Source organism: Hypanus sabinus, chromosome 31 (assembly GCF_030144855.1).
Source record: "Hypanus sabinus isolate sHypSab1 chromosome 31, sHypSab1.hap1, whole genome shotgun sequence".
Lineage (NCBI taxonomy): Eukaryota > Metazoa > Chordata > Chondrichthyes > Myliobatiformes > Dasyatidae > Hypanus > Hypanus sabinus.
In genome coordinates, this window is record NC_082736.1 from 32,552,225 (window position 1) to 32,673,848 (window position 121,624).

At 51.5% G+C, this 121,624-nt stretch overlaps 3 protein-coding genes and 1 long non-coding RNA gene across 13 annotated transcripts; 2 read left to right on the forward strand and 2 right to left on the reverse strand.

Annotated features, from left to right (window-relative positions):
* Positions 1–12,062: 12,062 nt before the first annotated feature.
* Positions 12,063–56,581, forward strand: LOC132384053 (histone acetyltransferase KAT5). 5 transcript variants are annotated; one of them, XM_059955348.1, is made up of 13 exons: positions 12,063–12,299; positions 16,362–16,430; positions 19,030–19,166; positions 19,767–19,829; positions 32,498–32,593; positions 41,242–41,319; positions 42,261–42,509; positions 48,104–48,193; positions 49,622–49,762; positions 51,967–52,060; positions 52,856–53,015; positions 54,443–54,524; positions 54,801–56,581. In XM_059955348.1, exons 1-13 carry the CDS (start codon positions 12,230–12,232, stop codon positions 54,933–54,935), a joined length of 1,464 nt encoding a protein of 487 aa, XP_059811331.1. In that variant the 5' UTR covers positions 12,063–12,229; the 3' UTR covers positions 54,936–56,581. The 5 variants fall into 5 exon arrangements, with proteins under 5 accessions (XP_059811331.1, XP_059811332.1, XP_059811333.1 ...); XM_059955345.1 differs by having other exon boundaries at positions 12,064–12,299; positions 19,764–19,829; XM_059955346.1 differs by having other exon boundaries at positions 12,064–12,299; positions 19,764–19,829; positions 41,245–41,319.
* LOC132384055 (uncharacterized) lies at positions 33,118–48,092 on the reverse strand. Its single transcript, XR_009508836.1, has 3 exons — positions 43,556–48,092; positions 38,661–38,818; positions 33,118–33,491 (listed from the first exon to the last, which is right to left on the reverse strand). It is a non-coding gene; the product is annotated as an uncharacterized LOC132384055 (long non-coding RNA).
* Positions 56,582–57,847: 1,266 nt separating the features above from the next.
* Positions 57,848–67,380, reverse strand: rnaseh2c (ribonuclease H2, subunit C). Of its 2 annotated transcripts, none has more exons than XM_059955358.1 (5): positions 67,334–67,380; positions 62,293–62,456; positions 61,297–61,409; positions 60,005–60,124; positions 57,848–57,975 (listed from the first exon to the last, which is right to left on the reverse strand). In XM_059955358.1, the coding sequence occupies exons 2-5, from the start codon at positions 62,447–62,449 to the stop codon at positions 57,949–57,951; spliced, it is 417 nt and encodes a 138-aa protein (XP_059811341.1). In that variant the 5' UTR covers positions 62,450–62,456; positions 67,334–67,380; the 3' UTR covers positions 57,848–57,948. The 2 variants fall into 2 exon arrangements, with proteins under 2 accessions (XP_059811341.1, XP_059811342.1); XM_059955359.1 differs by having other exon boundaries at positions 67,282–67,350.
* A 1,567-nt stretch (positions 67,381–68,947) lies between these two features.
* LOC132384056 (kinesin light chain 2-like) lies at positions 68,948–110,926 on the forward strand. 5 transcript variants are annotated; one of them, XM_059955354.1, is made up of 17 exons: positions 68,965–69,267; positions 69,761–69,892; positions 75,907–76,166; positions 79,296–79,526; positions 85,175–85,247; positions 85,698–85,920; positions 88,670–88,757; positions 90,713–90,814; positions 93,462–93,635; positions 95,600–95,699; positions 96,334–96,386; positions 96,920–96,987; positions 99,685–99,793; positions 100,667–100,828; positions 106,156–106,280; positions 106,380–106,437; positions 109,330–110,926. In XM_059955354.1, the coding sequence occupies exons 3-17, from the start codon at positions 75,915–75,917 to the stop codon at positions 109,417–109,419; spliced, it is 1,908 nt and encodes a 635-aa protein (XP_059811337.1). In that variant the 5' UTR covers positions 68,965–69,267; positions 69,761–69,892; positions 75,907–75,914; the 3' UTR covers positions 109,420–110,926. The 5 variants fall into 5 exon arrangements, with proteins under 5 accessions (XP_059811335.1, XP_059811337.1, XP_059811340.1 ...); XM_059955357.1 differs by lacking the exon at positions 69,761–69,892 and adding an exon at positions 74,704–74,839; XM_059955352.1 differs by lacking the exon at positions 69,761–69,892 and having other exon boundaries at positions 68,948–69,102.
* Positions 110,927–121,624: the final 10,698 nt, after the last annotated feature.

The following is a 121,624-nucleotide window of genomic DNA, read 5'->3' on the forward strand; positions in this document are numbered from 1 at the left end:
GCCTCAATGGCTATCGTCCAGTGGCGTTTACATCCACAGTGATGAGGTGTTTTGAGAGGTTGGCGTTGAAACGTATCAACTCCTGCCTGAGAAGTGACTTGGATGTGCTCCAATTTGCCTGCTGGCAAAATGGATGTCATTTCTTTGGCTCTTCACTCAACCCTGCGACATCTGGACAGTGAAGATCGCAAACAATCTGGACGCTCTTTCAATGCTACCATCCCCTATCAAGACCTCGGGCTCAATACCACCTTGTGTAATTGGAGGTCTGGGGTCCTCCCTTAGCACAGGAGCACCACAAGGCTGTGTGCTTAGCCCTCCGCTCCACTCCCTTTACACTTCTGAGCACAGCTCCAAATCCACGTTCAAGTTTGCTGACGACACTACTGTCCTAGGCTGAATCGAAGGTGGTGATGTATCAGCATGCAGGAGGGAGACTGAAAATCTGTCCGAGTGGCGCCACAACAGCAATCCCTCACTCAGTGTCAGCAAGACCAAGGAGCTGATTATTGGCTTCAGGAGGAGGAAACTAGAGGCCCACGAGCCAGTCCTCATCAGAGGGGCTTTAAATTACTGGGTGTTATCATTTCAGCGGACCCAGCAAGTAAGTGATATTACAGAGAAAGCTCGGCAGCGCCTCGACTTCCTTAGAAGTTTACGGACGTTCAGCACGGCATCTGAGACTTCGACAAACTTCTGTAGGTGCGCGGTGGACTGTTCACTAACTTGGTTGCTTGGCAGCCTGGTATAGAAACACCAATGCCCTTGAACAGAAAATCTTGCAAAAGACGGGGGATAGGGCCCGGTCCATCATGGATAAAGCCCTCCCCACCCGTTGAGCGCATCTGCATGGAGCACTGTCATAGGAAAGCAGCGTCCACCATCAGGGACCCCCACCGCCGCCCAGGCCGTGCTCTCTTCTCGCTGCTGCCATCACATAGAAGGTACAAGAGCCCCAGGACTCGCACTACCCCTCAGCCATCAGGCTCTTGAACCAAAGTTCAACGTAAATGTATTTATCAAAGTTCACACATGTCACCACATACAACCCTGAGATTCATTTTCTTGTGGGCGTCCTCAATGAGTCCCTAATAGAATAATAACAATCACAGAATCAGAGAAAGGTCACCCGACAAGGTGCAGAAGACAACAAACTGTGCAAATACAAAAAAAAAAGAATAAATAGTAATAATAAATATTATTTGGGGATAACTTCACTTGCCCCATCACTGAACTATTCTCACAACCTCTGGACTCACTTTCAAGGACTCTTCATCTCATGTTCTTGATATTTATTGCTTATTTATTTTTAACAGATTTATGATTTTGTACTCCTCAATCCTCTCCTCATTCTCCCTGCACTCCAGGGAACAAGGTTCCCTGTACTTTTCCCTGTACCTCAGGTCCTCGAGTCCTGGCAACATCCTTGTAAATTTCCCCTCAATTTTCTTTCAACCTCATCGTGTTTATTGCACGGTCATCATACTGAGGAAGCTCTACCAGGAAAAATTGCAGAGTTAAATTCCATTATATATCTGGGGTGCTTTTGCACAGTACTGTAGTCATTTTATGTATCGCACTGTACTGCTGCCACAAAAAAAATAATTTCGTGACATGTGTGAGTGATGATAAACCTGATTCTGATCTGGGTCTCTGTTGTGGGCCGAGAGTGGGAAGGGGGCAGGGAGAGGGGAATCATGGTCGGGGAGGGGGGAATCACTAGAGCAGCATTCTGTAATGGTCGATAAACCGATTGCTTGGAATCAAATGACCTTGTCTGGTGTCTCAGGGCTGGGTGTGTCTGTACCCACTCCCCCAGCACTCATTCTCTGCCACCTGTCCCACGCCCCCTCCCGCGGGTACTCCACCCTCGCCATTCCCAACATCCTTTGTTCCAGCCAGATTTACAACCTCTCTCTCCGCTCCACGTTGACAAATACAGTCCCGTTCAAAAGTCTTAGGCACCCTGGATATATGTATGTGCCTAAGACTTTGGCACAGAACTGTATATGTAAAATGTAAGGAGTTTTATTTTGTCCTTCATTTGGCGATTTTCAGTCATTTTCTACCTTTTCTCTGTTCTGCTGCCACAAAGCAACAAATTTCATGTCATGCGAGTCAGTGATAACACACCTGACATTCTGAAATAAGATTTTTAATATTCCTTTCTGGCTGCAAGCCCTTGTTTTGCTTGCTCTGTGCTGCCACCCACTGGCGGGGAGTACATTACGCGGCTGAGCTCAATGGATGGACCACAAGGCTCCAGAGTTGACACAGCGGGTTGAGCGGGTTTCTGCAGCGTAGAACTCAGAGAAGGCCGCTCTGCCCTTGCGCTTCTGACAAAAAAACATCAACGCCCCCACGCAAAAGAAAACAAATCGCGCAAACGGCAACGGAAAAGAGGAGACAAATATAAAACACAAAATCGAAAGAGTCCAGTTTGGCTCAGTGTTCGTCATCTGTTGGCCGTCCCGGTTCAAAACCACTGGGTTTACGGCGGTAGAAGTCCGTCAGTATCCTGGGAGAGAGGTGAGCTTTCCTGATGCTCCGCGGGAAATAAAGGCGCAGGATGATCAGGACCGGGTGAGATCCTCGGAAATGTGGATAGCAAGGAATTCGAAGCTTGATACGCGCTCCACTACAGGTCCGCTGACGTAGATGGGGACGTGAATGTGGCTCCTAGCAGGCCTGAAGTCCACGATGATCAAATATCAAATAACTAAAATAAATAAACAGTGGGAACATGAGATGAAGAGTCCTTGAAAGTGATTCCATAGGTTGTGGAAATAGTTCAGTATTGGGGCAAGTGAAGTAAGGTTACCCCCTTTGGTTGAACAGCCTGATGGTTGAGGGGTGATAACTGTTCCTGAACCTGGTGGTGTGAGTCCTGAGGCTCCTGTACCTTCTACCTGATGTTTGAGGGGTAGTAACTGTTCTTTAACCTGGTGGTGTGAGTCCTGAGGCTCCTGTACCTCCTTCCTGATGGTTGAGGGGTGATAACTGTTCCTGAACCTGGTGGTGTGGGACCTGAGGCTCCTGTACCTCCTGCCTGATGGTTGATGGGTGATAACTGTTCCTGAACCTGGCGGTGTGAGTCCTGAGGCTCCTGTACCACCTGCCTGATGGCAGCAGTGGGAGAGAAAATGGCCCGGATGGTGGGGGCCTTGAAGATAGATGCTTCTTTCCTGCTTTTCCTGTGATAGATGTCACTGGAATTGGTTTATTATTGTCAGATGTACTGAGGTACAGTGAAAAGCTTGTCTTGCACACGGTTCATACAGATCAGGTCATTTCACAGTGCATTGAGGTCGAACAAGGTAAAAGAATAACAGAGTGCAGAATGAAGTGTAACAGTTACGGGGAAGGTGCAGTGCAGGGAAACAATAAAAAGCAAGATCAGAACGAGGTAGGTCGTGATGCCAAGAGTCCACGTTGTCGCACAAAAGGCCCATCCTGGAGTCTGTAAACGGTGTCCTGGTGGGATGTGCTTACAGGCTTCTGTATCTTTGGCCTGATGGGAGTTGGTCATCAGCATGAGGGTAACGTCGGGTGCAACTTTGCCCCCTTTCTCGGGGCACTTGTGCATCCGACTCGCTCCGTCTTGGACCTCCAGGCGGGGCAGGTTATCGCTAAGGCAGGGGGGAGGGGGATCAGGCCGCAGCTGCGTCAGGTGGAGCAGCCCTGAGAGCACGTCGCCCACGGTGACCAAGTCCAACCCCGGTCAGGTTCAAGTTGAACACAAAACCACAGAACCAACAGTCACGCACAGCGCACACATTTCTGAGGTGCGCCGTCGGTCGGGTCGACCATGGCTGCGGTGTGCTGGCTGTCTACGTGACCTACGATGTGGAGAGCGAGCGGTTCCCCATGCAGCGGGCTCTCCCTCTCCACGCGGCTGATGAACCTAAAGGAGCGGCAGAGACCGATAAGAGTTTGGCGTCACAGGAGCCGCCAGTCAGAGTTGAACTCAACGTAGGACTGCCTTGGGGACACCGGCTCCAGATTTTTCCCTCAGGGTTCACTCCGGAAGCCTCCCCCGCGAGTGGGTACAGCCCCAAGGCAGCAGAGGTTTGAGATCAGAGTTTTCCTTCTCCTGGATGAGCTGCCAACCACGGTTCACAAGCCCCTTCTGCCTGAAGTGGCCGGTTTAAGCTGTTTATAACCTACCTTTGCCCCTTCTCCTGTCAGTAGAAACGGCCCCGCTGGGCATAGTAGCTAAGCCACTTGTGAAGGCCAGGAGCTGGACTTGGTTGTCAGAGGCTGTTTGAGATGAACACCCTTGGGAGCATTTAATAGGTAGTGGGAACTTATCCCCCCACTCCAACTATAACAACCTTAAGGAACATTGCAGTATGTTTATGATAACAGGAAAACAGTTACAAAAAATAATTAAAAGCTATTAATACAGCCCAAATCCCTGAGTGTCATGGACTGTAGATTGATGGTGCATGGGATGTTGTCCTGGAGCCGTGTTTCTGCAAGAACAAGCTGCAGCAGTTCCTCATATCACACGGTGCTGCCTCAGACAAATGCAATCCAGCTTGTCTTCCCGGGAGCAAACACTGGAGGGCAGCATGGATGGGAGGGCCAGCCCTCAACCCGGCACAGAACCCAGCGTGACACAGCCAGCTCTGGCGTCTCTTTCCTTGGCGGCAGGAGGGCCCGGTCCGCGACACAACGGATCAGTGAATCAGATTTGCAATGTTACTGCCAGAGACGGACACCTCCACAGATCCAATTTCTGTTTCGCTTTCACCATCCACTCCAACCAGTTCCTCTCACACGCCTGGGCCCCTCTGAGCCACTGCGGACCTGACGGTGAGGGGGTTGCCGGTTCGGTCGGACCAGCTACCACACAGCATGGCCTGCGGTCAACTCTGGCCTCCAGTGCCAACTCGGATTGGTCACAGATGCTGATCAAGATTTGAGATTGCTTCATGTCATTTTCAGTGCACGAGTCAAGACAAGTCAAGTCACTTTTATTGTCATTTCGACCATAACTGCTAGTACAGTACATAGTAAAAACGAGACAATGTTTTTCAGGACCATGGTGCTACATGAAACAGTACAAAAACTACACTGAACTATGTAAAAACAACACTAGACTACAGACCTACCCAAGACTGCATAAAGTGCACAAAACAGTGCAGGCATTACAATAAATAATAAACAGGACAATAGGGCAGTAAGGTGTCAGTCCAGGCTCTGGGTATTGAGGAGTCTGATGGCTTGGGGGAAAAAACCATTACGTAGTCTGGTTGTGAGAGCCCAAATGCTTCAGAGCCTTTTCCCAGATGGCAGGAGGGAGAAGAGTTTGTATGAGGAGTGCGTGGGGTCCTTCATAATGCTGTTTGCTTTGTGGATGCAGCGTGTGGTGTAAATGTCCGTGATGGCGGGAAGAGAGACCCCGATGATCTCAGCTGACCTCACTATCCGCTGCAGGGTCTTGCGATCCAAGACGGTGCAATTTCCGAACCAGGCAGCGATGCAGCTGCTCGGGATGCTCTCAATACAACCCCTGTAGAATGTGATGAGAGTGGGGGGTACAGGAGGACAAAACAATTGTTACTCTGCATCTGATGAAGCACAAAAAACCCCCCAATAAGATAAAGAACAACAATAAAAAACACAATAAATATAAAATACATAAGATAGCTTATACACAGAGCTTGATTGTACGTCCATAAAGTGACGCTGGGCACAGGAGTGTCTGTCCATAAGGTGATTCCGACAGGAAACGATAAAGTAGTGGCGGTGGGGGGTGTGGAGGGGTGGCTTAGGGGGTGGAGGGGTTGTTCAGCCTCACTGCTTTTCGAGTCTAGTGGTCCTGGCATGGATGCTACGTAACCTCCTCCCCGATGGGAGTGGGACCAGAGTCCGTGAGCAGGGTGGGTGGGATCCTTCACGATGTTCAAAGATACATTTATTCTCAAAGCATGGAGGCAGTATGCAACCCTGAGATTAGTTTTCCCTGCTGACAGGCACGCCGTGGAACCCGCTCGAAGAAGGCGTCAAACACCCGACACACAAAAAAGAGGATCAAATCACGCAAATGGCATAAAAACAAGTAAATAACGAGGAGAATATTAAATATCAAACTGCAGGGTCCCTGAAACAGACTAGGGATGCCCATTTCAGTTCAACTTAGCGCTGTGTTGTTCGTTGACTGCAGGTCGCAGAGCCAGGTCAAAAATCACACAAAAATCACATGGTGGAAACAAATGTGTTGTTCGTGTCAGCGACCAGCACAATCCGAGGACATGCTGGGGGCAGCCCACAAGTGTCTGCCTCCGGCGCCAGTGTAACACGCCCACAATTTACCAATCCTGACCCGTACGTCTTTGGACTGTGGGAGGAATCCGCAGCGCCCGGAGGAATCTCACACAGTCACGGGGAGAACGTGTAAACCCCTTACAGACAGTGGCGGGAATTGAACCCGTCGCTGGCGCTGTGAAGCGTTATACTAACGGCTACTCTACCCGATGGATTTGGAATGTTTCTCTGGTACAGAGTGGATGTGGAGAGGATGTTTCCTATAGTGGGGGAGTCTAGGACCAGAGGATACAGATAGAGTGGATGTGGAGAGGATGTTTCCTATACTGGGGGAGTCTAGGACCAGAGGACACAGATAGAGTGGATGTGGAGAGGATGTTTCCTATAGTGGGGGAGTCTAGGACCAGAGGACACAGATAGAGTGGATGTGGAGAGGATGTTTCCTATAGTGGGGGAGTCTAGGACCAGAGGACACAGATAGAGTGGATGTGGAGAGGATGCTTCCTATAGAGGGGGAGTCTAGGACCAGAGGACACAGATAGAGTGGATGTGGAGAGGATGTTTCCTATAGTGGGGGAGTCTAGGACCAGAGGACACAGATAGAGTGGATGTGGAGAGGATGTTTCCTGTAGTGGGGGAGTCTAGGACCAGAGGACACAGATAGTGTGGATGTGGAGAGGATGCTTCCTATAGTGGGGGAGTCTAGGACCAGAGGACACAGATAGAGTGGATGTGGAGAGGATGTTTCCTATACTGGGGGAGTCTAGGACCAGAGGATACAGATAGAGTGGATGTGGAGAGGATGTTTCCTATAGTGGGGGAGTCTAGGACCAGAGGACACAGATAGAGTGGATGTGGAGAGGATGTTTCCTGTAGTGGGGGAGTCTAGGACCAGAGGACACAGATAGTGTGGATGTGGAGAGGATGTTTCCTATAGTGGGAGGAGTCTAGGACCAGAGGACACAGCCTCAGCGTAGAGGGGTGTCCTTTTAGAACGGAGAAGAAGAGGAATTTCTTTAGCCGGAGAGTGGTGAATCTGTGGAATTCGTTGCCGCGAGCGCCAGTGGAGGCCGAGTCACTGGGCACGATTAAGTCGGAGGTTGATAGGTTCTTGACTGGTTGGGACTTGAAGGAATATGGGGAGAAGGCAGGAGATTGGGGCTGAGAATGGAGACGGATCAGCCATGATGAAATGGCAGAGCAGACTCGATGGGCCTAATTCTGCTCCTGTATTTATGGTCTTAAGGCTAGAGGCAATACTGCCTGACACCAGACTTGACGGGTAAGCTATCTCTCTCCCTCCAGTTGTTTGGGACTGCATTATAGATATACGGTGGAGCAACGCACACAAATTGCTGGAGGAACTCAGCCGGTCAGGAGGGAAACAGACAGTCAACATTTCTGGCTGAGCCCCTTCATCGGGCCTGGAAAGGAAGGGGGCAGAAGCCAGAATTGGAAGTTGGAGGAAGGGGAAAAGAGTACAAGTTGGCAGGTGATCCTAACTGCTTGCCCCTTCCTTTTCAGTCCCGAAGGGTCTTGGAAACGTCAACTGTTTATTCTCCTCCGCAGATGCTGCCTGACCCTCTGAGCTCTCCCAGCGCTTGTGTGCGCTGCTCAGGGATTCCAGCGTTCGCGGAGCCTCGTGTGCCTTGGATACCTGCGTAGAGCAGTGGGATCCAATTCCCGATTCCTCCCCCAGAGCCCGTTTTGGAGGGCATGTCCATCAAAGGCTTTTTCCTGGTCTGGGCCTACCAGGCAGGCACCCTCTGCTCTGTCCTACATGTTGGGATTAACGTTCCTGAGCAACACAAAGCTGTTATAGATCTTCCAGCCCGGTACATCGTAGGCTCTGACGCCTTCCTCCTTCATTTCCGGTCCTGAAGAAGGGCCTCGGCCTGAAACTTCGACCGTCTATTCACCTCTGTAGGTGCTGCCTGACCCGCCGAGCTCCCTCAGCGCTTTTGCGTGCATTGCTCTGGGTTTCCGGCATCTGTGTTTACGGCACAAATGCAGATTTATTTATCAAGACTTCCAGCTTGCGCCAACAACCAACACACCCGAGGATGTGCCAGGGGCAGCCCGCAAGCGTCGCCAACCTAGCAATCCCACAATGCTCAGCGGAACAACCCGAGCAACCACGACACTAGCTCCCTTCCCACCGTCCCCGCTGCTCGCTCAAACACCCAGGCAGGCCTCCAACCCGGGGCAAGCCCCAAGGCCTAACAGTTAAATAACACACGCGCTGGAAAATCAGGGTTTAATTCCCGCCGCTGCCCATTAGAGGACCGTACGTCCTCCCCGTGACCGTGTGGGTTTCCCCCAGGTGCTTCAGTTCCCTCCCACACTCCAAAGACGAATGGGTTATGGCTGGGGCGTTGTGGGCCTGCTGTGTCGCCGCCGGAAACGTGGCAATACTTGCCGGGACAACCCTCGGGGGGGGATTGACTTCACGCAAATGACCGTCTCGGATCGCAAGACCCTGCAGCAGATAGTGAGGCCAGCTGAGAAGATCATCGGGGGTCATCACGGACATTTACACCACACGCCGCATCCGCAGAGCAAACAGCATTATGAAGGACCCCACACACCCCTCCTACAAACTCTTCTCCTTCCTGCCATCTGGGAAAAGGCACCAAAGCATTCGGGCTCTCACGACCAGACTATGTAACAGTTTCTTCCCCCAAGCTATCAGACTCCTCAATACCCAGCGCCTGGACTGACACCTTACTGCCCTATTGTCCTGTTTATTAGTTACTGTAATGCCTGCACTGTTTTGTGCACTTTATGCAGTCCTGGGTAGGTCTGTAGTTTAGTGTAGTTTTTTCTGTGTTGTTTTTATGTAGTTCAGTGTAGTTTTTGTACTGTTTCATGTAACACCATGGTCCTGAAAAACGTTGTCTCATTTTTACTGTGTACTGTACCAGCAGTTATGGTCGAAATGACAATAGAAGTGGCTTGACTTGGCAGCATATTTCGAAGTACCCACCAGGAATAAAGCACACGGGAGGATCAGAGTCAGGTATAGTACCACTGGCAAATGCCGTGAAATTTGCTGTTTTCTGGCGGCAGTACGCTGCACTGCATAATAATGAAAACAGGATTCACAATAGATTAAATTAGTGCAAAAAAAGAGAGGAAAAATATTGTGAGATAGTGCCCACTCTGTCCGCCAGAACTAGTGAGATCTCCCAGTGGCCACCCATTTTAATTCCACTTACCGTTCCCATATGTTCTATCCATGGCCTCCTCCACTGTCGTGGTGAGGCCACATTCAGGTTGGAGGAGCAACACGTTGTATTCCGTTTGGGTAGCCTCCAACCTGATGGCATGAACATCGATTTCTCAAACTTCTGGTAATTTCCCCCCCCCCCCCCCCCCCGAAGCCCCCTCTCCTTCACTTTTTCCCTCTCTCACCATGTCCCCTTGCCCGCCCATCGCCTCCCTCTGGTGCTCCTCCCCCCTTTTCTTCTTCCATGGCCTTCTGTCTCTTTCCCCAATCAACTTCCCAGCTCTTCCCTCCCCCTCCAAGTTTCACCTATCACCCTGTGCTTCGCTCTCCGCTCCCCCACCTTTTAAACCTACTCCTCAGCTTTGTTCCTCCAGTCCTGCCGAAAGGTTTTGGCCCAAAACGTCACCTGTACTCTTTTTCGCAGGTGCTGAGTTCCTCCAGCATTTTGTGCGTGTTGCTCGGGTTTCCAGCATCTGCTGATTTTCTGTTGTATGTGAGATAGTGTTCGTGGGTTCACTGTCCATTCAGAAATCGGATGGCAGAGGGGAAGAAGCTGTTCCTGAATCGCTGAGTGTACGTCTTCAGGCTCCTGTACCTCCTCCCTGATGGTAGCAATGAGAAGAGGGCATGTCCTGGACGCAGGGGAGGCTAGTGCCTGTGATGGAGCTGGCTGAGTTTACAGCTTTCTGCAGCCTTTTCCAAACCTCTGCAGTGGGTTCTCCGTACCAGACGGTGATGCAGCCAGTCAGAATGCTAGTCTCTGTCGACCTACCAAATCTCCTCAGATTCCTAATGAAGTATCGCCGCTGTCGTGCCTTCTTTGTAATGGTGGTGATCTGTTAGTCCTAGGGTAGATATTCAGAGAGTTTGACACCCGGGAGCTTGAAGCTGCTCGCTCTTTCCGCTGTTGACCTCTCGAAGAGGACTGGTGTGTGTTCCCTCGACTTCCCCTTCCTGAAATCCAGAATCAATTCATTGTAAGGTTAAGACACCACTCAGCTAGCCAATCTTTAAATCCCTTTGGGCCTCGGCCCCGGACTCTCAGACTTGTAGACTTCAGGCCTCTGACCTCCAGGCTCTGGCCCAGACACCCATGCATTCCCGTCCGTGCGACGGTATTACAGCTCAGGGTGTTGAGAGTTGGGAGTTCAATTCTGACGCCATCTGTAAGTAGTCTGTACATTCCCAAGACGTACGGGCTAGTACTGCCAGAGGGAGGTGTCTGCATGTGATTGTCCTCTCTCCCTCTCCTCCCAAAGGAAGGTTCCTCCATTTCAATGGTCTCTCTCTCCCCCACTCGATGGTACCGCAGTTCTGGGTTGCAGTTTGTGGATTGGACTCTTTTTGATTTTGTGTTTTTATATTCTGCCTTTTTGCGTAGTAGGGGAATTAAGGGTTATGGGCAGAAGGTGGAGATGGGTCCATGGCCAGATTAGCCATGATTTCTTATTGAATGGCGGAGCGGTCTCGATGGGCCAGATGGCTGACTCCTGCTCCTATTTCTTACGTTCTTTCTTGTTGCCATTTCCGCAACTTGCTTTTTGCACTTGAGGGGGTACTGATGTTCTTGTTGCTGTTTGCATGGTTTAGTTTGTTTGTGTGTATATATATGTGTGTGTGTGTGTGTGTGTGTGTATATATATATATATGTGTGTGTGTGGGGGTGATGTTTTTTCTGCTGTTTACATGATTTTTTTTGCCCATGATGTTTTTTGTCTTTGAACGGGCTCTGTGGAGGCAAAATGCTGGAGGAACTCAGCAGGCCAGGCAGCATCCATGGAAAAAAACTACAGTCAATATTTCGGGCCAAGACCCTTCGGCAAGACTTGGGTTTTGCTTGGACCTCCAGTGTCTGCAGCTTTTCTCTTGGTTATATACTGCATACACATTTTGATAATAAATGTACTTTGACCTTTGAACTTAGTAGGTTAATCAGTTGGTGTAAGTTGTCCTGTGATTAGGCTAGGGTTAAATAGATGGGCTGCTGGGCTATATCTCTAAATTAAGAAAAAAATAAATACTAGACCTCTGGCTCTCCCAGGACTCCCCGGTGATGGGACTCTGACCTTCGAGTTCAGTCTGCTGTAGACAATCAAGGTGTGTTGGCTGCAAGAAGTTTCAACGTGAACCCAGCAGGTCAAGGGAGGCAATGCCAATGCCCACATTGCCTCTTCACTTGGCAACTTGTTGAGGGCCAGGAACTTGCCACAGTAGCTTAAAGTTAAGGAGCAAACCACCAGTACAGCTCCAGCAGGCTGCCTTGCCTGAAGAAAACGTGAAGATACTAAATCTGCAACAGCAGTCGTCAAACTGAGGGAAAATTTGTGATTTTTGTTGAGGTAAAAAGAAATATCAGGCAGTGTGCAGGACTACTATATAAGCCACCTCTGTGTTTTCCGCCAGTAAAATTAGATTAAACAAGAAATATTGGCGTTATTGGGTGTAAATGTATTTTGATTGTGTTGTTAGGGTGGGGTGCAGGTAGATTTGTTTAATTTGGGTTTTTTTGCTGTCGTGTGGGGGATCAGGCGGAGTGCCGCCACCTCGCCCGTCCGCCGGGGCCTTGAAGGTGGAAGCAAGATGGCGGAGGCGACGAATCGGTGAAGGAGGAGGCGCCGCCGCCGCCCGCTCCGCGCACGGAGGGAGAAGGAGGGAACGAAGAGGTCGTCGCCTGAAGGTCGCCGCTGCGGCCCGTTTACCCTCCGGCTTGTCTTCTCCACATCTCGGATGATGGAGGTGATCGAGGGCTGCCGGCTGCCCGTCCTCAGGAGGAACCAGGAGAACGAGGACGAGTGGCGTAAGCATCAAACATGGCGGGCGGTGAATGTGTGGGGAGCGGTGAGGTAACGCCCTCCCCGCCGCTAGGGGCGCTGCAGCGCGGGATGAAGTGGCGACCTCCCCGCCGCTGGAGGCGCTGCATACGGAGGTTTCAGGTTGCGACCTCCGCCGCTGGGGGCGCTGCTGCACCGTAGCTGTAGGGATAGGCCATTCGGCCCGTCTGGCCATGGTTTTCATCCTATTCCAGTCCTAATTGCCTACGGTTTGTCCACAATCCTCTGATCCTTTCTTATCCATGTACCTGCCCAAGTACCCTTTAAATGCTGTTAATGTTCCTGCATCAGCCTGCTGGTTTCATATTTGGATAATCTGCTGTGTGAGAAGGTTTCCCTCAGGATCCTGTCTGCACTGTGCTTGATCTTTCATTGCTGTTTCATCGATTTGCTGAGTATGCCCACAGGAAAATGAATTTCGGGCTTGTACATGGTGACAAATATTATTACACAATTTACTTTGAACTTCGAAACCTCACCCTTCTCACCTTAAACCTGTGCCCTCTGGTTCTTGGCTCCCCTACCCTGGGCCCCTCAAGATGTTATGCACCCTTGTGAGGTGGCATCGTCTTCTGGTATGGCGGCTTGAACGCACAGGAACTTAAGAACCTGGTACGTTATGGGCCCATCCCTCTCAAGCATTCCAATTGTACCCTCCTCTGCCACGTCCTCTGGCAGCTCAGTCTGTACGCTCACCACCCTCTCAAAACCTGCCTGTCAGGTTCCTCTTAAATTTTTCCTCTCTTACCTTAAACTTCACTTAAAGCTCATGCTTTTTTTTGTCATCTGACTGTACACGATGTAATGTTGAGGCTTTATAAGGCACCGGTCAGGCCCCACTTGGAGCATTGTGAATGGTTTCGGACCCCTTATTTAAGAAAGGGTGTGCTCACATTGGAGAGGGCTGAGATGAGGTTCTTCAGAACGATTCCAGGATTGAAAGGATTGATGCAGGAAGATTGTTTCCGATGTTGGGGAAGTCCAGAACGAGGGGTCACAGTTTAAGGATAAAGGGGAAGCCTTCTAGGACCGAGATGAGGAAAAACTTCTTCTCACAGAGAGTGGTGAATCTGTGGAATTCTCTGCCACAGGAAACAGTTGAGGCCGGTTCATTGGCTATATTTAAGAGGAAGTTAGATATGGCCCTTGTGGCTAAAGGGATGAGGGGGTATGGAGAGAAAGCAGGTACAGGGTTCTGAGTTGGATGTTCAGCCATGATCATACTGAATGGCGGTGCAGGCGGGCTGAATGACCTACTCCTGCACCTATTTTCTATGTTTCTATGAAAGGAGTATCGTATTTGATAGCTCTGGGCATATACTCGTTGGAATTTAGAAGAATCGGTGGGGGCGGGGGAATCTCATTGAAACCTATCTACTGTTGAAAGGCAGCGAGAGAGTGGATTTGCGGAGAAGATGTTTTCTATAGTGTGGGGAGTCTAGGACCAGAGGGTACTGGCTTAGAATAGAGGAACCTCCATTTAGAATGGATACGAGGAGGAATTTCTTTAGCCAGGGGGTGGTAAATCTGTTGAATTTGCTACCAGAGGCAGCTGTGGTGGGCAAGTCACTGGGTATATTTAAGGTGGTGGTTGATAGGTCCTTGATTAGTCAGGCTGTCAAAGAGTATGGGGAGAAGGCAGGAGAATGGGGTTGAGAGGGATAATAAATCAGCCTGGTTGGAATAGGAGATTCCCCTGGATCATGGTGCACCCGCAAAGCCTATAACACTCGCAGCACATAAAGCAAAATATTTCCATAAGTTAGTGAATAAATATAATTGAAAATGAAAGTAGTGGGCAGTAAACAGCTTGCTGTCCTGGTGACGGGACCTCGGTGGGGGCAGGGTATTCGAAAGTCTCACAGCTTGGGGAGAGAACCTGTTACCCACTCCGAGTCCTGATGCTCCTGTACCTCCTTCCTGACTGTAGTGGGTCAGAGAGATTGTAGGATGGGTGGTAGGGATCTCCAACAACGGTTGAGGTCCTTGATAAGTCGCAAGTAGGGGTGATGGAGACCTCGCTGGTTCTCTCGGCTGTTTTTACTGTCCTCTTGTTTCTACCTTGGGGGAGAAAGACCGCCACCCTCCACCTAATCTAACCCCTCGTAATTTTATAAACCCCTCTGCCCGAGGCAGGGAATTCGCTGAAGTAAAACAGACATACAGTTTGAGCTATGCTACAAGTTGGTTAATCTTGTCGAGCAACTTTTTCTCTACAGAAACCATCTGATGGTTGGCCCTCTCCTTCCCTGCCTCCCCCTGTGCTGTCATTCACACCCCGGCCACTAGGGGTGCTACTGATTTCAGTCACGGCACTTTCGATATTCACCACGAGGGATTCGGCAGATCTGGGAAATCAAGAGCATCTCACACAAAACTGCTCATTACAGGGGCTTGCAGAACTGTCTTCCCTCCTCCTAGGACTTGGTGCTGGATCTCATGTCCCTGTCTTAAGCACCACTCTGTTAGTCGACGTATAAGAGCCTCCCTCCAATCGTCAGGGGGCGTGGCCATGTTGTGAGTGAAGGTGTGGATTCCTCCACCCACAGATTGGATGTATTGCTCTCTCTCTTGTCAGCAAGTGGTTAGTCAGGGTCTTGCGTCCTTCTCCCTGCCAGTAGGGGTGCTGTAGCTGTCTATCAGGGTGCAGTAACCACCTCCCCACCACCAGAGGTGCTGCTTTTGGAGTCCATAAAACAGGAATGGAATTAGACCATCACGGGCGTATGTCGTGAAATTTGTTATTTTTCAGCAGCAGCACAATGCAAGATAGTAAAATAAAAAATGAATTATAACAAGATTGAATTAAATAATCAGTGCAAAGAGAGCCAAAAGTAGTGAGGTAGTGTTGATGGTTTCATTGTCCGTTCGGAGATCTGATGGCCGAGGGGAGGACACTTGCTGAAAATTTGAGTGCGGGTCTTCAGGCTCCTGAACCTCCTGCTTGTTGGAAGTAATGAGGAAAGGGCACACCCTGGATGATGGGGGACCTTAATGAAGGATGCTGCCTTCTTTTGCCTTCACCTTTTGAAGATGTCCTCGATGCTGGGGAGGCTGGTGCAGCTTTTTCCAGTCCCGCGTGGTGGTGGCGTCAGACGGTGAGGCAACCAGCACATCTGTAGAGTTAGTGAAATCTGGCAGTGGCTGGAAGCTGTTCTTACCCCGTAACTTGTTGTCAGGGGCATTTACGTCCATTTGCAGTGTCCGTCTTTGAGGCTGGTGGGGGCTTGGACACCAGTACGGTTTGGCCCAATTAAGCGGTTGTCCCAATTAACCAAAGTTCAATGGAAATAGTTAAAAAGATATAAAAAAATACAATCGAGGTAACAAATTATGTATTTAAAAGAAATACAGACCAAATTAGAACAGTATAAATATTACTACAGTACTATAAAACTGTGTATTGGCTCTAATAGTTATAGATAGAGGAATTTGTCCAGTGTACACTGCTATGTGTTTTTGGTTGACTGTAAATTAACAAAGTCAGTACAGACACCCAGAGCAGATAGTGGACTGCCTTTATACAATGCTTTGAACAATAGAATCCTCCAAATCCTCATTTTCATTGTAGCATTCAAGGTGATTGTCGATAACCTTCAAATTCTTCGTAATTCCCAACTGGTAGAGGTAGTCAAATTGTTTAATTTTCACTCCCAGCCTAAATGCTTGAAACAGCAGTGACCAAAACAGTTCTGAATGGTCTTCCTGCTTATTTCTTGCCAACTAACAGTGACAAACGCAGACACACATACAAGACGCTATTTAAAAACTTCGTTCTAAGCATGACATAGTGTCTAATGGTCGTGCAACAGTACACAACTGACACTAGTTAGAAACTGCTCAGCTCCTGCCTCCTGTCCCAATTAAGCATTTCAGATAAATAAGGGAATCCTCACTATTGTCTAGATTTGTTTTGTTCTGAAGAGTTGTCCCAAAGAAGAGGCTGTCCCGATTAAGTGATGGCCCAATTAACTGGAATCCACTGTATATAAAACAACTGACATGTTATTTGCTCCTTTTCCACTCAGCACTGGCAGAGATCCTCAGTGTGAAGGACATCAATGGGAGGAAGGTGTTCTATGTCCATTACATTGACTGTAAGTACTCCTCCTGGGCTATTTGTTTGGTCTCTCTGCTGTGTTTATTATCTCTGCATGGTATCATAAACAACTGATCACTGTCACTGTTTAATATTGGGGTACAGTGCTGATGGGTTGAAGGGGGGAAATAAATCAGCCATGATGTGGCTTTATGGGCCGGTCTGTCACTGTATAACACCGGGGTTCGGTACCGGTGGGGACAGATCCGTCACTGTGTATCACCGGGGTACAGTACCGGTGGGGACGGGTCCGTCACTGTGTAACGCCGGGGTTCGGTACCGGTGGGGACGGGTCTGTCACTGTGTAACGCCGGGGTACGGTACCGGTGGGACATGTCTGTGACTGTGTAACACCGGGGTACAGTACCGGTGGGGACGGGTCCGTCACTGTGTAACGCCGGGGTTCGGTACCGGTGGGGACGGGTCTGTCACTGTGTAACGCCGGGGTACGGTACCGGTGGGACATGTCTGTGACTGTGTAACGCCGGGGTACAGTACCGGTGGGGACGGGTCCGTCACTGTGTAACGCCGGGGTTCGGTACCGGTGCGGATGGGTCTGTCACTGTGTAACACCGGGGTACGGTACCGGTGGGGACGGGTCTGTCACTGTGTAACACTGGGGTACGGTACCGGTGGGGATGAGTCTCTGGGAAGTATGGATGAAGTCCTTGGAGGGGAGGCTGATGTCTATATCCGAGCAGTGATTCAGTGGTAGGAACTGCTGGAATGGCGAAATTGCCATGCAGAGAGAGATGGAGTTCACAAGCCCTGTACTCAGTAGGATTCATAAGAGTTCTGAATACAGGGAGATTCTTCGCCTGGTTGTGGCGGGGAGGAGTTTATTGAGAAGCAGAGGTCACTCACCTAGGAGCAATAGGAACAGTCATGGAGATTGGGGATATCTATTCAGGCGGTGGAATTCTCTCCACAGTGCGTGAGACAAGCTCTTCCGGCCCTTCGTGCTGCTCTGATTTAATCCTAGCCTGATCACAAGACAACTTACAATGACTAATCAACCTACCACACGGTTACGGGAAGAACGTACAAACTCCGTACAGACCCCGGCGGGAATTGAACCCGCAGTGCTAACCGCTACGCTATCATGCTGCCCCACCGTTCCTTTGAGAAGAAAATGGGTTTGACAAAAGGGATTGAAGGGGTGGAGAGAGAACACAAGTGTGGTATTGACACGCAGAATCGGCCACGATCGGATTGAGAGCCAAAGACGTAGGAGCTGAATTAGGCCACTCAGCCCATTGAGTTCTGCTTGGCCATTCCATCAAGGTTGTGTGTGTTTTTTTAAAACAACATTCTCCTTCTCACCCCTTGGCCCCCTTACCAATCATCAATTGCCTATCTTCCAAGTGCGGGTCAATGGGTCTGCACAAAGTGGATGGGCCGAAGGGTTTATTTCTGTCCTGTGGTACTCCATGATTCTAAATATGCCCAAATGACTTGGCCTCCATCACCCTCTGTGGACATTCCTCTGCATCTCTGATCTAAAGGTCCCTTTTGTTCTCAGGCGGTGGCCTCTGGTCCTAGTATCTCCTGCTCCGTGTCTACTCTGTCCAAGCCTTTCAGGATAAGGTAGGGGTCAATAAGGTTCCCCCATCCTTCTAAACTCCAAGTACAGCCTTCAGAGACCTCAAGAACTCCACGTGCGTCTAGCCACAGCCTGTAAGGAGTTTGTACGCTCTCCCCGTGACCGCCTGGATTTCCTCCAAGTGCTCTGGTTTCCTCCTACCTTCCAAAGATGTATGGGTTAGGGTTAGCAAGTTCGCAGGCGTGCAATTCGGCGCCGGAAACGAGGCAACACTTGCGGGCTGCCCCCAGCACACCAGACTTCGCTGGCCGTTAACGCAAAACAATGTATTTTGCCCCAGGCTGTGGCAAGTAAGGCTAATCTTAAACCTGGGTTGAGTAGCTGGGTGGGTTTGATCAGCTCCCTGCTGGGGTTGGAATCTGTGAGGGTTCGGATCTCAGGTGGAGCACTGGAAGGTGTCGATTCATGGACTACATTTGGGAGAACTGCTTTAATTGCCTTAATCCAAAAGTAATGTCTCAGAAATGCCTTCATGACAAGGATCTGCCCACCTCCTGGTCACTGGACTACCTTGAGGTCACCGACCAGTGCTGGACATTTATGTTAGAACTCAGACTGCTTGTGTGGGTCTCAATTCGGTGGGTGTCCTTAACGAAATGAGCCTGGAGCAAGGGTTGGGGGTTTTCACCCGGAGAGTTGTGGATCTATGGAATGCTTTGCCTCAGAAGGCAGCGGAGGCCAATTCTCTGGATGCTTTCAAGAAAGAGTTAGATAGAGCTCTTAAAGATAGCGGAGTCAAAGGATATGGGGAGAGGGCAGGAACGGAGTACTGATTGTGGATGATCAGCCATGATCACATTGAATGGTGGTGCTGGCTCGAAGGGCCGAATGGCCTACTCCTGCACTTATTAATCAATTGTCTACTGTCAATCTCCGAAACAGGGCTCAGACCAGCCTCCTGTCCTTCGAGGTGTGGGTGGAGGTAGTGAGTGAGTGAGTGGGCATCCTTCGCCTATGCGAATTCTTAGGTCTCATTCCTCTTCCTCTCTTGCAGTCAACAAGCGCCTGGATGAGTGGGTGACCCCCGAACGCTTGGATCTGAAGAAAATCCAGTTCCCGAAGAAGGAAGCCAAGACTCCGACCAAGAATGGGCTCCCGGGTTCCAGACCGAACTCTCCCGAGCGGGAACTGGTAATGGCTCCTTGTTCACTCGCCCCCCTCCCCAACCCCGTGCCCCTCGCCCGCGACCCCTCCCCACTAGCTGGGTAGCAAAGAGGGGAACCTCGTGGAAGGGGGTTGTGGCGAGCGGATGCAGGGAAGGCAGAGAGAGCGAGAAGGGAAGAAGATGAAAGCTCTTGTGTTTAACCAGCGCCTTTTATAACCTCAGGACATCCTAGAGCTCCTAAAACAGCCAATGAAACCTGTTCCAATCCCCTCAAGTACCCCCAATCACAGAGACCAAGAACAGAAAGTCTTAAAGATGGAATTTACCCGACACTTACGTACATAAAGTCCACTTGATGTGACTCTTGCACCATTACATTCCACTCCACCCTCCAGAAAGCCAAAGATAAAAAGCCAAATGCCTGTTAGTCAAAGCAGTTTGATTTTTCCCAGCCTCACTCATGATTTTTTTGTTGCCCTGCGTGAGAGCAAGAGAGCGGGGAAGACAGGGAAGGAAAGTTGCACCTTAAATTCCCCCGGCATCTCTTTAAACCCAATAAGGCAGCCACGCGTGTGTGTTAGTGGGCCGTAAACGCAAGTAATCTGGTCTCTATTCCTCCTCAGAAGAAGACACCCGATCTCTCGTTACACCCTTCGACAGCAGGGATTGGGAAATCCATTCCAACACCGGTACAGCATGTTTCTTCATTAAACGCCCACAAGGCTCTGCGTTTTATTTTGCTGATGTCAATATAATCAATGTGGTCCTCATGGTGGTTTGCCCACGCCCCGACCCCTAGTTGCTAAGGGTGACCTTGAACCATATGGAGAGCCGGGAAACTCGACACCTCCGGCCCTCCTGCCATCCTTTCCCCGGCTCTGACACAGCTGTGTCTGTACCGGCTTAAAAGTACTGCCAGCTATGGAAGGCATGAAGTGGAAAGTGAAACAGTGCATAGGCTCGGCAGGTTAGGCAGCATCCGCGGAGCGAGAGAGAATAAAGACCCAGGTGATGAGGTGGGGTCTCTAAGCTGTAAGGTCATTCTCTCTCTCTGTCTCTGTCTTTCTGTCTGTGTGTATCTCTCTCTCTCTCTCTCCTATCCCTCCTTCCTCTCTCTGTTCACCCGCTTTATCTCTCTTTCTCCAACCCCCTCACCTCTCTGTCTGTCTGTCTCTCTCTCTCTCTCTCTCATATCCCCTCTGCCCATCCTCCCCCCCTTCTGTCTCTGTTCACCCGCTCTCTCTTTCTCCAACCCCCCCCACCTCTCTCTCTGTCTGCCCCCGTCTGTCTGTCTGTGTGTCTCTCTTTCTTTCTGTCTGTCTGTCTGTTCACCCACTCTATCTCTCTCTCTTTCTCCAACCCCCCCCACCTCTCTCTCTCTGCCCCATCTGTCTGTGTGTGTCTCTCTCTCTCTCTCTCATATCCCCTCTGCCCGTCCTCCCCCTCTCTCTCTGTTTGTTCACCTGCTCTATCTCTCTCTTTCTCCACCCCCACCTCTCTCTCTCTGTCCGCCCCATCTGTCTGTCTGTCTCTCCCCCCCCATAGCCCCTCTCTCTCCCTGTCCGTTTCCCTTTGTCCCCCTTTCACTCTCTCATTTCTCCCCCTCCCCTCCCCATCCCCTCTCTTTCCCTCTCTCAACCCCCATTTCTCTTGTCTGTCCCCCCACCTCTCTCTATCTCTGTCTGTCTACCCTCTCTCTCTGTCCCCCCTCCCCTCTCTCCCCCTCTCCTCCCTCTCCCTCTTCCCCCTCCCCTCTCTCTCCCACTTTCCCTCTGTCACTCCCTCTCTCTGTCCCCCCTCTCCCTGTCCCTCTCTATCCCTGTCCCCCTCTCTCAGCCCCCTCTCCGCTGTCATCTCTCTTTCTGTTCCCCGATCTCTCTGTCCCTCTCCCTCTCTAACTTTCTCTGTCCCCCTCTCTCTCTTTCCCCCCCTCTCTGTCCTCTCTTTCTCTCTGTCACTCTGTCCCCCCTCTCTCTGACCCCCTCTCTCTGTTACCCCACTCTCAGTCTCTCTTTTAGCCCCCCCTCTCTCTTAGTCCCTCTCTCTGGCGTTTTCTCTCCCCCTCTCCCTGCCCCCCCTCTCCCCTGTCATCTCTCTCTCTGTTCCCTGATCTCTCTCTCCCTCCCCTCTCTCTGTCTCTGTCCTTCTCTCTCTCACACTCGCTGTCCCCTCTCCCCCCTTTCCCCATCCCTCTGTCTCTCCCTGTCTCTGTCCCCCCTCTCTCTTGTCCCCCTCTCTCCCCCTCCCTGTCCCCCTGTTCCCACTCTTTCACTTTCTCTCTCTATTTCTCTCTGTCTCTCTCCCTTTTCCACAATATTGTGTTTCTCGTTGTTTCATCCGACCTCAAGACTGTTGTTTGGGTTTTCCGTTGTCACCCCTGGAATGAGACCCTTGCTCATGTTGCCGTGGTGGATTGCTAGTTTGCTGGGAGGAATGAACTACACAGATTATGTGTCCCACCAGGTGCCTCCTCCCAAAACAAAGACTGTGTAGTCTGTGGGGAACTGAATTCAGGAGAGTCTGTAGATGCTGAGGCACTCAAAGGAGGTGGGGGAACTCAGTGTGTCAGGCAAAGCATAATAAGACCTTACAAAAAAGGAGCACCTGCTCCACGTTCCACCTCTCCCTCTCAATGCCTTCTCCCTGTAACCTTTGACACCCTTACTCATCAAATGCCTATCAATCTGTGCTTTAAATGCACCTAATAATTCAGCCTCTGCAGCCATCTTTGGCAATGGATTCCTCTGGCTAAGGAAATTCCTTCTCACCTCTGTCCTAAAGGTGTATCCTTGTATTCTGAGGTTGTGTCCTCTGGTCCTGGACTCCCCACTAGAGGTAACATCCTCTCCACATCACTGTGTCTGGGCCTTTCAATATTCAGCAGGTGTCAATGCGATCCACTCCTCTATGGAGGGAAATGGGCAGTTGATGTTTCAGGGTGAGACCCTTCATTAGAACAGGAAAGAAAGAGGGGAGAGAGCTGGTAATATAAAGGGAGGGGGAGCAAGAGCTGGCAAGTAATGAGGGAGGGGGAGAGCAGAAACGATGTTGGGAGATGATGGGTGAATTCCTGTGAGGGAGGGGGAGAGTGGGAATGGTGTAAGTGGTTGGAAAGTGATGAGTGGATCCAGGTGAGGGAGGGGGAGATTGGGAATGGTTTACCGAGTTGGGAGGTGATGGGTGGATCCAGGTGAGGGAGGGGGTAGACTGAGAATGGTGTACTGAGTTGGGAGGTGATGGGCAGATCCAGGTGAGGGAGTGGGTAGACTGAGAATGGTGTACTGAGTTGGAGGTGATGGGTGGATCCAGGTGAGGGGGGGGGGTTAGACTGAGAATGGTGTACTGAGTTGGAGGTTATTGGTGGATCCAGGTGAGGGAGGGGGTAGACTGGGAATGGTGTACGGAGTTGGAGGTGATGGGTGGATCCAGGTGAGGGGGGGGGGAGTGGGAATGGTGTACAGTGGGAGGTGATGGGTGGATCCAGGTGAGGGAGGGGGTAGACTGGGAACGGTGTACGGAGTTGGAGGTTATTGGTGGATCCAGGTGAGGGAGGGGGTAGACTGGGAATGGTGTACGGAGTTGGAGGTTATTGGTGGATCCAGGTGAGGGAGGGGGGAGTGGGAATGGTGTACGGAGTTGGAGGTTATTGGTGGATCCAGGTGAGGGAGGGGGGAGTGGGAATGGTGTACGGAGTTGGAGGTTATTGGTGGATCCAGGTGAGGGAGGGGGTAGACTGGGAATGGGGTACGGAGTTGGAGGTTATTGGTGGATCCAGGTGAGGGAGGGGGGAGTGGGAATGGTGTACAGTGGGAGGTGATGGGTGGATCCAGGTGAGGGAGGGGGTAGACTGGGAACGGTGTACGGAGTTGGAGGTGATGGGTGGATCCAGGTGAGGGAGGGGGGAGTGGGAATGGTGTACAGTGGGAGGTGATGGGTGGATCCAGGTGAGGGAGGGGGGAGTGGGAATGGTGTACAGTGGGAGGTGATGGGTGGATCCAGGTGAGGGAGGGGGTAGACTGGGAATGGTGTACGGAGTTGGAGGTGATGGGTGGATCCAGGTGAGGGGGGGGGAGTGGGAATGGTGTACAGTGGGAGGTGATGGGTGGATCCAGGTGAGGGAGGGGGTAGACTGGGAACGGTGTACGGAGTTGGAGGTGATGGGTGGATCCAGGTGAGGGAGGGGGGAGTGGGAATGGTGTACAGTGGGAGGTGATGGGTGGATCCAGGTGAGGGAGGGGGTAGACTGGGAATGGTGTACGGAGTTGGAGGTGATGGGTGGATCCAGGTGAGGGAGGGGGGAGTGGGAATGGTGTACAGTGGGAGGTGATGGGTGGATCCAGGTGAGGGAGGGGGGAGTGGGAATGGTGTACGGAGTTGGAGGTGATGGGTGGATCCAGGTGAGGGAGGGGGGAGTGGGAATGGTGTACAGAGGGAGGTGATGGGTGGATCCAGGTGAGGGAGGGGGTAGACTGGGAATGGTGTACGGAGTTGGAGGTGATGGGTGGATCCAGGTGAGGGAGGGGGGAGTGGGAATGGTGTACAGTGGGAGGTGATGGGTGGATCCACATGAGGGAAGGGGTAGACTGGGAACGGTGTATGGAGTTAGGAGATGGATGAATTTAGGTGAGGGGGAGAGAGGGAATGGTGTATGGAGTTAGGAGATGGATGAATTTAGGTGAGGGAGGGGGAGAGTGGGAATGGTGAAAGAAGTTGAGAGATGATGGCTGGAAGTGCCAAAGCTCCTTGTAACTCTGCTTTGTCTTCAACCCCACGGCACCAACATCAGTTTTTCAGTGATCAGCTTGAAATGTTGATGATTTATTCCTTGCCCGACCTGCCGTGTTGCTCACATTCCCCCATCCCCTCACCTGGATCCACCCATCACCTGCCAGCTCTGTAAACCACACCCTCTAGTCCCCCATCCCCTCACCTGGATCCACCCATCACCTGCCAGCTCTGTAAACCACACCCTCTAGTCCCCCATCCCCTCACCTGGATCCACCCATCACCTGCCAGCTCTGTAAACCACACCCTCTATTCCCCCATCCCCTCACCTGGATCCACCCATCACCTGCCAGCTCTGTAAACCACACCCTCTATTCCCCCATCCCCTCACCTGGATCCACCCATCACCTGCCAGCTCTGTAAACCACACCCTCTATTCCCCCATCCCCTCACCTGGATCCACCCATCACCTGCCAGCTCTGTAAACCACACCCTCTATTCCCCCATCCCCTCACCTGGATCCACCCATCACCTGCCAGCTCTGTAAACCACACCCTCTATTCCCCCATCCCCTCACCTGGATCCACCCATCACCTGCCAGCTCTGTAAACCACACCCTCTAGTCCCCCATCCCCTCACCTGGATCCACCCATCACCTGCCAGCTCTGTAAACCACACCCTCTAGTCCCCCATCCCCTCACCTGGATCCACCCATCACCTGCCAGCTCTGTAAACCACACCCTCTAGTCCCCCATCCCCTCACCTGGATCCACCCATCACCTGCCAGCTCTGTAAACCACACCCTCTAGTCCCCCATCCCCTCACCTGGATCCACCCATCACCTGCCAGCTCTGTAAACCACACCCTCTAGTCCCCCATCCCCTCACCTGGATCCACCCATCACCTGCCAGCTCTGTAAACCACACCCTCTATTCCCCCATCCCCTCACCTGGATCCACCCATCACCTGCCAGCTCTGTAAACCACACCCTCTATTCCCCCATCCCCTCACCTGGATCCACTCATCACCTGCCAGCTCTGTAAACCACACCCTCTATTCCCCCATCCCCTCACCTGGATCCACCCATCACCTGCCAGCTCTGTAAACCACACCCTCTATTCCCCCATCCCCTCACCTGGATCCACCCATCACCTGCCAGCTCTGTAAACCACACCCTCTATTCCCCCATCCCCTCACCTGGATCCACCCATCACCTGCCAGCTCTGTAAACCACACCCTCTATTCCCCCATCCCCTCACCTGGATCCACCCATCACCTGCCAGCTCTGTAAACCACACCCTCTATTCCCCCATCCCCTCACCTGGATCCACCCATCACCTGCCAGCTCTGTAAACCACACCCTCTATTCCCCCATCCCCTCACCTGGATCCACCCATCACCTGCCAGCTCTGTAAACCACACCCTCTATTCCCCCATCCCCTCACCTGGATCCACCCATCACCTGCCAGCTCTGTAAACCACACCCTCTAGTCCCCCATCCCCTCACCTGGATCCACCCATCACCTGCCAGCTCTGTAAACCACACCCTCTAGTCCCCCATCCCCTCACCTGGATCCACCCATCACCTGCCAGCTCTGTAAACCACACCCTCTAGTCCCCCATCCCCTCACCTGGATCCACCCATCACCTGCCAGCTCTGTAAACCACACCCTCTAGTCCCCCATCCCCTCACCTGGATCCACCCATCACCTGCCAGCTCTGTACATTTTTTTCGCTCTCCTCACCTCCCCTCACCCTTGCACCTGGATCCTCTATTACCTGCTAGTTCTTGCTCTACCTCCTCCCCCACCCCCCACCTTTTTATATTGCGTATCTCCCTGATGAAAGATCTTAACCAGGGCATGTGTCCCTGGCCTGTGCACATTTACGGTCACTGAAGTGCACCCGGGAAGAGTGTGGGGGTGAAGTGAGGTGCAGTGGCCACCCAGCGGGGGGACGGGCTCTCTACCCGTGGCGTCTGCGCCCCCTAATCTTCTGTGCTTTGCTGTCCCCAGGCATCCTGGGCCACAGGAAATACTCCCCTCACACACCCGACTCGGGAAGCCCTGCTCCTGACGCAATGTCCCAGCACCCACATTGGGGGGGGGTGGTGTGTTGTGACGTGCTACACCGCTAACCTTGCTGCTGCTTCTCAGTGCCTCCTCCCCCTCCAGCTGTGCTCGGAACGCTCTATAAAAGAAATACTTGCTGCTCGGGTTTTGTCATGGATTGTGCCCTTGCACAATTGACCATATTTCATTGGCTGTCATACTCTTTGGGATGTCCTGAGTTTTGGAAGAGTGCTACAAAAACGAGAAACGTTTCCTTCGTAGAATCCCCGTGCGGTGACCACCCTGCCTGCTTAGCCATCCGTTGACTTGTCTCTTGATGGAGTGTTTGTTTGGCAGAAAAGAAGTGACCAAACTTTCACACGTATCCCCCGCTTTCTGCAATGTCTTGTCACCAGTCGTATGGAAGTACTTAGCGTTCAGCGGGTTTGCGCCATCTGGTGGCAGGAGGCTAGTGAAGCAGCAAGTGTGGCTTTATGCGGCCGCTGCAATGGGAGGACCAGTCTGCTCATAGACCCCAGTGGGGGGGGGGGGGGGGCGGGGGTGTCTCCTTGGGCAAGTCTGCAGCCGAGAGAGGGGGGTGCACAAACGTAGTCTCGCCTGGGCATCATAGTCTCAGCGGCCAGGACCCAGCAAGTATGGATCAGCGAATTTGCAGATGACACCGAGACTGGGGGCGCAGCAGACTGTGAGGAAGGCTACCAAAACTTTGCAGTGGGATCTGGAGCAGCTGGGGAAGTGGGGCGAAAAATGGCAGGTGGAATTTCATGCAGGAAAGTGTGAGGTGTTGCACTTTGGGAGCACAAACCAGGGCAGGACTTGTGAACTGTAGGGCACTGAGGAGTGTGGTAGAACGGGGAGATCTGGGAGTACAGAACCAGAGTTCCTTGAAAGTGGCATCGCGGGTAGATAAAGCTCTTGGCAGATTTGCCTTCATAAATTGGAGTTGGAATGAGTACGAGAGATGGGATGTTGAAGTTGTATAAGATGTTGGTGAGGCCTGATTTGGAGTATTGTGAACAGTTGTACAGCTAACTACAGGAAAGATGTAAACAAGGTTGAACGAGTACAGAGAAAACTTGGACAGACAGACAGACATACTTTATTGATCCTGAGGGAAATAGGGTTTTGTTACAGTCGCACCAACCTAGAATAGTGTAGAAATGTTGTCTCATTTTTTAACTGCATTGCATTTGTGGTTTCTAAATGACAATAAACTGAATCTGAGTCTGAAATATAGCAATATAAAATCATAAATAATTAAGGAATAATAAGTAAATTATGCCAAGTGGAAGTAAGTCCAGGACCAGCCTATTGGCTCAGTGTGTCTGACACTCCGAGGGAGGAGTTACGTTTGATGGCCACAGGCTGGAATGACTTCCTATGATGCTCAGTGTTGCATCTCAATGGAATGAGTCTCTGGCTGAATGTACTCCTGTGCCTAACCAGTACATTATGGAGAATGTTGCCAGATCTGGAGTTATAAGGAAAGATTAAATAGGTTAGGACTTTATTCCTTGGAATGTAGAAGATTGAGAGGAGATTTAATAGAGGTATACAAAATTATACCAAATTATAGGAATAATTTCCAGTAGAAGTGGTAGAGGCAGGTTCGGTATTGTCAGTTAAAGTAAAATTGGATAGGTATATGGACAGGAAAGGAATGGAGGGTTATGGGCTGAGTGCAGGTTGGTGGGACTAGGTGAGAGTAAGCGTTCGGCACGGACTAGAAGGGCCAAGATGGCCTGTTTCCGTGCTGTAATTGTTATATGGTTAAATACAAGCAGGCCTTTTCCACTGAGGTTGGGTGGGACTGGAGTGAGACGTCAGGTTAAGGGTAAAGATGAAATAGGGGGAACTTCTTCACTCAGAGGGTGGTGAGAGTTTGGAACGAGCTGCCAGCAGAAGTGGTGAATGTGCGTTCGATTTCAAAGTTTAAGAGAAGTTTGGATAGGGACATGGAGGGGGCTGTGGTCCAGCTGTGGATAAGTGGGATGAGGCAGAATAACGGTTTGGCATGGGTTTGATGGGCTGAAGGGTCTGTTCCTCTGCTCCAGTGCTCTAAGACCTTCGCCCCCGAGTACGAGAGCTCTGAGAATTGGAATTGGGCTCCAGGAGGTTAAAGAGAAAGTCACTCCATGTGTTGCTGAGGGGAGGAATGAGGGAGTGACTATCTGTCGAGGGACTGTATAGGGAGGAACGACAGAGGGAGGCATCACTGAGAGAGGGTTGCTCGGGGTAGAAATCCGGCTGAGTCCTGTACTGAAGCAGCTTCTCATAGGTGGGACCTAAAGCCATGGTCTCCTGTCCTGTCCAAGATCCCATAAAGCTGTTGACAAACAGAATGGGAGCTCTCCAGGTGCCCCCAGGCCAATGATGTCACAAAGCAGATCATGCGGTCATTTACTTCTGTTTGCGGGAGCTTGCCGTGATGGTTCTCGCTGGGGCAAAGTTTCCTGGTGTCTCTGGAACGTACAGGCGCTAGTCTGGTTAGGGTGAGACTGTACAGGCACGGCTCTGGATGAAAATCACAGTCACACTGGCAGTGATATCACAGATTCAGAATCAGGTTTATTGTCACTGACGTGTTGTGGAATTTGTTACGCAACAGCAGTACAGTGCAATACAGAAAAACAGGATAAATGTGTAGTGATTAAACAAGTCATGCAAAAGAGAGCAGAAAGTCGTGAGGTAGCGTTCATGGGTTCAAACAGCATAGAACGTTGAAACCTACAGCACATTACAGGCCCTTCGGCCCACAATGTTGTGCCAACCATGTAACCTACTCTGCCCTACCGCATAGTCCTATTTTTCTAAGCTCCGTGTACCTATCTAAGAGTCTCTTAAAGGACCCTATTGTGTCCGACTCCACCACCGTCACTGGCAGTGCATTCCACGGCTCCACCAATCACTGTGAAGAACTTAGCTCTGACATCCCCTTGGTACCTAATTCCAAGCACCTTACAACTATGTCCCCTCGTGTTAGCCATTTCAGCCCTGGGAAAAAGCCTCTGGTCATTATTTCGTTATTCAAACATGCACTGATTAGTTTTTCTCTTTAATCGTCTGCAGAATGATTTAAAACTCAATGCTTTAGGATCTGGTTGTCACTGGCAAAGCCAGCAATTATTAGAACGTAGAACAAGTACAACACAGTGCAGGCTCTTCGCCCACAATGTCATGCTGACCCTTTAACCTGCTCTAAGATCAGTCCTGATGAAGGGTCTCAGCCCGAAACGTAGACTGTTTACTCTTTTTCATAGATGCTGCCTGGCCTGCTGAGGTCCCCCAGTGTTTTGTGTGTGAGATTTGGATTTCCAGTGTCTGCAGGTTTTCTGGTCTTGGGTGGAATCGCAGTTCAGCATGTACTAGATGGGCAGAAGGGCAGTGCTCTCTGACTAGTTCACCTGGCACCCTCTCCGCCATCCGCATCTATCTACAATTACGAGGCGTTCCCAGGCGCCATCCACCCACACAGACCGTGGCGTATTGCTGGCGTCCCCTGTCCTTCTGGCCGATGGAGGTGGTGGGTTGAGGTTTGAGGAGTCCTGGTGAGATTCTGCAGTGCACCCTGTAGATGGGTGCAAACTGTGATGTGGAGGGAAACCTGCAGGGGTGGTGTTCCCCTGCGCCTTTCCTGACCACAGCGTCTGTAGGTTTTGGGAGTTATTGTCCAACTCCCCCCCCCCCCCACCACTCTCTTTTCCTCACTTCCCCCCCTTTCTTCCATAGTCCACTCTCCCCTCCGATCAGATTCCTCCGTCAGCCCTTTAACTCTTTCACCTATCACATCCCACCTTCCCCCTCACTTAGCATTGCCTATCTCCCGCCCCTCACTCCACCTTCCTATTCTGACTTCTGCCCCTCCCCTTTCCAATCCTGGTGAAGTGTCTCAGGCCTGAACGTTGACTGCTTATTCCCCTCCGTAGATGCTGCTGACTGGCTGAGTTTTATTTATTTAGCGACACAGCGCAGAACAGGCCCTTCCAGCCCAAGGAGCCGCACCCTGCGGTCTACCGATTTAACACAGGGCAATTTACCATGACCGATTAGCCCACTGTGCCGACTGGTAGGTCTTTGGACAGTCAGAGGAGCGCCCGGAGGAAACCCACAGGGAGAATGTGCAAACTCCTCACAGACAGCGCCGGAATTGATCTCTGAACTCCGGAACGCTCCAAGCCCATTACGCTAACCACTAGGCTACCGTGTTGCACCCTCCACCACTGTGTGTGCGTCTGTCTGCTCTGTAGATGGTGCACACTGTGTGGAGGATAAATGACAGGTTATGAAAGGCATGCTTCCTTTCACTTGAGAGGTGTTGCACATCTTAACCATTCTCCCTGCACTCTCAGGTCTGCAGAAGGCACCATGCCCCGAATATTGACAATAGATCATATACTGCCACAAGCAAGGACCCCATTCTGCAGTTCTTCAGACCTAAAAACCTCCAGAAACTCTTCAACCCCTGTCTCGTCACCAGCCTTGGGTCTAGCTTGCCAAGTACTTAACTTTTAACCTTTGGGATGGTCTGCTGTGCTAAAAATCCTTGCGAACCAAATTACTCATTCAAATTGTAATCATCTGCAGAATATTTTGAAATTCGGGCCTGGGGATCTAGCTGTCACTGGCAACTTACTTACTGCCTGTTAGGCCGCTGGTGTCTAGGGTAGCAGTGAAGATGCTGCACCTCTGGCAGTGTTCAGGGAATGTGTTTCCTCTCGGTGTTCACTATTGTCAGTCATGCAAGTCCCAGGTGAAGACTTAGGGATGCCGTTGTATTCAGATGTAGAAGAACTCCTCATTGCTATTTCAGAAGTAATTTTATTTTACCAATCAAAGTTGTTATCCCTGAGCTGAACCTGTCCTTTGCTCTTTGACCTGTGTACCAAGAGCCAAGGCATAAAGTCCTGACTCCAGCCAACGTAGCTCTCCCGGGTCATCAAGGCACGCAAGCCTCCAAACCCCACGACAAGGTGGTGGCCCTCTTGGAGGGTCACTGGCAAAGCTAGAGTTTATTGCCTTAATTCATCTTGAGAGGTTAGACCCTGAATGGCTGCAGACGTAGAGCACTACAGCACAGAAACAGGCCCTTTGGCCCATCTAGTCCATGCCAAACTATTATTCCCGTCATCTTGCAGCTGAACCATAACCCTTCATTCTCCTCCAATCCATGTATTTATCCAATCTTCAAAGTAAGTTTTATTTCTACAGTACATATACATACAATCCTGAGGTTTATGTACTCTCATCATACAATCTCAATCATATACAACCCTAACCCTATCATAAATAGTGAGTGCTACTTGGTCTCTTTGTGCTGGTAAATCTTCTACAAGTCTGTATCATAAATCCCCATGCACACCAGGTGCCAGACTCCTCGTTGTCAGGTAAGGTTAGGAAAACATTCGGCTGGAATCGGTTCCCGGCTCCCGGCTGCTCTCCATTTCAATCCCCTGCCACCTGCAGTGGCAGAGATAAGGAAAAGGAGTCTCCTTGCGGTTCAGTCCGGTCCGGCTCAGTCCGGGTGGAAGGCAGAGGCTAGGGGTATGGGTGTCTCTGTGGGGGTAGACGGGTGGGTAGTTCACCAGTGGTTGCCCACCAGCAATCTGCCTATTAAATCCTTACCTAACCTAATCACTGGGCAATGGGCAATTTCCAATTGACCCACCAAACCGAGACGACTTTGGACTGCAGGAGGAAACTGGAGCACCCGCATAGAACCCACGGGAAGGATGTACAGACTTTCTGACAGAGAGCGCGGCAATCGAACTCCGAACTCTGACGTCCCAAGCTGTAATAGTGTCGCACTTTCCGCTACGGCTCCCGTGGCTCCCTGTTCCCGCCACCTCCCAAGGGCCGTCACCCCGACGGCTCATTGAGTGGCACCACATAACGCTTTACAGTGCCAGCAATCGGCAGTCGGGGATCATTTCCTGCTGCTCTCTGTAAGGAGTTTGTGAAGTTCTCTGTGTGATCAGGCGGAGTTCCTCCCTTATTCCAAAGGGGTTCGGGTTAGGGTTAGTAACGTGTGGGCGTGCTGTGTTGGCGCCAGAAGAATAGCGACACTTGCGGGCTGACCCTAGCGCATCCCCGGACTGCGTTGGTCGTTGACGCAATTGTGTAATTGCGTTGTAATTATGTTTTGATGCACGTGGGATGAAAGAGCAAATCTTTTTATCTTTAATTTATCTTGGACGGAAAGGATTAATCCTGTGCTTGAATGTACCCCAGTTGAGTCATACTTATGGCTTTCTGTCATGGGCAGGGGGTCGGGGTAACAAGTTCTATCTCACTGCCACCACCCCGGAGGACCCTTCGTCTCGCTGCCCTGTCCTCCCCACCCCTCACCGAGCCTGTGACCCTGGAGGACCTGAGGTGAGGGGTCGCTGCCCTGCCCTCCCCATACCCTATGCCCCTCGCCCTCATGGCAGCCAGGGACTACGAGGTAACGTGCAGAATCCCTGCTGCGGGTGGGAGGGATCCAGGGGAGGTTGCATGGGGCTCGCGAGGTGAACTGCGGGTGTGTGGCCCTCTGAGTGAGAAATGCTGCCTTTCCCTTGCAGAAAAGGAAGTTGGAGGCCGTCTCGCTCGCCACCCAGTGCTCCCCGGTGACCCCCGTCACAGCTGCCTCGGAGATCCCGACGCCCGTCTACGCACAGGTGAGTCTGGTGGGGAGAGGCTGTTCATCAAACAATCACCAGCAGAACACACAAAATGCGGGAGGAACTCAGCAGGCCGGTGGCACCTGTGGAACCAGTCGCCGTTTCGGGTCAGGACTCTCCATCGGGACTGGAGAGGAAACGGGAGGAAGTCTGAATTAGTAGGTGGCAGGTGCTAGGTGAGACCAGGTGGGTGGGTAAATAAAGTAAGAAGCTGGGAGGTGATAGGTGGAAGAGGTAAAGGGCTGAAGAAGAAGGAATCTGATTGGAGAGGAGAGTGGACTGGGGGAGAAAGGAAGGGAAGAGCGGAACCAGAGGGAGGTGATGGCCAGGTGAAGAGAGGCCTTTGAAGAATTGAGAGAAGAACCAGAAGAGAAAGTGATAGAAGGGGAAATTTTCCGTAATTTCTCCCCCCCCACTTCACGGTTAGGCCTTTCAATATTCAGTTGGTTTTAATGAGATCACCCCCCCATTCTTTTAAATGCTTGTTCTGAAACTGATTTTGAAACAAATCAAGACGCAGAATCAATTTAATAAGAAACTACAAAGGCTTTTAAAGTTCAAAGTAAATTTATCATCAAAGTACAGGTATGTCGCTATGTACAACCCTGAGGTTCATTTTCTTGTGGGCGTACTCAGCAAATCTATAGAATAACCATAACAGAATGGATGAAAGACCTTGTTTTCCTGTATGTAATACAGCATTGGGAAACAAGCTCTTTAACCCATTCGGTCCGTGTCGAACAATGCGCCCACCTGAGGCAGTCCCAGTTGCCCGTGTTTGGCCTATACCCCTCTACATCAGGGGGGTTCCCAATGCCATTGGAGCCTTGCCATGAACCGGAGATATCTGTTGACCGCAGGCTGGGAATCCCCTAAATCTTTCCTATTCACGAACCTGTCCAAGGTATAGTGAAAAGCCATAAAGTTACTATAAATTACAAAAACAGTATAATAAACCAACCCCCCCCACCGCCCCCCCCGGAAGAACCAGGTAGTATTCATGACTGTCTAGAAATCTGATGGCGGAGCGGAAGATGCTGTTCCTGAATTGTTGAGCCTAGGCTTCAGGGTCCTATACTTCCTCCCTGATGGGAGGAGTGAGAAGAGGGCCCTTCTTGGATTTTGTGGGTCCCGAGTGAGCGACACCGGCTTCTTGAGGCACTGCCCCTTGAAGGCAGTGAGCGTTGTAACCCTGACGGAGCTGGCTGGACCTACAACCCTCTGCAGCCTCTTGCAGTCCTGCGTTTTGGAGCCTCTGGACTAGATGGCAATGCCGCTAGTCAGATGTACCTGTATGGACACTCATACGAGTCTTTGGCGATATAGCGGTCGTCCTCAAACCCCTGATGAGGTAGAGTTCTCAAGCGGGCATATTAGAAATCTCTCCCGTTGTAAACTCCCACAGATTTTCCTTCTGGATTACACAAGTTGACAGGGTGGTAAAGAAGGCATATGGCACGGAGACCCTCTGCGGTGGGGTCGGCCACCGATGCTGCATCCTACATTCAGTTGATAGGCAAGCTGGAGAGCAAGCAGACTCCCCCTCTTCACTGAGCCCACAGGAATGGCAGAGACCAGCGGCGTGGCAGGAGTTTCCGGTCAGCGTAACTCAATGTAGGACTGCCTTAGGGACTCCAGCTCCCGATTTTTCCCTTGGAGTTTACTGCCGAAGCCTTCCCCGTGAGTTTGTATAGCCGCGGGGCAGTGGAGGATTGGAGTCAGCGTTCTTCTCCTCCTAGATGAGTCGGCAGCTACAGCTGACCAGTCCCATCTGCCCGAATTTTAAGGCGCCAGTAACCCGCCTTTGCCCCTTCTCCTGTCAGTAGAAACAGTTCCTCCGCACGCGAAAGCCAGGAGCTGGGCTTGGTTGTCAGAGGCTGTTTGAGATGCATGCCATTGGGAGCATTTAATAGGTAGTGGGAGCTTATTCCTACTACCCCTCCTCCTACACCCCCACCGGCAATAACAACCTTAAGGAACTGCATATGGCACACTTGTCTTAAATAGTCCAGGGGTTGAGTTCCAGAGTTGGGAAGATATGTTGCTACTTTATAAACCTCTAATTGGACTGCATCTGGAGCATTGCATTCATTTCCGGTCACCCCGTTACAGGAAGGACATTGAGGCTTTGGGGAGGGTGCAGAGGAGGTCCCCCAGGGCGCTGACTGGGTCAGTGGGCGTGAGCTGCAAGGAGAGATTGGACAATCTTGGGCTAGTCTTGTCTGGAGCGGCAGGGGCTGAGCGGAGGCTGGGAGAGATTTGTGAGATGGAGCAGACGTTGAGTTTCCTTTTCCCAGGGTTGAAATGTCCAGTGCCAGGTGGGGGGGGGGTGGAATAACCCAAAGGAGACAGGTGTAAGAGTGGCGGGTGGCTGGAATGAGCAGCCGATTGTGGTGGTGGAGGAGGCAGATACATGGTTAAGATGTTTATAGGTAGGTACATGAATGGACAGAGGATGAAGGGAATGAATATTGTATTGGCAAAGCAGATTGGTTTAGTTGGGCGTTTTCATGGTGGAATAGCGCTTAGCGTAGTGCTTTAAAAGTTCAATGTAAATTTATTATCAAAGTTCATATACGTTCATCGTATACAACCCTGAGATTCATTTTCTTGCGAGCAAACCCTCATTGATTCTATATAATAATAACCATAACAGAATCAGTAAAATATCTCCCAACTAGGGTGTTCAACCAGTGTGCAGAAGACAATAAACTCTGCAAATTCAAAAGGAAGAGATCATAATAAAAAATAAATAAAGAAGCAATAAATATCAAGGACATGAGGTGAAGAGTCCTTGAAAGTGAGTCCATAGGTTGTGTGAATAGTCCACTGATGGGGCAAGTTATCTCCTCTGGTTAAAGAGCCTGATGGTTGAGGGGTAGTAACTGTTCCTGAACCTGGTGGTGTGAGTCCTGAGGCTCCTGTACCTTCTACCTGATGGTTGAGGGCTGGTAACTGTTCCTGAACCTGGTGGTGCGAGTCCTGAGGCTCCTGTACCTCCTTCCTGATGGTTGAGGGGTAGTAACTGTTCCTGAATCTGGTGGTGCGAGTCCTGAGGCTCCTGTACCTCCTTCCTGATGGCAGCGGTGGGAAGAGGGCGTGACTTGGGCAGCGGGAGTCCCCGATGATGGACGCTTCTTTCCTGCGACAGTGCTTCATGTAGATACACTTGGTGGTTGGGCGGGGGGCTTTACCCATGATGGACTGGATGATATCCACGACTTTTTGTAGGACGTCTCATTCAAGGGTATTGGTGTTTCCATCTCAGACTACGAGGCAGCCAAGCAATATACTCTGCACTACCCATCTAGAGAAATCAAACTTATAGATGTCATGTCGATTCTCTGCAAACTCCTAAGGAAGTAGAGGTGTTGACATCTTTTCTTCATAATTGCACTTGGATGCCGGGCCCAGGACAGGCCCTCTGAAATGATAGTAGCCAGGAATTTTAATTCTGCAGCGTCAGAGATTGGGACTAAAGTTCAATTCCCTCTGCTGTTTGTAAGGAGTTTGTACGTTCTCCTGGTGACCGTGTGGGATTCTTCTGGGTGCTTTCATTTCCTGCCACAACGTGTTAACGTTGGTGCCAGAAGCGTGGTGTGGTGGTACTTGCAGACTGACCCCAGGACAATCCACAGACTCTGTTGGTCCTTGATGCAAGCGACGCATTTTGCTGTATGTTTTGATAATATCTCTACTTTAGTTCAGCACAACATTGTGGGCCGAAGGGCCTGTTAACATAAAAACCGTCAGAAATAGAAGCAGGAGTAACCAATCTGGCCCGTCGAGCCTGCTCCGCCATTTAATAAGATCATGTCTGATCTGGCCATGGACTTGTCTCCGCCTACCTGTCTTTTCCCCGTAACCCTTCAGTCCCCTACTCCTGTTCCTGTGCTGTACTGGTCTTTGGTTAAAGGAGACACCAGAACATAAAAAGAAATGTACGGAGAAGGAAAGTTAGACATTTGACACCGAAGACTTGCGGCTCTCTGTCTCATCAACACTGCTCAAATCTATGAGGGATAATTTAAATAAACACACTGGAATCCCTTGGATCTTTTGAAGACAGCACGTGGTCTAAAGAATTACTGATCGAGGAGATAATGTCGGCTCAGGTATATCTCAGAGTCAGAATCAGGTTTATTGTCACTGACACATCTGTCTATAAAGTGCAGAACAGTAGGTTCTGGTCCAACGAGCCACACTGCCCAGCGACCCGCCTGTTTAACCCTGGCCTAATCGCAGGCCAATTAACCTACTAACCACTACGTCTCTGGACTGTGGGAGGAAACCAGAGCACTGGGAGGAAACGCATGCACTCACAGGGAGAACGTGAAAACTTCTTACAGATGGCGTCAGAATTGAACTCTGATCTCTGACGCCCTGAGCTGTAATGGTGCCGCGCTAACGGTTCTGCCACTGTGGCATGAAATTTTTTTGTTTCAGGCAGCAATACAGTGCAATACATTAAAAAAAACCATAAATTGCAGAAGAAATATAAATAAGAAGTGCGAGAAGAGAGCAGAAATATAATCAGAATTTGATCTCGCGATCACAGTGCTGGATTCGATCCTGTAATCGGAGTGCCTGATCGCTGGCATCCTGATGGCGAATCGGACAACGGGGCAGGCAGAGTGAGGTTAAAGGGCTAGGATTTATCTATTCACTTAGCGGAACAGAGCGGAGTAGGACCTAACAGCCCTTCGAGCTGCACAGCCACAGCAATCCTCGACAGCCCCGAGTTACCCCTAGCCTAATGGTAGGACAATTTACAATGACCAGCTAGCCTACCCGGTACATCTTTGGACTGTGGGAGGAAACTGGTGCAGGAAATATGCAGATTCCTTATACAACGGGTCCGGAATTGCGCTAACTGCTACGCTACCCAGGCACCCATTAATCAGGCGAGTCCCTCCACTCGGTCAACCAGGACGTCCGATCGGCTGAGACTGGGCACCCAGGGAGCACTGGCGCACAGTTAGCGAGGGTTTATATGGAGCAATTTAAGTGATCTAATTAGTTTAAGTGATTTATAATAGCATTAAATGCATTGGTAGTGTTTCTAGAAATTGTAAGGTGCGATCTGTATAAACTACTTATACAAGTCTGACTCTAAAAGACTCAGGAGCCTCAGGACCCACACCACCAGGAATCAGGAACGGTCACTATCCCTCAACCGTCAGGCCTTGAATCAGAAGGGATAATGGTGGGTAATCATTGACCACATCTACACAAAGCATTGTCATGGGAAAGCAGCATCCATCACCCAGGCTGTGCTCTCTTCTCGCTGCTGCCACCAGGAAGAAGGTACAGGAGCCTCAGGACTCGCACCGCCAGGTTCAGGGACAGTTGCTATCCCTCAACCATCAGGAAGGAGGTACAGGAGCCTCAGGACCCACACCACCCGGTTCAGGAACAGTTACTACCCCTCAACCATCAGGCATGCGTTTCCTCCATCAGGGATAACTTCACTCATCTGAACATTAAAATGTTCCCATTACATATGGACTCACTTGCAGAAACTTCCCATCTCATCTTCTTGATATTTATTGCTTATTGATTGATTGTATTTTCATAGTCCGCTGCCTTCTGCACATTGGTTGTTTGTCAGTCCTGGTGGGTGTGGTCTTCTATTGATTTGTAGACCCAATGTAGATTGGGAGATTGCTTCGCCGAGCAGCTATGATCCACCAGCCAGGAAAAGTGGGATCTCCCAATGGCTGCCTGATTTAATTCCACTTTCCATTTCCATTCCAACACATCAGTCCATGGCCTCTCTACTGTTGTGATGAGGGTTGGAGGATCAACACCTTATTTTCCATCTGGGTTGCCTCCAACCAGATGGTGAAGGTCAATTTCTCAAACCTCCGGTAATGCCCTTTCCACCACCCCTTCATCATTCCCCATCCCCTCCTCCTTCTCTCACCTTCAGATTCCCCCTTCTCCAGCCCTGTATCTCTTCTACCAATCAACTTCCCAGCTCTTTACCTCACCCCTTCCCCACCCGTCCCCTCTGGGTTTCACCTATCACCTTGTGGTTCTTCCTCCCCTCCCCTCCCCTCACCTTCTTACTCCGGCTCCTCATCTTCTTTTCTCCGGTCCCGACGAAGGGTCTCGGCCCAAGACGTCGACTCTCTTCCACAGAGTCTGCCTGGTCTGCCGAGTTCCTCCGGCATCTTGTGCGTGCTGTTTCATTGATTCCGTTGTGTTTACTGTGAATGCCTGCAAGAAAATGAATCTCAGGGTGACAGCTACCTTTCAAGTCAAGTCGAGTCAAGTTTATTGTCCTTTAGCTATACAGATGTATAGCGTTAAAAGAGACAACGCTGGACCAGTTGTAAAGCACAGTATTACACGTAACATTCTGAGTCTGAGGTCCCTGTCGGTCAGAGTTGGCCATGGATTTTTTGTCCTAGCTATCTAGATACGCAATCCAGGGCAGCACGGTATGGAGGGAAAGCTGTTTCCCATGTAGCAGGCTCCTCTCCATGCACCTGATGGAAGGTCAGAGACCAATACAGTTTGGCACCAGCAACGTCGCAGGAGCTGCCAGTCAGCATTGAATTCAACATAGGACTGTCTTGGGGACTCCAGCTCCGGATTTTCCCCCTTGGGTTCAATCCCATGAGCAGGTGTAGCCACAAGGCAGCGGAGATTTGAGATCATAGTTTTCCGTCTCATAGATGAGCTGCCGACCGCCCCATCTGTCGGAAGAGGCGCCGGTAACCCGCCTCGCCCCTTCTCCTGTCGGTAGAAACAGTCCCACTGGGCTCAGTAGCTAAGCCACACGCGAAGGCCAGGAGCTGGGCTTGGTTGTCAGAGGCTGTTTGAGACGCACGCAGTTGGGAACATTTAATAGATAGCGGGAGCTTGTCCCCGCCACCACCTCCAGCTGTAACGACCTTAAGGAACCAAAATATTGTGAGGGGCATAACAGATTAACCAGTGACACTTTGAAGGCGAAGTGGCAGGGAGTGCAGAATCCTAATGGCCCGAGGGAGGAAATTTACTTTTAACTTTGAGCTTTGGCTGAAAAAATTTGTTCGGTACGTTGCTCAAGAATCCCAGCATCTACAGAGTTTATGATTTCCCACTCCCCCTTTGCTTCCTCCCTATAGCCCTGTAACAAACCCCCCACAGTTACCCAGAATAATCTCACGACTCGAAGGGTCAGCGTGTGAGGAGCGATTGATGGCTTTGGGGCTGTACTTGCTGGAGTTTAGCGGAATGAGGGGGGGGGGCTCATTGAAACTTGTCAGATATTTAAAGGCCTTGATAGAGTGGACATGGAGAGGATGTTTTCTGTAGTGGGGGAGTCTAGGACCAGAGGACACAGATAGAATGGATGTGGAGAGGATGTTTCCTAAAGTGGGGGAGTCTAGGACCAGAGGACACAGATAGAATGGATGTGGAGAGGATGTTTCCTATAGTGGGGGAGTCTAGGACCAGAGGACACAGATAGAGTGGATGTGGAGAGGATGTTTCCTATAGTGGGGGAGTCTAGGACCAGAGGACACAGATAGAGTGGACGTGGAGAGGATGTTTCCTATAGTGGGGGAGTCTAGGACCAGAGGACACAGATAGAGTGGTTGTGGAGAGGATGTTTCCCGTAGTGGGGGAATCTAGGACCAGAGGACACAGATAGAGTGGACATGGAGAGGATGTTTTCTGTAGTTGGGGGAGTCTAGGACCAGAGGACACAGATCGAGTGGACTTGGAGAGGATGTTTTCTGTCGTTGGGGGAGTCTAGGACCAGAGGACACAGACTCAGAATAGAAAGATGTCCTTTTAGAACAGAGATGAGGAGGAATTAGCCAGAGGGTGGTGAATCTGTGGAATTCATTCCCACAGACATCTGTAGAAACATAGAAAACCTACAGCACAATACAGGTCCTTTGGCCCACAAAGTTGTGCTGAACATGTCCCTACCTTAGACATTACTAGGCTTAAAAATATAGGCTTAACTATAGCCCTCTATTTTTCTAAGCTCCATGTACCTATCCAAAAAGGACCCTATCGTATCCGCCTCCACCACTGTTGCTGGCAGCCCATCCCATTCAAGCAGAGGCCAACTCATTGTGTATATTTAAAGCGGAGTTTGATAGGGTCTTGATTAGTCAGGGGCATCAAAGGTTACGGGGGAGAAGGCAGGAGAATGGGGTTGGGGGGATAATGGGTCAGTCGTGATGGAATGGTGGAGCAGATTCGATGAACCAGATGGCCTAATATTGCTCCTAAATGGTATCTTATGGTATTAGACATCGTTGTGTAGTGGTTAGCATGGCACTTTACAATACCAGCGACCTGGTTTCAATTCCACTGCTGTCTGTGAGGAGTTTGTATGTTCTCCCTGTGACCACATGGGTTTCCTCCGGCTGCTCTGGTTTCTTCTCACAGTCCAGAGAGGAGGTACCGGTTGGTAGTTTAATTGGTCATTGTAAATTGTCCCATGACTAGGCTCAGATTAAATCAGGAGGTTTGTGGCTGGTGTGGCTCAAAGGGCCAGAAGGGGCTAATCCGTGTTGTATTTCAATAAAAAGTAAAATAAACGCGGATCCCTGGTCGCGTGTTGTTTGAGCACTCCTCGACGGTGAGTCTGGGACAGCTGGGTAACGTCTGACTTGTGATTGTTCCTTTCCTTCCAGCAGAATGGTTCCGCCAGGAGGCCGGTTTCCGTGGGGGCGGGGAGGAAGAGGAAAGCCAACTGCCTGGGCACCGACGAGGTAAAGCTATCCGTTTGCCGCCTCCTCCCTCGTCGCTCGCGGGGCAGTGGCGTCCCAGAGTCCCATTCCTGGGGCAAGCTGGTCCCACGCTAGTGCTGCGGGAGGGGCAACGAGGAGGGAATATTGTACTGTGGCAGGGAAGGCAAGGGGGCAATGGGGGGGTGGGGGAGAGTGCCACGCTGTGGAAGAGACAGGGAGGGTGTTATACTGTGGCTGGGAAATGGGTGCGTAGTTTTGGAGGGGCAGCGAGGAGTGAGCACCACAGTAGAGGAGGAGTGGTGAGGATGGAGCGCCTCGCCATTTGAGGGGATGTGAGGAGGGAGCGCCGCGCCACAGGACTGGTGAGGATAGTGTGTTGTACTGTGGGAGAGGAAATGAGGAGGGAGTGTTGACTGCAAGAAGAGGGTGCTGAGATACAGGAGGAGTGGCGAGGAGGGAGTGCCGTGCAGAGGGGTGATGAGGATAGAGCCCTGCACTGTGGGAGGTGTGGTGAAGAAAGAAGTCCGTGGCGCGGGAGGATGGACGAGGAGGTAATGCAGTGGGAGGGGCTGGGGACAGTCTGAAAGTATCACCTTGTTTCTGGCGCCAACAGCCGCATCTCTGCGGCTTCTTGTGGTCAGGGGCTGAGCTGTTGTCATAACAAGGCGTGGGTTGGTAGGTTGGAGATTGGATCCAGGCACAGACCATCTCAGGCCTGCCTGTCTCGCTCCTCTGCCACCAGTTTTGGGTTCTCCCGCACCCTTCCACCGTCTCGTGATGTCACAGTGATGCTGCAACGTGTCTGATGACATCATGGAGCGTTTAACTGCCTCCCGCCTCCAACTGTCCCGCACAGAACTGAAACCAGCATGGACCGTCCTGCACCCCGGTAACCCCTCCCAGAGCAGCCAGGGAAAGCGTGGGCTCCTCTCCTCCCCTCACGCCCTCCCTCCCTTCTGCAGGACTCGCAGGACAGCTCGGACGGGATCCCCTCGGCCCCGCGGATGACGGGGAGCCTGGTGTCGGACAGGAGCCACGATGACATCGTCACTCGGATGAAGAACATAGAGTGCATCGAGCTGGGCCGACACCGCCTCAAGCCCTGGTACTTCTCCCCGTACCCTCAGGAGCTGACGTCACTCCCTGTCCTCTACCTCTGCGAGTTCTGTCTGAAGTATCTAAAGAGCCTCAAGTGCCTGCAGAGGCACCTGGTGAGTGGATGGATGAAGCCCTGGGGTCTCCGATGGTTGTCTTGGTGAAGGGTCTTTGCCTGAATCTATTCCTTTCTGTAGATGCTGCTCGACCTGCTGAGTTCCTCCAGCATTTTGTGCATGTTCCCCGAGCTCACTCAGCCTATCCCCTCTGTAATCCAGGCAGCAACCTGGTCAATCTCTTCTTCAAAGCTTCCACATCCTTCCTATAATGGAGGCAACCAGAACTGAACACAATACCTCAATTATTGCTTAACCAGAATTTTGTCGAGCTGCAACGTTACCTCGCAACTCTTGAACTCGTTGCTCCCACCCCCACCCGATTAATGAAGTAAGCACACCATATGCCTTCTTAACCACCCTATCAACAGTGTGCAATTGCCACAAATTTGTTCTCTCTAAATTTTGTAGACTGTTGTGTCGTCTATAATATTAATGTAGTCGTACCTTCCTTATTGCTCAGTTCCACCCATAACACCTCACTAGATAAGTTCTCCAGCCTGTCCTAACATAGCACTACCGTGACATTTTCCCTGACTAGTAACACCACCCCTCCCGCACCGTCGCGTCTAAAACGATGGGAACCCCGGAATATTGATCTGGTCCTCCAGCAACCAAGTCTCACAAATGGCTACAACATCATTGTGGTGTTCTCATTCAGGTGTGAGAACTCTGAACTAAACACCGAGGTAAACCGTAGTCAATGAAGCTGGATTGCAGTAAGATTAACCGTTTACTGTTCACTCTGCCACATTAACGTATGGTGAAAACTGTTGATAAAACAATACAAAGTATATACAGTATTTGTTTCCTTCTTGACATCACATTTACATCATAAATACTTGTAAAAGTAAAACTACAAACTGTATTACATTAGAGTCTCATACAGTCAGAATCTACCTACACCATCAACTGGCTTTAAATACACTTCAACACAAACTATCCAGCAACTCTTTCAATAACAAAGAACATAAACTTTATCAACCGTTTAACAGAATCAGAGTTAACATTTTTACTTCAACATATCGACTGTCTTATGAACTTACGGCGTTGTTTCTGTGATGTTTCTTAGTGCGTAGAATGAAAACTTTTCTCCTGCTGATCCTGCACACACAAACCCCCTCCTTCCTGTTTCTCCAAACCGGTATTTTCCCACAAGACGCGGCGAAACGTGGTGTGATGTCATCGCATGCCGCGATACATCATAGACAACGAGTTTACTTTCAACAACCTTAACTTTAACTAGAAAAATAATTACAAATGAATTACTAAAGCGAAAATGTAATAAACTAAATGAATGCCTTAAAGGCAACATAATCATAGTTCCAGTTGTTGATTCATGCCCTGAGCTCATCTGCCTTTCCTCCAATACTTCTTGTATTGAAATATACGCAGCTCAGGACATCAGTCGCACCTTTTGATTCCCGACTTTGTCTCAGAAATTAACAACATGTGTCTCCACAACCTCCCCACTGTCTGTTCTGGTACCCATCCCCCTGCAACTGTAGTTTAAGCTGCACCCCCCCCCCCACCCTGGTACAGTACTAGTAAACCTTCCTGCAGTATTAATCCCCCTCCAGTTTACATGCAAACCACCTCTTCTGTACAGGTCCTACCTTCCCTGGAACCCAGTGATCTAAAATTCTGAAGTTCTCCCTCCAACAGCCACGTGTTAAACTGCATGATCTTCCTATTTCTGACCTCACTAGCATGTGGCACAGGTAACACTTCTACGATCACAACCCTGGTGGTCCTGTCCTTTACCTTAGCACCTAACTTCCTGAACTCACTTTGCAGAACCTCGTCCCTCTTTCTACCTATGTCATTGGTACCTATATGGACCACGACCTCTGGTCTCTCCCCTTCCTACTTAAGAATGTTGAAGTCTCTATCCGAGATGTCTGGGACCCTGGCACATACCAATCCAGGAATCTCGTTCTCGTCCGTGGGACCTCCTTTCTGTTCCCTTAACTAATGAATTCCCCTATCACCATAGCTCGCCTCTTCTCCCCCCTTTCTTCCTGAGACATAGTCTCAGTGCCAGACCTTTCTCTACTAGGTCATCCCCTACCAACGGTATCTAAAGTGGAGGGGGATGACCAGAGGGGTACTCTGTGCTGGCTCCTTAACCCCTTCCCCTTCCTGACTGTCACCCAGTTTCCCGTGTTCTGCACCTTGGGTGTAACTACCTCCCTATATGTCCTATCTGTCACCCTCTCCGCTTCCCGAATGATCTGGAGTTCATCCAGTTCCAGCTCCAACTCCTTAACACGAATACATTTCCCTGCCTCTCCCACATTCCACAACTGCAGCATTTACCTGCCAGGCATCTCTGCTGTTCTAACTGTGCATCATTTATAAAGAAGGAAACAATAAATAAACTGGAACAAAAATCTGCCTTTACCTTTTCACTTCCTCACACTCAAGCCTCTCCTTGCCAAAGCCTTGAAGAGCTGCAGCCCGAAATCCCCACTCTAAAACTGCCCACTCCAACCAAAGCCACTTTGTTTGCCTTTGCCTTGCTAATGGATCCAGATGTCTTCACTTGTGTTCCTTTTACAAATGGTTTATTGGAATTGTTATCGAGGTACAGTAAAAAGCTTGTTCATACAGATCGCCTCATTACACAGAACGAAGCAAAACAGTAACAGAATGCAGAATAAAGTGTCACAGATACAGAGAAAGTGCAGTGCAGGCAGACAATAAGGTGTAAGCATATAAAGAGATCAAGATTCAAGATTCAAAAATGTTATTGTCATTCTAACAGTACATCAGCTGTGCAGGGCAGAATGAGACAGCGTTTCCCAGGGGCAGTGCAATCATAACATTACAAACGCAACACTAAATAATAAACATAACCATAAATAGTAAAACACAACAGCCACATGTCAGTTAAAAACAAGTTATAAGTGTCCAGTACAAGTTAAAAGTGTCCAAAGCAGAGTCAGGTAGAGCAGCTATTTAGCTGTCTGACTGCCTGTGGGAGGAAGCTGTTTAGTAGCCTTGTGGTTTTAGTTTTGATGCTCCTGTAATGTTTGCCTGATGGCAGAGGAACAAACAGTTCATGGAGAGGGCGTGAGGGGTCTTTAATGATGTACCGTGTCTTCTGGAGGCATCGACTGTGAGGTCAAGGGTCTTAATGTACCAGGGAACCGCTCGGTGCTCTTATACCAGCAAGGTACAATATCGCGCGAAAAGCCTTAGGCACACATATACTAGAAAGTTTGTCAACCCTGTAGAATTTTCTCTACTTCTGCATAAATATGACCTAAAAACGTGATTAGATCTTCACGTTAGTCCTAAAGCTAGATAAAGAGAACCCAGTTAAATAAAAAATACAGAAGCATTATATTTCGTCATTTATTTATTGAGAAAAATGATCCAATATTACATGTATTTGTTGGAAAAAGTATGTGAACCTTTGTTTCAGTAACTAGTGTGACCCCCTTGCACAGCAATAACTTCAACCAAGTGTTTCTGGTAACTGTTGACCAGTCCTGCACATCAGCTAGGAGGAATTTTAGGCCATTCCTCCTTACATAACTGCTGGATGTTGGTGGGGTTCCTTGGATGAACTGCTTGCTTCAGGTCCTTCTGCGACATTTCTATAGGATTAGGGTCAGGACTTTGACTTGGCCATTCCAAAACAAGAATTTTCTTCTTTTTAAACCATTCTGGTGTTGATTTACTGTTGTCTTTCGGATCATAGTCTTGTTGCATTACCCAACTTTTATTAAACTTCAGGCGATGGACTGCTACATTCTCCTGTAAAATGTCTTGGTACACTTTTGATTTCATTGCCCCCTCTATGATTGCGAGCTGTCCGGGCCCTGAGGCAGCAAAGCAGCCCCAAACCGTGATGCTCCTTCTCCGCGATTCACAGTTGGTATGACGTTTTGGTGCTGGTGTGCAGTGCCTCTTTTCCTCCAAACATAGCAGTGTGTACTTCTGCCAGAAAGTTCAGCTTTTGCCACATATGTCCACAGAACGTTGCCCCGGAAGCGTTGTGGGAGGTGGTCTTTTGCAAACTTGAGACGTGCAGCATTGTTTGCTTTTTGGAGAGCAGAGGTTTCCTCTGTGGTGTCCTTCCATGAACACCATTCTTGTTCAGTGTTTTTCTTGTAGTGGACACATGAACAGAGACGTTAGCAAGTTCTAGAGATTTCTGCAGGTGTTTTGCTGTTACCCTTGGGTTCTTTCTCACCTTCTTCAGCATTGCAAGTTGTGCTCTTGGTGTGATCTTTGCAGGATGCCCTCTCCCAGGGAGAGTAGCAACAGTACTAAATTTCCTCCATTTGTAGACAGTTTCTCCTACTGTGGATTGATGAACACTCAAATCTTCAGAACTACTTTTGTATCCTTTTCCAGCTCCATGCATCTCTACAGTTCTTCTTCTAAGATCCTCTGAAGGTTGTTCTGATCAAGGCCTGGTGCACATAAACAGATCTTTCTTGAGAAGAGCAGGCTCTGTCAGTAACCTGACTTTGTCTTTTTGAAAGGGCAGGACTCCTCTCCAACCCACACCTCCAATCTCATCTCATTGATGGGAATGCCTGCCTCCAAATAGCTTTTGTAGAAGGCAATTCCCCAGAAGTTGAAATACTTTTTCCTACAAATACATGTAATATTGGATCACTTTTCTCAATAAATAAGTTAATTAATATTATGTTTTTTGTGTTATTTATTTAATTGGGTCCACTTTAGCTAATTTTAGGACTTGCGTGAAGATCTGATCACATTTTAGGTAAAAATAGGGAAAATTCTACAGGGTTCACAAACTTTACAGCATACTGTATAGCTGGCGTGGCTAAGACTTTTGCACAGTGCTGTAGTAATTTCATGTAATGCGCAGTACTGCTGCAGCAAAAAAAAACAAATTTCATGACGTGTGAGTGATGATAAACCTGATTCTGATGTGGGTCTCTATTGTGGACCGAGAGTGGGATCGTGTTTGCGAAAGGGGGCACGGAGAGGGGAATCAGTTTAGGGAAATGTGGAAGGTTGAGGGGAGGGGATCAAATAACCTTGCCAGGTGTGTCTGAATCCACGCCGCCCTCCCCACTCCTTCTTTGCCCCCTGTCCCACACCCCTCCCTCCCGCGGTGCTCCACCCTTCCCCTTCCCAACATCGTTGGCTTCCGCCAGACTTACAAACTCTCTCTCCACTCCGCATTGACAAAAGTCTTGGGCAGCCGAGCTGTATGTCTGTGCCAGAGACTTTGGCACAGGACTGTTGAAGCGGGTGGTATGTGCTTTCAGGTTTCAACCTTCTGCCTGATGGGAGGGGAGAAGAAGAGAGAATGTCTAGGATGGGGATTGGCAGGGGGGAGGGGGTCTTTGATTACGCTGGCTGCTTTACTGAGGCAGTGGGAAGTGTAGACAGAGTCCATGGAGGGGAGGCTGGTTTCTGTGATGTGCTGAGGCTGTGTCCGCAGTCACGGGGGACTACAAGAGTGAAACTCTGTGAAAGGAGTGGTTAGATTTGCTGGGTAAGGTGTTTTTGTGCGGTCGGGAGACACAGACAGTCCGCCGGAACTGTTCTTAAAGAGACAGGCGTCTTTGCTTACCCATCATTCTGCTGTTGTCTCCCCTCAGACTAAATGTAATCTGCGTCATCCACCAGGGAACGAAATCTACCGGAAGGGAACCATCTCCTTCTTCGAAATTGACGGCAGGAAAAACAAGGTAAGAACGTGTGTCTGTTGCTCTGTCTGGCCCTCGCCATGCTCACACACAGACTGCTGGAGGAACTCAGCAGCTCGGGCAGAATCTGTGGAGGGAAATCGACGTTTCTGGTCGGGAAGCTAAAGACTAGCACCGTTCGCCAGACGTACATCGAAACGGGGAAACACGCAGTGAAATGAGTCGACCAGCGCGGTCCGAGGATGTGCTCTGGGGGCCACGCTTCTGGCATCAACACAGCGTCTCCACATCTTACTGTCTTTGGACTGTGGGAGGAAACCCACGCGGTCACAGGGAGAGCGTACAAACTCCTGACAGACAGCAGCGGCAATTGTACCCTGATCACTGGTTGCTGGCGCTGTGAAGTGTTACGGTGCCGTCACAACCACCCCGGCCCGGATCCATAATATTGTAATAAATAGCAGCAACACACACATGACTGATTTAAAAAAAAAGATTACTAGAAGTGTGAAACTACTCCTGCTGTTCATAGGAATCTGCACTCTGTGGCCTCTTTATCAGTTACTTCCAGTAACGGGTGGTTATTTGAGTTACTGTCGCCTTCCTGTCAGCTCGAACCGGTCTGGCCGTTCTCCTCCGACCTCTCTCGTTAACGAGGCGTCTTCGCCCGCAGAGCTGCCACTCTCCAGAGGTTGCTTTTTTTCTCTCGCCGCTCTCTGTAAACTTTGGAGACTGTTGAGTGTGAAAATCCCTGGAGATGAGCAGTTTCTGGGGCACTCAAACCCGTCGGACATCAATGAGCACTCCACGGTCAAAGTCACATTTCCCCCCCTCTCTCCCTCCCTCCCTCCCTCCCTCCCCCCTCAATCAATCAATCTCAGGACAGGCTCTCCGGATTCCAGCCTCAGATGGACTTCTGGACTCATAGACACTAGGCCTCAACTTCCCGAGTGGCCATCGGACCTTAACTTTCCGACTGGACTCAGTGCTTAGGCCATCGGGAATTGACTTCCCCAGTGGACTTGGCTCCGGCCTCAGCTTCCGAATTTCCGATCGACTTTTGGGCTCCGATCTTCGGTTTCAACTGCTGCACTCACTGATGATGACGAATGAACACCAGGCCTTAAATACTGGACGCTCCGATGTCCAAGACCCGGAACCCCCGAGTGTTAGTCCTCGAGCGCTGGACTTTGCGATGACCGAGACACCGAATAGTAAGCCTCCAACACTGGACTTCCCAGTGACTGAGAACCTGAATGCTAGGCTTTGAATGCTGGACTTTCCGATGACTGAGACCCTGAACATTAGTCCTCGAACTCCGGTCTCACTGATACACGTACCCACAATTTAATAATATTGTGTGAGGTTGTCAGTACAGAGGGGTGTGTATGGGTCAGGCAGGATTGGAGGGGCTGTAACCCAAGGCCTGTTCTCTCACCTACTTGCTGTTTGTTTTCTCATTGCGAACAGAATTACTCCCAGAACTTGTGCCTGTTAGCCAAGTGTTTTCTGGACCACAAGACACTGTACTACGACACCGACCCCTTCCTTTTCTACGTGATGACCGAGTACGACTGCAAAGGGTTCCACATCGTTGGCTACTTCTCAAAGGTAAAATATCGGCTTTGCTTATCACGGGTACAGCAAAATGCACTGTAATGGTGCCCACGGTCGACAGAGGCCGAGGAAGTACTGGGGGCAGCCCTCGAATATCGCCATGCTTCCATTCATAACCATGATTCACTAACCCTAACCCACACGGTCACAGGGAAAACGTACAAACTCCTCACAGACAGCAGCGGGGATTAAACACTAATCACTGGGGCTAGCAGTAAGTTACCTACCTTCATAGACGCTGCTCGACCTGCTGAGTCCGTCCAGCGGTTTGAGATCAGGGTAAAGATGAGCTTTATTTGCACGCCTGTGACTCACTAACCCCTAACCCGTGTGTCTTTGGAACCCACGGGGAGAACGTACAAACACCTTACAGACAGCGGCGGGAATTGAACCTGGATCACTGTGCTGAGTTAACCGCTGGTGGAGGTTGAACAGGCTGGGACTTTATTCACTAGAGCGTCGGAGACCGAGGGGGTGACCTTACAGAGGCGCACAAAACCCTCGAGGGGGCACAAATAGGGTAGAGTGCACACAGTCCTTCCCCCTGGAAATTTATTAACTTTAAACACGAGATTCTGCAGATGCCGGAATCTAACCCTACCTACCCTAACTGTAACCGTATGTCTTTGGAATGTGGAGGCAGCCGGAGGAGTCCGACATCCCCTTCTGTGATTCGGTGACAGTGAGTCCCAAATTCTCCTCATCTTCTGCATATTCCCTCGGAATTCCTAATTGGATTAATTTCCATGGTGGCTAGTGCGTCATTAAGCCAAACTAACTATTGGCTTTATTGGGGAAAGGTGTGCTTTCACCACCCAGCCAGGATCTATACAGTTCCTTCCTTCTGTACAGTCACCCTTGCTCCTGGTAATATCGTCGCCATATCCACACAGGTCCTCTATTTCACCATTCTCTACTTCTCAGCTTTCCCTGACAGAAGTTTGGGGTTCAGCCTTGTTAAATCGTTTTGCTTTTCTGACTGGTCTGCGATGTAAGCTGCAGAGAGTATTGGACTCTGACCCGTACATCTCAGGCACGCCCCTCCCCACCGTTGTACAGGAGGCTCTGCCTCAAGACACAAGAGATTCGGAGATGCTGGGCATCCCTCGGGCTGAGACCTGATGAAATTTCAGTCCTGATGTAGGGTCTCAGCCCGAAACGTCAACCATTTAAACCCCTCCGTAGATGCAGAACAGATACTTCCCTCCAACCATTCAGTTCTTGAACCCTCATCACTACAGTTTAGTAACACTGCGACCGCTTTGCACAAAAGTGGATAATATTTTTCTTATACTAATTGGGGTTTCTTGTAAGAATCGTTGACAATTTACGTTTGGGTTGAGTTCTCCGATCTTGGCAATTGTCTTGCAAACGTTTCGTCACTGTACGAGGAGACATCGTCAGCGTGCTGTTGAGTGTGGTGTGTCCTCTGAATGCTTGGCTTTTCCATGCTTGTCGATCAGCCGGTAGGTTGTGTGGTGAATTCTTGTTCATTGTGGTCTGGAAATTTGCCCGCATTGGTTCAGAAATAGGACCGAGGTCTTCATGTCTGTTTGTTCGCGGGAAACCAGACTTCTCCTGCATGCCGCACGTTTGCGCCAGGACTCCCACTGAGGCCCAGTCGGATTCGTGCCACCCTCGATCGTCATGGGTAGAAGCACGGTTTTCCGAATACAATTCTGTAAACGGACACACAGACCTCGATCCTACTTATGAAGCTGACGCGGCCAAAATCCCTGACCGCAACGCCACGGAACCGATAAGCGACGAGACCTCCACCCCAAACCGCAGCTGAGTTTCTGTAATGGCGACCAACCTGCTGGCTTATGAGTATAGAAAATATTTTTGTGGTGGATGTGGTACCTGTGAAGTTTCTACAAGTAAGTTTATCATTGCACCTGTGCACACATGGACTTGGCATTTGACAATAAACTAGGAACGTTACAAACCTGTGGGCACCACATCTGCCGACAACCACCATTATAAAAACATGAGATTCTGCAGATGCCGGAAATCCAGAGCAACACACACACACAATGCTGGAGGAACTCAGCAGGGCAGGCAGTCTCTATGGAGGGGAACGAATAGTTGACATTTCGGGCTGCGTCCCTGAAGCGGGGCAGCTTTACAAAACTGTGTAATTTTGCTGCGCGTTGGTTTGAGGGCTGTGTTAATCGAGGTGTTTCTTGCCTCGACAGGAGAAAGAGTCGACAGAGGATTATAACGTGGCCTGTATATTAACACTACCCCCGTACCAGAGGAGGGGCTACGGCAAGTTACTGATTGAGTTCAGTAAGTACTAGAGCTTTGTCTCTGTCACGGGGATCAAATAAAGATTCAAAAAAAGATGAGCTTTATTTGTCACATAAACACCAAAACGTACAGTGAAACGTGTCGTTTGTGTCAAGGTTATGCTTGGGGACAGCCCACAAGTGTCAACACGCTTCTGTGCCATCATATAGAAAAGCACAGCGCAGAAACGGGCCCTTCGGCCCATCTAATCCATGCTGAACTATTTAAACTGCTTCCTCCATCGACCTGCACCGGGACCCCTACCCCTACCTTCTCCTAAGCATTGAAATCAATCACACGTACACCACTTCTGCTGGCAGCTCGTTCCGCACTCTCACCACCCTCTCTTTGTGCGAAGAAGTTTCCCCTCCGTGTTCCTGTTAAACATTTCACCTTTCACCCTTAACCCATGACCTCTAGCTGTAGTCCCACCCAGCCTCAGTGGAAAAATGCTGATTGCATTTACCCTATCTATGCCCCTCAATGTATACCTCTATCAAAACTCCTCTCAACCTTCTACATTCCAAGGAATAAAGTCCTAACCTATTCAATCTTTCCCTATAACTCCCACTAATCCTAACCCGTATGTCTTTGGGATGTGGGAGGAAACTGGGGCAAAGCCACGTGGTCATAGGGAGAACATTCAAGTTGGTTAATTGGTCACTGTAAATTGTCCTGTGATTAGGCTAGCGTAAAATAGATGGGGTTGCTGGGTGGCAGGACGCATAAATTTGGTTCTCAAACCATGCCCTCCCAATGAGTGGACTCCCTGACGTGTCTCTGTCTGTCTCCCAGGCTATGAGCTCTCAAAGGTTGAGGGGAAAACGGGGACGCCGGAGAAGCCGCTGTCCGACCTGGGGCTGCTGTCCTACCGCAGCTACTGGTCACAGACCATCCTGGAGATTCTCATGGAGCTGAAGTCAGAGAACGGGGAGCGGCCGCAGATCACCATCAAGTGAGTGCAGTGGGTGTGGGGACAGCGGTCTTTTGTTTTGGAGTCAGTAATCGGTTTAAAGATTAGCTTGATTTGTCACATCCACATCTGGTTAAGCTAACAGCATTATGAAGGACCCCACACACGCCTCATACAAACTCTTCTCCCTCCTGCCGTCTGGGAAAAGGCACCGAAGCATTCGGGCTCTCACGATCAGACTGTGTAACAGTTTCTTCCCCCAGGCCTTCAGACTCCTCAATACCCAGAGCCTGGACTGACACCAACTGACTGCCCTCTACTGTGCCTATTGTCTTGTTTATTATTTATTGTAGTGCCTGCACTGTTTTGTGCACTTTATGCAGTCCTGGGTAGGTCTGTAGTCTAGTTTTTCTTTCTGTGTTGTTTTTACATAGTTCAGTCTAGTTTTTGTACTGTTTCATGTAGCACTATGGTCCTGAAAAACATTGTCTCATTTTTACTGTGTACTGTACCAGCAGTTATGGTCGAAATGACAATAAAAAATGACTTGACTTGGGACACATTGGGACCAGTACTGTTTGGCCCCATTAAGCAGCTGCCACAATTAGTCAAAGAGTCATGGAACAGAAGACAAAAAAAAGTGAAATTACCATTTAATTGAGTAACAAATTATGTAGTTAATTGAAATATAGAACAAAATTAGAACACCACGATGGTACTATAAAATTGTATATTAGTTCCTAATAGTTATCAACAGAGGAATTCATCCAGCGTACGCTGCCGTGTTCTTTTGAATGACTGTAAATGAACAAAATCAGTGCAGACTCCTAGTGCAGATTATGGACTGCCTTCGTACAACGCTTTTGACAATTGCATCTTCCAAATCTTCGTTTTCATTGTAATATTCAAGGTGATTGTTGATACCTTCATATTCTTAATAGTCCCTAATTGTTGAAGTGGTGAAATCATTTCATTTTCACTCCTGGCTGTTTCCGGCATCTCCAAGCCTGAATGCTTGAAACCGCTGTGAATTGACTTGCTGGTTATTTCTTGCCAACTATCAGTGACGCAGAATCACTGCTTTTTGAAGACAAGCACTCACATCTGACACTATTGTAAAAACTTCGCTGTGAGCACGCTGCAGTGGCTAACGGTTACAGAAGTGCATGAGACTGATGCGAGTTAGAAACTGTTCAGCGACGGTCCATGGCCCCAAATAAATGAAGGGACAGAGGAATTTATAAAGCTCTTAAATGAATATGTGGATAATGGAGGGATGTGGACATTGTGTGGGCCAAAGGGATTAGTTTAGTTAGGTATTTAATTAATTCAGTTAAGCATTGTGGGCCAAACAGCCCGTTCCTAGGTTGTACTGTTCTATGTTCAATTAAAAACACGTGTATTGGGGAAAAAAAATAACTTCTCTCTCTCTCTCTCTCCCCCTCCCTTCTTCCCACCCCCACACTCAGTGAGATCAGTGAACTAACGAGTATCAAGAAAGAGGATGTCATCTCCACCCTTCAGTACCTTAATCTGATTAACTACTACAAGGTAGGCACCATTGTATCGGGCGGGGGCGGGGGTCACGCATCCAGCTTCCCCTGTAGTGGGCGAGCAGACTGTATACACCCCTCTGGGAGGCAGTTTGACTGATGGCCGGTCCGTAAGAGAACAGATCCCAGGGACCGTGAGGAAGGAGGGCTGTATTGTGGGTGGGGCAGTGAGGGAGCAGGGCTAAGGAAGGAGGGTGGAACTGCAGAACAGAGACAGCTGTGTGTACCGAACCATCTGATTTAATGCTGCCATGTGTCGGTCGTCCCGTTGCAGGGTCAGTACATCCTCACCCTGTCGGAGGACATCGTTGAAGGCCACGAGAAGGCCATGATGAAGAGGCACCTGCGGATCGACTCAAAGTGCCTGCACTTCACGCCCAAGGACTGGAGCAAGAGGGGGAAGTGGTAACTGCCTACTGTACAGGACAGGGACAGGGAGAGAGAGAGAGAGTTACTGACTGTCGCCTGGGACTGTAGGGACCATTCGTCCCGGCTCCTCTTCTTCCAACGCACATCGAGACGTTGCCATTTCTCTCTCCGTTGAGCTGACAGTGACCAGACGTCCCTCCTGCTACTGCTCCGCGACTACCCCACACACCAGAACTCCCGCCCTGGAACGGGAGGCAAGGAGGCTCGGTGTATGGAGGGGTCTGACTGGTGAGAGCGGTGGCTCACCTCCGGTGGGACGGGGTGCAGTCCCACCCGACGATCTCCGGCGGACGGACCGTGCTCCCCAGACGGATGCCGGATAGTGGGGGTTAGAAGGATGCTCCCTCTGCACTCCCCACACCCCAGGGAGCACGGCGGTGGGGCAGCTGCGTTTCCCGACTGACCTTGCGCTGTGGGGGGTGTCACAGGGTGGGGTACTCAGGTATCACTCTCAGTGTTGAAGCTGAAGTCAGACTCTGGGGGGGGGGGGGGGGTGCCTGTGCGGATGGGAGGCAAGAAGGTACTGCTTGTCTGGGGTTCTGCAGGCAACATGCTCTCAGGAAATGACTGAACGGTGTGTCCAAACTAGGCACAAGCACAGGGGATCCCGAATTGTTGGAGCTCCTTCATTGGTTCAGCTTCCCGACTGTAAAAACTGTCTCTACAAACACAACGGTCAGCACCATTCGCTCTTGTGCCAGTCTCCCGCTCACCCGTCAGGTATTGAATTATACTGGTAATCCACAAGCTGCGTAGAGGGAGCGTCACTCTGTGTCTGACCCCGGGAGTGTGTGATGGGACGGTGTGGAGGGAGCTTCACTCTGTGTCTGACCCCGGGAGTGTGTGATGGGACAGTGTGGAGGGAGCGTCACTCTGTGTCTGACCCCGGGTGTGTGTTTGGTCGAGTTCATAACTTGTTCCTGGGGTGAGATTGTCCGAGATGCAAGCTCAGAAGAGAATCCTCCCCACCTGGAGTAGCCCTGGGTCACGGCTCCATTGGCTGTGGAACACTTTTGATCTGAGGTGAACTCTGCAGCGTTACATAGGCCAAGGACAACCAACTGAATAACCCCCAGACACCCCCCCCCCACTGTCTTTCATGTCCATTCCCTTATCCCCTTCCCCAGCTACTCCCACTCTCAGCTGAGCTGGAACCTGTGTGGGTAGAACCATGGACAACTTGGGGATTGGATGTGAATTTTTTTTAAATACCAATCAACGTTTGTATATATTGCCAAAAGTCAGTTCAACACGTGAATGTTTTTGGGGAGTTCCTTCCCGTGGGAACCGTCCAACCCTTGTCCGTGGGTAGGAATCTCCCTCGGGATGTCCTGGGGGGGGGGGGGGTACACACACACACACAAACTGGAGATGGAGTCACCAACTCAAAGCGCCTTGAATCTGCACACCCCCACCCAGCCCCCAGTAGCCTTCAGCGCGATGCCTAACGTAGTCGCATGTCTTGTGCTGTGTAACTTTCCTGTTGTGTGACCTCCCAAATGTTTGTGTAAATGCATGTAATTCTTGGTTAGAATTGGTAATATCAGCAAGAGTTGTACAGTTTTTTAAAAAAAAGTATTCTGGGTTGTATAAAAAAAATTAAATATTAATGTTTCATCATTTGGATTTCCTGCTGTGGACTTACTTTGGCAAGTGAGGGAAGGTGACATCACACAGTCCCAGGGTGACTCCCTCCTCACAGATGCTGAATACTGGTTGATAGACTGTTGAGCGTTGAGCCCAACTTTCTCTTGTCATGCACAGGCCCTTCAGCCCATTGAGTCTGTGCTAACCATCAACCACCCATTTACACCAGTCCTACCTCTCACCCACACTAGGGGGAAAAACCCACACATCATTGGGGGTGGGGGGGTGGCAGCGTGACTCCTTATAGGAGTCTATACGTCCTTCCGCTGACTGCGTTGGCACTTTCGCCGGGTGCTCCGGTTTCCCCCCACGTTCCCAGGACGTACGGGTTAGGGTTCGTGAGTTGGCACGTTTGTTGTTGACGTGCGTTTCTCTGCCTCGATGAACACGTGACAGATAAAGCAACACACACAAAGTGCTGGTGGAATGCAGCGGGCCAGGCAGCATCTATAGGGAGAAGCGCTGTTGACGTTTCGGGCCAAGACCCGAGTGATGGGCAGAGAGAGAGAGAAAAAAAGGGGGGGAACAATATATCAGCGTTGGGGTAAGAAGGGGAGGAGGGGCATTAACAGAAGTTAGAGAAGTCAATGTTCATGCCATCAGGTTGGAGGCTACCCAGATGGAATATATTTTTTCTCTCTCTTTCTGCTCCTCACTCTGCCTGTTCTCCATCTCCCTCTGGTGCTCCCCTCTCCCTTTCTTTCTCCCTAGGCCTCCCGTCCCTGATCCTTTCCCTTCTCCAGCTCTGTATCCCTTTTGCCAATCACCTTTCTGGCTCTCAGCTTCACCCCACCCCCTCCGGTCTTCTCCTATCCTTTCGGATTCCCCCTCCCCCTCCTACTTTCAAATCTCTTACTATCTCTCCTTTCAGTTAGTCCTGACGAAGGGTCTCGGCCCGAAACGTCGACAGTGCTTCTCCCTATAGATGCTGCCTGGCCTGCTGAGTTCCACCAGCATTTTGTGTGTGTTGCTTGAATTTCCAGCATCTGCAGATTTCCACGTGACAGATAAAGCGAGTCTTCACTTGGGGGGGGGGGGGGCACCTACACAGGGAGAACGTGCAAACTCCACTCAGGCAGTGCTGCAGATCAGGAGCGAACCCGGATCTTTGGAATCGGGAAACAGTGCATCTACCCACCGAGCCATCACCTCCTCTAACCGAGTCTGCCAACAGTGAGCCTACTGCTGTTATCCCCTCCAGTCCCACCCCTGCTGAAACTGGCATGGTTCTTGTTAAGACACACGTTTATATTAGAAAAACGTAAAATCTTTATTTCTGCCTGCACAGACGGCGAGGTGAGTTTCCTCTCCGCGGCAGAGGGGCGCGGTCTCGTTTCTGCCTGGTCTCATTCTTCTCCCACCGGGGCGTGCATCTGCAAGACACAAAGCCCGACCTTTTCAACATGGCCTGCCTCTCCTCCACAGCCCACCCCGTCTCTGTGGGTGCAGGACTTCCTGCTGTTGCCAATCGCAACGGGGGTGGCAGGGGGTAGATCCTGGTCCGGTGAACCCGTGGAACTCTCCCGTACAGAGGGCGAGTTGCTGGATCTGTATCGGGGAGTGTTGGCTGAGAGCACGAGTACAGAGGGTAGTTTGAAAGAGCACAGACACAGTTTACAAGGATGTTGCTGTGCCTGGTTACAAGGCGAGATTCAATAGGTTAGGATTTTTTTTCCTTTGGAACGCAGGAGATTGAGAGAGTTAATAGAGGTATGGAAAATTTCGAGGGTACAGACAGGTTAAATGCGAGCTGATTTTATTATCTCCACTAAGAGTGGGTGGGACAACAACCGCAGATCATGGGTTATGAGTGAAAGGTGGAAAGTTTGAGGAGGAAACTTCTTCACTCAGAGGGTTGTGAGAGTGTGGAACAAGCTGGGCACGTGAGCTCAATCTCAACTCTCAAGAGGAGTCTGGATAGCTACACGGACGGTGGGGGATGGAGGGCTGTGGGCCCGGTGCGGGTCGATGGGAGTAGGCAGATTAAATGGTTCAGCATGGACTAGATGGGCCAAGGGGCCTGTTTCTGTGCTGGACTTTTCTATAAATATTTAACAGTATGAAATTATAAAGTGGGTATTAACAAGTCCTCCTCCCAGGGTGGGGGGAGTCCAAAAGTAGCGGGCACAGGGGTCCTGAGGGGTAAACGATTTCAACACAGGCGAGTATATGGATCGAGCTGCCAGAGGAAGTAGCTGGGGCAGGTACAATGGTACTCAAGAAGTTCATGGAGATATTCGGGACAAACACAGGAAATCAGGACTAGCTGGGCGGGCACCGCGGTCGGCACTGACTCACAAAACGTGAAACAATACAGAACGATACGTGCCCTTCCATTAACGGTGTGCCCACCTGTATAGACCTACTCCGCAATCAATCTGACCCCTCCCCGTAACCCTCCATTTTCAGTATATTCATGCAACTTCATCTCTGGAATGGCCCTGTTGTAGCAGCCTCGACCACCACCCGTGGCAGTACATTCCAGGCACCCACCCACTCTCTGTGCGCTTGGGTTTCCCCTCACGGTCCAAAGACGTACGTTAATTGGTCATTGTAAATGATGTCCCCCGGAATTAGCCTTTACCACCCCGGGGAAAAGTCTCCGACTGTCCACTTGATCTGTGCCTCTTATCATCTTGTACACCTTTATCAGGTCATCCTCCTTTGCTCCAAAGAGAAAAGCCCCAGCTCGCTCCACTTCTCCTCATAAAACATGCTCTCCGATCCAGGCAGCACCTTGGTAAATCTCCTCGGCACCCTCTCTAAAGCTTCCATATCTGTCCTATGACAGAACTGAGCAAAATACTCCCAAGTGTGGCCTAACCATAGTTCCACAGAGCTACAACATCACCTCAGGGCTCTTGAACTCAATCCCCCAACTAATGGACGTCAACACACCATATGCCTTCTAAACCACCCCATCAACTTTGAGCGATCGATGGACGTGGAGCCCAAGATCCCTCTGACATTAACCCTGCCTCCAAAGTGAATCACTTCGCACTTTTCTCAGGTTGAACTGCATATGCCTCTTCTCAGCCCAGGTCTGCTATCCTGTCAGCGTCCCGTTATAACCTCCCAACACCGTACACAACTCTGCCAACCTCCATGTCATCTGCAAATGTATTAACCCACCCTTCCACCTCCTGATCCAAGCCATTTGTCAGGAATCCCGGAACAGATCCCTACAGAACACCACTAGTCACCGATCTTCAGGCAGAATATGTTCCACCTACAACTGTCACCATCTGCCTTCTACTGGCAAGCCAATTCTCAATCAGTACAGCCAGGTTTCTCTGGATCCCATGCCTCCTGACTTGGCAAGATGGATTTGGCAGCTGGGGGAAGGGGGAGGGAAGAATTGGGTCTTCTTTCTACACGGATGGAGAACGTAGAGAAGCTCACAGCCTGGGCGATCTGTGTCCAGCCCATCGCCATCACCACGGTGTCGTCTGGCGTTGGCCGCGTCTCCAGGTTCCAGTACGTCAGCGATGAGAAGGCCGACTTCACGCTGACAGCGCGCTCCTGCGGGTTTGACAGCCAGCGTTACACTGTTGTCAGGAGTAAAACAAGCCCCTCGGCCCACCGAGATCATGCCAGCCTTCACCACTCTCCCCCCCCCCCCCCCCGTTACATTCACACAGACAATGGCGCAATTCAGAGCAACACGCAAGTGCTGTCGATACTCAGCGGGTTGAGCAGCCTCTGTGGAGGGAGGTGGAGAGTCAACGTTGCTGGTCGAGACCCTTCATCAGGGGGTGGAAGAGTAGAAGTGAAGGTAGACTGAGGGGGAGGTGTGAGGGAAGATCAACCAGGTGATCGAGGGGAGAGTGAAGGTAGAGATGGGTGGATCCAGGTGAGGAGTGTGATCGGCAGATGGAGGAGGGGAGAGTAGGAACAGTGACAGAGGCTGGGAGGTGGTAGGGTGATGGCAACCAAGGGCAACGGCTGTGGAATCTGATAGGAGAGGAAGGTGGAACATGGAACCAAATCAGGGAGATGAGGAGGGAGAATCGAACAGTGGGGGGAGGTGGGGAACAGTTCACAAGGCACAGGATATGCAAATCCCAAAAAGAAAGAAGTATTCGAAAGGAAGTATGACACAACCGTGGATAACAAGAGAAGACAAAGCCAAAGAGAGGTCACATATTAGAGCCCATCAGTGTTCGTTGCTCTGACGTCAAAGAATTTCCCATTTTCCCGACAACTCTCCTCAACTTCTACCCTGTGTCCGCATGTAGGGGGAACAATTACCCACCCCCATACGACGGTGTGGAGGGGGCAAAGAGGGAGGGTGGAGATTAGTGGGAGTGGAGGGGGGAAGGGCGGCCATGGTAGTGTAGCGGTTTGCGAACGCCTTGGAGTGCCTGCCAGTGATCACGGTGGGTTTCGATTCCTGCTGCTGTCTGTAAGGAGTTTGTACGTTCTCCCTGTGACCGCGTGGGTTTCCTCCCATTTTCCAAAGACATTCGGGTTAGGGTCAGTGAGATGCAGGCTGCCCCCCAGCACAACTTCAGACTGTGTTGGTCGCTGACGCAAACATTTCAGTGTGTGGTTTGACGTGACGCACACTGAGAAATAATCTTCCCATTTAAAGATAACTTTCTTATTCTGACAGCCCGAGCAGGCGGTCGAGAGTTCCCCTTCCCTCCGAGGAGAGTCCCCCGCTGAGCGACACCAACACACCCGCCACTCACCTCCTCGTCCGAGCACGGTTTCTGGTCCTCCCTCAGCACGAGCCCAACGTAGCCTGGGGGCACAGGGAGATCTCGGCCCCGCAGTGCCCGGCCGCGATAGGAGACCAGCAGCTCTGGAAGGGAGGAGACGTGGGTGAGTTAGTCCTCTCTTCCCCCACCCACTCTCACCAAAGCGCCCCTGCTCATCGGGGTGTCCAATCAGGAGGGAGGGGTGATATAAAAATGTTGTACCTCCTGACGCATAGAATAGCGCAGAGAAAATCTGCGAGGATGCTGCTGGGACTTGAGGAACTGAGTTATAGGGAAAGATCTGACAGGTAGCGGAGGAGAATGAGGGCAGATTTGATCGAGAAATACAAAATTATGAGGGGTGTGGATAGGGTAAATGCAAGCAGGCTTTTTCCACTGAGATTGGGTGAGACTAGAACTAGAGGTCATGGGTTAGGGGTGAAAGGTGAAATGTTTAAGGGGAACACGAGGGAGAACTTATTCTCTCGAGAGTGTGGAATGAGCTGGCAGGGGAAGTGGGTTCAATTGCAATGTTTAAGAGAAGTTTGGGTAGGGACATGGATGGGAGGGGTATGGAGGGCTGTGGTCCCAGTACAGGTCAACTGGACTAGGCTTAGATAACAGTTTGGCACAGACTAGATGGTCTGAATAGCCTTTCAGTGCTGTAGTGTTCCATGACTCTATAATGCCTGGGAAGTAGTTAGAGAACTGCAGATAAGACTATAAAATTCGATCTCAGCGATGTTCAAATTGTCGCCTGAGGTCGACTCCGAATTGTCAAAACTTATTGTATATTAAGATAAATGCAAAGCCCAAGGATTTGGAGTTGTCTTCAAACTTCACCAACTGAATGAAGGGCTAGGATAGGCTAGGTGGGCTGAGTGGCCTCAAGGACAGTCTCACGGTGGGTGCTCCCCCTCCCCGTCAAGTCACTGGTCAGTTTCTCCCGAAGGGGGTGAAACGGGATGAACTGCGGCGCCAGCTTACCGCCATTGCGCTCCTGCACCGCCGGCGTGAAGTACTGATCTACCCTGGCGTTGCCGTCCGTCTCGATGGTGACAGGCAGCAGGTGGACGCGGTCCCTCGGCATGGCCTCGAGCGCCCTCGCCTCCACCCGGACCGTGTGGTTCCCCGGGCTTGCCATGCTCCGCCTGAGAGACGGGGACAAAGTCAACGAGGTCGCTTCACGAACACTGCGACCCCCCCCCCCCCCGACACCAACGCAGACCCTACCAGACACACCAGGGGCAAGTGGCAACACGTTTCCAGCGTAGCATGCCCCCAACTCACTCACCCTAACCTGAGAGTGGGTGGGTTAGTAAATTGCTGATGACACAAAGGTTGTGGGTAGTGTGGAGGGCTGCCAGAGGTTACAGTGGGACATTGACAGGATGCAAAACTGGGCTGAGAAGTGGCAGATGGAGTTCAACCCAGATAAGTGTGAGGTTGTTCATTTTGGTAGGTCAAATATGATGGCAGAATATAGTATTAATGGTAAGACTCTGGGCAGTGTGGAGGATCAGTGGGATCATGGGGTCCGGGTCCATAGGACACTCAAAGCTACTGTGCAGGTTGACTCTGTGGTTAGGAAGGCATACGGTGCATTGGCCTTCATCAATCATGGGATTGAGTTTAAGAGCCAAGAGGTAATGTTGCAGCTATTTAGAACCCTCATCAGACCCCATTTGGAGTACTGTGCTCAGTTCTGGTCGCCTCACTACAGGGAGGATGTGGAAACTATAGAAAGGGTGCAGAGGAGATTTACAAGGATGTTGCCTGGATTGGGGAGCATGCCTCATGAGAAAAGGTTGTGTGAACTCGGCCTTTTCTCCTTGGAGCGATGGAGGATGAGAGGTGACCTGATAGAGGTGTATAAGATGATGAGAGGCATTGATCGTGTGGATAGTCAGAGGCTTTTTTCCCAGGGCTGAAATTGTTGCCACAAGAGGACACAAGTTTAAGGTGCTGGGGAGTAGGTACAGGGATATTGCAATATCCCTTGAGGAGTCAAATTCGTGACATGGGAACAGTCAGTAAAATAGTATAACTTAATTCTTTGTGCAGTTCATTGTCACTAATGTCCCTGACGTGACAGCCACGCTAAGTGCCTCAGTGGAATTGCTCTCACATCGAGAAAAGTCTGTTAAACCGATCACTAGTCCATCTGAGCAGCTCAAACGTTCCATACAACGCTGCTTCTGACGGAGTATGGGATTTCCGACTTCTGTCAGGGGTAAGTTTTTTACTCAGAGAGTGGTGAGTGTGTGGAATGGGCTGCCGGCGACGGTGGTGGAGACGAATACGATAGGGTCTTTTAAGAGGCTTTTGGATGGGTACATGGAGCTTAGAAAAATAAGAGGGCTATAGGGAAATCTAGTAATGTCTAAGGTAGGGACATGTTCAGCACAACTTTGTGGGCTGACGGGCCTGTATCGTGCTGTAGGTTTTCTAGGTTTCTATGTAACCCCGTACGCCTGTCTTTGGAGTGTGGGAGGAAACCGGAGCACCCGGATAATAAAACCCACACGGTCACGGGGAGAACGTACAAACTCCTTACAGACGGTGGCAGGAATTGAACCCCGACCGCTAGCGCTGTAAAGCGTTGCGCTGACAGCCACGCCTCCACGCTGCCCCAATCTACCCCCTCACCCACACAACCACGGACAAACTACCCAGGGATACGCTTCCTGTTTGTTCAGTTTGTACATTTGTTTAGAGATAATAGTGTGGAACAGCCCCTTCCAGCAACTCACAATCCCCAGTTTAACTTCTGCCCCATCAGGGGACAAATCAATAAAGACCACAAGATAAAGGAGCTGAATTAGGCCATTCGGCCCATCCAGTCTGCCCCCATTTCATCATGGCTGATCGATTTTCCCTCTCGGCCCCAATCCCCTGCGTCCTCTCCTCTCCCCCCTCCTGTATCCCTTCATGCCCTGACCACTCACGAATCTTCCAACCTCTGCTTTCAACATACTCGGCCTCCGCAGCCACCTGTGGCAAAGAATTCCACAGATTCACCACCCTCTGGCTAAAGAAATTCCTCCTCATCTCCGTTCTAAAAGGAAGGATGCCCCTCTATTCTGAGGCTGTGCCATCTTGTCCTAGGCTCCCCCACCATAGGAAACATCCTCTCCACGTCCACTCTCTCTGTGTCCTCTGGTCCTAGACTCCCCCACTATAGGAAATCCTCTCCACATCCACTCTATCTGTGTCCTCTGGTCCTAGACACCCCTACTATAGGAAACATCCTCTCCACATCCACTCTATCTGTGTCCTCTGGTCCTAGACTCCCCCACTATAGGGAACATCCTCTCCACATCCACTCTATCTGTGTCCTCTGGTCCTAGACTCCCCGACTATAGGAAACATCCTCTCCACATCCACTATATCTGTGTCCTCTGGTCCTAGACCCCCACTATAGGAAACATCCTCTCCACGTCCACTCTCTCTGTGTCCTCTGGTCCTAGACTCCCCCACTATAGGAAACATCCTCTACACATCCACTCTATCTGTGTCCTCTGGTCCTAGACTCCCCCACTGTAGGAAACATCCTCTCCACATCCACTCTATCTGTGTCCTCTGGTCCTAGACTCCGCAACTATAGGAAACATCCTCTCCACATCCACTCTATCTGTGTCCTCTGGTCCTAGACTCCCCCACTGTAGGAAACATCCTCTCCACGTCCACTCTCTCTGTGTCCTCTGGTCCTAGACTCCCCCACTATAGGAAACATCCTCTCCACATCCACTCTATCTGTGTCCTCTGGTCCTAGACTCCCCCACTATAGGAAACATCCTCTCCACATCCACATTATCTGTGTCCTCTGGACCCAGACTCCCCCACTATAGGAAACATCCTCTCCACATCCACTCTATCAAGGCCTTTCACCATTCGATAGGTTTCAATGAAATCCCCCTCATTCTTCTGAATTCTAGTGAGTACAGGCCCAGAGCCATCAAACACTCCTCATGTGACAACCCATTCAATCCTGGAATCTTTTTGTGAACTTCCTTTGAACCCTCTCCAGTGTCAGCACGTCCTTTCTTAGGAAAGAGGCCCAAAACTGCTCACAAGTGAGGCCTCACTATTACAAAGTCTCGGCATTACATCCTGGCTTTTCTATTCTGGTCCTCTTGGAATGAATGACAACATTGCATTTGCCTTCCTCACCACCGACTCAACCTGCAAATTAACCTTGAGGCAGTCCTGCACTTCTCAGATTTACTTCTCAGATTTTTGAATTTTCTGCCCATTTTGAAAAGAGTTAACCCTTTCACTGCTTCCACCAAGCTGCATGACCGTACATCTCCTGACATTCCACCTGCCACTTGTTTGCCGATTCTCCTAAACTGCCTTAGGTCCTTCTGTAGTCCGTCTTCCTCAAAATTACCTGCCCCTTACCTGTCTTCATATTGTCTGCAAACTTGGCTAAGGAGGCATCAATTCCGCACTCCAAATCATTGATATAAAATGTAAAAAGAATCGGTCCCAACACAGATCCCTGTGGAACACTACTACTCGCAGGCAGCCAGCCAGAGAAGGCTCCCTTTATTCCCACTCTTGGCCAATCAGCCACTGCTTTATCCACGCTAGAATCTTTCCTGTAATACCATGGGGCTCGTATCTTGTTAAGCAGCCTCATGTGTGGCACCTTGTCAAAGGCCTTCTGAAAATCCAAGTACACAACATCAACCGATTCTCCTTTGTCTATCCTGCTTGTTATATTTCTTCAAAGAATTCCAGTAGATCTGTCAGGCAAGATTTTCCCTTGGGGAAACCACGCTGCCTTCGACCTATCTTATCACATGCCTACCAGGTACGTCTTTGGACAGTGGAGGAAACGGCAGCTCGTGGGGAAAACCCGTGCATTCTGAGGGGAGGAGGTACAAACTCCTGAGTTCTCCATTGTCCCGAGCTGCGGTAGCGTCACGCTGACCTACCGTGTTGCTGGGATGCGAGAGAAAACCAGGGCATTCGGGCGAAAACCACACACTCGCAGGGGAGAACTTACAAACTCCAGAGAGTCGGTGAAGTCCCTGGAGAGGTGAAGCAGCTGCTTGACTCTCTGTGCTAATGATCCACACCCCAGATAACCCAAAGTGTCTGGCTTAACTACAGCCTCGGGGAAGTATCTATCTCTGGGAATTCTCTGGATTCCAACATGTCAAAAGGCCTCGAAAATGAGTGGAGGATGTTTCCAACTGCAGAAGAGTCTCAGACCAGAGGGGACAGCCTCAGAATAGAGGGGCGTCCCTTTAGAACAGAGATGAGGAGGATTCACCACCCTCTCACCCCTCCCGTGCTCCCTCTCCCCCCACACCCTTCTTATCCCTCCCTCTCCCCCCACGTGCCCTTCTTCCCCATCCCTCCCTCACCTCTCTTATCCCTCCCTCTCCCCCCTCCCGCACCCCTCTTATCCCTCCCTCTCCCCCCTCCCGCACCCCTCTTATCCCTCCCTCTCCCCCCCGCACCCCTCTTATCCCTCCCTCTCCCCCCTCCCACACCCCTCTTCACCCATCCCTCCCTCCTGCGCCCCTCTTCCCCCTCCCTCTCCCCGCACCTCCTCTTTCCCCTCCCTCTCCCCGCGTCTCCTCTTTCCCCACCCTCTCCCCCCACGTGCCCTTCTTCCCCATCCCTCCTTCCCGTGCCCCCTCTTCCCCCTCCCTTCATCCGTCCCTCCCCTGCGCTCCCTCTTCCCCTCTTCATCCGTCCCTGCGCTCCCTCTTCACCCTCCCTCCCCACGTGCCCTTCTTCCCCCTCCCCCCCGCGATCCCTCTTCATCCATCCCTCCTCTGCGCTCCCCTGCGCTCCCTCTTCACCCTCACTCCAGCGCTCCCTATTTCCCCCTCCCTCCCCTGCGCTCCCTCTTCCCCTCTCCATCCATCCCTCCCCTGCGCTCCCTCCACCCTACAGCGCTCCCTCTTTCCCCCTCCCTCCCGCGCTCCCTCTTCACCCTCCCGCGCCCCCTCTTACCCCTCTCCCTCCGTCCCTCGTCACCCCACCCCCTCGTGCGCCGATCCCTCACCTCTCCGCTCCCACACCGCCGGATACCGGAAGTGCGCGGTCGCGGAGCCCGCCGGGAACTGTAGTTCCTGGTGGTTGCCGGGTAACGGGAAGGCGCCGGAGTTTGCGGCCCTCTGGTTCTACCCTCTCACCACCCTCCAATCCACCCCTCCCCAATCCTGGGGGTGAGAGTAGCTCAGGGACGGACAGCAGGAAAAGGGACAGAGGAGGGAGAGTGGGGCCTGGGGCGGGGTGGGAGGGATAATTAGGAAGGAGATGGAGTGGGGGGCTGATGGGAAGGAGAGATGGAGGGAAAGAGGGAGGACGGAGGGAGAAGGCTGAAAACACGAGGAGATGTTGAATGAGGGTCTGGAGGGGAATGGAAGTGAGATGGAATGAAGGCCTGGGCAAGCAGAGGCAGAAGACAAGGTACATTTCCACTGCTTGTAATATGTGGGGCCATTCAGCCCATCTAGGTGACAGTCTGTCACTGCAGATTTCATTCTCTGTGACCAATTCAACCCAAGTTCCTGCAGATTCTCCCCCTTCCCCTCCCCACCCGTACTCCACACCACTGACCTTAGGATGTGCGGATGAAATCCCTAAGGTAGGAGAACTTCTGACCTTCATGCAGATACTCACAAGCTGACGGGCAAAGACTGAGCAACAACCACAATATCCCGGAGGAACTCAGCAGGATCAGGGATGGACAGTGGGAAAGGAGACAGAGGAGGGAGATTGGGGGCACCAGGGAGAAGGGCCTGGGGTGGGGCGAAACCCCTTGGCAGGCATGGAGGAAAAAAAAAGCTGAGGAGTAGATTTAAAACGTGGAGGTAGAGGAGAGAGAAACACCAGCTGATAGGTGAAACCTAGAGGGGGAGGAATGAAGTAGAGAGCTGGGAAGTTGATTGATGAAAGAGACAGAAGGCCGTGGAAGGAATGAAAGAGGGGAGGAGCACCAGAGGGAGGTGATGGGCGGGTAAGAAGAAAAAGGGGATGGGAAATGGTGAGGAGGAGGGGCATTAACAAAAGTGTGAGAAATCGATGTTCATGCCATCAGGTTGGAGGCTACCCAGACGGAGTATAAGCTGTTGTTCCTCCAACTTGAGTGTGGCCTCACCACGACAGAGGAGGAGGCCATGGATGGACGTATGGGAATGGGAAGTGGAAAGTCGTTTCCATTGGTAGGTGAGACGAGGGGACACAGCCTCGAGATTGGGGGGAGTAGATTTAGGACGGAGATGAGGAGGAACTGCTTTTCCCAGACAGCGGCCTATCTGCAGAATTCTCTGCCCCACGAAGCAGTGGAGGTTCCCCCAGTGAATATAATTAAGACAAGGCTGGATAGGTTTTTGAACACACACACACACACTGAGATACCGACCCCCCGCATGAACTCGACACACACTCACACAGAAGCAGCGGCGGAGTCTGGGATTGAACCCCCCGGTCCTGAGCCCCAGGAGGGTCTGGTCTCTTCCCCCTCCCCCAAACCACCCCCCACCCCCCGCAGCTGGCAATCAACCAGCCCGTTGCCCATGCCAACCACTCACATCCCGGCATCGTGACGTCACCCGCAATTCTCCCCCCCTGAGTGTTGGCCGAGCCCCGGGCCTTTAAGCGAGCGATCCCTTTAAGAGTGGTCCCCCCTTTCCGAACAAGTCGGCGACCGGTCTGCGATGCGATGCTCGGCTGGGAGGGGGGGTGATGTCAGTCATTTCGTGGATTGTGGGAAAGTAAGGGAGCATCAGCTCGCCATATTTCCACCCCCTTGCATTCCAGGGGTGCAAGGTCAGTAGCAGAAGCGCCTGATGCGGGAGGAGGCTGCAGCCTGCACATTCAGGGGAGGTGCAAGAGAAAACACTCAAGGTATCACAGGACCTAGCGAATAACAACGAGGGGGGGGAAAAAAGGCAACGGCAGCACAGAAACCCAGGTGCATTGGAGTCGAAAAAGGTAAACAAATACAGTTTGCAATGCTGCGTTGCCTCAATAATTCTTGCATTTCATTGCATTGATTTTAAAAAAAAAATATATCTCCGCTTCATGTGGGTTTTAAAAGCCTCCCAATCTCACCAGCAATTCTCTGGAGAAACGAAACGATGCATAAATCACCGGGGGTGGGGGGGGTGGGAATGGAGATTTTTAGAATTCGCTTAGTTTAGCATATTCGCCGTCGGGGCGAATTCAAGCACCATTCACCCCGTCCTCGGTGGGAATCTGTGAGAATTTGCGGAGATTTTAAAATCAGCTATTTATGTATTTGAAGATTTAACTTGTTTGGCAAATGGATGGAGGCGGACCATTTCACCTCCTTTATAATCCATTTTAAAAATAATCTTGTATATACATTTATTGAAAGGGTAAAATCACGGTTCATAAACATTATTCTTTCTTTTTTTAAAAAATTTGCAATAACCCCTGAATAAGAGGCCGTCATTAATTGTAGGTGCTGTTCTCATTGTTGCTTGGCTGGGTAATATTCGTCGGCGGACAGTTATTCTCCCTACGCGTCATTTTCTGAGGCACCGCATTGCGTCTGGCGGCTCCGTGGAGATCTGCCGCCCCCCGGTGGCTGCAGGTGGGACTGCACTTAGCCCGGGCGGGTGGGGGAGACGGGGATGGAGTGTGGGGAGGGGGCCCTGTGCACCATCAACGCGGGGATTGTGGCGGAAAATAGCGCCCTGAGGGGTGTTGGGACGCCGGGGTCACTGCGTACCCACCTGCCCGAGGCAGACCCGTCCTGCCCGCGGTGGCGACCTTCCCTCCCGCATCCCTGATACCCACCATGGTGGCAAGTCACTGAGATCCGCACTGCCGGGAATCGCTGTCACCAAGGGTCACAGAACCCTCTGCTATTTCACGCTGACCTCCATTCCCTTGTTACTGGCCCAGGGTCTCTGAACCACGGGCTCAAAACCCTTTTTTTTTAATGCCATGGACTAATCCCATTAAGCAAGGGTACTCTGAACCTTCCCTATCAATGTGCCTGTCCCAAGTGCCTTTTAAATGTTAAACTGCCTCTGGCAGCTCGTTCCTTGTACTCATTTTTAAAAATTGCCATAAGGCTGGGAATAGGCAGACCCGCATCGCCGGACAGTCCCTCAATTTAATCCCAGCCTAATCGCAGGACAATTTACAATGACCAATTAACCTACCAACCCGTACATCTTTGGACCGTGGGAGGAAACCCACGCGATCACGGGGAGAATGTACAGATTGCTCACGGGCTGTGGCGGGAATTGGACCCGGGTCGCAGGTACGTTAAGCGTTGTGCTGACCGCTTACGAAACTCTGTCTCAGGTCACCTCAGCCGGCTACGGAGGGAGAAATGTCTTGGCCTCTCTTTACAACTCAAGCCCTCCAGTCCCAGTAACACCCTCAAATCTTTCTATTTTTAAAAAAAAAATCATTATTTCTCACACGTACGTTGAAACGTACAGTGAAATGCACCGTTTGTGCCTGAGGGGGTGCTGGTCCTAACCTGTTCATCTTTGGAATATGGGAGAAGCTTTCCCGGTCACAGGGAGATAGTACAGACTCCTCACAGGCTGGAATTGAACCTGGGATTGCTGTTGTAGTAGTAGTTTTGCCCCTGGCCCTAAGCTGCCCCTTCTTTTAATGACATCCCTTCTCTAATTGGATTCAGATTCAGTTTATTGTCATTTAGAAACCACAAATGCAATGCAGTTTAAAAATGAGACAACGTCCCCCCAGAATGATATCATAAAAGCACACGACAAAACAGACTACACCAGAAAATCCACATAACGTGTGGCAATCCCCAGTCTAGAGTCCGGAGAGGCTGCTGCGTATTAATATCACACTACCGTCTTAGTGCGTTCCCTGGAAAGGAGCTCCAAATCCACCAGACAAAAACAAGACCAAAAACTAAAGCTACAAGACCTGCACAAAACCACATAATTACAACAGTGCAAACAATAACATAATTGAGAAAAAACAGACCATGGGCACAGTAAAAATAGTCCAGAGATGTTAAAAGACTATAAGTTCAAAAGAAACCACCACACAGTTTCCGCAAGTCCCCAGGGTCCCGACAGACTCGCCATCCCACGCCGGTGGCAGAAGGGAATACCCCCGCTGCGGACTTCCACGGTGCTGCCGGACTCGCCTCGCAGACACAGCAGACAATGAAAGCTCCGTCAAACCCAGCCTCGCAGACACAGCACACCGAACTCCCAAGTATTCCTTACCAATGTACATCTGCAATGTAACATCCCAACTTCTGTTGGCCAAACGCCTTCCATTGCCATCCTGTCAACCCTGTGACAAGAGAGTGTCTTTTAACACGGCGTTAAACTGAGATCCCAGCTACCCTCAGTCATAAACAGTTCCTCCCTCCACACCACCACCCTCCCTCCCCAGCCCACAGATGCTACGTGACTCCCCGAGTTCTTCCACCAAGTTCTTTGCTTTGTGTTATTCCGGATTCGGGGGCCACACAGCGAGCGGTTCGGGATAGATTCCCGCCGTCATCTGCGAGGAGTTTGTCCGTTCTCCCCCCCCCCCCCCCCCCCCGGTTTCCTCCCACATTCCAAAGACGCATGGGTTAGGGTGAGTGAACTGTGGGCGTGCCACGTTCGCGTGTGTTGGCCGTTGGTGGTATTTCACGGTACATTTTGATGTACGTGACAAATAAAGCTCATCTTTTTTATTGCATTGGCAAGTAATGTGTCAGTCTTTGTCTTTACATAGCTTTTTGTAAATTCTATTGTACCTTATTTTCTTGTAAATGCCTGCAAGAAAATGAAATTTAAGGTCAGATGTGTCTGTAAGACCGTGAGATACAGCAGCAGAACCAGGCCGTCAAGTCATTTCATCACGGCTGATCCCATTTCCCCTCTCAGCTCCAATCTCCTGCCTTCTCCCCTTATCCCTTCATGTCCCGACCAATCAAAAATCTGTCAACTTCTGCTTTAAATGTACATAAAGGCTTAACCTCCACAGCTGCCTGGCGATGAATTCCACAGATTCACCTCCTCACTATGGGAAGGATGTGGAAGCATTGGAAAGGGTACAGAGGAGATTTACCAGGATGCTGCCTGCTTTAGAGAGTATGGATTATAATCAGAGATTAAGGGAGCTAGGGCTTTACTCTGTGGAGAGAAGGAGGATGAGGGGAGACATGATAAAGGTGTACAAGATATTAAGAGGAATAGACAGAGTGGACAGCCAGCGCCTCTTCCCCAGGGCACCACTGCTAAGTACAAGAGGACATGGCTTTAAGGTAAGGGGAGGGAAGTTCAAGGGGGATATTAGAGGAAGGTTTTTCACTCAGAGTGTGGTTGGTGCGTGGAATGCACTGCCTGAGTCAGTGGTGGAGGCAGATAAACTAGTGAAGTTTAAGAGACTACTAGATAGGTATATGGAGGAATTTAAGGTGGGGGGATTATATGGGAGGCAGGGTTTAAGGGTCAGCACAACATTGTGGGTTGAAGGGCCTGTAATGTGCTGTACTATTCTAGGTTCTAGCTAAAGAAATTCCTGCTCATCTCTGTTCTCATCTCTGTATCTCTGTGTAGAGATAGCAGGAGCTCTGACGGAGATCTTTCAGATGTCATTAGAAACGGGGATTGTGCCGGAGGATTGGCGTATTGCTCATGTGGTTCCATTGTTTAAAAAGGGTTCTAGAAGTAAGCCTAGTAATTATAGACCTGTCAGTTTGACATCAGTGGTGGGTAAATTAATGGAAAGTATTCTTAGAGATAGTATTTATAATTATCTGGATAGACAGGATCTGATTAGGAGTAGCCAGCATGGATTTGTGCGTGGAAGGTCATGTTTGACAAACCTTATTGAATTTTTTGAAGAAGTTACGAGGAATGTTGACGAGGGTAAGGCAGTGGAAGTAGTCTATATGGACTTCAGCAAGGCCTTTGACAAAGTTCCACATGGAAGGTTAGTTAAGAAGGTTCAGTCATTAGGTATTAATGCTGGAGTAATAAAATGATTCAACAGTGGCTAGATGGGAGATGCCAGAGAGTAGTGGTGGATAATTGTTTATCGGGATGGAGGCCGGTGACTAGCGGGGTGCCTCAGGGATCTGTTTTGGGCCCAATGTTGTTTGTAATATACATAAATGATCTGGATGATGGGGTGGTAAATTGGATTAGTAAGTATGCCGATGATACTAAGGTAGGAGGTGTTGTGGATAATGAGGTGGGTTTTCAAAGCTTGCAGGGAGATTTATGCCAGTTAGAAGAATGGGCTGAACGTTGGCAGATGGAGTTTAATGCTGAGAAGTGTGAGGTTCTGCATTTTGGCAGGAATAATCCAAATAGAACATACAGGGTAAATGGTAGGGCATTGAGGAATGCAGAGGAACAGAGAGATCTAGGAATAACAGTGCATAGTTCCCTGAAGGTGGAGTCTCATGTAGATAGGGTGGTGAAGAAGGCTTTTGGAACGCTGGCCTTTATAAGTCAGAGCATTGAGTACAGAAGTTGGGATGTAATGTTAAAATTGTACAAGGCATTGGTAAGGCCAAATTTGGAATATTGTGTACAGTTCTGGTCACCGAATTATAGGAAAGATATCAATAAATTAGAGAGAGTGCAGAGACGATTTACTAGGATGTTACCTGGGTTTCAGCACTTAAGTTACAGAGAAAGGTTGAACAAGTTAGGTCTCTATTCATTGGAGCGTAGAAGGTTGAGGGGGGATTTGATCGAGGTATTTAAAATTTTGAGAGGGATAGATAGAGTTGACGTGAATAGGCTGTTTCCATTGAGAATGGGGAGATTTAAACGAGAGGACATGATTTGAGAGTTAGGGGGCAGAAGTTTAAGGGAAACACAAGGGGGTATTTCTTTACTCAGAGAGTGATAGCTGTGTGGAATGAGCTTCCTGTAGAAGTAGTAGAGGCCAGTTCAGTTGTGTCATTTAGGGTAAAATTGGATAGGTACATGGACAGGAAAGGAGTGGAGGGTTATGGGCTGAGTGTGGGTCGGTGGGACTAGGTGAGATTAAGATTTCGGCACGGACTAGGAGGGCCGAGATGGCCTGTTTCCATGCTGTGATTGTTATGTGGTTAAAAGGACACCCCTGTGTCCTGCGGGTGTGTGCTCTGGTCAGACTTCCCCAACATAGGAAACGTCTGCTCCACATCCACTCTCGAGGCCTTTCTGTGAGGTCCCTGCTGTGAATACAGGCCGGCAGCCATCAAACACTCTTCATATGACAAGCCATTAAAACCTTTGAGCCCTCTCCAGTATCAGCTCATTCTTTCTAAGATAGGGGCCCAGAACTGCTCACAATACTCCAGGCGAAACCTCACCTGTGCCTTATAAAGCCTCAACATTACATCCTTGCTTTTGTATTCTAGTCCTCTCGAAATTAACGCTAACATTGTATTTCCCTTCCTCTCCACAGACTCGACCTACAGACTTACAAATTCTGCAAGTTAAGAAAGTGGCTTTCCTTCCTCCACCATCAACGCTGCCCTCAAACACACCTCTTTCATTCCACGCACACCTGCTCTGAACCCGTTCTCCCACCTCCCTACCAAGTAAGGTTCCTCTAGTTCCTCACCTCCAGCCTCTTTGCCCAGCACATAATTCTCTGAAACTTCTGCCACCTCCAACTGGATCCCACTACCAAATACATCTTGCATCTTTCCCTCCCCCCCCCCCCCTTCCGTTAAATCTGCAGGGATCGCTCCCTACCCAACTTGCTTGTCCATAGAACCTTACAGCACAGAAACAGGCCTTTTGGCCCTTCGTGGCTGTGCCGAACCATTTTTCTGCCTCGTCCCACTGATCTGCACCTGGGCCATGTCCCTCCAAACCCCTCTCATCCATGTACCTGTCCAAGTTTTTCTTAAATGTTAAAAGTGAGCCCACATTTACCACTTCATCTGGCAGCTCATTCCACACTCCCACCACTCTCTGTGTGAAGAAGCCCCCATGTTCCCTTTAAACTTTTCCCCCTTCACCCTTAACCCATGACCTCTGTTTTTTTTCCCCCCTGGCCTCAGTGGAAAAAGCCTGCTTGCATTCACTCTATCTATACCCATCATAATTTTATACACCTCTATCAAATCTCCCCTCATTCTCCTACGCTCCAGGGAATAAAGTCCTAACCTATCCAACCTTTCTCTGTGACTCAGTTTCTCAAGTCCCGGCAACATCCTTGTAAACCTTCTCTGCACTCTTTCAACCTGATTAATATCCTTCCTGTAATTCGGAGACCAAAACTGCACACAATACTCCAAATTCAGCCTCACCAAATGTCTTATACAACCTTATTCCAACTCTTATACTCAATACTCTGATTTATAAAGGCCAATGTACCAAAGGCTCTCTTTACTGCCCATTCATCCCTCCCCACTGGTCTCCCTCCTAGCATTTATCTCTGCAAGCGGAACAAGTGCTTCGCCCCCTCCCTCACAGGGCCCCTTGCAGGTGAGGCGATGCTTCGCCTGAGGGCCTGTTGGGGTCATATACTGTAGAGTGAGACACGCTACTCTACTGTGCCGACCCTTCTAATATTATCCTCAACGTTCAGCGCAGATGGGGGAGTAGGGGAGCACGGAAAGTTGCAGAGAAGATTTTTAATCCTCCGTTTTCCCGCCAGACTGGACCATGTCCGCCGTGGTCTACCCCAGGGACGAGCGGTTGGAGAGGCTGACGCAGGATGAGATAGTGATGAGCACCAAGGTGGTGATCCAGGGGCTGGAGACCCTGAGGAACGAGCACAACTCCATCCTCAACACCCTGCTGGACGCCATGAAGTCACTGCAGAAGGGCAGCCAGGAGCCCAGCGTGGCCCAGGAGAAGTCCTGCCTCCTCCAGAAGTCTCTGGAGAGCATCGAGCTGGGTCTCGGGGAAGCCCAGGTGAGTTGGGAGGGGCCTCCCCACCCTCCTCGTGACAGACCCCCCCCCCCCCGTGTCTGTGTGTGTGTTTTCTCTCTCTCTCTCTACTCCCTCTCTCTCTAACCCCCTCTCCCTCTACCCCCTCTCCCTCTACCTCTACCCCCCTCTCCCCACCCCTCTACCTCACCCCTACCTCTACCCCCTCTCTCTCTACCCCCTCTCTCTCTACCCCCTCTCTCTCTACCCCTCTCTCTCTACCCCTCTCTCTCTACCCCTCTCTCTCTACCCCTCTCTACCCCTCTCTCTACCCCTCTCTCTACCCCTCTCTCTACCCCTCTCTCTACCCCTCTCTCTACCCCCTCTCTCTACCCCCTCTCTCTCTACCCCTCTTTCTCTACCCCCTCTACCCCCTCTCTCTCTGCCCCTCTCTCTCTACCCCTCTCTCTACCCCTCTCTCTCTACCCCTCTCTCTCTACCCCTCTCTCTCTACCCCTCTCTCTACCCCTCTCTCTACCCCTCTCTCTACCCCTCTCTCTACCCCTCTCTCTACCCCTCTCTCTACCCCTCTCTCTACCCCTCTCTCTACCCCTCTCTCTACCCCTCTCTCTACCCCTCTCTCTCTACCCCTCTTTCTCTACCCCCTCTACCCCCTCTCTCTCTGCCCCTCTCTCTCTACCCCTCTCTCTACCCCTCTCTCTCTACCCCCTCTCTCTCTACCCCCTCTCTCTCTACCCCCTCTCTCTCTACCCCCTCTCTCTCTACCCCTCTCTCTCTACCCCTCTCTCTACCCCTCTCTCTCTACCCCTCTCTCTCTACCCCTCTCTCTCTACCCCTCTCTCTCTACCCCTCTCTCTCTACCCCTCTCTCTCTACCCCTCTCTCTCTACCCCTCTCTCTCTACCCCTCTCTCTCTACCCCTCTCTCTCTACCCCTCTCTCTCTACCCCTCTCTCTCTACCCCTCTCTCTCTACCCCTCTCTCTCTACCCCTCTCTCTCTACCCCTCTCTCTCTACCCCTCTCTCTCTACCCCTCTCTCTCTACCCCTCTCTCTCTACCCCTCTCTCTCTACCCCTCTCTCTCTACCCCTCTCTCTCTACCCCTCTCTCTCTACCCTCTCTCTCTACCCCTCTCTCTCTACCCCTCTCTCTCTACCCCTCTCTCTCTACCCCTCTCTCTCTACCCCTCTCTCTCTACCCCTCTCTCTCTACCCCTCTCTCTCTACCCCCTCTCTCTACCCCCTCTCTCTACCCCCTCTCTCTACCCCCTCTCTCTACCCCCTCTCTCTACCCCCTCTCTCTACCCCCTCTCTCTACCCCTCTCTCTCTACCCCTCTCTCTCTACCCCTCTCTCTCTACCCCTCTCTCTCTACCCCTCTCTCTCTACCCCTCTCTCTCTACCCCTCTCTCTACCCCCCTCTAACACCCCCCTCTCCCCCCTCTCTCCCCTCTCTCCCCTCTCTCTCCCCACATTCTCACTTCTCTCTCTCCCCTCTCCCCTCCTCTCTCCCTCTCTCCCCCCCCACCCTCCCTCTCTCCCGTCCCGTTTCCAGGTGATCTCTCCCCCCCCCCCTCTCTCCCGTCCCGTTTCCAGGTGATCTCTCCCTCTCTCCCCCTCTCCCACTCTCCCGTCCCGTTTCCAGGTGATCTCTCCCCCCCCTCCCTCTCTCCCGTCCCGTTTCCAGGTGATCTCTCCCCCCCCTCCCTCTCTCCCGTCCCGTTTCCAGGTGATCTCTCCCTCTCTCCCCCTCTCCCTCTCTCCCGTCCCGTTTTCAGGTGATCTCTCCCCCCCCCCTCTCTCCCGTCCCGTTTCCAGGTGATCTCTCACACTCTCCCGTCCCGTTTCCAGGTGATCTCTCACACTCTCCCGTCCCGTTTCCAGGTGATCTCTCCCTCTCTCCCTCTCTCCCGTCCCGTTTCCAGGTGATCTCTCCCCCCCCCTCCCTCTCTCCCGTCCCGTTTCCAGGTGATCTCTCCCCCCCCTCCCTCTCTCCCGTCCCGTTTCCAGGTGATCTCTCACACTCTCCCTCTCTTCCGTCCCGTTTCCAGGTGATCTCTCCCTCTCTCCCCCCCTCCCTCTCTCCCGTCCCGTTTCCAGGTGATCTCTCACACTCTCCCTCTCTCCCGTCCCATTTCCAGGTGATCTCTCCCTCTCTCCCCCTGTCCCTCTCTCCCGTCCCATTTCCAGGTGATCTCTCCCTCTCTCCCCCCCTCCCTCTCTCCCGTCCCGTTTCCAGGTGATCTCTCCCTCTCTCCCCCTCTCCCTCTCTCCCGTCCCGTTTCCAGGTGATCTCTCACACTGTCCCTCTCTCCCGTCCCGTTTCCAGGTGATCTCTCCCTCTCTCCCCCCCCTCCCTCTCTCCCGTCCCGTTTCCAGGTGATCTCTCCCTCTCTCCCCCCCTCCCTCTCTCCCGTCCCGTTTCCAGGTGATCTCTCCCTCTCTCCCCCTCTCCCTCTCTCCCGTCCCGTTTCCAGGTGATCTCTCCCTCTCTCCCTCTCTCCCGTCCCGTTTCCAGGTGATCTCTCACACTCTCCCCCCCTCCCTCTCTCCCGTCCCGTTTCCAGGTGATCTCTCCCTCTCTCCCCCCCTCCCTCTCTCCCGTCCCGTTTCCAGGTGATCTCTCCCTCTCTCCCTCTCTCCCGTCCTGTTTCCAGGTGATCTCTCACACTCTCCCCCCCTCCCTCTCTCCCGTCCCGTTTCCAGGTGATCTCTCACACTCTCCCCCCCTCCCTCTCTCCCGTCCCGTTTCCAGGTGATCTCTCACTCTCTCCCTCTCTCCCGTCCCGTTTCCAGGTGATCTCTCCCTCTCTCCCCCCCTCCCTCTCTCCCGTCCCGTTTCCAGGTGATCTCTCCCTCTCTCCCTCTCTCCCGTCCCGTTTCCAGGTGATCTCTCACACTCTCCCCCCCTCCCTCTCTCCCGTCCCGTTTCCAGGTGATCTCTCACTCTCTCCCTCTCTCCCGTCCCGTTTCCAGGTGATCTCTCCCTCTCTCCCCCTCTCCCTCTCTCCCGTCCCGTTTCCAGGTGATCTCTCCCTCTCTCCCTCTCTCCCGTCCCGTTTCCAGGTGATCTCTCACTCTCTCCCCCCCCTCCCTCTCTCCCGTCCCGTTTCCAGGTGATCTCTCACACTCTCCCTCTCTCCCGTCCCGTTTCCAGGTGATCTTGGCGCTGTCGAGCCACCTGAGCGCTGTGGAGTCGGAGAAGCAGAAGCTGCGGGCGCAGGTGCGCCGCCTGTGCCAGGAGAACCAGTGGCTGCGGGACGAGCTGGCGGGCACGCAGCAGAAGCTGCAGCGCAGCGAGCAGGCCGTCGCCCAGCTCGACGAGGAGAAAAAGCACCTGCAGTTCATGAACCAGATCAAGAAGTTCGACGAGGACGTCTCACCCTCCGTGAGTGGCCCTGGGGTCTGCGGTGTTGCCCGCCAGCGCGGGGCTGAATTCCTTAACGCCTTTCAACGATTAGATAACAATTATCTTTACCTGTCTCGTATATATCCAAACTCGGTTCCTTAAGGTTGTCACAGCTGGGTGTGGATAAGCTCCCAACGGCGTGCGTCTCAAAGCACCTCTGATGACCAGGCCCAGCGCCCGGCCTTCCCGCGTGGCTCAGCTACAAAGCCTGGCGGAACCGTTTCTACTGACAAAGGCGGGTTACTGTCGCCTTAAAACCGGCCGCCTCGGGCTGACGGGGCCGGCAGCTCGTCCAGGAGGTGGAAAGCTCCGCTGCCTCGCGGCTGTACCCGCTCACGGGGAAGGCATCAGGAAAAGATCCCAAGGGAAATTCCGGAGCTGGAGTCCCCGGAGTGGCCCTGGCGACTCCCGGTGCCAAACTGTATCGGTCTCTGCCGTTCCTTCGGGTTCGTCAGCTGTCTGGAGAGGGGGGAGCTGACTCTGTGGACTGATCTAGTTTCCCTCAACCCCATTCTCCCGCTTTCTCCCCAACCCTGTGATCCCCTGACTAACCAAAGAACCCATCAACCTCCGCTTTAAACATACCTGTAGCCGCCTGTGACAACGGATTCCACAGATTCACCACCCTCTGGCTGAAGAAATTCCTCCTCATCTCTGGTGTCTGGGGACGTCCTATTCTGAGGCCGTGCCCTCTGGGTCGAGTTGGTGATGTTCCACTCCGCACCTCGTGACGCTTCGGCCGACAACCTTTCCGTCCTTTAGCAATTCTGTCTTTTTTTTTAATGAGGCCCAGTTGAGCCGGCTCGACGCTCAGCCCAGCGCGGATGGAACGCATGCGAGGAGCTGGCCGGATTCGAACCAGGGACCGCTCGCCTCGCATGCCAACGCATTGCCGCTTCTGATGGACCCAAAGGAATGGCAGAGACTGATACAGTTTGGCACCAGGAGTTGCCAGACTGCGTTGAACTCAACGTAGGTTTTACCTCAGGGAGTCCAGCTCCGGATTTTTCCCTCCGGAAGCCTCCCCCGCGAGTGGGTACAGCCCCAAGGCAGCAGAGGTTTGAGATCAGAGTTTTCCTTCTCCTAAAGCAACTCTTGTTAAGAGAAGGCCCCTTCTCTTGTCAGTAGAAACGGTTCCACTCGGCTTAGTAGCTAAGCCATCCACGTAGGCCAGGAACTGGATTTGATCGTCAGAGGCGATTTGAGATGCACACCTTGGGGAGCACTTAATAGGTAGTGGGAGTTTATCCCCGCTACCACCCCCCAGCTATAACAACCTTAAGGAACCAGTGGACCCCTGCCGTTAACCGAGGGGGGTGGGTCCTTGGAGCCCAGGTTGGGAACCCCTGCTCTAAACCCTTCCTGCCCACGTTCCTGTCTAGGTGAACTGAACGCAGAATCGGGTCCATCGTCACTGACGTGCGTCGTGAAGTTTGTTGTGGCAGCAGTACAATGTTATACATTTAAAAAACAGATCATAAGTCACAGTAAGAAATATATAATATATAAATAGTGCAGAAAGACAGCAAGATAGCGTAGCCTTGTACCTGTCTGAATGTCGAAGTTGTGCCCAGAAACAGGTCCACCTTATTCTGACTTTCCCCTGTCACACTACGTTGTGAAGATGATTGTACAGTGCAAAAACATGAAAGGAACTATAGGATGTATAAAATGAACAGCATATGTCACATCTGCATTGAAACCTACGGTGAGGGGAGTTGTTTGTACTGGCGACCAACGCCGTCCGAGGGTGCGCTGAGGGCAGGTGTGGCCGCAGTCGGAGAGGGTGTTGTACACGAGCAGTGGTACCGAGAGGTGCTGACATGTGCATGTGCAGAGCGTCAGACAGTTCAGGGGAGACTTGCCCGGAATCTAACCCAGCAAGGACAATAATTGGGTAAGCTGCTGTCCTGTGTATCGAGATACAGCGGAGGAAGTCGATCGCACAGATCAAATTCTTTTGCACTGAGGTAGTACAAGGAGAAAGCAGAATAGAGCATCGCAGTTATAGAGAAAGCGGAGGCTGTAAGGTGCATGGGTCACGAGAGGCAGATTGTGAGGCCTTTCTCATACCAGAGGGCCGTGCAATAATATTGGAATTGGTTTACTATTGTCATGTGTACGGAGGTACAGATCAGATCGTTACACGGTGTACTGAGGTAGAACAAGGTGAAACAGAATGAAGTGTCACAGCTGCAGAGACAGGGAAACAGTATGGAGCAAGATCGTAACGAGGTAGATCGTGAGGTCAAGAATCGATCTTGTAGTCCTAGGGAACTGTTCAATTGTCTGATAACGTTGGGCTAGAAGCAGTCCTTGAGGCCGGTGGTACACGCTTTCAGGCTTTTGTATCTCCTGACGGACGGGAGGGGAGGAGAGAGAATGACCAGGCTGGGTGGGGGTCTTTGATCATACTGGCTGCTTCACTGAGACAGTGAGGGGTGTCGACAGAGTCCGCGGAGGGGAGGCTGCTTTCCCTGATGTGCTGAGCTGTGCCCATGACTATCTTAAGTTTCGTGCAGTCGTGGGCAGAGCAGATGTTGTACCGAGCCTGGATGCCTCCGCTTTGGATGCTTTCTGTAGTGAGGGGCAACAACGGCCACGAAGACAGTGTACCGGGAGTTTCACCCTGTGTCTGACCCCGGGAGTGTGTGATGGGACGGTGTGGAGGGAGATTCACTCTGTGTCTGACCCCGGGAGTGTGTGATGGGACGGTGTGGAGGGAGATTCACTCTGTGTCTGACCCCGGGAGTGTGTGATGGGACGGTGTGGAGGGAGACTCACTCTGTGTCTGACCCCGGGGGTGTGTGATGGGACGGTGTGGAGGGAGCTTCACTCTGTGTCTGACCCCAGGAGTGTGTGTTGGGACGGTGTGGAGGGAGTTTCAGTCTGTGTCTGACCCCGGGAGTGTGTGATGGGACTGTGTGGAGGGAGATTCACTCTGTGTCTGACCCTGGGAGTGTGTGGAGGGAGCTTCACTCTGTGTCTGACCCTGGGAGTGTGTGATGGGACGGTGTGGAGGGAGCTTCACTCTGTTCCTGACCCCGAGAGTGTGTGATGGGACGGTGTGGAGGGAGATTCACTCTGTGTCTGACCCCTGGAGTGTGTGATAGGACGGTGTGGAGGGAGCTTCACTCAGTGTCTGACCCCGGGAGTGTGTGATGGGACGGTGTGGAGGGAGCTTCATTCTGTGTCTGACCCCGGGAGTGTGTGATGGGACAGTGTGGAGGGAGCTTCACTCTGTGTCTGACCCCGGGAGTGTGTGATGGGACGGTGTGGAGGGAGATTCACTCTGTGTCTGACCCCGGGAGTGTGTGACGGGACGGTGCGGAGGGAGCTTCACCCTGTTTCTGACTCTGGGTGTGTGTGATGGGACGGTGTGGAGGGAGATTCACTCTGTGTCTGACCCCGGGTGTGTGTGATGGGACAGTGTGGAGGGAGCGTCACTCTGTGTCTGACCCCTTTTTTTTAATTATTATTACAAAATCCTTTATTACAAATATCGGTGCTATACAATATATACAAAACAGTGGCAAACACAATTACTGCACTACAAATAGACAATAGACATTACACCAGAATGTTGCCATCTCTATCTACGATGGCATTTACACCCCGCGGAGCCCATCGGTCTCGAAACTCCTCTAAGGCCGCTGTGGACTGCGCGTGTTCTTTTTCAATAGTTAACCTGGGCACGAACATACCCCCTAAACATTCTGTGTCTGACCCCGGGAGTGTGTGACGGGACGGTGTGGAGGGAGATTCACTCTGTGTCTGACCCCGGGAGTGTGTGATGGGACGGTGTGGAGGGAGATTCACTCTGTGTCTGACCCCGGGAGTGTGTGACGGGACGGTGCGGAGGGAGCTTCACCCTGTTTCTGACTCTGGGTGTGTGTGATGGGACGGTGTGGAGGGAGATTCACTCTGTGTCTGACCCCGGGAGTGTGTGATGGGACAGTGTGGAGGGAGCGTCACTCTGTGTCTGACCCCTTTTTTTTAATTATTATTACAAAATCCTTTATTACAAATATCGGTGCTATACAATATATACAAAACAGTGGCAAACACAATTACTGCACTACAAATAGACAATAGACATTACACCAGAATGTTGCCATCTCTATCTACGATGGCATTTACACCCCGCGGAGCCCAACGGTCTCGAAACTCCTCTAAGGCCGCTGTGGACTGCGCGTGTTCTTTTTCAATAGTTACCTGGGCACTAATATACCCCCTAAACATTCTGTGTCTGACCCCGGGAGTGTGTGACGGGACGGTGTAGAGGGAGATTCACTCTGTGTCTGACCCCGGGAGTGTGTGTTGAGACGGTGTGGAGGGAGCTTCACTCTGTGTCTGACTCTGGGAGAGTGTGATGGGATGGCGCGGAGGGAGCTTCACTCCGTGTCTGACCCCGGGAGTGTGTGATGGGATGGTGCGGAGGGAGTTTCACTCTGTGTCTGACCCCAAGAGTGTGTGATGGGATGATGCAGAGGGAGCTTCACTCTGTGTCTGACTCAGGGAGTGTGTGATGGGACGGTGTGGAGGGAGCTTCACTCCGTGTCTGACCCCGGGAGTGTGTGATGGGATGGTGCGGAGGGAGTTTCACTCTGTGTCTGACCCCAAGAGTGTGTGATGGGATGATGCAGAGGGAGCTTCACTCTGTGTCTGACTCAGGGAGTGTGTGATGGGACGGTGTGGAGGGAGCTTCACTCTGTGTCTGACCCCGGGAGTGTGTGATGGAACGGTGTGGAGGGAGATTCACTCTGTGTCTGACTCCGGGAGTGTGTGATGGGACGGTGTGGAGGGAGCATCACTCTGTGTCTGACCCCGGGAGTTAGTGATGGGATGGTGAGGAGGGAGCTTCACTCTGTGTTTGACCCCGGGAGTGTGTGATGGGACGGTGTGGAGGGAGATTCACTCTGTGTCTGACCCCAGGAGTGTGTGATGGGATTGTGCGGAGTGAGATTCACTCTGTGTCCGACCCCAGGAGTGTGTGATGGGACGGTGTGGAGGGAGCTTCGCTCTGTGTCTGACCCCTGGAGTGTGTGATGGGACGGTGCGGAGGAAGATTCACTCTGTGTCTGACCCCGGGATTGTGTGATGGGATGGTGTGGAGGGAGCTTCACTCTGTGTCTGACCCCGGGAGTGTGTGATGGGACGGTGTGGAGGGAGCATCACTCTGTGTCTGACCCCGGGAGTTAGTGATGGGATGGTGAGGAGGGAGCTTCACTGTGTTTGACCCCGGGAGTGTGTGATGGGACGGTTTGGAGGGAGATTCACTCTGTGTCTTACCCCGGGAGTGTGTGATGGGACGGTGCGGAGGAAGATTCACTCTGTGTCTGACCCCGGGAGTGTGTGATGGGACGGTTTGGAGGGAGATTCACTCTGTGTCTGACCCCGGGAGTGTGTGATGGGACGGTGTGGAGGGAGATTCACTCTGTGTCTGACCCCGGGAGTGTGTGATGGGACGGTGTGGTGGGAGCTTCACTCTATGTCTGACCCCGGGAGTGTGTGATGGGACGGTGTGGAGGGAGATTCACTGTGCGTCTGACCCTGGGAGAGTGTGATGGGGACAGCGTGGAGGGACAGTTTCATTAACATTAATTTTTTTCTCTGTCTGCTGTCAGGAAGAGAAGAATGGGGATTCCGGGAAGGAAGCTCTCGATGATCTTTTCCCGAACGACGAGGAACAGTCGCAAGGTGCAGGTCTGGGGTGATGTGGCCGTGGTTTGGAAATCTCTGCCTCGGGGTGGGAGCTGGGATCTGGGACAGGTGTGGTGTGGAACCATCCGGTCTGACCCCGGGGGGGGGGGGGATTTCGGCAGGGAGCTGGAAAATTGTCCTCAAATAAACTGCAATCAGTGGGGTCTAGGGTTTCTAGCAACGAGGGAGGATTGCTTGTTGGGTCTGGGGGTTGAATGTTGGATGAAGAGATGGATTCAATAATCAATCTCTCTCTCTATCTGTCTGTGCCTCACCCTCACCATCACACTGCACCCCCTTCCCACCGTCTGCAACTGTGTTTCCCCCTGGGGTGGGGGTTATTTTGTGCTTGTCCGCTTTCCTCATCTGTTACCCTCTGTGTGCTTGACTCTCTGCCTCTTCCCCTCCACACCTGCCTCTCTCTATTCCCCCCCCCCCCCATGACAGGGCAGCAGCCTCACACGGTGGGCGACGCGGCCCAGCACGGGGGCTACGAGATCCCGGACCGCCTGCGGACCCTGCATAACCTGGTGATCCAGTACGCCTCACAGGGGCGCTACGAGGTGGCCGTGCCGCTCTGCAAGCAGGCGCTGGAGGATCTGGAGAAAACGTCCGGCCACGACCACCCCGACGTGGCCACCATGCTCAACATCCTGGCCCTGGTGTACAGGTGGGGGCCCCGGTTCGATCCCCGGCTCTGCCGGTACCTGTGTGGCGGGGTTTGCGCGCTCTCCCTGCTGGTGCTCCGGTTTACTCCCAAGCCCTAACGTCGAGCAGATTCAGTCGCCCCCAACTCTCCCGGTTTCATGGGGGGGTGGAATTGAGGGGGATGAAATAAATTGGGATCAATGTAAATGAGTCTGCACAGATTTGATGGGCCGAGTGGCCTTTTTCTGTGCTGTACCTGAACTAGATGATATTGATCACTCAGGTGCGATTTAGGACGTTCACTCAGGGGCCACTCTATCAGCTACAGCTGCAAATACCTAGTCAGCCAATCACGTGGCAGCAACGCAGTGCAAGAAAGCATGCCGACATGGTCAAGAGGTTCAGTTGTTGTTCAGATTAAACATCAGAACGGGGGAGAAATGGGATCGAAGTGACTTTGAACTTGGACTGGTTGTTGGTGCCAGGTGGGGTGGTTTGAGTATCTCAGAAACTGCTGGTCTCCTGGGACTTCCGTGAGGTGGCCGTGCCGCTTTGTAAACGGGTGCTGGAGGATCTGGAGAAAAACGTCGGGCCAAGACCACCCCGACGTGGCCACCAGGCCCGACGTACTGGCCTTGGTGTACAGGGTTTGCAAAAGACAAACAAAAACCATCCAGCCAGCGGCGGTTCTGTGGGTGAAGACGCCTTGTTAATGAAAGTGATCAGAGGAGATTGGCCAGACTGGTTCAAGCTGACAGGAAGGTGACAGTAACTCAAATAACCACCCGTCACAACAGTGGGGTGCAGAAGGGCATCTCTGAACGCACAACACGTCGAACTGTGAAGTGGATGGGCTACAGCATTGGTATCTCAGGCGGGCTCTCGAGAGCGGGAGACCAGCCTCCACCTTGCTTCTCCAAGCCCCCCCTCCCCACCCCCGGCCCCGACTCGGGGACCGACGGGCTCTCACCCTCCGTCAAAAGAGAGAGAGAGAGGAAATGAATGTGATCAAAGTGAATAATCACAGGTGCCAGACGGGGTGGATGGAGTATTTCAGAGACCGCTGGTCTCCCGGGAATTCTCGTGCAGAGCAGCCTCGGGAGTTTACGGAAGACGGCGTGAAAGACAAAAAACCGTCCAGTGAGCCGCGGTTCTGCGGGCGAAGACGCCTCGTTAATGAGAGGGGTCGGAGAAGAACGGCCAGACCGGTTCAAGCTGACAGGAAGGTGACAGTAACTCAAATAACCACACGTTACAACAGTGGTGTGCAGAAGAGCATCTCTGAACGCACAACACGTTGAACCTCGAAGTAAGTGGGCTTTGCAGCAGGAGACCACGGACATGCACCAGGTGGTCACTTTATTAGGTAGAGTAGGTATCTAATAATTGGCCACTGAAATACAACACGACAGTACAGGCCCGTCAGCCCACGATGTTATCCCACCCTTCTAATCTTTGCCAAGATTAACCCTTCCCTCTTACCTGGTCCTCATCATCCACGTGCCTTTCTACAAGTCTCTTCAGTGTCCCCGCCTCACCCACCACGTTCCACACACCCACCGCTCGCTGAGTTTTAAAAAAAATCCCACCTCTGAAACCGCACCCCCCCTTTACTTTACAAACTTTGTAAAATAATGTCTCTTCCCCCCCCCCCCCACCCCCCACTTTGTTGGCCATATCGGCCCTGGAGAAGGTCTCTGGCTGTTGTCTCGATCTATTTCTTTTACCATCTATCAAAGCATCCTCCTTTTGCTCTGAAAAGAAAACAAGCAAGCTCAAGATCAAGAGACTCTGCAGATGCTGGAAACCTTGAGAGAGAGAGAGAAAGAGAGAGACGCACGCACACAATCACACGCACTGACACGCACACACACGCTCACACATGCTCACATGCACTCACACTCTCCCTCTCCCCCCCTCTCCCCCCCCCCTCTCCTCCCTCCTTCCCCTCCGTAGGTGCTGCCCAACCTGCTGAATTCCTCCAACATTTTGGCTTGCACCCCCCCCCCCCCCGCCCCCAGTTCAGGCACCCTCCTTTAAGATGGAACCTTAATAGTGTGCCAGCCGTCCGGGTTCGGTTGGCGCCGCTGTCTGTGAATGAGAGCGTTCCCTCCTCACCGCCCTCCTGTGCGACCAGGACCAGGGGGCGCAGCCTCAGGAGGCCCTGTACTGCACGACGTTCTAATTCCAAATGGGACTTGCGTGATCCATATCGTCTCTATAATGGAATTTCAAAAGTCAGGAGATTATGTTGCAACTTTATAAAACAGCCACGTGAGTGCCGACGACGGACGCTAGTTAGAAACTGTTCGGCAACAGCCTCCTGTCCCAATTAAGAGGCATGGTGTCCCAGATAAACAGAGAATCTCAACTATTTTCTCGATTAGTTTTATCAAGTTATCTCAAATGAGAGACTGCCCCAATTAACCGATGGCTCAGTTAACCAGAATCCACTGTACTTAAAGTGAGGGTTGTTAAAGTTCCTGATTAGTAAGGGCAACAAATTTTTTCGGTGGGAGGACGGGGTTGAGAGGGATAGTAAGTCAGCCATGATGGAATGGCAGAACAGGCTTGATGGGCTGAATGGCCCAATTCTCCTTCCATGTCACATGTTCAGTGGCTGTAACTAATAACAGTTAGTTTGTTTAAAGAATTATATATCAAATTGACTTTCTGTACTGGATACAGAGGGGGTTGAGGGGCATGTAGGTGGTTTGTGCACGATGGGCTGAGTGGCCTGAGATAATAATGGGCTTTCCCGTTCTGTGCAGGGACCAGAACAAGTACAAAGAGGCAGCACACCTCCTGAACGATGCACTCAACATTCGGGAGAAAACACTGGGCAAAGATCACCCGGCAGTGAGTAACTCCGACGACAGCAGCTAGCGTGCATGAGCAGCAGCTGAGGGCTCCGGGCCTGTACTCACTGGCAGTTAGAAGGATAAGCGGAGAATCTCATTGAAACCTATCAAATATTGAAAGGCCTCAACAGTGGATGTGGAGAGGATGTTTCCTATATTGGGGGAGTCTAGGACCAGAGGACACAGATAGAGTGGATGTGGAGAGGATGTTTCCTATATTGGGGGAGTCTAGGACCAGAGGACACAGATAGAGTGGATGTGGAGAGGATGTTTCCTATATTGGGGGAGTCTAGGACCAGAGGACACAGATAGAGTGGATGTGGAGAGGATGTTTCCTATATTGGGGGAGTCTAGGACCAGAGGGCACGATAGAGTGGATGTGGAAAGGATGTTTCCTATAGTGGGGGAGTCTAGGACCACAGATAGAGTGGATGTGGAGACGATGTTTCCTATAGTGGGGGAGTCTAGGACCAGAGGGCACAGTTAGAGTTGGATGTGGAGAGGATGTTTCCTATAGTGGGGGAGTCTAGGATCTGAGGACACAGATAGAGTGGATATGGAGAGGATGTTTCCTATAGTGGGGGAGTCTAGGACCAGAGGACACAGATAGAGTGGATGTGGAGAGGATGTTTCCTATAGTGAGGGAGTCTAGGACCAGAGGACACAGATAGAGTGGATGTGGAGAGGATGTTTCCTATAGTGGGGGAGTCTAGGACCAGAGGACACAGATAGAGTGGATGTGGAGAGGATGTTTCCTGTAGTGGGGGAGTCTAGGACCAGAGGACACAGATAGAGTGGATGTGGAGAGGATGTTTCCTATAGTGGGGAAGTCTAGGACCAGAGGGCACAGTTAGAGTTGGATGTGGAGAGGATGTTTCCTATAGTGGGGGAGTCTAGGATCTGAGGACACAGATAGAGTGGATATGGAGAGGATGTTTCCTATAGTGGGGGAGTCTAGGACCAGAGGACACAGATAGAGTGGATGTGGAGAGGATGTTTCCTATAGTGAGGGAGTCTAGGACCAGAGGACACAGATAGAGTGGATGTGGAGAGGATGTTTCCTATAGTGGGGGAGTCTAGGACCAGAGGACACAGATAGAGTGGATGTGGAGAGGATGTTTCCTGTAGTGGGGGAGTCTAGGACCAGAGGACACAGATAGAGTGGATGTGGAGAGGATGTTTCCTATAGTGGGGGAGTCTAGGACCAGAGGACACAGATAGAGTGGATGTGGAGAGGATGTGTCCTGTAGTGGGGGAGTCTAGGACCAGAGGACACAGATAGAGTGGATGTGGAGAGGATGTTTCCTATAGTGGGGGGTCTAGGACCAGAGGGCACAGATAGAGTGGATGTGGAGAGGATGTTTCCTATAGTGGGGGAGTCTAGGACCAGAGGACACAGATAGAGTGGATGTGGAGAGGATGTTTCCTATAGTGGGGGGTCTAGGACCAGAGGGCACAGATAGAGTGGATGTGGAGAGGATGTTTCTTATAGTGGGGGAGTCTAGGACCAGAGGACACAGATAGAGTGGATGTGGAGGGGATGTTTCCTATAGTGGGGGAGTCTAGGACCAGAGGACACAGACAGAGTGGATGTGGAGAGGATGTTTCCTATATTGGGGTGGTCTAGGACCAGAGGGCACAGCCTCCAGATGCCCATTTAGAACAGAGATGAGGAGGAATTTCTTTAAGCAGTGGATGCTGAATTTGCGGAATTTATTGCCCAAGTCATTTGGGTATATTTAAAGCACGGGTTGATAAGTCAGAGGTTACGGGGTTGAGAGGGGTGATAAGTTAGCCGTGACAGAATGGCAGAACAGACTCGATGGCCCAGCTTCTGCTCCTATCTCTTGTCGTCTAAGGATTTTACACAGGAGGATGAGGATTGGACTCGGCCTCCGCACCAGACGCTCCCTCCGTCTCTGACTCTTCCCCCCCCTGTCTGCCCTCTCCTAGGTGGCAGCCACTCTCAACAACTTGGCCGTCCTGTGCGGTAAGCGGGGGAAGTACCGAGAGGCAGAGCCGCTCTGCAAGAGGGCGCTGGAGATCAGGGAGAAGGTGGGTGCTTGCGCTGGGTGCCCTGCGCCTCGCAGAGGTGCCGGGCAGGGACCCTCCCTCCGCGCCAGAACGACGCCGGAATCAGGTTCATCGTTATTGACGTGAAATTTTGTTTTGTGGCAGCGGTAAAGCGGGAGGCAAGAAAAAAAACTACTGTAATTTACAATAAATGATGAATAGTGCAAAAGGGGAACTACGGGACCTGGCAGAGTGACAGTCTGGCACAGACTAGATGGGCTGAAGGGCCTGTTTCTGTTCTGTCGTGCTCTATGACTCTGAGGTAGGGTTCAAGGACTAGACATCTGATGGCAGCGGGTAGAAATAGATACAGGTTTCCCCCGCTATCCGAAAGTAGAGTGTTCCTATTAAACAGTTTGTAAGCCGAAATGGCATAAAGCGAAGAAGCAATTACCGTTAATTTATATGGGAAAAAGTTTTGAGCGTTCCCAGGCCCAAAAAAATAACCTACCAAATCATACCAAATAACACATAAAACCTAAAATAACACGAACGTATAGTAAAAGCGGGAATGATATGATAAATACACAGCCTATACAAGTAGAAATCATGTAAATATAGCGTAGTTTCACTTACCAGAATCAGGACAATTTAGCCAAAACTGATTTGTAGAAAAAAAATCGGCACGTACACGCACGCGCACACGCCTGCCCACACAAGGCTTCATGGTCATGCTCGTCTTTCTCGGAATAAACACGAGTTTAAAGCGGGCGCCTTTTTCTCCGTAAGAGCGAAAATCCTCTTCAATTAACGAAAACAGGTCCTTCATAAAAGCAAAGTGGCGTAAAGCGAACTTTCATAAAGTGGGGGACACCCGTATATTCCTCTGGAAGGCCCCATCCTGAGCCCCACGTATCGGTGCAGCTACAAAGAACGGCGTCTATATTCGGAGTTTGAGGAGATTCGGTAGGTCACCAAAGTCCTTCACAAATGTCGAAAGTGGAGAGAGCATCATCGTCTAGTATTGTGGTGGCGGGGGGTGCTACTACACGGGATTAGTAAAAGCTGCAGAGAGTTGTAAACTTCATCAGCTCCATCGTGGGCACTGGACTCCCCAGCATCAAAGGAGCGGTGCCTCAAAAAGGCAGCGTCCATCACCAAGGACCCCCATCAGCCAGGACATGCCCTCTTCTCATTGCTACCGTCAGGGAGGAGGTACAGGAAGACACACACTCAGCGATTCAGGAACAGCTTCTTCCCCTCTGTCATCGGATTTCTGAATGGACGTTGGACACATGGACACTACCTCACTGTTTAGTTTTGCCTGCTTATTTAATTTAATATTTACTGTAATTCCTGGTTTTTATTGTCTTATGTTGCATTATGTTGCCACAAAAACAACAAATTTCATGATATATGCCGGTGATATAAAACCTGCTTCCCTCTTGTTCTGGGTCGACAGTCCCACGCCGCCAACTTACGACTGTGTGACTAATTAACCTACCAGCCGACTTTGGGATCTGGGAGGAAACCAGAGCACCCGGAGGAAACCCACGCGGTCACAGGGAGAACGTACAAACTCCTTCCAGACGGCGGCGGGAATTGAACCCAGATCACTAGCACTGTGACGGGTTAAGCAAACCGCCAACGCTACCCTACCTCTGCCTCCTTCCAGCAATCTCGTGGCTCCAGGCTGAAGGCCCTATAGAAGAAGAGGAAAGCCCTTAACTCCCAGTGCAGTCATCAAGACGCCATCATGACGGCGTTTCTTATTTTTATGAGGCCGAATTGCTAGCTCGATGCTCGACCCAGCGTGATGGGAAGCGTGCCAGGGGTACGGTTGGATTCGAACTTGGGAGCCCTCGCTCCAAAGTCCAACGCTGATGCCACTACGCTACCAGCCGGCTAGAAATCCCATGGAGTTTATCTAGTTAATGCAGAATTGGCAGACGTTACTAAGATTCAGCTTGAGTTTATTATCTCAATGACATCACAGGAATGTGGGGCTCACCACTTTGTAATCAATTAATATTTGATTGTTTTGAACGGAGACTTTCCTCCGTTTAATGTCTATCCCTGATTACCCCCTGAAAATTAAAGATTAGTGTGGGGGTGTAGAGGTTAGCACCAGCGACCCAGGATCCATTCCCGCCGCTGACTGTGAGGAATTTGTACGTTCTTCCCGTGCCTGCGCGGGTTTCCTCCCACAGCCCAAAGATGGCTGGTGGGCTAGTTGGCCATTGCGATTTGTCCCTGATTAGGCCAGGATTAAATCGGGGGGGAGGGGAATTCCTGGGTCATTTTGCCTGAGGGGCACCTTAAATCGCGTTGGGTCGGAGTTCAGAAAGTGCGGGACAGAGGAAATCGGGCCTGGGAGTTGAACTCGTGCTTGTTCCTAACCCCCTCCTTCCTCCTGAAATCCGGGGCGCCAGGCTTTGGGGAAGCCCCACCCGCATGTGTCCGAGCAGCGGAACGACCCTGGGCAACTCAACCACTGAACTACCCGGGCAGCGTAAAACCTCAAGTTGTCTGCGGGACGCGTTAAATCCCGTTGTTGCGTTGGGCGGGAGGAGGAGGAGTTTGTAAGCCGTGGGACGGAGAGTGAAGAGGTGGCGGACTGGCTCTGGAAAGTTGAACTTGTGCTTGCTTTTGTTACTTCCCCCCCCCCCCCCCAAATCCGGGGGTCCAGGTTTTGGGGAAATCTCACCCAGATGTGGCCAAGCAGCTGAACAACCTGGCCCTTCTGTGTCAGAACCAGGGCAAGTTCGAGGAGGTGGAGAAGTACTACCAGCACGCCCTGGAGATCTACGAATCCCAGCTGGGACCTGACGACCCCAACGTGGCCAGGACCAAGAACAACTTGGTAGGAGCCTGGCGCCGTGGCTGGGGGCTGTGGCGGGGGGATGGTGGGCTGGGGGTTGCGTGACGAATAGCATCGAGCCACCGGTATGGAGGGATGATCCTCGGACCGGAGAGGGGTCAGGTTAGGGTTTAGGGGCGACGTGGGGGAGGGGTTAAAGGTCAGGCAGGGTCTCTGGACGCGCGATGAAGGACGCCGGCGGGTGGGTGTGGGGCCGACGAGCACCGTGTGGACCAGTACACTGCTCCTCAAACCCAAAAATGGCCGCACCAAAGATCGGCCGCACTTGTCACGCGTGCATCGAAACACGCGGTGAAACGCGTCTGAGGATGTGCTGGGTGGGGGGGGCAGCCCGCAAGTGTCGCCCGTTTCCGGCGCCAATGCAGCGTGCTCACAATTCGCCAACCCTAACCCGTGCGACTGGGTTGTGGGAGGAACCCGGAGCACCCGGAGGAAACCCATGCGGTGACGGGGAGAATCTGAAACCTCCCGACAGGCAGCGGCAGAATTGAACCCGGGTGACTTGTTCTGTAAGAACTGCTAACGGCTACAATCCCCCTCTGCTACAGCAAGGTCTGAATGGGATATGAGTCAGTATTGGTACGATCTCGCACATTGTTCATCCAGATCAGATCATTACACAGTGTACGGGCAGTCCCCGAGTTACGAACATCCGACTTACAGACAACTCGTACATATGAATGGAGGAAGAAGATCGCTGACCGCCATTTTAAGTCAGATCATGATGCCGTCTGCTATTTTAAGTCGTTGCCGTTAACACTGTGTTGAGTGTGTAACTTTGTATTTGGCTTAATATTTCCTAGCAAGATTCACCATGACCCCCCCCCCCCCACTTTCAAGTCAGCACCACCCCCACTTGACCCATTTGACCTGTCTCAGTGCGGGTGGACTTTAGGACCCGGAGGAGCTCCGGACCCGCCACCCGCGGCTGCTGCTGTATTTTTTTATTAAGTGCGATCGTGAACAACAGTCAGATCAGAAATGCTGATCAAGTCAACTAGTTCCTAAAGAGAACTCTGACAGGCCAATCAGGCGGTTCACGGCTGCTCAGCGGTTGAATGTAAAACCCGCAGTTTTCTGTTCCGTTGACGGAAAATGATCGCGATTGAAAATAAAGCGGAAATAATAAAGCGATTGGAAAGAGGTGAAACGCCGTTGGTCATTGGAAAAGCTTTAGGCTACAGACAGCAACGATCGGAACAATTTTGAAGGGTGAAGTGAGAATAATGGAGCATGAGAAAGGCCCTGCCCCGATGAAAGCTACAATTATTACTAAGCAACCCAATGGTTTAATTATTGAAATACATAAGTGTTTTATATGCACGGAAAGGTAAAATATATACTATATACTAAGACAAACTGATGCTAAATAATACCGGATGTACCTGTTCCGACTTGCGTACAAATCCAACTTGAAGACAGACGCAGGAACGGAACTCGTTCGTAACCCGGGGTTACCTGGCCTGTATCGAGGTAGAACAAGGTAAAGCAATAACAGAATGCAGAATAAAGTGTCACAGCGAGAGAAAAAGTGCAGTGCGGGTAGACGGTAAAGTGGAAGATCGTAACAAGGTAGATTGTGAGGTTAACAGTCGCTTTTATCATAGTTGTGAACAATTTCTTATAGTCTTATAACAGTGGGATAGTTGAAGTTGTCCTTGAGCCTGATGATAGGTGCTTCCAGTATTTTGTAACCCCTGTTCGATGGGAGAGGGGAGATGAGAGGGTGGCTGCGGTGGGGGTCTTTGATTATGCTGGCTGCTTTCCTGAGGCAGTGAGGGGTGCAGACAGTCCATTGAGGGGAGGCTGGTTTCTGTGACGAGCTGAGCTGTGCCCATGACACTCTGCCGTTTCTTGTGGTCATCAGCCGAGCAGTTACCAATAATGACATCTTTTATAAGCCTCCCTCGAAAAGTCATGATTGCTTCCATTCCCTTCCCTCTCAGGCATCCTGTTACCTAAAACAGGGCAAATACAGAGAGGCAGAATCGCTGTACAAGGAGATACTGACCAGAGCCCACGAGAAAGAGTTTGGTTCTGTCAGTGGTAAGTAAAGTTTCTACACCGTCCCATCACACACTCCCGGGGTCAGACACAGAGTGAACTCCCTCCGCACCGTCCCATCACACCCTCCCGGGGTCAGACACAGAGTGAAGCTCCCTCCGCACCGTCCCATCACACCCTCCCGGGGTCAGACACAGAGTGAAACTCCCTCCACACCGTCCCATCACACACTCACGGGGTCAGACACAGAGTGAAACTCCCTCCACACCGTCCCATCACACACTCCTGGGGTCAGTCACAGAGTGAAGCTCCCTCCACACCGTCCCATCACACCCTCCCGGGGTCAGACACAGAGTGAAGCTCCCTCCGCACCGTCCCATCACACACTCCCGGGGTCAGACACAGAGTGAATCTCCCTCCACACCGTCCCATCACACACTCCCGGGGTCAGACACAGAGTGAAGCTCCCTCCGCACCGTCCCATCACACACTCCCAGGGTCAGACACAGAGTGAAGCTCCCTCCACACCGCACCATCTCACACTCCCGGGGTCAGACACAGAGTGAAGCTCCCTCTATCCTGGCCCCAGGGACCAGACACTCATTAGCATGAGGGAGGAGAGGTTCCGATGCAGAAACGATTCCCAGAGCCTGAAGATGTCACTCTTAACCTGCAGGAGAAAATAAGCCAATTTGGATGCACGCTGAGGAGCGGGAGGAACAGAGTAAGGTGAGTAACTGTGTCTGTGTGTCTCTCTCTTTTTGTCCAAGCACTGACCCAAGGGGTTCTGTGTCATTAACAACCCATTACTGGGAGCACTTCACACACCCAGGGCACCGTCTGAACCACGGTCGATCCCAGCTCAGTTACGTCAGGGCAACTGGTCACACGTTGACGCAGATTTTTGAATCTGGGTGAGGAAATTCAGCGAGCAGATCTCTGAACTTGAGATCCAGGCTGCTGAAGACTACATGACTGTGGGTCTAATCCAGGTTGCGATCAAAACCAGGGATTCAAGGGTTTATAGGTAGAATTTGAAGTGGGCTAAAGCTGGGATCAGATCTTGGGGTTCGGGGGGACTAGTATTTAGATAAACAGATCCCCAGGAGTGGATCACAGGCTGGGATCTAATCCAGGGGTTTGGAAGTTAACAGATTTCTGGGAGTGGGTTAAAGGCTAATCCACAGCTTGGGGCTATATGTAGAATAACAGATGCTGGGAGTGGGTTGCAGACTGGGGTCTGATGGTGTGTTTTGTTTCAGGGCAAGCGGAGGGACGGTGTCCTGTACTGGGAATATGGAAATTGGTACAAAGCCTGCAAGGTCGACAGGTGAGATTCCCAGCATCACACATCGTCCTCGCATTAATCTGTTACTTCAGCTCTGGAAGAGTGAGGCTCCCTTCTCACACACCCCCGGGGTCAGACACTGACTGAAGCTCCCTCTGCACCGTCCCATCACACACTTCCGGGGTCAGACACAGAGTGAATCTCCTTCCACACCGTCCCATCACGCACTCCCGGGGTCAGTCACAGAGTGAAGCTCCCTCCACACCGTCCCATCACACACTCCCGGGGTCAGACACAGAGTGAAACTCCCTCCACACCGTCCCATCACACACTCCCGGGGTCAGACACAGAGTGAAGCTCCCTCCACACCGTCCCATCACACACTCCCGGGGTCAGACACATAGTGAAGCTCCCTCCACACCGTCCCATCACACACTCCCGGGGTCAGACACAGAGTGAAGCTCCCTCCACACCGTCCCATCACACACTCCCGGGGTCAGACACAGAGTGAAGCTCCCTCCACACCGTCCCATCACACACTCCCGGGGTCAGACACAGAGTGAAGCTCCCTCCACACTGTCCCATCACACACTCCCGGGGTCAGACACAGTGAAGCTCCCTCCACACCGTCCCATCACACACTCCCGGGGTCAGACACAGAGTGAAGCTCCCTCCACACCGTCCCATCACACAGTCCCGGGGTCAGACACAGAGTGAAGCTCCCTCCACACCGTCCCATCACACTCTCCCGGGGTCAGACACAGAGTGAAGCTCCCTCCACACCGTCCCATCACACACTCCCGGGGTCAGACACAGAGTGAAGCTCCCTCCACACCGTCCCATCACACACTCCCGGGGTCAGACACAGAGTGAAGCTCCCTCCACACCGTCCCATCCCACACTCCCAGGATTAGACACAGAGTGAAGCTCCCTCCACACTGTCCCATCACACACTCCCGGGGTCAGACACAGAGTGAAGCTCCCTCCACACCGTCCCATCACACACTCCCGGGGTCAGACACAGTGAATCTCCCTCCACACCGTCCCATCACACACTCACGGGGTCAGACACAGAGTGAATCTCCCTCCGCACCGTCCCATCACACACTCCCGGGGTCAGACACATAGTGAATCTCCCTCCGCACCGTCCCATCACACACTCCCGGGGTCAGACACAGACTGAATCTCCCTCCACACCGTCCCATCACACACTCACGGGGTCAGACACAGAGTGAATCTCCCTCCGCACCGTCCCATCACACACTCCCGGGGTCAGACACAGAGTGAAGCTCCCTCCGCACCGTCCCATCACACACTCCCGGGGTCAGACACAGAGTGAAGCTCCCTCCACACCGTCCCATCACACACTCCCGGGGTCAGACACAGAGTGAAACTCCCTCCGCACCGTCCCATCACTCACTCCCGGGGTCAGACACAGAGTGAAGCTCCCTCCACACCGTCCCATCACACACTCACGGGGTCAGACACAGAGTGAAGCTCCCTCCGCACCGTCCCATCACTCACTCCCGGGGTCAGACACAGAGTGAAGCTCCCTCCACACCGTCCCATCACACACTCCCGGGGTCAGACACAGAGTGAAGCTCCCTCTACACCGTCCCATCACACACTCCCGGGGTCAGACACAGAGTGAAGTTCCCTCCACACCGTCCCATCACACACTCCCGGGGTCAGACACAGAGTGAAGTTCCTGCTGCATGACTTTGAAAAGTGGTATTGTCCCCTGTTGGATCTGACGAGTTTGGAATGAGGATAAGATTTTGTGGTTACGACCATGTAGTGACTGACAGAAGAACAAAGACGACCGAGGATTGTGCGATGAACATCTCACGTGCCTCCATTGCCGACAAAGCGAGCCCTGAACTTCCTCATCGTGACCCCGTACATCTTCAGAATGGCCTTTGACATTTGTAAATGTCCTTTTATGCATTGAGTTGCTGCCGCGTGATTGGCTGATTGGATAGGTGCGTTAACGAGCGGCTGTGCCTAATATAGATGATTATATCGGCAGCACATCTCGCTTTGGTGCTTCTACTTTACGTTACGCCGCTGGCGTTTTGGGCAGCGATGAAGCTCCTCCATCTCTGGCGGTGTTCGGGGCTTCCTTCATCACGTTGGTAGCTTCCTCTCAGTTTTCACCACCGTCAGTCGTACAAGTCCCAGGCGGAGACTCAGGAATATCGTCACACTCCGACGTAGAAGGATTCTTCTTTGCTGTTTCTTTAACAATGTTGTTTGGCCAGTCAGGGCTGTTAACCCTAAACCTGGAGGACTGGTGGACCACTCTGTCTGACCTCTACCCTTTGACCCTGTTTGGCATGGGTGACCCTAAAATGAGCCAAAGCATAAAGCCCTGACTCCAGCCCACACAGCTCCCCAGGTGACTGAAGCACGCAAGCCCCCACTCCAAACCCTACGACGATGTCTGTGTCCTCTTGGAGGATAGGCAAGTTAAAGTACAAGTAAAATAACAATTCTGCATCCTGATCTAAGGTCCCTCAGCCCACGAGGGGAAAGGTCAAAGACTGAACGGAATAAATCATTGCTCAACTCACCGCCACATAATGCTGGAGGAGCTCGGCGCCTCCGGAGGGGAAAACACTTAATCCTTGCTCTCACGGTTTTCCGTGTCCCGGGACACAGTCGGGCATGCGGGCTGGTAAGTGTCGATGGTTTGAGAGGGGGAAACGAAGTTTCTGTGTTTGCTCTCTCCTTCCGCAGCCCGACTGTGAACACCACACTGCGGAGCCTGGGATCCCTGTACAGGCGGCAGGGTAAACTCGAGGCCGCTGAGACCCTGGAGGAGTGCGCGACCAAGTCACGCAAGCAGGTGACTAGGCCCTCGCGCGCGCTTGTGTGTTTCAGAGCCCCTACAAACCGATCCGTCTCCATGAACCTTCCCCCATCTCTGCAACCCCAGCCAGCCTCTGCACTTCACCCTGCTTCTGTAACCCCTTGCTCCCCTGCACCCCTCCCCGTCTCTGAAATCACTTCCAGCCTCTACTCCCTTCCCATCTCCGTGAACCCCATCCACCTAGTCCATACACGTCTCCCATCTCTGTAAACCCCAAATCACAGCCATACCCCTCACTGTCTCTAACACCACACTCTCCAGTCCCTACACCCCTCCCTGTCTCTGTCACCCTCTCTGGCCCCTGCACCCCTCCCTGTCTCTGTAATACCCCCTCCAGTCCCTATACCCCTCCCTGTCTCAGTAACACCCCTCCTCCAGTCCCTATACCCCTCCCTCTCTGTAACACCCCCCCTCCAGTCCCTACACCCCTCCCTGTCTCTGTAACACCCCTCCCTGTCTTTGTAACCCCCCCTGGCCCCTACACCCCTCCCTGTCTCTGTAACCCCCTCCGGCCCCTACACCTCCCCCTGTCTCTGTAACCCCCTCCAGTCCCTACACCCCTCCCTGTCTCTTTAACAGCCCCCCTCCAGTCCCTACACCCCTCCCCGTCTCTGTAACCCCCTCCAGCCCCTACACCCCTCCCCGTCTCTGTAACCCCCTCCAGCCCCTGCACCCCTCCCCATAGTAACCCCCTTCAACAACCCTACACCCTTCTCTTCTCTGTGAACCATGTCTAGCCCCCACCCCCCCACCCCCGTATTTGTGTCCTGGGTAAGTGTGGGGGGAGCCTGCCCCCTGGGGTAATGGGTGTGGACACGGGAGTTGTCACCCTGTTCTGGCTGTTGACAGGCACCGGACACGTCCCACCCCACGCGGGTGGTGGAGCTGCTGAAGGATGGGGGTCCCGAGACCCGGCCGGGCCGCGACCAGCTGAACGGCGCCACTGGCGTCGTCAACTACATCATCAACGGAGCCGAGGGTGAGGAGTCGGGCACGGCTGAGTGGAACGGGGTGAGTAAGCGCCGGTGGAGGGGGGGAAGGAGGCAGTAGAACAGGGGAGGGACACACCGAGGGAGGGGAGAGGCAGTGTTGGGGAGGGGTTGAGGGCCACACCGAGGGAGGGGAGAGGCAGTGTTGGGGAGGGGTTGAGGGCCACACTGAGGGAGGAGAGAGGCAGTGTTGGGGAGGGGGTTGAGGGCCACACCGAGGGAGGGGAGAGGCAGTGTTGGGGAGGGGTTGAGGGCCACACTGAGGGAGGGGAGAGGCAGTGTTGGGGAGGGGTTGAGGGCCACACTGAGGGAGGGGAGAGGCAGTGTTGGGGAGGGGTTGAGGGCCACACTGAGGGAGGAGAGAGGCAGTGTTGGGGAGGGGTTGAGGGCCACACTGAGGGAGGGGAGAGGCAGTGTTGGGGAGGGGTTGAGGGCCACACCGAGGGAGGGGAGAGGCAGTGTTGGGGAGGGGTTGAGGGACACACTGAGGGAGGGGAGAGGCAGTGTTGGGGAGGGGTTGAGGGCCACACCGAGGGAGGGGAGAGGCAGTGTTGGGGAGGGGTTGAGGGCCACACCGAGGGAGGGGAGAGGCAGAGTTGGGGAGGGGTTGAGGGCCACACTGAGGGAGGAGAGAGGCAGTGTTGGGGAGGGGTTGAGGGCCACACTGAGGGAGGAGAGAGGCAGTGTTGGGGAGGGGTTGAGGGCCACACTGAGGGAGGAGAGAGGCAGTGTTGGGGAGGGGTTGAGGGCCACACTGAGGGAGGGGAGAGGCAGTGTTGGGGAGGGGTTGAGGGCCACACCGAGGGAGGGGAGAGGCAGTGTTGGGGAGGGGTTGAGGGACACACTGAGGGAGGGGAGAGGCAGTGTTGGGGAGGGGTTGAGGGCCACACCGAGGGAGGGGAGAGGCAGTGTTGGGGAGGGGTTGAGGGCCACACCGAGGGAGGGGAGAGGCAGAGTTGGGGAGGGGTTGAGGGCCACACCGAGGGAGGGGAGAGGCAGTGTTGGGGAGGGGTTGAGGGCCACACCGAGGGAGGGGAGAGGCAGTGTTGGGGAGGGGTTGAGGGCCACACCGAGGGAGGGGAGAGGCAGTGTTGGGGAGGGGTTGAGGGCCACACTGAGGGAGGAGAGAGGCAGTGTTGGGGAGGGGTTGAGGGCCACACTGAGGGAGGGGAGAGGCAGTGTTGGGGAGGGGTTGAGGGCCACACCGAGGGAGGGGAGAGGCAGTGTTGGGGAGGGGTTGAGGGCCACACCGAGGGAGGGGAGAGGCAGTGTTGGGGAGGGGTTGAGGGCCACACTGAGGGAGGAGAGAGGCAGTGTTGGGGAGGGGTTGAGGGCCACACCGAGGGAGGGGAGAGGCAGTGTTGGGGAGGGGTTGAGGGCCACACCGAGGGAGGGGAGAGGCAGTGCTGGGGAGGGGTTGAGGGCCACACCGAGGGAGGGGAGAGGCAGTGTTGGGGAGGGGTTGAGGGCCACACCGAGGGGAGGGGAGAGGCAGAGTTGGGGAGGGGTTGAGGGCCACACCGAGGGAGGGGAGAGGCAGTGTTGGGGAGGGGTTGAGGGCCACACTGAGGGAGGGGAGAGGCAGTGTTGGGGAGGGGTTGAGGGCCACACTGAGGGGGGGGGAGAGGCAGTGTTGGGGAGGGGTTGAGGGACACACCGAGGGAGGGGAGAGGCAGTGTTGGGGAGGGGTTGAGGGCCACACTGAGGGAGGGGAGAGGCAGTGTTGGGGAGGGGTTGAGGGCCACACTGAGGGAGGGGAGAGGCAGTGTTGGGGAGGGGTTGAGGGCCACACTGAGGGAGGGGAGAGGCAGTGTTGGGGAGGGGTTGAGGGTGCCTTGAGGTGCGGTTTCAAAGGCCGATGTACCAAGCGAGCAGGTGGGCTGGGGAAGCACCAGTCAGTGTAAATACCGCGTCTCCTGTACAGGAAAGGTGCAGGAACAACAGAACAAGGGAGCGGCTCACCAGGAGTCTGAAATGGAGGGCTTAGTTGTACGGGTGTTGAATTGTCTGGGATCGTTCTCTGGGATGTAGGAGGCTGAGAGGGTGTTGAAAATTATAATGGGCACAGATGGTCACAGTCCTCTTTCGTCCACCAACCTTTTTTTACTTTCTCTCTCTCTCTCTCTCTCCTCTCTCTCATCCTCTCTCTCTCATCCCTCTCTCTCCCTCTCTCGCTTGTCCTCTCTCCCTCTCGCTTGTCCTCTCTCTCTCTCGTCCTTCTCCTTCTCCCTCTCTCTCTCTCTCGTCCTCTCTCTCTCTCTCTCGTCCTCTCTCTCTCTCTCGTCCTCTCTCTCTCTCTCGTCCTCTCTCTCTCTCTCGTCCTCTCTCTCTCTCTCGTCCTCTCTCTCTCTCTTGTCCTCTCTCTCTCTCTCGTCCTCTCTCTCTCTCTCATCCTCTCTCTCTCTCGTCCTCTCCCTCTCTCTCTCTCTCTCGTCCTCTCTCTCTCTCTCTCTCTCTCGTCTCTCTCTCTCTCGTCCTACCTCTCTCTCGTCCTCCCTCTCTCTCGTCCTCTCTCTCTCTCTCGTCCTCTCTCTCTCGTCTCTCTCTCTCGTCCTCCCTCTCTCTCGTCCTCCCTCTCTCTCTCGTCCTCCCTCTCTCTCTCGTCCTCCCTCTCTCTCGTCCTTTTCCCTCTCTCTCTCGTCTCTCTCTCTCTCGTCCTTCTCCCTCTCTCTCTCATCCTCCCTCTCTCTCTCGTCCTTCCTCTCTCTCTCGTCCTTCTCCCTCTCTCTCTCGTCCTTCTCCCTCTCTCTCTCGTCCTTCTCCCTCTCTCTCTCGTCCTCCCTCTCTCTCTCTCGTCCTCCCTCTCTCTCTCTCGTCCTCCCTCTCTCTCTCTCGTCCTCCCTCTCTCTCTCTCATCCTCCCTCTCTCTCTCTCTCGTCCTCCCCCCTCTCTCTCTCTCCTCCTCTCCCTCTCTCTCTCGTCCTTCTCCCTCTCTCTCTCGTCTCTCTCTCTTGTCTCTCTCTCTCTCTCGTCCTTCTCCCTCTCTCTCTCGTCCTTCTCCCTCTCTCTCTCTCGTCCTTCTCCCTCTCTCTCTCGTCCTCCCTCTCTCTCTCGTCCTTCTCCCTCTCTCTCTCGTCCTTCTCCCTCTCTCTCTCTCGTCCTCCCTCTCTCTCTTGTCCCTCTCTCTCTCGTCTCTCTCTCTCGTCTCTCTCTCTCTCTCTCGTCCTCTCTCTCTCTCTCTCGACCTCTCCCTCTCTCTCTCTCGTCCTCTCTCTCTCTCGTCCTCTCTCTCTCTCTCGTCCTCTCTCTCTCTCTCGTCCTCTCTCTCTCTCGTCCTCCCTCTCTCTCTCGTCCTCCCTCTCTCTCTCGTCCTCCCTCTCTCTCTCGTCCTCTCTCTCTCTCGTCCTCTCTCTCTCTCTCTCGACCTCTCCCTCTCTCTCTCTCGTCCTCTCTCTCTCTCGTCCTCTCTCTCTCTCTCGTCCTCTCTCTCTCTCTCGTCCTCTCTCTCTCTCTCGTCCTCCCTCTCTCTCTCGTCCTCCCTCTCTCTCTCGTCCTCCCTCTCTCTCTCGTCCTCCCTCTCTCTCTCGTCCCTCTCTCTCTCGTCCCTCTCTCTCTCGTCCTCTCCCTCTCTCTCTCTCGTCCTCCTCCGTCTCTCTCTCTCGTCCTCCCTCTCTCTGTCGTCCTCCCTCTCTCTGTCGTCCTCCCTCTCTCTCTCGTCCTCTCCCTCTCTCTCTCGTCCTCTCCCTCTCTCTCGTCCTCTCCCTCTCTCTCGTCCTCTCCCTCTCTCTCGTCCTCTCCCTCTCTCTCGTCCTCCCTCTCTCTCTCGTCCTCTCCCTCTCTCTCGTCCTCTCCCTCTCTCTCGTCCTCTCCCTCTCTCTCGTCCTCTCCCTCTCTCTCGTCCTCTCCCTCTCTCTCGTCCTCCCTCTCTCTCTCGTCCTCCCTCTCTCTCTCGTCCTCCCTCTCTCTCTCGTCCTCCCTCTCTCTCTCGTCCTCTCCCTCTCGTCCTCCCTCTCTCTCTCGTCCTTCTCCCTCTCTCTCTCTCGTCCTTCTCCCTCTCTCTCTCTCGTCCTCCTCCGTCTCTCTCTCTCGTCCTCCCTCTCTCTCGTCCTCCCTCTCTCTCGTCTCCCTCTCTCTCGTCCTCCCTCTCTCTGTCGTCCCTCTCTCTCTCGTCCTCCCTCTCTCTCTCGTCCTCCCTCTCTCTCTCGTCCCTCTCTCTCTCGTCCTCTCCCTCTCGTCCTCCCTCTCCCTCTCTCTCTCTCGTCCTCCCTCTCTCTCGTCCTTCTCCCCCTCTCTCTCTCGTCCTCCCCCTCTCTCTCTCGTCCTTCTCCCCCTCTCTCTCTCGTCCTTCTCCCCGTCTCTCTCGTCCTTCTCCCCCTCTCTCATCCTCTCTCTCTCTCTCTCTCTCTCGTCCTCTCTCTCTCTCGTCCTCTCTCTCTCTCGTCCTCTCTCTCTCGTCCTCTCTCTCTCTCTCTCTCCCTCTCGTCCTCCCTCTCCCTCTCTCTCTCCCCCTCTCTCTCTCGTCCTTCTCCCCCTCTCTCTCTCGTCCTTCTCCCCCTCTCTCTCTCGTCCTTCTCCCCGTCTCTCTCGTCCTTCTCCCCCTCTCTCATCCTCTCTCTCTCTCTCTCTCTCTCGTCCTCTCTCTCTCTCGTCCTCTCTCTCTCTCGTCCTCTCTCTCTCTCGTCCTCTCTCTCTCTCTCTTCCTCTCTCTCTCTCTCTCTCTCTCGTCCTCTCTCTCTCTCTCTCTCTCTCGTCCTCTCTCTCTCTCGTCCTCTCTCTCTCTCGTCCCCTCTCTCTCTCTCGTCCCCTCTCTCTCTCTCGTCCCCTCTCTCTCTCTCATCCCCTCTCTCTCTCTCTCGTCCTCCCTCTCTCTCTCGTCCTCCCTCTCTCTCTCGTCCTTCTCCCTCTCTCTCTCTCGTCCTCCTCCGTCTCTCTCTCTCGTCTCCCTCTCTCTGTCGTCCTCCCTCTCTCTCGTCCTCCCTCTCTCTCTCGTCCTCTCTCTCTCTCGTCCTCTCTCTCTCTCTCTTCCTCTCTCTCTCTCTCTCTCTCTCTCGTCCTCTCTCTCTCTCTCTCTCTCGTCCTCTCTCTCTCTCGTCCCCTCTCTCTCTCTCGTCCCCTCTCTCTCTCTCGTCCCCTCTCTCTCTCTCGTCCCCTCTCTCTCTCTCGTCCCCTCTCTCTCTCTCGTCCCCTCTCCGCTCATCCTTCTCCCTCTCTCTCTCGTCCTCTCTCGTCCTCTCTCTCTCTCTCTCTCTCTCGTCCTCTCTCGTCCTCTCTCTCTCTCTCTCTCTCGTCCTCTCTCGTCCTCTCTCTCTCTCTCTCTCTCTCATCTTTCTCGTCCTCACTATCTCTCTATCTCTATCTCTCCCCTGTCTGCCCATCCCCTCTCTCTCTCGCTCTCTGTCCCTGCCTCAGGATGGCAGCGGGTCCCTCCGGAGAAGCGGCTCGTTTGGGAAGATCCGCGACGCGCTGAGACGCAGCAGCGAGATGCTGGTGAAGAAGTTGCAGGGGGACTCCCCCCAGGAGCCCAGGAATCCCGGGTAGGTCCCCCTCCTCGGCGCCGGGCCCGGATTCGGAGCTCTCCGTCTCCTTCACCCGCGCCCCGTAATAACCCGGACTTCTCACTGGTTCCCCCGCAGGATGAAACGGGCCAGCTCGCTAAACTTCCTGAACAAGACCGGCGAAGAGGCCGCTGAGGTAAAGGTTAAGATGAAAGATTAGCTTTATTTGTCACATGTACCTCGAGGACACACAGTGAACGTCAGCGACCAAAACAGTCCGGGGATCGCGCTGGGGGCAGCCCGCAAGAGTCGCCATGCTTCCGGTGCCACGACTCACTGACCCGACCCTGAATCTCTTTGGAATGTGGGAGGAATCGGAAGCGGTCAGGGGAAACTCGGGCGGTCACGGGGAGAGAGAACAAACTCCTTACAGACAATGGCAGGAATCAAACCCATAAAGTGCCACGCTAACGGGCCGCCCTGTTTACCCATCCGATTCCAGTATTTGGGGGGAATGTTGTAGGAGCAAGCTAGGGGATTTCTCTCTGGAGTGAAGGAGGATGAGAGGTGACCTGAGAGAGGTGTACAAGATGGCAAGAGGCACAGATCGAGTGGACAGTCAGAGTGGAAACAGCTAATACAAGGGAGCTTAATTTTAAGGTGACTGGAGGGAAGTATTGGGGGGAATGTCTGAGGTAGGTTTTTCCACAGTGAGTGGTGGGTGTGTGGAATGATCTGCTGGGGTGGTGGGACAGGCAGATTCATTAGAGGCACTTAAGGGACTGTTAAAAAGGCACATGGATGAAGTAAAAATGGAGAGCTATGTAAGAGGGAAGAATTAGATCGGGGATTAGAACATAAGAAATGGGAGCGGGAGTAAGGCCATCCGGCCCATCGAGCCTGCTCCGCCATTCAATAAGATCACGGCTGATCTGGCCATGGACTCATCTCCACCTGCCTGCCTTTTCCCCGTAACCCTTAATTCCCCAACTATGCACAAAATAGTTCCCAACCTTCGGGCCCCTACCTTTAACCGAGGGGTCCGTGGACCCCAGGATGGGAACCCCTGGCATAGGCTGATCTTGGAAGTAGGTTAAAGGGCCAGCATCATGTTGTGGGCCGAAGGGCCAGCATCATGTTGTGGGCCGAAGGGCCCAGCACAGTGCAGGCCCTATGTACCAGAGGACTGTCCTGTGGTGAAAGTGGATAGAGTTCAGGAGCCACAAGGTAACACTACTGCTCTATAAAACCCTGGTCGGAATATTGTTGAGTTCGATATTGTGGGAGGGTGCGGAGGCCAGCATGCAGGATATTGATAACTGCTTGTTCAGTATGTGAACTGCTCCCCTGCGGGAGCGGCTGACTTAGTTCCACTGTCAACTACCACTACGAATAGCGTTTATTCCGGCTCGCCTCATTACGGGAGGGCGTGGAAGCTTCAGAGAGGGAGCAGGGAAGATTCAGCAGGATGCTGCCCGGATTGCGAGGAGAGGTTGAGCGAGCCGGGGCTTTTCTCTTTCAAGCGAAAGGGGCACAGATCGAGCGGACAGAGGCTCTTCCCCAGGCTGTTGTGAGAAGGCATACATTTAAGGTGATTGGAGGAAAGTAAGGGGGGGGGGGGTGACAGAGGTAGTTTTTTACACAGAGTAGTGTTTGCGTGGAGCTTGCTGCCAGTGGTGAGAACAGAGGCAAGTGTATTGCGGGTGTTGGACCAATGTCATTTTTTTCCCTTTCTTTTTAAGTCTTTTTATTAATTTTCTAATACATAGGCATAATAATAGTAATACAGAGAGACTGAGAATACATAGTTTATAAACAATATATACAAGTAGATGACACAAATGTACTAAACCTCCCAAACTCTTTGTATTAAACATGATAGGAAAAAAAATACCGCGAAAAAACCCCAGATTAGAAATCCAAAAAAAAATTAAACTAAGCTAAACAAAGCTGGGCTATTATATTGCATCAGATACAATCAATAATGTCAATAACTCCGCTCCTCTATCCAAGTACTTAAAGATAATACGAAGGATTCGGAGAAGGTCAAGTTACATCATATGAAAGTGGTCTCCAAGTTTCTTCAAATTTAACGGAAGGCTGGAAAATTATTTTTTTTTTCTAAATTTAAACAAGATGTAGTTTAGGAGAACCATTGAAATGTAGTGGGAGGGTTCTTCCTGGGGTCAGTCATGGCGAGGAGTTTTAATTCTTAATTCAATTGTTTACGTTAAAGTTTAAACATAAAGCACATGCGTTTGAAACTAAGTGAAGAGCTGAGGTGCATAGATTCAAAAGATTCAATGAAAGGAAAGAAAAGATGGTCACCTCTGAGGGGAAAAAAAACAACACCTTTATAATCCGGGTGACAGAAATTCCTGCGATAAGAATAAGCCAATCAACGGTGTGAACGATTACATCATGTGGATAATGCGCTAATACGTAGCCAATGAGAAACAAGCCCATTTCGTGACTGCTCTGTCACCTTATGCCTGTGAGTGAGGTGACAGACTATGAAAAATACACGAGATTGTTATTTTTAATATAAAGTACAAATCATGATTAAACTACGACTTTAGTCTTACATTAATCAATCTAATAACATTAATAAAAAGTACTATTTAAAAAACAGTGGATTCCAACAAGGGGCATTTGAGAGACTTGGATAGACACGAGGGCAAACCACTGCCTTGATCTGCCACAGACATGATTTCCCAATGTGTCAGAGTGGCGTGGAGGGAAATCGTCCGCCAACTGGAATTTCCAGATGCGACCTAAAGCGAGCGAGATTGACACGAGGATGGGAGAAACATGGGGGGGGGGGCTACGTGGGAGGGATGGGTTAGTTTGATCTTAAGTCGGTGGAAAGGTTGGCATAACGTTGTGAATGTAAAGGGCCTGTATGGTGCTGTAATGTTATCTTTGGGGTCATCCCCAGCTTCTTGTAATCTTTGTACAAACATGCGGTGGGGGAGGGGGGAGATTGTGATCTCTTGAATGGTTTCTTTTTACCTCTGCCTCTTTTTTTTCTCTCTGTCTTTACCCCCACCCCCCACACACCCCTCACCCCCACATTTTCTTTCTGCAGCAATCCGGGAGCAACCTATCGGATTCGAAAGCGCTGAGTGCCAGTAATGTGGATTTAACGAGACGCAGCTCGCTGGGGAGCTTAAACTAACCGTCTCCCCATGGGCGAGGAGGGCAGGGCTGTCGTCCGCGCCTCCCGCCACCGCCAACACCACCGCGTCCTCGCACCTCCCTCCGAAGAGCTTGACGGATATTTCGTTTAATTTCTTTGTTGCCGTTTCTTTTCGGGCAGTCCCGGAGATCCAGGCGCCGGGAGACTCTTCGCTACCCTCGATGCATGCAGTACTTGCGTCAGCCCGCAGGGCCAATTTAAAAACCATTCTTGGCGTTAAGAGGAGCAAGGTGTGTGTAGTCTGGTGTGTTCACACGTGTGTGTGTGTGTGTGTGTGCGCGCGCGCGCGCGATAGAGCTTTGCTTATAGCTGAGAGTTAATAGGTTAATAGTAAAGCAGGATTGGGTTTATTATCACTAACATACGCCGTGAAATTTGTTGGTGACAGCATCTTCGACCATAAGTACTGTGCTGAAGTCTCGGGCACATAGAGCTGGGGTGCCCGAGACGTTTGCACAGCGCTGTATTTGTCAACGTGGAGCGCAGAGTGAGTTTGTAAATCTGGCGGGAGTGAAGGATGTTGGGAGTGCCGCGGGAGGGGTGTGGGACGGGAGGCAGAGAAGGAGGCCAATGGTGTGGGGTGCAGACACACCCCTTGATTCCAAACTGATCATTACTGAATGTCTCTCTGGTGCTTCTCGATTCCTCCCCTCTCCCTTCCCCTTTTCCCAACCGCGATTCCCCTCTCCCTGCCCCCTTCCCACTCCCAGCCCACAATGGAGACCCGTATCAGAATCAGGCGTATCATCACTCACATGAGGCTGCTTACCAAGTTAAGAGCCTGTGGTATTACAGGAAAGTTACTGGAATGGTTCGAGCATTGGCTGGTTGGCAGGAGGCAGTGAGTGGGAATAAAAGGATCCTTTTCTGATTGGCTGCCAGTGACTAGTGGTGTTCCTTAGGGGTTGGTGTTGGGACCGCTTCTTTTTGTGCTGTAGATCAATGATTTAGATGATGGAACAGATGGCTTTGTTGCCAGGTTTTCAGATGATTGGTGGAGGGGCAGGTAGTGTTGAGGAAAGAGGACGGATGCAGAAGGACTTAGACAGATTAGGAGAATGGGCAAGGAAGTGGCAAATGAAATACAATGTTGGAAAATGCACTTTGGTAGTCAAAGTAAATATGTGGACTATTTTCTAAATGGGGAGAAAATTGAAAAATCTGAGATGCAGAGGGACTTGAGAGTCCTTGTGCAGAACACCCTAAAGATTAACTTGCAGGTTGAGTTGGTGGTGAGGAAGGCAAATGCCATGTTAGCATTCATTTCAAGAGAATACAAGAGCAAGGATGTGATGCTGAGGCTTTATAAGGCCCTGGTGAGGCCTCACATTGAGTATTGTGAACAGTTTTGGGCCTCTCATCAAAGATGTGCTGGCATTGGAGAGGGTCCAGAGGAGGTTCACAAGGATGATTCCAGGAATGAAAGGTTTATCATACGAGGAACGTTTGATGGCTCTGGGTCTGTACTCACTGAAATTTAGGATGGTGGGGGGGGGGGGGGGGAAATCTCATTGAAATCTTTCGAATGTTGAAAGGCCCAGACAGAGTAGATGTGGAAAGGATGTTTCCCATGGTGGGGGAGTCTAGGACAAGAGGGCTCAGCCTCAGGATAGAGGGGCACCCTTTCAAAACAGAGATGTGGAGAAATTTCTTCAGCCAGAGGAATTTGTGGAATTTGTTGCCACAGGCAGCTATGGAGGCCAGGTCCTTGGGTGTATTCAAGGCAGAGATTGATTGGACATGGCATCAAAGGTTACGGGGAGAAGGCCGGGAACTGGGTTTGAGGAGGAGACAGAAAAAAAAGATCAGCCATGATTGAATGATGGCCTAATTCTGCTCCCGTGTCTTATGGTCTTGTGTGTCATGTTTATTGACCGCAGTACAGTGCAATACATAAAATTATTACAGTACTGTGTAAAAGTCTCAGGCACCCTGGCTATGTGCCTAAGACTTTTGCACCATTCTGAGGGAGCAAAATTAGGCTGTTTGGCCCATCGAGTCTGCTCCATCGTTCAGTCGTGACCTTGTTTCCTCAACCCCATTCTCCCCATAACCCCAGTCAAAGGGTCAGCACAACATTACTGGCAGAAGGGCCTGCAGTGTTCTGTGTCCTGGTAAAATTTAACCCCTTTTACTAACCAGGAACCGACCAACGTCCACTTTAAATGTACCCAGTGACCCGGCCTCCACAGCTGCCTGGGGCAATGAATTCCACAGATTCACCACCTTCTGGCTGAAGAAATTCCTCCTCATCCCCGTTCCAAATGGAGGCCCCCTCTGTTCTCAGGCTGTGCCCACAGAAACATTCCCTCCACATCAACTCAGTGGAGGTGTTTCGGTATCCCGGAGGTTTCAGTGAGACGCCACCTTGTTCTGAATTTCAAGTACAGGCCCAGAGAGAAAACAAGAAGAGGTTAAAGAAGGGTTCAGCGTAGTTGGAGCATGCGTTGTTTGTGTCAGCGGCCAACACACACAGTCAGAATACAGTATGCGCTGGGGGGGCACACTTTCCGCAGGTGTGTCGCTATGTGGCGTGCCCCACTCCCTGTACCTCTTTGAACTGTGGGGGGAAACCCACGCAGGCGTGTACAGACTCCTCCCGGCAGGGATTGAAGCCCCGATCGCTAGCGCTGTGCAAACGTTACGCTAACCGGTAAACCCGCCGCCCCACAAACGGCAAATGTTCCTTCTGCGTTTCAAGATTCAAAGCAGATTTACTATCAAAGAATGTGTAAATTAAGCAACTTCGGGATTTGTCCGCTTATAGGCAGCCACAAAGAAACTCAAATAACCCAATTTTTAAAAAAAAAAATCTGAAAACCCCTCTCATTCCCAGGATCGTTTGCATGATCGTCCTCTGGACTCTCTCCAGGGCCGTCGCATCCTTCCTTGGATAACTGCCCACAATATTCTAAAATATGGTCCGACCAACTCTTTACAAAGTTCCACCAGTACATACTTGATTTAATGTTCTTTCTTACCTACTCCCCGTTACGCCACTGGCGTTTCGGCCAGCGTTGGAGCTCAAAAAAATCCCTGTCGGTGTTCAGGGCTTCCTTCACCTTGTCGGTAGCTTCCTCTCGGTTTTCACCACCGTCAGTCAGGCAAGTCCCGGGCGGAGACTCGGGAATACCGTCACACTCCGACGTAGAAGGATTCTTCTTTGCTGTTTCCTTAACGGTTTTGATTGACCAGTCAGGGTCGTTAGCCCTGAACCTGGAGGACCGGTGGACCACTCTTAGTCTGACCTCTACCCTTTGACCTGCTTGGCATGGGTGACCCTACCGGGAGTCACAACACCAAAGCCCTGACTCCAGCCAACATAGCCCTCTGGGTCGTTGAGGCACGCGAGCCTCCAGACCCTATGACGAGGTTGTGGTCCTCTCGGAGGTTTTCTTCGAATGTTCTAGCTCTCTCAGAATGTATGCTGACATTGCCATTGGCCCTCTTGAATTAATCTTAAAGAGAATTCTGCACTAAAGAGTTGTACCTTACTCAGTGTAAGGTGGGAGCTGGTGTAGGTTTTTGTTAGGTGCCCCAAGATTCTGTGGGAAGCTGTGTTAGATACTCTCCATAGCTAGGCAAATGGAAACAGAACAAACTGTTACAGAGAAGGTTCAAGGAAGCACAGGACAAGGCGCACTGTGAGGTGATGAGTTCATGTTTCAGCGCTTATTCCATATACCGGGGAAGAAGCCGTCCTTGAGCCCGAACCAGCGCCCATTTAGGCCTTTTGTTATCTTCTGCCCGATGGAAGACAGAAACATGCGGGGTGGGTGCTGTCGGATGCAGCAGGAAGTGGAGGCAGAGTCCATGGGGGGGGGGAGGGAGGGGTTCCTGTGGGGTGCCGAGTTGCCTCCACAACTCCCTGCAGTTCGTTGCAGCCCCGGGCAGAGCGCCCTGGCGTTACCAAGCTGCCATGCACCCGGCCAGGATGCCTTTTGTGTGTGTGTGTGTGTGTAGGGGGTGGGTGTTGTTTCCACCTGGGAGCTGGAGTTCTCGACCTGAGTGAGATTCCCACCTCAGGATCAGATTTATCATCCCCGTGTGTGTTTTTCGACATTGCAGTACACACTAAAACACTAAGTTACGATTTTAAAAAAAATATGTAAAAAGATTATTTCTAAGACTTTAGTGTTCTATTGAGTGATACAGAAGGGGTTATCCACAGGATACAAGACCACAAGATGTACGAATAGAACTAAGCCATTCGGCCCATCAAGTCTGCCCAGCCATTCCTAGCCTTAGCACAGTTCATTGCGAGGAGGCAATGATAATTCCCTCCAACGCTATCCCGGTGCAGCTGGTATTCCCAAATATGCGGAGCACGGATTTGGGGGGGGGGGGCGCAAGGAGGCGGTTTGTTTTCCTCGCGAAGCTCTGGAAGAGTTGTGTGTGTGTGTGAGTGAGAGAGAGAGTGAGCCACCCCAGCCCTTCCAAAGGGGCAGAATTCTGTAGAGTATTGTACAGCACACTCGAGTGTTTGGTCGTCAGCACAAATTACAGCACACTTGTCAATAGCTGCACGCTTTCCCGTCTCCCGTGTATTCTCACCGATAGAAATCGTTCAGGGTCTTTTTTTGTTGTAAATAGAACAGTTACGACGACTATTTAAACATGTCTCCCTAACTCTGTAACTCTACTGCCGGTACTCTGCAAGATGCGAAACGAATTCGTGCCGGCACTGGAATGGACTACCACAGAACTTCCTAATAAAGCAGGGTGATGTCACAACCCCCGGTCCGGTTCTCTTTATTTACCAGTGCCGGTTCTTTGTGAAGCTTTTGATTCTGGTCAAGACCTTTAAGATGTAGTAGACCATTCGATCCATCGATTCTGTTCCGCCATTCGATCAGGTCTGATTTATCTTCTCTTTCAGCCCCATTCCTCCTGCCTCCCCCCCAAATAAAATTTGTCGCCCTTACTAACCAATAACCTATTAACCCCCTCCTTAAATTAAAAGGAGCAAAGGTCGACGTTTAGTTTTGTTAGTCCTTGGCTCTTGTGGGAGACTAGTCACGATGTGCACCGTGAAAGGAGGAGGTGCAGGTGCTGAGGGAGGGGATCGATGCAGAGATAGCCATGTGGTGAGAGATGGGAGCCCCCCCTTCCATTGACGGTAGAATCCCCCAAGTCCTGTGACGAGTGGTGTGCCACAGGGATCAGTGCTGGGTCCGTTGTTACTTGTCATCTATATCAGTGATCTGGATGATAATGTGGTAAATAGGATCAGCAGATTTGCTGATGATACAAAGATTGGACAGTGAGGAAGGTTTTCAAAGCTTGCAGAGGGATCTGGACCAGCTGGAAAAATGAGCTGAAAATGGCAGATGGAGTTTAATACAGGCAAGTGTGAGGTATTGCACTTTGAAAGGAAAAACCAAGGTAGAACATACAAGGTAAATGATCGGGCACTGAGGAGTGCAGTAGAACAGAGGGATCTGGGAATACAGATACAAAATTCCCTAAAAGTGGCGTCACAGGTAGATAGGGTAGTAAAGAGAGCCTTTGGTACTGTCAGAAACACACTGAGTCTCAGCAATTTGCAGAACGGTAAACTTTATTTTTCGAGTCTGCAGAGTCGGACCCAACCAGCTCCTGCTAGATTGAGTGCCGAATTACACTTTGCACAGTTTTTTTATACCCTAGTTGTTTACAATTTTGTGAGTTGCACCCATGTGAGGTGCAGACATTCTTCCTTAATCTCATTACAAAATTACAAATGTGACTACCCTTTGGCCCACTTATCAGCCTCAGCGCATTAACACCGTTATTGTTCAATCGTTAAGCATGTCTTCCCGTTACCTGTATCGCTTCTTTAATCAGCAAGCTATTGTTTCATCCTGATTTTGCAAATTGGTTTATACGTTGCCCTGCAAGTTGCTTTGCACGTTCTTTCTGTGTCAGCACATTCTAAATGGACTCCTTAAGAATCATTTCTCTCAATCCACCCTTTTTCTTTTTAGAATGTGCTATCAGTTGGGCTTTTGCCACGGGTTTACATAGGCGTCTTCCTCTAGCTCTATTTCCCTTTGTAGGAGTACCTGAACAGGATCAGCTGGGGCCCCTGGTTGCATGACTTGTCTTGCCACCCGAGCTACTAGCTCCCGCAAGCAGGGAATCAGACATGGTAGCAGAAGGAGGACCATCAATCCCCCTCCTATAACCCCTAAAGCGGTTCACCACCAGCCTCCTTTCAACCATCCGTCCAGCCAGTCCCAATACCCCAGCGGCTTCCAGGTCTGTACCGGCACGTGGGCCAGTTTCCTTATTTTATCTGATATTTTTTTGAACCACCTTTCCGTTGTCATCTATTTTTAAGCAGCAGTTAGTTAGATTAAACTTTCCACATACTCCTCCTTCAGCCGCAAGCAAATAATCTAATGCCAAGCGGTTCTGATAAATAGCAGTGCGCATCTGATTTTGTTGCTTAGCTAGTAGTTCCAGGGCCAATGCAGTCTGATTTGTAATTACTTCTACCACCGCCTGTAGTCTGATTATTCGGTTTAGCATGTATATGGGCGTCCTATATCCCCAAGACCCATCCTGAGCCCAGGTCGCTGGTCCATAATACTCAATAATCCGGGCGGGTGGCCAGCTATCTCCCCAGTCTCCAACCTGCAACTCTCGCCTACTTCTTCGCAGGGAATCAAATACCTTTACCCCCAATGCTTTGTCATCCTCCTCGGGCAACAGGAAGAATTCAGGCCGGATAATTCCCAGGAAACACACTCCCCCACAGTTGGGCAACAGGCGTGTGTATGCCCTACCTCCGCAAATCCAAAACAATCCCTCTGGGGCAACACCCTGTCCTTTGTTCCAAACCTCGCTCACCCCAGGAATTCCGTGGTATGGGTCCGTTCCAGTACAATTCCATACTTCGGGGGTATTCCGGAGGGGCGTACAGTTTCCTTTTGGTTCTATGGTAATATACCATTTCGGTTCCTCTGGCCACCAGGTAATGTTTCCGCTCTGCTCTTTATACTTAATGCTCTGACAGGGGCTTTTTCCTACTTTTATTTTCCCGTCCCGCGCAACACATATTTGTCCTTCGGGGAGATTTGTTAGTTCCCACCCCTGCTTCCTTCTATCCTTAACCACCGTCCAGTTCCGCTGAATTAATTCCCATGTATTTAGGCTTTCACCCCGCCAAGGCCATTGTTCACTCATGTGTGGCCCTCCACAGACCCAACAGTTGCTAATATTTAGACTGCCTGCTATCCGAGTTGCCAGATCTATAAAGAGGTTTTCTTTTACGTCTGGTAGCGTAATCTCCCTTTCTATTTCTTGGTATATCGATGGGTCTGTGGAGACTGCAGCTTTTTGTCTGTGTTGAGTTTCCTCAGCTATTTTCTTTTTCTCATTCTGGATTATAGTTTCCTTAACTTTATCCACATAATCGTCTACCAATATCGAGGGAATATCCCACTGTCCTCCCTTGTTAATGCATAGCCATTTATCCTTGGGAGGACAAGTGGTAACACTCCCATATACCCCTAATCCTTGGCCCCCAAACCCCCACACATATCCCTTATTTCTTACTTGATAATATCGCCTTCCGTTTTCCAGGCATTCCTCCTTTTTGTTGTAGTCATAACATTTCTCGTTTACATGAGAGTGTGATACAAAGGACCCTGGAAAAACCGTCATGCCCACCCTTACCGTCGTCCTGCACTTATCACATCCCCCTTCAGCGCTTCTCAACAATAGCAGTATATACATTACAGTCCCAAAGTTCATTCTGTCCGTCTTTTGAGCTTTAGCACCATCGGGTCTCCTCCCTGGACGCAAGTCCATTCTGCACCTTCTTCGGGCTTTACGGGTCCCTTGATTCTCGCGGCGTGGGTCCACCCTTTTTCTTTTGTCCTTACTGCGGCTTCGGTGGTCAGTAGCACCTGGAATGGGCCTTCCCACTGCGGCTGTAACTTCTCTGGCTTCCAAGTCTTAATCAGGACCCAGTCACCGGGCTGAGTTCGGTGGAGTGCGAAGTCCAGAGGTGGGGTTTGTGCGAGTAACCCCTTCCTGCGCAATTCTGCAAAAGAACGAGACAGTGCCTGTAAATAGTCCCTTACAAAGACATCTCCCCCTTGCAGGGAAGGATAGCCCTCCACCTTGTTCCAATATGGAAGGCCAAACAACATTTCATAAGGGGATACTCCTATATCTTTTCGAGGAGCCGTCGATATATAGTTCCTCGCCTTCAATTAGGGGAACTTCTTGTAGATCTTCCCTACTTTTTGTCTGAAGGTCTGTTAGCTCCACGCAGTTATGCTCGGTTTCCTCCCCTGTTGATTCCCCGTATAAGAACTGTGCCGGGTTACAACTATTGTTCTTTTCAAAGCTTAAATCATCCCCGACCATCAGAATGGTTTCGTATTTCAGTATGCGAGAGTCCGTCAACCACCGCTGAGCTTTTTGGGCTAAGAGGGTGCTAACGGAGTGCGGGGTATACACCGTCATTCTTCCCCCAAAGGTTAATTTCCGTGCTTCTTCTACTAGTACGGCTGCTGCCGCTACGGCTTGTATGCACGTCGGCCATCCCCGGGATACCGGGTCTAACATTTTTGATAAAAAGGCCACAGGTTGCCGCTTTCCTCCTTTTTCTTGGGTTAGTACTCCTAACGCAGTTCCTTCATTGTTTGTTGCATACAGCTGAAAGGGCTTTTCCAGTGCTGGCAGTGTTAATACCGGGGCCCGAATTAGTTGCCCTTTTATTTTCCTGAACTTCTGTTCTTCTTCTTCGGTCCAGCTGATTATTCCCCGGTCTTCCTTTGCCAATTTGTCGTACATAAACTTCACCAGGGAGGTATAATTCTCTATCCAAATCCGGCAATAGCCCACTAAGCCCAGAAATTGTCTTATTTCCTTCTTTGTCCTGGGAAGCGGTATTTTAGTTATTCCCGCTATTCTTTCTGGGGTTATTTGGCGGTGCCCTTTACTGACTCTGTGTCCGAGATATGTTATTTCCTTCTCGACAAATTGCAGTCTCTTCTTGGACACCCGCAATCCTTTTTCTCCTAGGTAATTCAGGAGTCTTATAGTATCGTCTCGCACTACCTCCTCTGCTGGTCCCGATAGTAGTAGGTCATCGACATACTGTAATAGTTGGTTCTTTTCGGTACAATGGAATCCAGCCAATACTTGCTCCAGTACCTGTTCGAATAGGTTTGGGGACTCCGTGAACCCTTGGGGCAAGACGGTCCACCGGAGTTGCTTCTTCCGCCCAGTGAAGGGATTTTCCCATTCAAATGCGAACATATCTCGGCTACCTTCCTCCAACGGGCAACTCCAAAAGGCATCTTTTAGATCTATCACACTGAACCATTCATGTTCAGGAGGTATTTTGCTCATTATAGGGGTTAGGCACTACCGGGTATCGTGTTTGGACTACCGCATTTAAGCCTCTCAGATCTTGAACCATTCGATACGTGCCGTCGGGCTTTCAGACCGGTAGGATGGGGGTATTAAAGGGTGACATACATTCTTCCAGGAGTCCATCTGATACTAATGTCTCAATTACAGGTTGTAATCCCCTCCTCCCTTCCATGGCAATGGGATATTGCCGTCTTCTCTCTTCTGCTTGTTTGTCCCACTGTGGGTCGTTTACTGGAAATTTCCGGTCCCCCGGTAACTCATTCGGCTGTTCCCTTCCCCAAATTGATATTGCAGCTTGTCGTATCATTTGCCTCTCTTGTGCAGAAAATAGCGTTCCCATAATCGCATGCATTTCTTCCCAAGTGTAAACATTAGGTCCTAAGAATTGATCCAACTGTTCTGCCAGTCCCATTGGATCTTCTAATAAAGTTTTCATATCTTTCTTAAATCCTCGTACTTCGGTACTTGTCAAAGGGACGTTTACAAATCCTGTTCCTCCCCGTTCTCCTCCCATTGGAACCTCTCGAAGGGGACACAGCTGTACCTCTTCCTTTTTTAATTCGTCTTTCTTTTTCTTATCTGCTCCTGTCACACTCCTTGTTTCGATCCTTGCTTTTGCTTTTTCCCTAACATCCCGCTCTTCCCTCTCCGGGTCTATTTCTTCTGTTTTTTCACTTTCTTCACGTTCTCCCTCTGCTCCCGCAAGGGGCGCAGAAGGCTGGACATAGGGAGGGGGTAAATGATCGAGTGGGTCCCACTTCCGCTCCCCTTTAATGCCCAATTTAAAACTCTTTGTTGTTACTCCTGGCCAGGGAGCCCAACAAAAAGCATAAGCAATTTCTTCCGGTTTTACATTTGGTTTTGAATTAACGTAAATGTTTAAGGCTTGTCGTACCCAATCCTCCTCAGATCCAAGCCGCGGCCACCAGACCGCAGGTTTTTCTATCGGCTGTTTCGACCAAATTAAACAGTACTGTATCATTTTTTTTTTTTGTTTCCCTTTTAGTCTTCCACATCCCCAATTCTCAAACATTCTACCGAGGGGGCTATCAGGGGGAACCCCCGGGTATGGTCCCGGTCTCTCCGTTTCCTCTTCCTTTTTAGAGCCACCCCCTCCCATCTTATTCCGCTCTTACTTAATCCCGCACCCTTCTACTGCAACAGTAGGCACTTTACCCGGTGCGTCCCAAGGACTTTTATCAGGAGGACCCCCGGGTAGCGATCCCGGTCTTCTCCGTCCTTACTTATTCCCGCACCCGTCTACTATAATAGTAGGCACTTACCCGGTGCGTCCTGGGGACTTCCAGTACCAGGTACTGTCCCCTTCTCCCCGTTTACCGCTCTGCGCTGTCCGGATATCACTCGCTCAAGCCGCGCTGGAGCGACGAGCAAGGAGTCAGGGACCGCCAAACTCGGCGGGGTGCACCGTCTCCGATGTCCTTCCTCGTGTCCACCGCGGCCGGAGTGTGGATCCCGGACGAGCCCCCACGTTGTCAGAAACACACTGAGTCTCAGCAATTTGCAGAACGGTAAACTTTATTTTTCGAGTCTGCAGAGTCGGACCCAACCAGCTCCTGCTAGATTGAGTGCCGAATTACACTTTGCACAGTTTTTTTATACCCTAGTTGTTTACAATTTTGTGAGTTGCACCCATGTGAGGTGCAGACATTCTTCCTTAATCTCATTACAAAATTACAAATGTGACTACCCTTTGGCCCACTTATCAGCCTCAGCGCATTAACACCGTTATTGTTCAATCGTTAAGCATGTCTTCCCGTTACCTGTATCGCTTCTTTAATCAGCAAGCTATTGTTTCATCCTGATTTTGCAAATTGGTTTATACGTTGCCCTGCAAGTTGCTTTGCACGTTCTTTCTGTGTCAGCACATTCTAAATGGACTCCTTAAGAATCATTTCTCTCAGGTACATTGGCCTTTATAAATCAAAGTATTGAGTATAAGAGTTGGAATAAGGTTGTATAAGACATTGGTGAGACCGAATTTGGAGTATTGTGTGCAGTTTTGGTCACCGAATTACAGAAAAGATATTAATAAGGTTGAAAGAGTGCAGAGAAGATTTACAAGGATGTTGCTGGGACTTGAGAAACTGAGTCACAGAGAAAGGTTAAATAGGTTAGGACTTTATTCCCTGGAGTGTAGGAGAATGAGGGGAGACTTGATAGAGGTGTATAAAATTATGATGGGTATAGATAGAGTGAATGTAAGCAGGCTTTTTCCACTGAGGCTAGGGGAGAAAAAAAACTGGTCATGGGTTAAGGGTGAATGGGAAAAGTTTAAAGGGAACATTAAGGGGGGGGGGTTTCTTCACACAGAGAGTGGTGGGAGTGTGGAATGAGCTGCCAGATGAAGTGGTAAATGCGGGCTCACTTTTAACATTTAAGGAAAACTTGGACAGGTACATGGATGAGAGGTGTATGGAGGGATATGGTCCAGGTGCAGGTCAGTGGGACTAGGCAGAAAAATGGTTCCGCACAGCCAAGAAGGGCCAAAAGGCCTGATTCTGTGCTGTAATGTTCTATGGTTCTAAAATTGTGCACAAACCACACAATATAAAACACACACTTAATACACAGTGACAAGAAGTCGAAGGTATAAAGGTAGTGTTATTAGAGGTTCATTTTCGTGCAGGAAGATAAAATCGAATTTGTAAAACCTATATCAAAGATGGGCAAACAATGCATAAAGGAAGATTATTCGTGTAAATAATAAAATTAAATAACAGTGGGAACACGAGTTACAGCGAGAGAGGCTGCAGGCTGTGAGACTGCGAGACTGCAGGCTGTGGAATCG

Bases quoted from the DNA above. Each gene is read 5' to 3' on its own strand.
- LOC132384056 (XM_059955352.1), top strand. From the start codon at position 68,991: ATGCGATGCTCGGCTGGGAGGGGGGGTGATGTCAGTCATTTCGTGGAT. The intron at 88,758-90,712 runs GTGAGTAACTCC...GCCCTCTCCTAG, and splicing joins TGGGCAAAGATCACCCGGCA to GTGGCAGCCACTCTCAACAA. The intron at 93,636-95,599 runs GTAGGAGCCTGG...CTTCCCTCTCAG, and splicing joins CCAGGACCAAGAACAACTTG to GCATCCTGTTACCTAAAACA.
- rnaseh2c (XM_059955358.1), bottom strand. From the start codon at position 62,449: ATGGCAAGCCCGGGGAACCACACGGTCCGGGTGGAGGCGAGGGCGCTC. The intron at 60,125-61,296 runs GTGAGTGGCGGG...TCAAACCCGCAG, and splicing joins AACCGTGCTCGGACGAGGAG to GAGCGCGCTGTCAGCGTGAA. The intron at 57,976-60,004 runs GTGAGCTTCTCT...TGTGTCTTGCAG, and splicing joins GGACACAGATCGCCCAGGCT to ATGCACGCCCCGGTGGGAGA.
- LOC132384053 (XM_059955345.1), top strand. From the start codon at position 12,230: ATGATGGAGGTGATCGAGGGCTGCCGGCTGCCCGTCCTCAGGAGGAAC. The intron at 19,830-32,497 runs GTACAGCATGTT...TTTCCCTTGCAG, and splicing joins GGAAATCCATTCCAACACCG to AAAAGGAAGTTGGAGGCCGT. The intron at 54,525-54,800 runs GTAGGCACCATT...GTCCCGTTGCAG, and splicing joins ATCTGATTAACTACTACAAG to GGTCAGTACATCCTCACCCT.